General features: G+C 42.0%; 1 protein-coding gene, 1 long non-coding RNA gene and 1 other non-coding gene across 6 annotated transcripts; 1 reads left to right on the forward strand and 2 right to left on the reverse strand.

The window, feature by feature from the left end:
* Positions 1-1,165: 1,165 nt before the first annotated feature.
* LOC103547113 (uncharacterized) lies at positions 1,166-19,947 on the forward strand. 2 transcript variants are annotated; one of them, XR_543862.2, is made up of 3 exons: positions 1,166-1,691; positions 7,361-7,445; positions 8,049-8,300. It is a non-coding gene; the product is annotated as an uncharacterized lncRNA (long non-coding RNA). The 2 variants fall into 2 exon arrangements; XR_011529894.1 differs by lacking the exons at positions 7,361-7,445; positions 8,049-8,300 and adding an exon at positions 19,629-19,947 and having other exon boundaries at positions 1,230-1,691.
* On the reverse strand, positions 9,155-66,860 carry WDR11 (WD repeat domain 11). Of its 3 annotated transcripts, XM_070584836.1 has the most exons (29): positions 66,599-66,860; positions 65,521-65,632; positions 60,171-60,324; positions 59,032-59,205; positions 56,379-56,565; positions 53,963-54,128; positions 53,446-53,560; positions 52,388-52,583; positions 51,981-52,084; positions 48,760-48,936; positions 46,175-46,259; positions 40,249-40,355; positions 37,748-37,823; positions 33,157-33,265; positions 30,747-30,871; positions 29,859-30,006; positions 25,914-26,020; positions 25,378-25,492; positions 24,817-24,988; positions 18,269-18,377; positions 17,306-17,368; positions 16,044-16,109; positions 15,057-15,237; positions 14,312-14,407; positions 13,631-13,796; positions 13,020-13,117; positions 12,214-12,359; positions 11,336-11,416; positions 9,155-10,117 (listed from the first exon to the last, which is right to left on the reverse strand). In XM_070584836.1, the coding sequence occupies exons 1-29, from the start codon at positions 66,682-66,684 to the stop codon at positions 9,961-9,963; spliced, it is 3,678 nt and encodes a 1,225-aa protein (XP_070440937.1). In that variant the 5' UTR covers positions 66,685-66,860; the 3' UTR covers positions 9,155-9,960. The 3 variants fall into 3 exon arrangements, 2 of the variants coding, with proteins under 2 accessions (XP_070440937.1, XP_070441049.1); XM_070584948.1 differs by lacking the exon at positions 60,171-60,324 and having other exon boundaries at positions 66,599-66,775; XR_011529846.1 differs by lacking the exons at positions 9,155-10,117; positions 13,631-13,796.
* LOC139078319 (U6 spliceosomal RNA) lies at positions 20,793-20,894 on the reverse strand. The gene has a single exon (XR_011531262.1). It is a non-coding gene; the product is annotated as a U6 spliceosomal RNA (small nuclear RNA).
* Positions 66,861-144,179: the final 77,319 nt, after the last annotated feature.

Consider the following 144,179-nt stretch of genomic DNA (forward strand, 5'->3'; position numbering starts at 1 on the left):
CTTAGAAGAGACCATGGCAAGGCTGTCTTTCCACCCTGGGGAGCCTAAGAAACAAAAGAGAAGGCAAGCTACAGAGGCCTGTATTATTCAGAGACCCGCAGGTCTAAGAAATCTCACTGTGTGTGTTCCTTCCTCAGGGTTGCTTTTGTTTTCTGGTTTAAGTGTTTTTGTTTTTTTCTTCCCCATGAAGCTTCCAGGGCTGGAAGAAATTTGATGATCTAAATCTCAGCTTTGTGTATATACAAGACACAGTTTCTCTCTGAGAAAAGACATTAAATCTTTTTGCTTCAGCTAAGATCAGATAGGGTCAGAGAGAGCCCCGAGGCTGTGTTCTGGAAAGGTGGTGTTTCTGTGGCTCAGGTGCCAGCCTCTGCAAGGCTCAGACCCCTGGGTCACCCCTTGTCCCCTGACGCCACATGCCAGGAATTCTGTTGCGAGTGTGGAGTCATTGCTTTGACCTCTGTTTAGAATCACATCCATACCCAGCAGTCCCTGTGCATCTCAGGCGACTGTGCCCACAGCAAACACTGAACCTGGACCCATGGGATGCTCACAGACAGCATGGAGGCAAGGAGGGGAGGGAGGGACAGACGGAGGGCAAGAAGAAGGGAATGAGGAAGGAAGGAAGTTGGGAAGAGCGAAGAGGGGAGAAGGGCATTCCTTGTCAAATGTGTTTAGCTGGTGTTGGTTGAAACCCAGTTAAGCAGGATTCTTTATTGCAGGACTTCTCAGAGCCTTTAAAGTGTTGATGTGCATGGTGAATCTCCAGGAGGAGGCTGTAGAATGTCTTGTTTTCCCAACTTATTTGATCCCCCCTTTTTAATGGACTTTGTTTTTTAGAGTTCTTCTCTTCTCTGAAGAATATCTGGTGGGACCAGTGTTCCTTGGCATTTCCTTTTGGAGACAATATTCTAAACTTGAACTGTCACCTCCACATTACAACCTTTACTCTCCGCAAGTGTGTATTTTCCTTCCGCAGTATTTATGGTGTAGCTGCTGTGAGCCTGCACGGACAGCGAGGGAGGCTCTCAATGACTCATCTCTCCCACTGTTTACTGAGCTCAATCCAGAAAAGTGCTGGGCTTTTCACAGCCTGTGCTCCACGATGGGCGCCCAGGGCTCCGCAGCTCCCTCCCTCCTTCCTCGGAGGTGAAATGTGGAGCTCAGCCCAGGCCCAGGGAAGGAGGGCCCTTTAAAGTTCCCCTCCCCCTGTTCTCTCCTCCCTCCTCCCTTCTCTTTCTTCCCTCCTCCCTTCCTCTCCTCCCTTCCCTCCTCCCTTCCCTCCTCCCTTCCCTCCTCCCTTCTCTTCCTTCCCTCCTCCCTTCTCTTCCTTCCCTCCTCCCTTCTCTTCCTTCCCTCCGCCTCTCCTCTCCTCCCTCCCTCCTTTCTGGGGCTCCAAGGCTGCTCCAACATCTCCCAGGGGCTGGCCCGTAAGGAGCTGTTTCAGGGCTCGGTGCAGAGGGGCGCTCAGAGCCTGATGGAGTGATGAGCGTCTCCCAGTGCTGTGGACGGCCCCAGACGGCCCCAGACGGCCCCAGACAGCACCTGCCGTTGTCCCTTGGAGGTGGCTGTGAGGCCCGCAGGCTGCAGGGCAGGGAGAAGACCCAGAGGGTGGGGATGGCTCCTCCCATCCCTGGTGCAGGACCTGGAAGCCAGGTCTGAAGGCAGGTGGGAAGATGCACTCCTGGCAGGTAAGCAAAAGGGAGCCCTTACTCTCCCCGTCTAGGCTCACATTTCCCCGGGGTGGGGGTAGGGGTGTAACGAGCACCCCTGGTTCCTCCCCCAGCTCCTTCCTGACGGTGTGAGGCTGGTGGGAACCTGGCCACTCCTGGGCCACACCGGCAGTTACTGCTCACGAAAAAGCAGGCAGGTGACCAGGCGCTGTTCTCGCCTGGCCTCCCTGGGTTCCTTCAGTGGAGCCTGCAGGACGAGCAGGTGTCCCAAGGGCACCTGGAGGTTAACTAATGGGAACACTAATGATGCCCTGTCCTCACTTGGCTCTTTGGGCTGAGAACGCAGAGGGGAGGAGGGTGAGCTCCTCTCCAAACCCTAGCTGCGCACAGCTCCCGTCAGGGGCGGGGAGGCCTCCCGATTCCTGCTGATGACTGTCTCCCCCGAACAGCCCGCAATGAGAGCCAGTGTCCATCATGCCAAGCTCTGTTCCCAGAGCTTTACAGAGGCGCTGTCATTAAGCCCCTTGCACAGACGAGGAAACTGAGGCACGGGGTGCTAACTTGTCAGGGATCACACACCTGGCAAACAGTGGCGCCGGGATTCAGACCTGGACCCGCTCGGGGCCCAGCACGTTGCCACCTTAGGGAGGCGAAGCTGGCAGAGCTGCCGGGAGGGACACGGCGTGGGCAGAGCAGGCAGACCCCAGGGTCCACCCCCAGCAGGGACCCAAGTCCTGGCTTTTCAGGGCAGGGCTTCCTGTATGTCTGACAGATTTCAGAAAAGAAAATACAAAGCAACGACACGTGATTTTCCTTTCTCAAAAGTACCTTTTTGTGTATTCATTGGCTACAACAGAGGAGGTCGTCAGACTCTCTAAACACTCCAGTTAGTAAGTTTTCAGAGTTGTATTTAAGCAAAACACCATGTGTGTTTGCTAACAGAAATGAAATATGATGAGAAAGAGGCGTGTGAGGGGGCTAGTTCTGTGACATGTGACAGGAAACAAACGGAAACTTTTAAACTGGGATTACCCAACACCTGTCGGTAACCTTTCTAGAACATTCTGTGGAGAGTCAGGCAGGCCTGTGAGCCTGTCAGGCAGTCAGGTGGGAAGGCCTCTGGGGCCTCAGGGGTGAGGACTCTGGCTGTTGCTGGGCTGGGGCTGCCCTGAGCCCTCCTGGGGCCCTACCTCTCAGCAGCCAGGTGGCTGTACCCTCCGTGGGTCAGACCCTTCCTCAGGGACCTAAACATGTGGCTGTCCCCCATCACATGTGCTGAGGCTATCTCAGGCTTGTACCAGCCTTGACTCAAAGCCAGCCCTCTCTCTGGCTTTTCCCCAAAACCCAGTCACATCAAGCATGTGGTGGATTTCATAGTTTTATTAAAGATTTGTGGGGTCATGGGGAGAGCGCGTACTGCCCAGGCCGTGGCACTCCCAAGAAAAATCCCCATTAGGTGTGTCTTCTCTCAAGGCAGCTCCATGACAGCACTGCCAGGGGGCGCATGGAGCAGAGGTGGGCAAGGGGCCCGCAGTCCCCAGCACACGCTCCCAGAGACGGGTACTCAGCGCCTCACTGCGGCCCGGCTCCCCCCTCCAACCCTGCTCACCTGCCACCGGGCTCAGGAGGCAGCCCTCCCCAGGCAGGGCTGGTCATGAAGAAGCCCCAAATTGTTTCTTGCTGCTGCCGCCAAGGCAGAGGCTCCCAGGACCGCCCCCTAGGGAACTCTGACCTTTCTGTCCCCTCCTGTCCCTCTCTGCCTGCCTTCTCAGGCTGCTGGGGCCACTCTCAGGAAAACTGAGGCTGGGGGGCCTCTGCATCCATTCCTCTCCTGGACGACAGACGGCCCGCACATTTTCACACTGATGAAGGGCTCGTTCACCTGCAAACCGGGCCAACAGGACGAGGGCTTGGAGAAGGGGCAGAGGTCCCACGGGGTGGTGGCCAGGCTCCCTTGCCCCTGCACAGCTTCCCTGCCTGGTTTTGTCTGAAGCAGGACATGCAGGCCAGTCCTGGCCCCGAGCGCTTCATGCCTGGGAAGGAGTCAGGGCTTCTGCACAGAGACGGCCTTAGGCACACTGCAGACCTCACGTGGCCCTTCCTGGTCTGAGGCCTTGGCACCTGGCTTGAGTCCACTAAGCAGCACAGGCTCCTGGGCAGGGGACAAGGGGCAGGGACCCAGGGAGCACCTTGGTCAGGAAGGAGCCCCCCGGTAATTGGTTTCCGGGGGAGCTGCTCTGACAAGAAGATATTGCCAGCCTCACTGGGACAACTTTGGCCTCTCCTGTTCCTCTGTTGCCCACCAGGCCCCCTTCATTCTGTATCCCTCCATCCAACATTTATTATCCAGGGCTTTCTACGTGCTGGACCCTCTTCTGGGATCTGAGGATTCAGGAAAGAACATGACAGACCCAGCCCTGCCCTCCTAGAGCTGACAATCTAGTGAGCGAGCCAGGCAAAAAACACATCAGGAAGGGGCCGGCTCCGTGGCCGAGTGGTCAAGTTCGCGCGCTCTGCTGCGGCGGCCCAGGGTTTGAATCCTGGATGCGGACATGGCACCGCTTGTCAGGCCACGTTGAGACGGCATCCCACATCCCACAACTAGAAGGACATGCAGCTAGGATATACAACTGTGTACAGGGGGAGTTTGGGGAGATAAAGCAGGGGAAAAAAAAAAAAAGACTGGCAACAGTTGTTAGCCCAGGTGCCAATCCTTAAAAAAAAAAAAAAAGAAACACATCAGGTAATGTTGGGGTTCCGGAGGAAAATGAAGCAGGTCAGGGAGTAGAGAGGGATGGGGCACTATTTATAAGAGCTGGATCAGGGTTGGGCTTTCTGATGATGAGGTGACATTTGAGGCGAGGTCTAAAGGAGGGAGAGAGAACCATGTGAAAGGCTGGGGAAGAGAGCTCCAGGCAAAGAGCACAGCAAGTGCAAAGGCACTGAGGTGGGTCCATGATTGGCACGTTCAAGGTGAGACAGAGATGTGGACCTAGGTAGGTCGCCAGGGGCCAGATTGTACAGGGCCTTCCTTATAGACAGGCCATGGTAAGGACTGGATTTCACTGCATGTGCGTTGGGAGCCACCAGAGAGATGTGACCATTATGTGTCTAAAGCATCGGGCTGGCTGCTTCGTGAATGGACGAAGAGCTGACAGTGGAAGCAGGGAGATGCCAACGCTGCTAGGTTCCTGGCTCCAGGCCTGAACTTCCTTCTCCAGTGCAGTCGCTGGGACCCACCACGGTGGTCTGCGGGACACACAGCCTCACTGCCGAGCAGGGACCCTTCCCTCCAAGTCTGTCCCTCTTGCCTTGGCCAGCAAGGCTGTTTTGAGAACACAGCTCCCCTGCTACCTGGAACAGCTGATGGGAGCCACTGCCCGGTTCTCCGGTGAGCACAGCATGCAGGGCTGGTCCCTCATTGTGCCCCCCATAGGGGACCAAGCAGCTGGTCCCCTCACTCGGCCCACCCAGCCCCAGGGGACATTTTCCAACATTCCTGAAAGGTGGAGCCAGCTGCTCATGTTGGTTCAAGGGCTATTTTCATGACCACACCTTTTTCTGTGCTGTCTCATCTGCTGGGCACCCTGGGTCCGTCCTGCTGGTCCTGACTGCACCCATCTTCCAGGGCCAGGCGAAGATACCTCCTCCCCGGGGGCTTCCAGGGAGTCAACCTGCTCCCTCTCCTTTCTGAACCCCACTGCGCCCGCTGGGCCCCTCTCCTGGTCTGTCTTCCATTGTTTGCTGTGTCCCCTTTCACAGTCATTCTGAGGGTTCTGTTCAGACCTCCCCTGGTCGGGGGTGAATTTCCCCGTGCCCAGGGCTACTCTGTACCTCTCTGCTCCCTCCCAGCCCCAGGCTTCCCTGGCTTTAGGGAACTGCCTCCCACAGGAGTCCCTGGAAGGTGGTGGCTCTATACATACTTGGAGCCTGGTGGTTCCCACGGGCGGGCATGGGGCCGGGGATGGTGAGGCTGCAAAGGGCTGGGATGTAGGAAGGTGATCCTGAGTCTCAGGCAGGAGATTGCTGTTGGGGGGGGATTTTCCGGGAGGAAGTGCCGGAGGCCGACCGAGCAGGTTTCTAGACGTCCCTCAAGGAGAGAGAAGGGGATCCACCTGGCTCCACATCAAGTTCTTTCTGCTCAAAAAGTTTTCTCCAATGCCAGAGTGGGTGACATTAGAGATGTTAGGAGTCACTCTGTCCTCCTTTTCTCTCTCCCGCCCACTCACGTTCTAATCCCAGCTCCCGCTTGTCTGTGCCACGCAAGCAAGACTCCCTGTGGTGAGTGAAGGGTGACAGTCTCATCCATCTTCCAACGAGCAGTGAGGCTGACAGACGGCACACGTTCCTGAATAACTAGTAAGGATTGGAGCATCCTCTAGACTGACAAGGCCTTGCACCTGTCGTCTCTCATCGTTCTCTCAGCCACCCTGGGAGGTCGGCAATATTAGCATCATTTTATAAATGAGGCTCAGGTGACAACTTGCTCAAGGCCAGGCCGCTGGATTGCAGGGACGCACCGTCCCTACTCCTTCCCCTTTGCTCCCGGTCTCTGGCACTGGTGTTCAGAACCACAGGGCTGAGTGGGTTCCCAGGGGGAAAGAGCAAAACCCGAGGCCCGGCTGAGTTACTGTGAGCCAGAGTGTGGCTCTGGCGGGCCCTCTGAAACATGCAATGGCATCTCTAAAAGCAGAAGCTTAGATCAGCTTCTTAGCATCACTGAAATTAACTTACGTTGGGATCTTGCTAGAATACCAGCGCCTAGGACTGCTCTCTAGCTACTTAATGGGACCTGGTAGATTTTCCTTGGCTTAACTCTTGGCAAAGTCTAGCAACTTAGGACAAGCAAGGGTCTGTCGTTCAATTAAATTCCCAATTGATATGCATTCCAGAAGAACACTGGGAAGTAAGCCTAACCTGTACAACTAAATTTTATTGCTGGACACATAGTTCTTAAGAAAACGATCTGAGTCATTTCCCCCCAAATCAGCCTGAAGAAATCTTCCGTTTCTTAGGCCTTCCTCCTTACCTCACTCCCTTCCACAATGTATCTGTGCAAACTTACGGTTTGCCAATCTCTTCCTTGAGCTTTCCCATTTGACTATATCGCAGACTCGTCGGGCCTTCTCTTCTGATCACTGCTCTACAGTAGTGCCCACGATGGCTTCGGACGTAACTATTTTTCATCTTCCACCCTGCCTGAAGCATTAGGGCTTAAAAATGATGGTGGAATGTCAAAGATTGGAATAAAGTGAGGGTCTTAATAGAGCAGAGCACATTAGGAGGTGTCTAGAGTAGAAATGAGATTTGCTTAAAAATGATGATAATGGGGGTCGGCCTGGTGGCGTAGTGGTTGAGTTCGTGTGCTCTGCTTCAGTGGCCCAGGGTTTGCGGGTCTGGATCCCGGGCATGGACCTAGCACCCCTTGTCAAGCCACACTGTGGCAGCATTCCACATAAAACAGAGGAAAATTGGCACAGAAGTTAGCTCAGCAACAATCTTCCTCAAGCAAAAAGAGGACTGGCAACAAATGTTAGCTCAGGGCCAATCTTCCTCACAAAGAAAAAAAATGCTGAGAATGAAACAGTTCTTGGATTGAAACTTTTCTATCATCTATTGCTGTCTTCTATCGTGGAACTGTCAGGAATAAGAGTAAGGTCAGCCTGGGTGATTCATGTTGTACGTAGTTTCCTAGACCCACTGCCACACGGACTTGGGCCTGTGAAGGAGCTGGATGGGATGAAGCTTGCAACAGCATCTTCCTGAAAAGAGGTAGGTTCTGGTGCACCTAGTCGTAGACAACTCGCAAAGGGCCTTACACTGCCCTGTACCCAACAGGGCAGCTGGACACCTGAAATTTCACCACAAGGAAGCATTTTGGACCCGGAATAGGAGTGGATAAACTCGTTCCTATAAAGGGGTGGACAGTAAATATTTTAGGCTTTTCAGGCCCTGTGGTCTCTGGTGCAAACCACTCTACTCTGCTGAATGAAAGCGGCCACTAACGATGAGCGACGGGCATGACTGTCATCTAGGACAGCTTCTTAGCATCACTGAAATTAACCTCACAGGCATGAGTCACTTACCAACGGAGAGACGTTCTGAAAAATGCCTCATTAGGTGATTTCGTTGTTGTGCAACGTAGAGTGTACTTACACAAACTTAGATGGCAGAGCCTATTACACACCTAGGCTATATGGTACTGATCTTACAGGACCACTGTCATATATGTGGTCCATTGTTGACCGAAATGTTGTTATGTGGCGCATGACGGTATTTATACAACAGGCAGCGAGCAGGCCGAGGTCTGCAGGCTGCAGCTTGCAGACCCTTACCCTAGAGGAACAGTCACAGCAGAGGCCCGTTCTTGTGCAGCTCCCCTCGCCTGCCTCCACGTCGGTTCATCGTACTTGAGTGACGACTGCCATCTCAACCAGCTGGACTGTGACAAAAGCCCAGGCGCTCAGTCTCGTCCGCTCCGCAGGTTCCTACCGAGCTGCCGTGCCTGGTCGTCTCTGTTCCCACCTCAGGCAATGCCCCACTTCCTATTTGTGGCCTCACTCCAAAGCATATTTAATGTTCAAAATGCCGTCCTCTGGAATAAAATTTCTTTTTCCTCTCTACTTACTAAGACCAGTATTCTTTTTTCCTTTAGCTAGTTGATGGTTGAATAAATAAAATACATCTGGGGGCCGGCCCCATGGCCGAGTGGTTAAATTCGTGCGCTCTGCTTCAGTGGCCCAGGGTTTCGCCGGTTCGGATCGCGGGCGCAGACATGGCACTGCTCATCAGGCCATGCTGAAGCGGCATCCCATGAGCCACAACCAGAAGGACCCACAACTAAAAATACACAACTAAGTACCAGGGGGCTTTGGGAAGAAAAAGGAAAAATAAAATCTTTAAAAAAGTATATATATACATATCTGGACAGTGATTTAAATAATAAACAATACAAAGAGAACTGTGTTGGCCTATGGCCATCAGAGACTCTGTGTAACCTGCCTAGGCAAAGGAAAGTGAGCGAGGCACAGGACCAATGGAAGGATCCTGGGTTTGTTAGGACATTTAGCCAAAGTGTCAGCCTGGGAGCAAGCATTCCTGGAACAGGTCCTTCCTCTCCATGGGTCTCAGCTCCTTGCCTAAGGGGATAGGAGCTACGATTCTATCTAAAAATCAAACCTCCTGGTGGGTGTGAGGATACGTGCCACCCTGGACCTCTGGGAAGGAAGAGACGGGAATGCCATGCCCTTGCCTCGCCCCTGGGAGCTGGGGCTGAGCCCTGCTCCTTTGGGAGCCCAGAGGCAGAGCTGCCCAGGCGCGGGGCTTCAGTCCTGCTCTCTGTCACACCCCGGGAATTCCCACACCGGTTTCTCTGGATTCAGTGAGTGGCCTGGACCTCGGGAGGTGGGAGGTGGACTGACTCCTGAGAAGCCAGCACAGCACCTGGCCTCACACGCAGTGACAGAGAGAACACAAAGGCCTGGCTGGGATTTCCTTTTATTTATCATTTCTGTAGGTTATAGACATTTAAGTTCTCAGCAATAATTTATAATAGTAACATCTCATATCTCAATTGTTGGAAGAACATAAAGACAGAAAAAGCACAAAGAAAGACTTCAAAAAGGAGGTTACTATAACATATCACAGGAGTTAAAATTCAAAATATCAAAGACTCCACATATCGGAACAAAACATAAAGCCTCAAATTTCCCCGTGAGCCTATGAGCCTGAAATTACAAAACTCAGCAACTGCCTAAACGAGGGAGGCAACGGTTCTGTTTTCAGGGTGAGGAACAAGGAGCGCTTTGGTAAGCAGTCCTTCGCGTGCAGACACTCTCGCTCTGTTGTGTCTCGAATGACTGCATGTAAACACGGGCACTGCACGCATCTGAGAACAGGTCTCACCAACTTCTTCTACTATAGATTCGTCGACCATCTTTAGTCAATGAGAAAAGCGATTTAATCACTTGAATTTTAAGTTTAAAAAAATTAAAAGTATTTCCAGGGACTCTTAAAGCTCAATCTCCCAAGGTATAAAATGTTGTACGTTTTCGAAATCTGAAGCCCTCAAGTTTTTTTCTCTGAGATAAATACAGGACAGAGAAGCTGCTCCTAATAATGTAAATGCTCACATACTGTGCACGCATAGCCTTAGAAGTGTGTGAAACAGCTCACGAGGACCCTGGAGGGCATCCTCATCAGTCTGGACCGTGACCGTGACACAGCCAGGCCGACTCCCCGCCCGGCCCCGCTTGCGAGGTCAGCTTCCCTGGCACTTATTAACCTGTCACTCTTCAGCCAGTTCTTGCTTGGGGGATTCCAGCTCATTCAATAAATCTCTGCCAGCCGCTCCAGCTTTCGAAGCAAAAAGAATTGCTCCCTGTTTAAAACCGAGGTTCTTCAAACTTCGGGCATAATCTGCATATATGGCAGACACGAGTTTCTGTAAGCCAGAGTTAAAGGAAAGAAGGGCAGAAAGGGCGTGACCACACTCCCTCCACCCAGGATCCCGCAGGCAGGGAAGGAGGCCCAGCTCTGCCGGGACGCTCAGGAGGGCAGCACCGGGCCAGTGCAGGCACACCTGCTCTGGGGGAGGGCAGTTCCTGGCTGGGGAGGCCATGGCTCAGTCTGCAACCAGCTGAGCCCAAAGCTTCTCCTTTGCCTAGACGACCCAACTAATGTCCTCCCAGTTTCTCCACGACCTGAACACAATTAAAGACCGGAACAAGACAGAGACCAGCAGAGAGACTCACATGCCCACCCTGGTGCCATCTGAAAGGCTGAGAGGCTGGCAGTTTGGGGGCAGACAGAGCCTCAGTGAGGTTCTATTTACAAAGCCTGCCCCGAGGCAGCAGCTGCAGACAGCTGGGTGCCGGGTCTTTAGACGCCCTGCTCCACTGTGCTCTGACATTCAAACGCTCCTTCCATCTACAGTCAACTTCGCCAGTGTCTAGATACTTGATGTTCAGTAAGTTCAAGCTTAGTTTAATTTTCTGTAAAAAATATACAGAAAACCAATATCTGACACGTAAAGAGGCCACAGCGTAATAATTCAAGAAAAAGGGCAGTGAGAACAAGTAGGGCTCTGCAAACACAACAAACTGGGGGTTGTATTCTCAAGCCCATTCTTTTCAAGGAACAAATGTGACTCAAGCGATGTCTGGAAGAAATAAAACGCTCCTGGTTAGAGGAGGGTTAGAGGAGTGACACCTGCATGGCACATCTCCTTAAGTGCTGTGTCTTGGTCGACATTAGATTGTCGCTGTGGGTAACAGTGTGTCCTTCTTTCTTAGTTATTCCAATATGTATTTTTCAGATAAATATAAACAATTTTACTCCATGGAGTGCATTGCTTTGAAATGATACTATTTTAAAGTAGCAGGCTCTTATACATTTCCTAAATTATTTTCTTTTTCTTTAAGTTCAAACAAAACATTACAACATGTGGGATCCCACCCCTCTCAGTCCTTCCTGCCTCCCGGTCCAGCTGAGAGCGGACGCCAGCGGTGGAACGACCTTCTTTCCCTCCCTTTTCTCCCTCTTTCCTGGCTTTGGTGAATCAGAATATGGATCCTTCTTGATAAAATTTAGTTCCTGCCCAGGCAGCAAGACTGAGAGGAATTCTAAAACCCACTTTGGCATAAACACCCTGGCAAAGGATATCTGTGTCCCCACTGACTTCGATGGCGCCATACTTGAGACAAGCTTCCACAAACAAGGCAGCTCTGTCGAAGTATCTCATGCTGCTCAACAAACAAAACAAGTGTTAGGCTTGTGATTTACGGCATTTGGGGTAGAACCATCCAAGGGCACATTTCTACGTAAAGACTTGTACCCATTTTCCCTGGAAACCCGAGTGCTACGTAAGTTGCACTAGTACCTTCCTAAGCCCTGGCTTACAGAGGAAAGGAGGGGACAGTACTCATGTCTCCAACCCTGAGCTCTTTTTTATTAATACTTAAAAAAAAATGTGAAATAGTTGAAATACACAAAAATGTACAGAGATAGAACAAATATTCAGGAACCCCCTGTGCTGATTTAACAAGCAATCTTTTGCCCTATTTGCCTCAGCCTACCTCCTTTAGTTTTAAATAAACCAAATGTCCCATAACAAGTGAGGGGTATTACCCTCCAAGATTTTCAGAGAGGACATCTCCAACTCACCACTTTCTGGGACCTTTCCTACCGTTCTCCGGCCTTAGTTTCAGTTGCTCCACTGAAAGCTGAATTGTCCCCAATTCTCTGAAGACTTCTTTTACATTCAGACTTATTTTACATACAAATGTAAATTACATTTATATTACAGGTCCCTGTTAGGTCTGACTAGTACGTTGGTAGGAAAACAACATAGCTCCTAGACCAAATGAGGAATGAATAAACAAGGACTCTTCCATTCTCTCTAGGTTTTGTAATAAACCTAAGGTATATGCTTCTCCTTTCACACCACACATGGAGTCCCACCACCCACCCAACAGAGCCTCGAGAATATGGCGTGATCAGGCACGGCCCTCCTGACCAGCCACGGGACACGCGCGTGTACCTGTGAAGCGTCTCGGCCACGCTGGAGAAGCAGCCCAGGGAGAGGAGGACCAGGAGGGCCTTGGACTTCTGGTTGACTTGCGGAGAGCAGAGGTGGTCGACCCACCGCTTTAACACATCTGCGCACTCTTCAGAGTTCAAACGGACCTGCGAGGGAGACCAAGTTACAAAGACATCCTGCACTACACAAAGGAAAACAGAACTCAGTAGAAACGGCATCTGCTCCAACGAAGCAAATGAGAGGCTCTGCTTTATTAGCACACTGCCCTGACGCAGCTGCTGACTATGAACAGGAGTGAGAAGAGCCTGAGCCTGAGGGAGGCAGGGGCCCGGCAATGCCTCTGGGCTGTGGTCAGGGCTCACACCCCAGCAGGGAGAGCAGCCAGCTGCTTTCACTTCCATGCAATCTCCATTTTTCCATTAGAAGAAATGTAATTTATACTCATAAAGAACAGGAGGATGAGAGTTATAAGAAAATATTTGCAAAAGAGCTTTACAGTCAAAAAACACTTCATAATCATGAGTCAAAAGTTCAAAACTGAATTTTTCTTTTCTTTCTTTTTTTTTTTTTTGGTGAAGATGATCAGCCCTGAGCTAACATCTGTGCCAATGTTCCTCTATTTTATATGTGGGACATTGCCACAGCATGGCTTGATGAGCAGTGTGGAGGTCTGTGCCTGGGATCTGAACCCACGAACCCCGGGCCACTGAAGTGGAGCACTTGAATTTAACCACTATGCCACTGGGCCAGCCCCAAGACTTAAGTTTCTCTCCCAAATGCTCAAGGCATCATCTGGAATCACCTACTTTTGCAAGCCAGGCAGCCCGGTTCCACTCGCCGTACGTCTGCAGGTAACGGCAGGCATCTGCAGCCTTGTCTATCAGGCAGAGCAGCTGAACCCCCTCTGGAAGACAGAACAGCAGCCCCCTCAAATGACACTGTGGCGCTGTCTCTGACAAGCCACTAAAAAGTAACATCACCATTTGACTTCATCTAGTCTTGTGCATTTCATACCTACTGAAGACATTCTCAACTTAAATTTTAAAATAAAATATTAAAATAGAGTTCTACAATGTTGAGTTCTACCACTCAGGCAACCAGGGCAGGAAGCACAAATGTAGTCCAGAAAATGGCCAGTAAACTCTCTCTCTCACTGGTGTTCATTGTTTTAATTTGCCTGGGTTTGTCCAATTTATGCTATTATTTTGGTAATTATTAATAGTACCCCCTTTCACTCTTAAGTGTTCTGGTTTAGACGATAAAATTATATGGCCATCGTATAATTGGCTAGCAATAATCTATTTTTCTCTACCATATACAAAAAAAAGAGAGAAATATCCCTAATAATCACCACTTTGCTGGGAAGGGGCCTCATTTCCCAGAGTGCTGACGAACATGCCCACAGAGCGGGCCTTACCTGCCAGCTTGCCGTTGGCAATCATATTAGTTGCCACCAGCTTTATGGTGCTCTGGGAGGGGCCCGATGAGGTGACAGTTGTGACCAAACAGGCTTTCAGCGAATCACAATAATAATGCTGGTTGTCTGCACTTGTTTCCAGTAGCAACTGCACAGCTCTGTCTGTCTAACAAGAGAAACAGTTCTTCTAATTCTGAGACCATTTTCCTCCAACACAACGTCTTTTAATTCAAATTTGGAATGCTGAAGTCTATTGCTGAAAGGCGACTTTCACTTGCAAAAGCTGCTCATGAGTGCTTTGTTTCCGTATACAAAACTCAACAGAGGTGCTGCACCGCTTCTTGGGACAAACGGAAAACCACAGCCTGGTTTATGTCGGTGCTCAAGGGACAGCTTATTTTAGCTCTGTACCAGTCAATTCAGAGACACACAACAAAACAAAACAGGCTTCATTTGACCTCAAGGAGGCCAAAATCATACGCTGGTTAACCACACATTTCCGGTGTCTCACAAGGTCTGTTGGTCTTATTTTGAAAGTAAGCCTAAATTTACACTTATACTTCCAGGGACGCACTATCTCACACACACACACATACACACACACACACACACGTGATGCTCTGAAATACGAATCAATTAGCAATTCCATGAAACATCAAAAGACTTATAAAATTGCCGTACTTGACCCAAGAGAAGTAGCTGGTCGGTACATTTCCTTGTATGATCATAAGTTGACCGTTTTACTTCCTGTAGATTAACCCTCTCCAGCTGAAATTTCTACAGTAGGAAAAAAAAAAAAAAAGGAAGATTTTGAGCCTGGATTATAAGACTTGAATTATTTAAATTTTACTATACCTAATGAAGTCATTTTAATAAACATTACTTTGACTTCTGAGGTCTTAGATAATCAACTTTACAGAAATCCAACAATTTAGTAAGAATTTGAAAAGAAAAAAATGTTGAAATGTAGTATCATTTGTATGCAAGTCTGCCTGCTTACAGAAACTGGCACTTGAATAGAACTGGATGAAAAAACCCTGTGTATTGAAGTACTCTTCTGGAGGTTAAAGAAATTATGAAGCTATGTGTCTATATACAGAAAAGTAAATTCAAACCAAGTGAAAGAAATATTTGTTATTTGTAGAAAATTAATAAAGAGAGAAAATTAAAATGAACCCTCTAAGTTAAAATGTTAAGAGAAAGAAAAAATTAAAAGACTGTAATAAAATTTTAATGTGTATTAAAAAACTCAGTGAGCGTTTACGAACTTTTCACGTCCTGAGTCAGGCTTTTGTAAGCTAAAGTGCCAAGGGACTCACTTCTCCCATGTGGACCTTAACTTAGTTCGGAAGTTTCCCAAATTTAAGATACTTACAAAGACCTAAGTAATCAAGACGACAGCTTTAAACTCCAGGAAGTGTCCTACCTGAAAGTAGGCATTTTCACAGAGGACATCATAACATATGTCCAGTGGGTTGGTCACCCTGTGGTCCCGAGGAGCAGTCTCTGTGGTGGCTGGTGCGCTGGCTGGCGTCTCCCGGCACAAGCTGTGCAGGTAGTGGGCCGCGACCGTCCAGAAGTGCAGCTCCGATTCATCGCCGTAAAGCCTGAGGGGGGAAACCCACGTTCCCACGGAGCGCACACAGCCACTCGCGCCTGGATGGGGGCTGCCCACCGCAGCCTGAAGTGCTGGGGGCACAGTGCTGCCACATGACAGACATGAAGTGCTGGGGGCACAGTGCTGCCACATGACAGACCGTTAGGGACACTGGGTGTGCCTGGCAGGGTGAGGAAGGGAAGCAGCAAGTTCTCCAGCCCCGTTACTGTCTCCAACAATACGATGGCCTGACTGCACAGGGCCCGTGCCCACGCAAGCCTCTCTCTGTTCTGTGTTAAGAGCAACACGGTGGTTCTGAAGCCTGGGCCACTGTTTACCCACACGCCTTTCAATCTGGACCACAGCTTCGCAGCAAGGAACAGGTTCCTCTTTGTAAGTCACTAGATAAGGTGTGGAAATAATTTGCAATTCATTCTTTGGGGAAAGGAGGGAAATGTCTTTTTCCTAAGGGACAATTCTACAATAGTGAGGAAGCACAGGTTATTGCTTCTAAATCTAACATCGGTCTAGTTAAGGACAGGCCTTTTGTAGTGGATACTTTAAAACACATTTTAAAAAGCTGTCTGTAGGAGGGACTGTTTTCAATAGGGAAGCTCTAGAGCTCACATTTAAAATATAATTTTTTCCTATTCCTATTACTACTTTCAAAATTAATTCTAAGTCAGATCTAAAGGAGGAACTGATATATTTTTCCAAAATCTAAGAGTTGCTTGGTCTTAGCTAAAAAACCCTTAATAAGAGAAACAAGTTAACCTGAAATTCTGTCTCTTAGACAGAAGTCTCACACAGTGTTACCTTGAAACGAGCAGGCACCTCTGCAAGAGTGTGAATTCCGGATCAAGCAAGAGTTTCTTTATGTCACTGCAGACAGGAAGCCAGGCAAAAGCAAGACAAAACTTTTGAATCAAACAATAAAACAAGGAAATGAATCAATATACTCTTGAAATGGAAAATTCCACTCAAAGGCTATGTTTAGAACTCAGGAAAGAAGTTACTTTGCCATGACCTTGAAATTACAAAAGCTTCATAGGGCTCAGAGGGTGTCTAGGCTGGGAAGTAGAACCATCAACCACCACAGGGGAGGGAGGCTCTGATTCTGGTTTACATTCTTGCAACAGTTTCAAAAACTCATGTTTTTCAAAATATGAACAGCTATCTGATTATAGGAACAAGAACGTCATTGTTGATAAAATGATTTTGCTAATCAGGAATAGTATATGGAGAGGATGCATTCAGAATTTATTTTTGAAACTATTCCAAAAATAAAATATTTAAGGAAGAAAGGCCAGTGTTTTTATAAATTGATAGTTCTAAAACATCCAAATATAGACTATTCATAAATCAGGGCAGGGAAGGTACTTTTTAAATCTATTCTTTTCCATTTAAAAACAAATGTTAACCTTTGGATACAGAAAACAATCAAGTAATTATTTTGAATTTGACATCCATAAAACATTCTATTATGGCTAATTTATTAAATATTATAATTATGTGTGACAGATTCTAGATTGCAAAAATATATTGTTTTACCAAGAACTTCTTGTAGACTCATATTTTTCTACTACCTTTGCAATATTATTCTCAATGCATACTTTTAAAAGCTCTTGGCTCTAGAGAGCACATTAACTTCTTAGGCAGCACTGTGTGCACACAGCGCCTGACACAGAGAGCCTACTTTAGAAGAAGGAAGCCGGCACACAAGAAGCGCCCTGCGCGTGCTCTACTCTGAGGCTTCACAGGGGACCTGTGGTGGAGGCAGGCTGCTGCAAGGACACTAACACCACAGCTCCTGCTCCTGCCCGGACACGAGACCAGAGCCATCTGATACTTCGGAACTTGTGGAAGACAGATGTTCTGTCACTGTAACTATTAAATAACTACTTTTTCTACAAAACAAAGATTCTAAAGGGAAATAAACTTCTGTGAATAGAATGGTTTCTCTCTGGGCCACTAGAATTTTCTAAAACACAACTTATTTTAATTTTAAAAAGCCTAAATTATTATATTTTTCTTTCTTATATTCTCATCTTCTAATAAAACATAGTTGGAGTGCTTACTTAGACAATGAATTCAACTGCTCCTGAAGGAGATTCTTTATTTCTTCATTTTCTGGATAATCACTGTACAGAAAAGATCCTGAATGAGTTATCTCTTCACTTATAACCATTTATTTCTTCACCGGGAAAAAGTTGTGGTAATATAGAAATAACCTCTTTGAAGTCCTTAGTTAAAAACCTAGTTATAGATCAAAATACCAACAGTCTACTCAGGAACCCAAGAATTATCACTAATAGCTGCTTCTACCTTAGTGAAAACAAAGAAATGAGTAAAGACAGTGTCTCTGGCTTTCAAGAAACCAGAAAATTTATCAGAGGGTTCTAAAAACTACCATGTTTAGATTCATGTTAATAAGGAACTTGGTGATAACTGAAGGAATCTGCTCATTCCACTCTGCAAAACGGACGTTCCTTTCTCTCATTCATTTTCTCATTCATTCATTCCTGGAGAATAGACACCTCATCGCATTACTACTTTTTTGTTCCCCAACCCATGCCTGCCTGTGCACTCCACATGGCTTAAGTTCAATGACACTTGTGAGTTTAACTAACAACCACTAATAAGTTTCTGTGAATATCTTTTTGCAATAAGGCAGGAATTGAGATTTATAAAACACAAAATACCTCTGCAGTAGGCCTATTTTTGCTGCTTTTAAAAAAAATTTTCAGCTTGGCCCCAATTCCTCTTGGCCTCAACTGGCCCTCTTCATGGTCATTATGCCACAGCCATGTTTAGACTGTGAGAGGTCCACGCAGCCTGTGTGCTCACAGCTGCCAGACACCCACTTTCATGAGGCCCCAGCAGGGAAATGAGAGGCAGACCAGGATTCTTTCAGTGTGGCTGCCACCTCTGCCTCAGCTTGATTTTCAGGTTCCTTGCAGTACAGGCCACTCCTGATTTTCATGGGTGTCCTACAACCCCAAGAAAATTAAGAAAGGAAAACAAAAATGGAAAAAACTTACACATGAGAAATGTCCAAAGAAAACTGTCCATTCCAGGGCTGGTGTAACAAGAAAGCTTTCAAGGCGAGGGAGGCCCTAGGAACAAGCAGGTAGGGGCACCACACAGGCTCTAGACAAGAAAAAAAAAAAGTTGTTTTTTTTTTTTTTAAAAGATTTTATTTTTTCCTTTTTCTCCCCAAAGCCCCCCAGTACATAGTTGTATATTCTTCGTTGTGGGTCCTTCTAGTTGTGGCATATGGGACGCTGCCTCAGCGTGGTTTGATGAGCAGTGCCATGTCCGCGCCCAGGATTCGAACCAACGAAACACTGGGCCGCCTGCAGCGGAGCGCACGAACTTAACCACTCAGCCACGGGGCCAGCCCCAGTTTTGTTTTTTTAAAATAAAATAAAAATTTATTCTACTACGAAGTCAGCAGAGAACAGGGTACAACATGGGGTGGGGGGAGAAACCGTGAGACTGCATCTCCTATCCCCCAACATGCTTTCACCAGGCGACTTCACACCCACTAATGATCCTTGCTTGAAGCAAGTATTACGATAGGAGTTGCAAATTGGTGATTTTCTAATTCTGTCTACATTTATCAGCCATCACTCTTCTGTACACATGAGCTTTCTCTTCTTGCCCACATCCCCTTCTCTCTCTTTGAATATTACTATGGAATGATAGACTGTTTTTAAAAAAATCAACACTGATATCAATACTACAAGTATTCTTGTGACGCCCAGGCTGCCCCAGATTTGATAATGGAAGTCCCTCGAAGCTGGTTTCTGTATCCTTATGATAGGTTGTCATTGGTTTTTCAACCCCTCCTTAATTTCTGACTCATCTTGCACATTTTCTGCCTCTGTTCTGGAACAAACTGTCTAAGGAGCCCTGGTTCTTTTCAGTCAGGAAATGGAATTTATAAACCAACATCTGGGTGCTAAGACTGCTCATTGCCATTGAAATGTCATTGCTTCTAGGCCTTAAATTAGTGTACAGAGCCAGAAAATACATTTTCTTTTAAAAGTCATGAATTTATACTGGCCCCTCCAATTCAAACCCAGTCCAGGAATGCTCCTCCTCATCACCTCCTACTCCACTTATGTCTCCCTTTTCCCTCAGCAGGAATCCTAGTTCCCCCAAATTGCAATTTATTTACTAGTTTGTTCCAGCCTGTAATATGCACAAAACAGTTTCAGAATTATTAGAGCCACTGTTAACTACTCAAACATAAAGTTCAAAATTCCTCTGCAACTGCTCTTTTTCTCAGAATATAAAATGCTAAGGTGCACAGTGAGACTTCCGTTTGTGTGGTTATGGTACCAATCGGTTGTACTGTTAAGTTCAACTGTTTCTTTTCTTTTCTGCATGAGGAAGACTGTTGCCAAGCCAACATCTGTGCCAATCCTCCTCCATTTTGTATGTGGGATGCCACCACAGCACAGCCCAATGAGCAGCATGCAGGTCTGCACCTGGGATCCAAACTTGCGAACCCTCGGCTGATGAAGCAGGAGTGCGCAAACCCAACCACCACGCCATCGGGCTGGCCCCAAGTTCAACTGTTTCTTGTGTTCAGTTTTAGGGTTTGCTTTTTCTTTCATCCTTCTTGTTTTCATTGTATTTTTTGAATATGTAAAACATTTAAATGGTTCAAAAGTTGAAACTATAGAATAAAGGTATACTCAGAGAAGTTTCAGTCCTATTCCCACTCTCCTCATCTTCCTACCTCCTATCCATAACCATTTTCTTTAGTTTCTGGATTATTCTTTCTGGAAAGTAAGTAAATGCATACACAGACTGTCGCCACTCTAATACACTTGCATTTTTCACTTACACATATCCCAGATAGCACTCTATGTCAGTTCACAGAGCTATTCCTCATTCTACTTTACTGCTGCATAGATTGTTTCATTGTGCAGAGGTTCCCAAATTTATTCAACCAGTTTCTATGGACAAGTAGTTACTCTTTCCAAAATTCTGCTATGGTCCTATGTGTGGAGGTACATGGAAGGTAAATTCTTAGCAGAGGCCTGCTGAGGAAAGAGGCATAGGAGCTTTGTTAGATGTCGCCAAATTCCTTCCTACAGGGATTACTCTGTGAGCAGTGTATGAGAATGCTTGTTTCCTCATAGCCATGCAACAAAGTGTATTTTCAAGCTCTTGAATTTCTGTTAATCTAACAAGTGAGAAACAGTTTCTCAGTGTAGGGTTTTTTTCACTCAATCATTCAACAACCATTTATCAACACCTACTATGTTCCAGGCTCTGGAGATACAGCAATGAACAAAACAACCCCAAATCTCAGCCTTGTGGAGCGTACAGTTCTATTTGGGGAGCAAAACAAGATGGGTAAATGAAACGTATAGGATGTCAGATGGTGTGAAGTGCTGTGGAGAAAAGGAGGCAGAGAAGGGAGACAGCACACCACACAAATCTGAAGTGTACTGCTTGGTGAAATTTTAAGCAAATCTTTGCAAGCCTCCTGCTGCTCTGGCTTTCCCAGAAGGCTTTTCTGGCCTCCTTTGTCTACAGTGACTTCTCAAAGATATGGAACACTGCATGAATTTGCATGTCATCCTCACACAGGGGCCATCTAATCTTCTCTGTATCGTTCCAATTTTACTGTGTGCTGCTGAAGCAAGCACTTTACCATGGTTTTAATTTGAATTTTTCTTATTGTGGATAAAGTTGAGCATCTTTTCATATGTTTAAGGGCTATTTGTATATCTTTTTCTCTCTTTTGGACAGTCTGTTAATGACTTACAAAATATTTTCTCCCTATCATTTGTATTTTGTTTTGCTTATAGTCTCTTTTGCAATGAAAGTTTTTTTAGAAAAAATTTTTTCCATTTAGTCAAATTTATCTTTTCTTTTGTACCTAGGTTGTAAAGGAAGGCATGAAGTACCTGTCAAGAGTGAGGCTTTTCTACCTACCTGCAGAACTATTAAATCAGCCCCGGAAGGGATAAAGGTGGTTAGTCTACCTAAGTTCTTTGTTTCTATTCATCCCTAACAGATGGCCAACCATATGATCCTCATATTTTCAAGTCAGCCCCTTTCACTTTCAGACTGTAGTAGCTGCTGGCATTAGGTCACAAAATGTTTGGAAATAGTACATGTCAGAGAACAAAACGTTAGCAGTACAAATTAAACTCAGAATGGTTCAAGAAAGTTTCTATGCTACGTGGTAGTTTCTTAATCAACGGACAATGAAAAGACACAAGAGAATCTTCCTAGAAAGCAGCACTCCAGGGTTTTTATGTAATGTGAGCAAGACAACATTTACTAAGTCTGAGTAAACTGAGGGAAATGTCTGATTTTTAAAAACAAATATGTGTTATTTCTCCAAAGCAAAATATTGTTGATAGCATACCGATGAGCATTTAACAAATTGAAAGTAAACTCTATTACTTCCTACCCTTTAATGAATTTAAAAGTTTCTTCTCCAGAGCAAAGATTAGCCATGAAAGAGTAACAGGCGATCATCTCACAGCTGGAGAAACTCACCTACAAGAGCTCATTCACTTCTGGAAAATTACACAATTAGAATGAAAAGGCAGTTGGCATCATCGCTACTTCTCTTAGACACATTCTGCTTAGTCTGGGCTATGCTATCTGAGGTGTTAATCATGCCCAGGTGTTAGCTGCCTATCTGACAGCAATGCAGGAAATTAGAAACTGAAGAGCCAAGAAGAAAAGCAGAAAAGTGACTCCGCCACTTGGAGGGAGCCAATGTCAAGGGGAGCAGGCAATTGGGGAAGGAGAGGACTCAGCTCTGGTGATTTTGTTGACTGTGATACAATGAGCGGGGACAAAGAGAGACAAGGGACCCTATTGACTTTTTGGGCAGAACAAAATTTTTTTTTTTTTCCTTTTTCTCCCCAAAGCCCCCCAGTACATAGTTGTATATATTCTTAGTTGTGGGTCCTTCTAGTTGTGGCACGTGGGATGCCACCTCAGCGTGGCTCGATGAGCGGTGCCATGTCTGCACCCAGGATTCGAACTGATGAAACACTGGGCCGCCTGCAGCGGAGCGCGCAAACTTAACCACTTGGCCACGGGGCCGGCCCCCGGGCAGGACAAATTCTTCCTTGTCCAGATTGTTCCATGCTTTGCATGTTGTTTAGCATCCCTGGACCTCTGCATACTCGTAAGTTATGACAACTTTTTCAAATGTCCCAAATGAAAACTCTTGGAAATGACCATGGAAAACTGAGGCAGACATAGAGGAGAGGTTCGTGTATGTATCTGATTTTAGAAAGCTTCTTTCTATATGTGCTCACTGAGGAAAAATGTGTTCAGCAGTGGCCCAAACAGCTGGGGAGGAAGTTAGGTTGAACAGTCTCTGACACGATGCTGATGCTATTTAAAGTGTGAGGAAACTGCATCATACTAGAATGTTATTAAACAAGTCTCATACTCTTGAATTCCTTTTAGACGCTACTAAAAAAAAACATTAAGATTTTTTTAATGCCATTTTATGCCCCTGAAAATAAGGGAGCAGGCAAGAAGGGTTCTCCAACTCAAAAACAAGGGAGCCAGTCTTCTACGTTTGTCTGCCCTCCCCCTTTACTGGGGGGAGGGGGGTGAGAAATGTGAATGGGGGGCAGGGTGGAAGGGGACTATCTAAGCTGTTCTAAGAAAATAGACTTGAATCAGTATTTTATGACATTTTCCACTTGTTATCAAGGAGGACTGAAGAAAATATATTGACTATGTCAACGTATGTGACCTACAATGATTTTATTTTTATCCCACATCACTAAGTCCAAAATACATCTCTAATTCCCAAGAATAGAAATGTATTATATCAAATATACTTTTTCCAGGACTAAATCAGCATGTATTTAGAGGTAAACACAATCTCTTTTTCCTAATTCCATATTTACACTATCACCAGTTTTTATTCTTTAACATTTACTGAGTGTTGTTCTGAGTTTCAAGTTCAATTTGTGAAATGTATGCACAATTTTATTGACCTTTCCCCATTACTATTTAAAAATTTTTTCCTTACTGGCTGAGGCTGCACCACTAGAGACTGGATAGGAATGATTTTTGTTTTCTTTTTAATGTTAGCAAAGCTTTAAAAGAAAAATGCAATCTAAAATCTGGCTGCAGGTTCAGATGTTCAAGCACGGTATCAAACATGGGTTAATGATGAGCTCCAATTCTGCAGTCAGTTTAATTTAAGAACAAGCTACCTTGGCTTGGGGGTTTTTAGATTCAAATTTTAAATTAAAAGTGAAAGAAAAACTTTTCAAACATTTAGATTATATTTGCACATCTCTTTACCTAGAACTGTAACTAAATAAAAAGAAAAATCATTCTTGAAGTTCCCTCAATTTCCTCAATACCTTTAGGTTTAAAATTGAATCAATGCTGTCCTTCTCAGGGAGGAGGCCTTGCTACTGCTGCAGAGCTGGCAAATGTCTCCAGGGGAGACACAGGAATGCAATGCCCAACTCCTGCCCTCAGCAGATGGCAGTCAGAGTTACACAGTAAGAAATGGTGGGACATGAATACAGCAGCAGGGGTGGGGCAGTGACAAAAATGAAAGCACACCTAGCATAAGTTAAAGGTGGCCCGGCCAGCATCAGCAGCAACTTCATTGTGCCTCAAGCATGAACCCAACATGAAAGGGCAGGTTTTTCAAAACACTACTGTCTCTGAATGTGCCAAAGTTTGACTCCACAGAAAAGGTACAGACAATTGCCAGAACTGACAATTCCACACTGAAATTCAGTAAATGACCAAAACAAGTCTCTTATGAAATTTGTTACAGATCAGACAGGCTGGAGCATGTACCAAAGGTAGTCTTGGAGAATACTGAACGTGGGAAGTTTCCTGCTTTGCTTCAGTTAGGATCAGGGTGTCTGTCTCCATCCCAAAGCAGCCTCCAAGGATGAACACTGCATTTCATCAGACAAAAGCTGCCTTTCAAACTGAGAGATGAGTGCATTCACAATCTCCTCATTCTTTTTTTAAAGTCACTTACGGGGTTATTTTTACTAAAATATTTTTCAGTCTGGTAAAAAGGAATCTCGAGACAACCATACAAAAAAGGGTAAAAGGCACGACCATCTCATTTTATTTTGACTGGCCATTTAACAAGTCATAAGATAGACATCAAAGTTCAGGATATTCGGAACACTCTCCAAAGTGATTTTTCAATGATATATAGTTGCAAAAGATATAAGGCTCATTATTAAAAAGCCAGCAGAACCTTACCACTAGATTCATGTCCTCTGATGAGTTCTCCTGAATTCTGAATAAGTCATTTTTGTAAATGTAAACATCTTTGATCTTTTGACAAAGCACTCAGAAAAGGGTCAAAGAACGGGCACTTGCCAAACCAGAGTGCGGAATGACTGACGTCTGCAGTTACAAAGGAGTCTGGCTTCTCAGCAGTAAAAACACTCAAGCTTTAAGCTAACAGATTTTCTAAAACTCAGATTCTTAGAAAGTAAGATTGAAATGAAACAGAAGCAGCTCTATCTCCCAGAAGACAGTAGCATGCGCAAAATAAAGCCAGGTTTCAAAGCACCCTTTCATTAGAATTCCATACCAGTTAACTCTTGCTCGTCCATTCTGAAACACGTAGACTTCATGGACATCTCCAGGACTCTGATACACCCATCATCTGATGCCAAGATCACTTTATCTGACGTACACCAGTCCACGTCCAATATCCGAAAGGTCACATTTCTCCCGCTTCTTAAACTGCTCACCATCTGAACCTTCAAGAGTGAATTTGGTTGTCACTTTCAGAAAGAAAAGGAAGATGTTTATCATTCTGGATTAAATGGTCAAGGAAAGACAGTGCCTGTGGCAAAGGCCCAGTGCAAGTTTAAAACTGAACAGTCTTTGGTAATCTATCCTCCACATGCAGACTGCATTTTAAGGGACTCAAAGATAGTGAGAACATTAAAAAACAATCTGCTGGGCTGTCACCTTTATTTAGAACAGAATTATTATAAAGGAAAAATTTTTAAAAAAGAAAATTGTTTTAAGAAGCTTGACAAACCCATTATATAGTTTTCATTTCTAAATCAGAAGGAAGAAAGAAATATATAGTTCCTGTGAGCAGCAGCTTCACTGCAGTGTACCCTCGTGGAGCTGGGCCTACCTCTTTAGTATCCCACACTTCAGCTCCATCATTGTACATTGCTATTAATTTTTGGTTTCCTTTACCAGGAGCAAAACGAATCTTCCTCACCCAACTTCGGTGTGTAGGTATCCCTCTGAGAACAAATAAACAAAAACCAAAACACCAATGTGAAGTAGCGTGGTATCTTGTCACCAGAAACCATGTCCAATGTCTCTTTCTATTCCCCTTTTTGACAAGGTCTGGTGATAGGAGAACCACTTTACTTTCTGGAAAAGGGGCTACATCTGACAGACAGGATCTGCCTTTTAACAACAGCTGGAATGATGTCCCAGTGCTTCTGTGTGGGCCACCTGCAGATAAGGTGTTCTATGAATGATCCGGAGCTTGGGTCAAGGCCCTTCCTCCCAAGTTCAGTGACACGCTGAACTTGTCCAAGCTACACTGGCCATGTTTAGTGATTCTGCTTATTACCAACCCACAAGTCTCCCACAGAACCATATCAAGAGGTTAATTCTTTTTAACCAAATTAACAAGGTTGCACTTTTGACTCATACCTGGATACTCTGCCTTTCAAATCCCAAAAATTTAAATTTCCGTCCATATCTCCAAGAACCAATGTATCACCTTTCCAAGCAATGCAGGTAATACTACCCATACTTCCCTAGAAAATAACAGCAACAAATGCATCTAAATTTCACTAGTTGGTACATAACAGAGAAATATTTTTACTTAATAACTGTGATGAAGCAGTAAAGATATTTTAATAAAACTTAATTATAAATGGTTTTGCTTTAGTATGGATGCCATCACACACTAACAGATGGACACTAAAAGAGCTACCTAGCACTAACAATTTCAACTACAAAGAAACAGGAGATTTTGATTTGATAGATGTTAAGTTGCCTGAACTACATTTAGAAGGAAGGGATGTCTTTTACCTTACAGAAAAGAAAATTAAAGGAAGAAAAAAAGAGAAGGAAAGGAAACGTTTTCCAGAGAGCTCTTGTCTCCAACTTCTGTCTCACTGCAAAAGGATAACTAAATCTACTCTGGGGAAAACTCAAAGCCGTTTTATAACTAATTGTGCAGTAATTTTTCTATGGATGGAGGATCCAGAGCTTCCCTGGTACCTTCTGGAATAAAGAAGGTGAAGAGACACTGTATATTAAAGGCATCTGTGCAATCTGAATTCACAGAAAGCTCTGAAAAGAAGTTAGAATATAAAGAATGAACCACTATTGTAAGAACTACGTGGGGAAGACAGGAGCTTCTGGCTCTAACAACGGCACAGAGTGAGAAGCCAGTGCTCGGGGTCAGCTGCCTGGGCTGGAATCTGAGCTTATTACTTAGTATGTTGTGTGATTTGAGGCATGTTTACTTCATCTTTCTGCATCTTGGATTTATCATCAATAAAGTTGAGTAAGCTCATGAAACTTGAGAGTTCCTATTAGTGTTAATAAATTTACCCAGGTAAAGGCCTTAAGATGATGTCTGCCACACAGTAAATAGTCAATACATATTAGCTATTAAATAATATTACTGCTCAATTACTTCTCCACTTATTAAGAAGAAATCTTCTTTTTGCATTTATAGAACAATATAAAAATTCTCATGTTTAGTTCTCACGGTATCTGTAGTCAGGAGTGGGAAAGCTCCAAGGGTTTGCCAAATTGACTATCAATAGACTGGCATACACACCAAATACTGCATAAATCCAGGTTGGCAGTCAAGAAAAAACTGGATGAAAAATGAGTATTTTAATGAATTCAGTAAGTAAAAACTTAGACAGTTACGTTCAATAAATAGAATTCTGTACAATATGAAGCTACGCTCCAATTTTTATTTCTATTCTCCTGACTATATTAACAGAACGTTTAATTAGGAATTTGCCTTTAAATTTACTTTTTAGTCTTGAAAATTTTTACATTTTATAGTCTTACTTTCTAACTTCTAAAAATTAGAATATTGAAGTTTAAATTAGCCTAGAAATCAGTATTACTAGCTTTGAATACATGTGATGTAACACAACTGTACAATTAAACAATCTAGACCTTTCTACGTAAGACTTTGTTAATGGGATCCAAGCCATAGGGAGATCCCAGGGTGCTTTCAGAGGATGTGGCACACACTTGCTTTGTGGCTCCAAATAATACCAAGAGAAATAACGTAAGATGAAAACCTTACAGAGTATTATTAGTTGACACTGATGTGTTGCCCGGGTGTAAAACATGATGCTCGAACAATGAGAAGTCAGGCTGGCAGCAAGGCAGAGAGACTCCTTCTCTCCCACTGCTCCAGTGTTTGGATAAAGGTAGTCAACTACAGACTCGCCATGCCAACATAATTTAAAATGTGCCAAGCTTTTCTCTTCTTTTTATCACTTTATACACTTTATAGATCTGGAGCCAAATTTCAGACAGAAAGTTTCAACTTAAGACAAATGTTTAATACTTTACATTTGGAAAGAGGGTAAGATAAATATTGGATTAAAATAAGCAAACAAAACCTCTGCCTAAATTCTACATTATAGTACCTAGAACATATTTTAATTACAAAACATTAAAATAATGAACCAAAACCAGTTCCTCGTGTATTATATAGCAGATGCTCAATTCCCTTTCTCTAAGTATAATCCGCTCTAAAACATAATTTCATTGGAGGCTGGGTCCTTACTTGGCAGGTCTTTCCTTGAGGAAGCTGCTTCTAGCTGCAGTAAATAAAAGGATCGGGCAGGCAGAACAGACTTACTATATCCTGACTTCAGGCCTCCACAAAAAGGGACAGAATCTTAAAAGCTGTGTGGCGTAATTATCATCCTGAAAGAAGCACTTATAAAAAGGAAAACTCAAGTCTAATGTCCAAAAGTTTTTAACTTGGGGGAGGTGGTGGGGAACTGGCATCTCCAAAATTATTATTTCTACATTCTAATCTCAAATGTGAAGTGATTAGAAAACAAAGAGACTGAGCTGTTGGCGAGTGGCAGTGGAAGGGCTTGGATGGGACCTTCCCTGGGGTTCTAAAGGAGGAGCTACATATGTTACTAAGAAAGTCAACTGATTTTCCAAAGTCAGCTACATTATACTGCAACTCTGATGCCTGCATTCTTTAACTACAGTTTTTCTTTCCACACTTAAAGTTAGGTTACTTTTCCTAACATAACTACCAAATATCAATCTTTCACATTTGTATTATTTTTTTCATCTTTCAAACTAGTGAAAATGTTTGGCAATATTAGAGATAGTTCAAAATAGAAATTACTAAGTCTCAGATACAACACGTTCTATATAATAGTAAAAAGGAAATGACAGTGTGAGAAGCACTTTCACACGTGAGTTTCTGCTTTTAGTAGAGAAGGCTGTTTGGACGCCCTCAATTCTCCTCTATTGTTGTTAATAAGGAAGATGTGGTAGCTGCCTCTAAGAGGCCCCCACTGAGTCTGCCTTTTGGTATTCATGTCCCTTGGTGATCATCTCCCACAACAAACAGGGCTGACATGTGAACCGGTAGCACACTGCAGAAATGATGGAGTGTGACTTCCTGAACAAGGTCCTAAGACATTGCTCTTGTGCTCTTTGCGCTCTCTTGGATCACTCGTTCTGGGGCCAGCCAGCTGCCATGGCGTGAGGACACTCAGACAGCCCTATGGAGAAGTCCACATGAGGAAGAACTGAGGCCTCTCATCAACCGGCATTAATCTGCAGGAGCCCTGTGAGGGAGCCATCTCAGAAGTGGACCCTCTTGCCCCAGCCAACATCCTGACTGCAACCTCATGAGACCCCTGAGCCACCTGTAAATGTGGGGGTTGGCATTCGACTAAAACACTTCATTTTTAAACAGCAATTTTAAATAAATACATGTATTTTAAGAAATCAACTCATGCCTCCACTTAACCATTACAGTTGTATTAGTTAAAAACATTTTCTTAATCCACCCATTAAAAACAACCTGTGAGATACATGCTGACCCAAATTATTAATCACAAAACCTTAGTTAGAGGATTCCACAAGGCCATGAGAAGGATACATATACGTAAATAGTAATAATACTACTACACTTACAACCTACTATAACCTAAAAATAATACGAAGTTGTAAGGCAAATCCTTCAAGGTAATGCCTGAAATGGAACGAGGAGAAACAGCGGAGTCAGACAGACAGACCTGAGTTTAAAACTGCCATGTCGCTAAGCTGGGTCACTTTGGGAAAGTCACTTATTCTCTCTCAGTTATGTCACAGATAAAACGGAAATAATTACTCATGGATTATTATGGAGACAAAAATGAGTAGCAAATGGTAAGTACTTAATCAAAGTAGTGATAATGCTATTCTCTAGCGGTATGGAACAAGTTTAATCAATGATATCTCCTTAAAACAGTAAAGTTTATTTACATTAAACTTTTCTGAAATAGCTTTCCAACTTCACTACAGCTTCACTAGACATGGAAGCAAGAAAATCTTCGATGAGGACTCAAAGCAGATTTAATGGAGGGTTGGACTCACGTCTGGCGGAATCCGAGCGCTATCTTTCACGGAGTTCCCTTCAACAGTGAGATGATAAACTTGGCCGTCATTATCAGTAAACACAAAATGTTCCCGGGCAGAGATGTTCTGACTGAGTTCAGATTTACTTTCTGCCTCCTGCAACAAGCTGTGGGATAGAGACAAGTAAGATAAAGGTATTTCTTTTCCCTAGCGAGACACCCATAATTAATTAACTCGTCCAAAATGACATGCACTAACAGGAGGTCCAAAATCATTAAAAAAAAAAAGCCTGTAACTAATCTTTGCCCAGCTAGTGACAGGAAAACACACATTACTCCCAAATAGTCATACTACCAGAGAACATTTACCCTGTACAGAGGAACAAAGTGATTCAGACTTCAGACATGTAAAAGAAACCTCTGCTGTTTCTGCTACAGAACAGTCCTCAGGAGAAGAGAGGCCTTACTTTGACACATCATTCTCTCTGAGGTTTTATATTGGTAAAATTGGTGGGGATGGAGATGGAGACAGTACATAAATTTAGAATTCTTAGTATATTTTCTTTGGTGTACATAAATGAAAATACGATCTATCTGTATGTTCATGCCATGTGTACTTGAATCTTAAAGGCTGAAGGTTATAGAATAGAAGGGCACTGAGAAGGAACATACTCACCAGCGGACACTGATGTGTGGATATTACTGTGTAAGTGATTAACTGCACTGAGCATTCCAATAATAAAACTAACTCTTCAGTAATCTGGGTCTGTACTGAAAGACCAAATAAAATATGTTCAAAAGCAAGGTGAAACTTGCTAGTAGAGACGCCTTTGGATGACACTTGTCACATTCCTAACCATGACAAAGATATTACAAACGACAGTGGCAGGAAAACAGCACACTGCACCTGATCACAGATGACTCAATGATGCTCAGCTCCGTATCTGAGACCACCGTCTGGCGAGCCATGGCCTCTCGGGTGGCCAGTTGTTTCTTTCTCAGGCTCTTCAAGTTGTGAGATGGTGACCACTCCTGTGAAGCAAAGATGGACACTCCTAGAAATGGTGTTTCCTTCTGTCAAAGAATCTTTCCAGAACAGCTGAGCATATTCGCTATTGCCAAGCACCACTTATTATTACTACACACGAATTCACAATTTGTTCTTAGGTTTTATCTATTTATAGAAAGGCTGAATGAATGCATTTTAATTAAAGCTTAAGGGAGAGGATTTTAATAATCTACCTCTACCTCCTTCTACCTCTGATCTTTAATTAGAGCTTAAGGTAGAAGAGTTTAATGGCAAACTTCTAAAAGTTCTAACCTTTTCATGCTTTCTTTTTGTACAAAATGAAAATAATAAATTCAATTATGCTATCTCCTGTTCCCTACCTCCACCCACTCCCCCTTAGGTGCATAGGGTAAGATAATCACATTCCTCTAATCATGGCCCATTACCATCCATAGGTCCACCTCAAACCTCGTTTTATTTACGATTTTATATTCCCACCTATTCTAACGCACTCAATGTAATATCTTCTAGTATATACAAATTCTTAGCACGTAGTTATTTTACATGCATGCATCTGTAATTTACATAAATATGTTATATATTTACATAAATGTGTTCTATATCTCATCCTGTTTTTAGCTCTTTTCACTCAGCACAATGTATTTAAGTCCTATCTCTGTCGTTTCTGCATGCTGTATAATAATATTCCACAGATGCATCCACCAATTTTTAGTCTGTCTGTTCTATCAGCAAAGGACTCCAAGATTGCCTCCAAACTCTCATCATGACAAGTGACACTGCAGTCAATATCCTCACAAAAGTTCCTTCATGACCAGGAGTTGAAGAGCTGGAGCACAGAGGATGTCTGTGTTTGCCTAAGTGCTGTTAGCTTGCTCTGCAGGATGGCTTCAGTGGTCCACATTCCTCCCAGCCATGCATAAGAATTCCTACAGCCCATATTACACCCATATCTAAAGCTATCTCGCCTTCCCATTGTTGTTAGTCTAAAAGGTGTATCACAGTTATTTTACTTTGCACATCTCTAAAAACTGATGAATTTGAGTATTTCTTCATATGCTTGTTGGCCTTTCAGGTTTCTCTGACATTCATTAACAGCTCACATAGTTTGTCCATCCTTCCACTGGGGTTCTTGTTCTTTTCACTGTTTACGTGCAGGAGTTCCCATAATACTAATCCCCTAGGGGGATTAATTAGTCCCTTGTCAGTTTTAGACATTGGAAAGCTTTTTTTTTTTTCTTTCAAGATTGGCACCTGCACTAACATCTGTTGCCAATCTTTTCTTTTCCTTCTCCCCAAAGCCCCCTGGTACACAGTTGTATGTTCTAGTTGTGAATGCCTCTGGCTGTGCTATGTGGGACGCTGCCTCAACAGGACCTGATGAGCGGTGCTATGTCTGCACCCAGGATCCCAACCAGTGAAATCCTGGGCCGCTGAAGTGGGGTGCACAAACGTAACCACTCGACCACGGGGTAGGCCCCAGAAAGTTTCTTTTTCCAACTTGTCTTCTATATTTAATGTTGACATTGTTGCCCTTCATTGAAAGGAAAGCATCAATTGATGTAATTAAATGAGTTATTTTTTTGCCTTGTGGCATGAACTTCTGACGTCCTCTCCTGCCCCCAGAACACAAAAATATTCTTTTATGTTTGACTATATTAATTTTATAGCTTTACCGTTTTACACATATGTCTTTAATCCTATGGGGCCCACCTGTGAGTATGGTACTAGGGAGAGATCCAGTATTTTTCTCCATAAAGTGAGACAGTTTTCCTGATACTGTCTACTAAGCAGTCTGTCCTTCCCCTTGGGTTTGTGTGCTCCTTTACTACACAGTAAGTTCCCAAATGTTCATGGATATGTTAATGAACTCCTTATGATGCGGGTCCATTTCCTGTTCTTGGGCCAAGAAGACATTGCTTTTGTTTCTCTGGCTTTGTAAAAGATACTGTATCAAGGGGGACGGCCCCACGCCCACCCCCTACATCACTCCTTTCTTCAAGGCTGACTTAGCTATTATGACCTTTATTCTTTCATAAACATTTTAGAATATATATATCACATTCCTCAAAATATCTAAATGAAATTCTAACTGGAATTGCACTAATGTAATATTAGCTTAACCCATCCAAAAAAATAAGAGTTATCTCTATTTACTTAGATCATCTTCTGTGAACACACATTTTTAACAAGAAAATACACGGCAGTAATGATTTCAGTTCAAGCTAGAGAACAATATTCAGCACACACACATCTAAATAAACTATTCAGCTCTCCAACTGTAACTTACCAAAGCGGTCACCGCAGGGAAGTTTTTGGACATTTCTCTAAGAAGGGTACAAGTCCTGACGTCCCATAATTCCAGAGGTTTATCTTTGAATACAACTGCCAAATACTGCCTAAAATAAACAAAATTACTAAATAAGCCCCCTTTGCAAGATATTCACCATAAGTAGTACAAATGAAAAAGTTCAGTGAATCAGAAAACTCAAATGACAATTCTAAACACGGACAATTTACACTAACATTTAATCCTCATGATCAATAGTCATAAGAAGGTAAAGGCCTCAGACAACCTCTGAGCGCCACAGAGCTGTAACTAGGCAAGCGGCCTCGCTGAGAAGAATGAGAAAAGGTGCAAGTTCACATCCTAGTGACACAGCTTACTGTAACCCCACTGAGGCTCAATTTTCTCATACATGACATGAGAATACTACAATCTCAATGGATTGGTATGTAGGTTACAGTAAAAATTGAATAAAAAAGTAAGTAAAGCTTCTGTCAGGCTGACATTGAGGAAATGCAACAGAGCAGAAAGATTCCTGTACTCATTGTATCAAAGGACTCAGGTTCTCCTGCTCAGGACCAAGTCTGCCACTGGATAATTACATGGTCTCAGACAAACCATGTAACCTTTTGAATTTTATTCTACTTGCCTTTAAAATGGTGTTAATAACACCTGTCTTACCCACTTCACTAAATGCTATAAGGACAACAACAACAAAAAAGGGGCAGCACACATAATTTTATAAACCATGATGGATTATACAAACGCAATACATCATATTTTTTATTACATCTAATATAAAGGCATGTACGTAAATAACTAATATAAGACAGAATCTGGTAAATGCTACAAAGACCCATTACGAAAAAGGAGATTAATTCTGAAAATAGGGAAATGGCATTCTAAGCAGAATTACAAATGTGACAAATGGCAAAAGACAGGAAAGGACAGAGCATGTTTGGGGGAACATGCTACCTGAAATGCAGAGTATGTGAGAGAAATCATCATAAGAAAGATTAAAATGTGAATTCCAGACGGCATTATAAAGACCTGAGACACCCTAAAATGCCAGGTGAGGGTATACAGAGATTTACTCTGCAGAGAATAGTGGATCACTGAGCTCTGAAGTAGGGGGGATACTGTGGTCAGTTGTTTTAGATGTATTACTTTAGCAGGCATGTGTAGAGTCAAGACTGACTGGAAATAGAGGAGACTGGAGTCCAAATAGTTACCTGAGCAATTGTCAAACTTTTTAAGTCTTAAGAGTCTTTGACATTTTAAAAAATTATTGAGGGCCACCCTCAAAGAACTTCTGTTTACGTGGGTTACAACAACTGGTATTTTGGATATTAGAAATTAAGACTGATAAACTAAGAACTATCTTTATTAAGTCATTTAAATGAAAAAAATAGAAAATAACCAGCAAGATGGTAGATTTAAACATAAGCCATATTAAATATGAATATAAATGCTGCCATTAAAGCAAAGATTGTCAGAGCAAATAGAAAAACAAGCCCCAATTATATGCTGTCTATAAGAAATCAACTTTAAATATAAAGACACAGATAAGTTACAAATAAAAGGTTGGAAAACGATATACCATGCAAACAGTAATCAAAAGAAAGCTGGAGTGACTATACTAATCAGACAAACCAGATTTACTTCTGAATAAAGAATATTACCAAAAACTAAGAGGATATTTCACATTGATAAAGCAGCCGATTAATCAAAAGGACATAATATTACTAAATATGTATGTATCTAATAACAGAGCTTTAAAATACCCAAAGCAAGAACTTCAGTTCTTCAAGAGAAATAAACCCACAATTAAAGTTAGAGAGTTCAACACTCATCTCTCAGTAACAGATAGAAAAGCAGGCAGAAAACCGGTAAGAATATAAAAGACTTGAGTAACTATCAACCAACTTGAACTAACATTTATGGAATATTCTGATCAACAACAGCAGAGTACACAATCTTTTCAAGTACCATGGAACACTCACTAAGAGAAACCATATTCTGGGCCATATAACAATCACCTTAAATTTAAAAGAATTGAAATACATAAAATATGCTCTCTGACCCTAACAGAAACTAGAAATAAACAGAAAGATATCTGGAAAAATCCCCTAAATATTCTGAAATTAAACAGTGTACCTATAAATATCCCTTGGAAATTTTAAAATATTATAAATTGCACTAAAATGAAACATCATATCAAAAATTGTAGGGTACAGGAAAATTAGTGCTTACATAGTATTAAATGCTTATATTAAATGTTAAAGATCTGAATTTAATCATCTAAGGTTCTACCTCAAGAAACTAGAAAAATAACATAGTAAGCCCAAAGTAATCAAGAAAAAAAAAGATCCTCATGCCAGTTAATGAAACAGAAAATAGAAAACCATAGAGAAAAATCAAAGAAACCAAAGGATTTTCTTTGAAAAGATCAATGAAATTGACGTAATTTACTGATATCAAGAATCAAAGAGACATCACTCAGATCACACCAATAATGAAAGAATAAGAATATTATGAACAAGTTTACATCAATAAATTCAACAACTTCAATGAAATGGACAGGTTACCTGAAAAATACCAATTACCAAAGCTCACTGAAAAAAAAAACTACCCTAAATAGCTCTATATCTATGAGAAATTGAATTTGTATTTAAAAACTTTTCCACAAAGAAAATTCTAGGCCCAGATGGATTCCCTGGTGAATTCTTCCTATCTAAGGAAGAAATAATATCAATTCTATACAAATGCACACAGAAAAAAGAGAAGGAAATATTTCACAACTCATTTTACAAGGTCAACATTACCCTGATTCTAAAACCAGACAAAGATATTACACAAAAACTAGACCACTATCTTTCTTGAACATTGATGCAAAAATCCTTAATAAAACATTAGCAAATCAAACCCAGTAACAGCAAAATATTAGTAAATCAAATTCAGTAATACATCATGACCAAGTGGAATTTATCCCAGGAATGTAAAGTTAGTTTAATATTTGAAAAATCAATCAATGTAATTCACCATATTAGCCAACTTAAAGAACAAAACAAAAACACACCATACGATTATGTCCATAGATGCAGAAAAAGTATCTGACAAAATTCACTACCTATTCAATGATACAAAGTTTCAGCAAACTAGGAATGGAAAACTTTCTCAATCTGATAAAGGGCATCTACAAAAACTCTACAACTAACATATTTAATGTTGAAAGACTGAATGCATTCTCCCTAAGATCATTAACAGAGCAAAGATGTCAGTTCTCATCACTTCTATTAAACATTGTACTGGAGGGCAGTCAGTGCAGCAAACCAAGGGAAAAAGCAAAGGTCCACAGACCAGAAAAGAAAGATAGAGAAGTGTCTTTACTGGCAAACAACACAATTTGTCTATATAGAAAATCCTATGGAATCAACAGAAATGCTACTAGAACTGACAACTAAGTTTAGCATAGTGGCAAGGTCAATGTCAAAAAATTAACTATCTCAGGGGCCGGCCCGGTGGCACAGTGGTTAAGTGGGCACGTTCCATTTTGGTGGCCTGGAGTTCGCCGGTTCAGATCCCGGTGTGGACACTGCACCACATGGTAAGCCATGCTGTGGTAGGCGTCACACAGATGTTAGCTCAGGGCCAGTCTTCCTCAGAAAAAAGAGGAGGATTGGCAGATGTTAGCTCAGGGCTAATCTTCCTCAGGGGGGAAAAAAATTAACTATTTCAGTATACAAATAATGAATAATTAGAAATTGAAATTTTTAAAAAGTCATTTATTATAGCATCAAAGGAAAAACAAAAAATAATTAACAAATGATGTGCAGGACCTATACACTGAAAACTACAAAATATTACTGAAAGAAATTTAAAAAGACCTAAATAAGTAGAGAGATACACCATGTTCATGAATCACAAAACGTGTTAAGGTGTCAATTCTTCCCATATTGACTTATGGATTCAATGCAATCCCAATCAAAATCCCAGGAAGCTCTTTTGGTAAAACTGATAAGCTGATTCTAAAATTTATATGGAAATGCAAAGACCATAGAAAAGCTAAAGCAATTTTGAAAACTATTTTAGAGATTTTCTCCTTTTGTCTTTGTTCTTTTTATTGGTTTTCATTCAGTATCTGTTTTTAATAATCCTGTTTTACATGTATTTTTCCTTGAGACAAAAAACTCAAAAACTTACTGGAATTAAAATGGGTCTAAATTACAAGTAAAAAAAATGAGTTCTTTCAATAAACCCATGTTGAGGTAGTAATGCATAAGAACTTCATCAGAGAACATCAATATAGCTATAACGGAACAATATGGGGTTACAGGTTTTACCAATCCAATGAAATGTTAAGATTCATACAAAAGTTACTCCATCTTTTTAGAAGTAGAGAATTAAAAGGAAAAGCAACTTAATTTTGTGATTAAAATATTTTGATACCGCTGCATGTGCTATCACAAAGAAATTCTATATGCATTCTAGTATATTCTCACTTCCTTAAATATATATATATATATATATATATATATAAATCCCTGAGATTCCACTGTGATAACAACACAGATATTTTTAGGTTAACACTTACTTCAAATGAGAAACTTTAATCATTTCAATGGGTGGTTCATCATTGCCTCGTTCACCTCGAAAAGCAATGCTTCTACCTTTAATTGCAAATATTAAAGAAAAGTGAAAACAGCACATAACACACGGAAGAAACAAGAAGCTATACTAGTGTAATCTGATTAGTGCTACCTTCCATTCTCCTGTTCATTCTTCCATCTGCTTCTAAGCTTCCTAATAATCTAAATTCAAAAAGTATTCTCAAAAGTTATTACAAGTTAAAGACCAATAATTTATTACTTACATTCAAATATTTATTTTATAAAAATATTCTCATTTTTTGCAGTTTCTTGCATTCCTTCTGTGGTTTCTTTCAAATAATTTAATTTTAGAAATTCAGAAATACCAATTTCTAACGTTTTAATACATTTACAGTAAAGTAATTGAAAAAACTACTGGTATATTTAAAGTAAGATAAACATCCCATACTTACAAATATTGACTAGTGGGGAAACCAGTCTTTAAATAGGTATTTAAGATTTCTTTTCCCATGTGCAAAATACTCAACTGAAATATTTTGACATGTTCCTATCAAAAAGTCTCTACAAACTGAAATAAGGGAATGATAAGAATCAATTAACCACCAAAGAAGCCAAATGGTTTTATGTAATTTAAAAAATGCAAATTCTACCTTATGTTTGAACAAGTATATTTTAATATCTCCTCCTAGGTTTTTAATTGCACTAAACAAAAGAGAGGACATATTCAATCCAAAGACAAGTGAACGCCTGCTTGCCTCCCTGCTCCTCAACGCCATCAAATGGGCTCCCACTATTACTATTTGCCAAACACCCCGCATCCTTCCCAAACTCTGCGAGCCTGCTGCCTTCCTTAGAAGACCAGGCTATAAAAGTCTATAATCAATGAACTTAAGTGTCCCACTTAAGGAAGCCAGTAACTATCACTTAGAAAATTGTTCTTCAAAAATAAATCTGTGAAAGAGAGATTTTAAGTTATCTAACAGTCCTGCACTTAAGCTGATTAGAAAACATGAGCAGGTATTTTTTTGGTGAATGATACTAGAGAACGGCATTCCATTCCTGGGCTACCAGGAAACTAGAGAGACCAGTGCCAGTTTGTTGGCAAATTGGGAATCTGGGGATCACTGGGCAGGTCACTTCCAATGAGAATAGAGCGATACTGGATTAAAGGTGGGGCTGACTCCTTGAGATTCAGTAACGTACTCTGATAAGTAAGAACAACTACATCTTGGAAATATATACTGAGAATAAAAGGAAGTAACTATATACTTGATTTATTACACATACATGTACACACACACACATATATCTTATTGGTTAAAACATTTACATATATTCAACCGCTACATCATTTTAAAGAAACCCACAAGAATTTTGTTAAAAAGATCTATTTAAAATCACTGCGTGCGTTATAAAATAATTTGATACCCTCACCTTATTCTATTTTCAAGATCTTCATTTCGAAACTCATTGGGTTGTATGTTTTCAACAATTTTTCAAAAGTTACTTCACTGGAATGTTTCCCATTGTAAAGTCTTTAACTCCCAATTAAGTTTCCCTATTCAGTCAGCCAGAGACCATCAAAAATTTTAAATTCGTGCATTTGAAAACAATCCTTACCTATGTTTTTTAAGGCTTTCCTACAAAAGTGAAAATTTTTAAAGAGAACTTAATGAAGTCTAACTACAAAGATTTATTTTAAAACTGTACTTTTGGTTATCTATGTCATCCTACAAAAACAGAAACTAGTTTAAGAAGTAAAGTGATTTTCTGGGATCAAAGAATTGCAATTCAGGGAGCGCTGATTCAGGCAGAAACCCAAACAGCGACCCAATGACAGGAGAGGGTTTTACAGGAGGAAGTGAGGACGAGGTGAGTCCTATTAAAGGAGAGTTCCTTGGTGCCAGACAAGGTCAGGCTAGGTTGGCGCTGTACAGACTGGCCTGAGGTTCCATCAGCAGGCAAAGGGCTAGACTTGTCCTTCATTGATTGGTTAGTGATCAGGACATCAGCAAAGCCTAGTTCCAGCAGTCCTTACAGACAGGATATTCTTGTCCTTACTGACTTGGAATGTTGGCAGTTTGGTCCAGTTTGGAAGATAAAGAAAATAAGACACGCAAGGCAATTCCTCTGAAACAGCTGCTCTGGCTCTATTTTAATACGGCTGCACTCATGTCATCTTTCACATCTACAAAAATGTACTTAAAAGTAGAGCTGGCATCATATTAGTTCATATATCTGTCTGTTCAGGCTAATGGCACTCCTTTTTACCTTGCACTTGAGTTAACACAATTTCCTTACAAACAACGATGAATCTTTTCCAGGACAATTATTATAGAACTACAAAAAAATGTATATACAAACATAAAACAAAGAAAAAAGGCCAAGGTGAGAGAAAGTACTTTGGAACATGTTTTATAAATAGCAACATCTTTGATCAATATGACCAACACTGTAAATCTTTTCATAGTCTAAATACACAAACCTGTTGGGAGATCAACCAGCTGAAGTTCATTTCTCACTAATCCCATATTGTTTGGTGTTGAGGTAGCAAAAGAAAGAAAACCAGTTAAACTCGTCCATTCAATACCCCTATAATGAGAAATTAAACAGATTAATCTAATACCCTTTTTTGTTTGAAAAATTTATTTCAAAAATAAGTTTTTCCTAAGACCTAAATTTTATTATACAAGTTAACTAAGAAATAATATTAATGACCTTTTATTTGAGACTATATTACTATACATTTCCAAATTATATGAAATTATTTCTAATTAAAACTTTATCTCCAAATTTAACGGCAAGATAGTTTAGTTATTAGGATTCACAGCAACATTAAAGTAACTATTAAAGGGGCTGGCCCTGTGGTATAGTGGTTAAGTTCATGCACTCTGCTTCAGTGGCCTCGGGTTCGCAGGTTCAGATCCCAGGCATGGACCATCAGGCCATGATGGGGCAGTGACCCACATACAAAACAGAGGGAGACTGGCGCAGATGTTAGCTCAGGGACAATCTTCCTCAAGCAAAAAGAGGAAGAATGGCAACAGGTGTTAGCTCAGGGCCAATCTTCCTCACCAAAAGAAAAAAAGCTATTAAAATCTGGCAAAGGAGAAAGTCACATCGCAGTAGTCTCCAAGAATTCCACTGCTTAAAAACTAGAGGTATAAAAATATTCTGAGTAGACTACATAAAACTGAGTACACTTAGAAATTTTATCAAAATTCCTAGTTGGTTAGGAAGCAGAAATTCCTGAAGCAAACATATGAACTGAGCTGTTAGATCTGGAAGTGGCTGAAAGATCCAAATGGTATGTATATTGATTAGGGAAAAGCAGAGAAGAAAAATTGCAGAGAGAAAGACACGTACAACAAGACAGCAACCTACCAACCTAACGCCCTGGGAGTCTCCTTTATGCAAGACGGAGAGTAGGTGGGTCCACATTTTTTCCCACTAACATAACTGGGGAGTGTTCACCATCATGGCTTGCAGAGAATGGAAGAGAGGGGGGACACAGGACAAGCGGACTCATCAGTCAGGAAAGGAAGAAGTGAGAAACACTCTACTATTACCTTACGTTGCTTACAAGGTAATACAGGTTGGCTGGAAGGGAAGTCTAACCTTTGTTCTCTATTACAATTGCACATCAGCCTTTATGAGACAACCATTTTTAACAACATATTGTCTATGGCTGCTTTCATGAGACAATGGCAGAGTTGAGCAGTTTTGACAGAAATTTTATGGCCTGCAAAGCCTAAAATATTTACCATCTGGTCCTTTACAGAAAATGTTTGCTGACGCCTGATCTAGTTTATCCACTTCTACTTCAATTGGAATGCTATTGCTAGATTTAGCATTAAATACTACTCTGAATATGTCTCTCACTTGTCCAAGAAGGTACAATGGCTTCCTACATCACAACTAAACTTCTCTGTGACTTTCAAGGCCACCCAACCATTTGCCTCATCCTACCTGACCAAACTTAGCTCTCTCATCTGAACCTTGTCTGCTATTTTAACTGGAGTACTCTTCCTCATTGACCCCTGTGTATCCACCTACTTGTCTTTCTCAGAGGGGCAAAGATAATCCCAAGAGAACTGAAAATTCTATTTATGACAACACGGAACTGCTGTAGTTATCAAAGTTTATAATTCTTTAAATGTAAAGTTGTGTTGAAACACTCAGATTAGGCTGCTTAAAACTTAGTACTCTTGAGAATTTCCATGCCTGGAATGCCCTCCCTCCCCCCCTTTTCAAGTACCATTTGAGTTCAAGTTCTGGCTCCAGCACTTACTAGCTCAATGTTTTCTCTCCATCTCAGTTTCCACATCTGTTGTGCAGAAATAACAACACTGAGTGCATAAAGAAGGCCTGGCACATGGTCAGTGCTATATGTATTAACAATTACCATCACTGCCATTATTACTCTTATTTCAAGATCTAACTCCAGCCCTATTTTCCTCATGAGGCCTCTTCATTCACTAACCTCAAACCATACTTATAGGGAATACAATATAATTTGGTTAATTATTCACTGGAAAAGTCCCTTTGTCTCTTGTTTCTCTTTCTTTTCCCTGACCTGTAACAATACTCATTAAGTTTTCTGTTTAGAATGAAAAGGAGAGAAGAATCATTTTGGACTTATTCTGCTCTCTATGTAAGTCTGGTAGCTTCAGTGAAATGTTTACCCACAGAAACCTTAAGAGACACTCTCCAAGTCTTATTGCTGGCAATCTGAACTACTTATACTTATGCTCCAGTATAGTAATGCCACTATCTCTGGATGTTAAGAATTGCAGTCCTCCCATTCTTTATTCATTATTTTTTAAAATAAATCTAAGTACCCAGTATAGGCTAACGACTGTGCTACCAAGAACCCAGTATGTGGCAGTGACCCTGCTAGACACTGGAAATACAGTTGTGAATGGGATGCCTGTATCTGCTGTCCTTCAGGAGTTTATGATCTAATAGAAAAGAGACATTTACACAAGTGCATTCTGTATTACTGACTACAAAAGAGAGTGGCGCCGAGTTCAAGAGGAGCTTGTAAGAGCCACACAGAATCTGATCTCAGGGGCCAGGCAGGGCTTCCTGGAAAACCATTAAAGCTGAGACCCAAAGGGCAAACAGGGTTTTGCCTGAAAGCCTGAACAACTGAGGAAATAGTGTGACTGGCTGAGAAACACTCACTAGACTGTATCCTCGTCGAAGGGAGGTACCATGTCATTCATGTCTCTCCAGGACATGACAGGCACTCCGCAAATTCCGTTAGAGTAAACGAATGATGTCCAAGAAAAGCCTAGCACTCCTCCTTGCAGTTATTAGTGCAATACATATGCAGAGCAGTGCTTTCCCCACCGTTTACAAGATGTCCAGGGCATCACAGAACACGGGATGGCTGCTTATTTGCAATTGAGCACTACAAGCATGCTGCCTTTGAGCAGATTCCAGCAGCACCTTATATATCCAAATCCTACTGATCAACTGAATAAAATAAAAATTAAGTTGAACTTTAAAGTAGATTAGATAAGGAGAGGATTAGTTCTGAAAAGAAATGAACGAAAACTCTTGTCAAACACAGCTGAGTACCACAATGTTCCCAGAGTTAGAAAACTACCGTCTAGGTTTGAGTATACACGGAGCTCTATAAAAATGTCGTAAGAACTGCAGCTCATTTTCCAACTCGACCTAGGATTGTTCTTAGGATTCCTACCTATCGGACAACAGCAACCTCAGAATCTATCAGCAGGCATCGGAGGTTCTGACTCTTACAGTTTCCCACGTGGGCCTGTGGACCTCCACTGGGATGCTACAGAGGCTACTTCTCAACACTAGGTGGCTGAGGGAAGCACACACTTTCTCAAAGGCTTTCAAGTTCTACGATTATATGAAACTAACTTCTGCAAATTTACAGATGGACAAAACAGAGATCATTTTATTTTCCACAAATCACTCAATTTGCTCAAAGTAATACTGAGGCAATGTTCTGATGTGCATATAAACTACTGTTATAATAGTTTTTGACATTGAAAATCATAGTGGGTTATATAATTATAAATTTAGCCTATTGGACAAAGACGCAAACTAACAATCTAAGAAAACCTACATGTACCACTTGCTTACTTCTAGGTATCTTCCACTGGATTATAAGACTCAAAGATGTTGTCTGTTTGCAGGCATACAGAAGACGCTCAATACATATTTGTAAAGCATAACTGGTTAAACATCACAGTTTTAAAAAACCACACAGTCGCAACTATCCAGTTAGGCAGCCCCTGGCTATGTGTATGCATAAGGTTCAAGTGCTTAAGATAAAGTGGTTTTAAAAAACACATTTAGTACAAGGTAGAAAAACAACTTTCTAAAAGTTGGCCTTTAATTTGCATATGAATATCTAGAATGTACTGGGTTTATTGCTAAGAAGTTCAGCAATTTTTATAACACATCTGTGAAATTTTTATAATGGCTTTTAATTGTAATACTATAACTGCGTTAATTGAAACACAAAACCAGCAGGATTTCAGCATCCTCTTGGGCACCATCACTGGATATGAAACCTGAATTATCTTCAAAATGGCAATTAGGAGGGAAGATTCACATTAAAAAAAGGAGCATATCTGTGTGATCATTCACAACACCAACCTGTCTGTGTAGCAGATCCCTCAGATTATTTGGTATCTCAAGTAACACTTTATAAATTTCAGTGTTACTCAATAACAAACATTATCATAGGATGTGTAAGTCATGTATTTACTGACATCTACGATCTGACTGATCCAGGATAACAAATCTTACTTAAAACGAATACCTTGCTGATAAACTAGCCATTGTACCTTTATTGAAGATTGTAGTGTTCAGGAAAAAATGCACACGTGCTTGACTTTCCAGAAGCACGTATCAAATTCTTAGTATAAATCCTGGTTCAATCCACATTTTTGTCTTATTCCCAATATGTTTCCTACTAATCGATGTGCATTTTTTAACTGGAGATCTAACACATATACCATAAGTATAAGAGCTCAGCTCTGAAGCCTGAAAGGCCTAGATTGAATTCCATCTACCTTTTCACAGATTATAATACTCAGTTTCTTCTTCTGTAAATTGGGAATAATTATAGCGCCTACCACAAGAGTTTTAGTGAGGATCAGTGAAATGCATGCAAAGTAATAATACTTAATGTAACTTTAGAACAAGTACTCGTTAAATGAAGAGTTCTGATTGGCTGGTGTTAGCCATAAAAGGAAACACTACTCACAAAAGTGTGGAAGTGGTGAAAAGAAATGTCAAGAGAAGGGTGTAGGCAGGAAAGAAAGAGAGAGAAGATACCAGCATTGGCAGCAGGGGCTACTGGAAGAAGAGAAAGAAGATGAATAACAATCTGAAAGGGTCTGGATATCTATGTCGCTGCATCCTAAAAGCCTAACGCTTTGAAGATATTACCACCCCATGTAAACGTGTTTAGGGAGGTACTGGAGGGCACAGCATCAGGTGGCGATAAACAGTCACCCAGGCTGCACCACCAAACAATGCACTTGAGAGAATAACTCACTGTAACCTTTTCAGAAACTTTCATCACAATCCACAGTTGTGATACTTAAAGGGTTAACTCTTCTCCATTCAGAAAACGCATTTACTCAGAATAATGTGTTCACTAAGAATTTTAACATATACGCGAGACCTATTCTTATACAACGTACAGAGGACAGAAAATGGCCTTTCTTATACTTTTGTTAAAAGATCATCAAAAAAACACTGGCAATTTAGTAAGTTTATATGATACATGTGTAACTTTACAATCCGTCATTGCTAGGACAAAAAAAGGAAAACAGCTATACGATCAGCAAAATAATGCCACAGAGCAGATATGTATGCACTTTAAAATAGAAAGGAAGAGGCATTCTTCTGTCATTTTAGCCCTCCCTCAGATATTTCTGCATACACAGCACTCATAAAACAGATCACATCTCAAAATGAAAGAATAAATGCTATACAGTTTTGGTCCTTTTCTGATGGTGTTTAAACAAAGAAATAAATGAGATTAATTAACAATTAAAATGACTATTCAAATTTTTCATGAGCAATCTTACTGATGGATCTTTATAAAAACGGAAAACAAACTAAATAAATCTGGACAAGGGAAAACAGTGATTTCCAGTAGGAAAATAGCCTGGACCTTAGGAGAAACAAATAAGATGCAGCAATAAATGAAAAAATTCTCCACTGCATAACATCTTTTACAAAGCAAACTATTAGGACTCATTTTGATTAGCATAGCCATTAGTTGGACATGAATATTGATTTTTCAAAGTTTTCAGTCAAACAATCACCAGTGCATAGCATTCAGTGTGGAAAAGTCTACGAGAACTTTTTTCTGTATTCTGCATGTGATCTCAATGACACAATGACATACTCACTTGACTTCACAGGAGTGGATGCTTAACTCCTTATGCAGCAGCCCACTGGTGAGATGGTACACCAGAACAGAACCGTTACTTGTACCTATCAAGATGACGTAACAGAAGAGCATTCATCTAGTGGGAGTTCCAGATCTTTCCAACACGTCTTTTCTCAAGATTTTAATTATTTTACAAAATTTACCTTTTATAAAAGGGACCCAAGCTATGTGTTAAAAAAGACTGAATTTCTCAGTCTTCCTTCTTATCAAAACTGGGCCTATTCTCATGTGCTCTAAAATCCTACCTAAATCCAGGGATAGATTTTCACAGAAAGGCTTCAAAACCTGAGTCAATACACATGAAATATGAAGAAGCAATTCCCTCAGCTTTTTTACACATAGAATTATACTTTTTGAGATCCGAAATGTTTATCACAGCCAGTCCTCAAAAAGGCAACTCATTAGCCAGATTTTTCTATTTTTCTTCACAAAGATTTTGGTTTTTACGTTAAATAAATCATAAAAGGATGGTGAAGTGGTGGCTGACTTGGATTCTGAGTTCAAAAGGCCCTGGCTTTGCCCCATGCACTTACAAATTGCCTCCCCACACTGAATCTGTGTTTTTCCTCTTTTGACGAGGGAATAATAGCACATCTGTCAGAGATTAAACGAGAAGACATACGTAAAACAGGACACTACCTGGCACAATGTAAGCACACGATTACTATTTCTCTTATCACCGTAATTATGGTTTGTAGTTACTGTTATTCCTAAAGCTTTTTATGGTCTCAGGTAGTCTGTCTAAAATTTAACTTGGAAGGGACATGGCCATTCTTGAGAAAGTAACGTTTCAGTCTTTAAAATGTTTTTCTAAGTTAAGAAAAGTGAACAGTGTAATTGGTTGGACAAATACTTTCTCACTGCACATGACTTAAAAGGATTAATGGATTCATACAAAGCAACAGAATGCAGAAATACTAATAAAACAACAATAACAATAGATATAAAAATGCCAGGCAAGTTCCAATTTTAGCTTACTTACTGAATAAAGCCAGAAGCGTTTTGCAAAACTACTCTAGACAAATACATTACACTTGTTTACAATTATCATCTATTCCACAATATCTTCTAATACTGAGAAAATACATAAAGAACTACTAAACTTTTCAATTAACAGATCTTCATAATAATCAAGTGATTTCTAAATTCCACAAGTTTTGATGACGTTGAACCTATGATCTAATACTCTAGGGGCACCACGAGGAGAAGTAACTCCACAGTCACCTCTGCTTTTCCTCCCTAGTGACTCTGCAAAAGTTTAGACACTTATTTTATATTTTTGCTTTTACTTTATTATACTAAACTCAATAAATGACTGATATTCACTGTAAACTAGTATAATACAACTTATTCCACAATGGAAATCTCAGACCCTGACTTAGCTCTTATTATCTAGTTATCCCAAGAAGTAATTTTCTCCAAGAACATGACAAAATCCTAACCGACAAATTAGGTATATGACAATGTATATGCATGTACATACAATGTACGTTGAGATATCCTAATTAAAATCTCTATAAGAGGTTTAATACAGATCAATAGTTTCTAAAGCAAAAATTAAACATTTATCTGCATTTACATAAATCTGAACATATGTACACATGGACTACTAAACCTGTAAATTCAAATCACTTTCAGAAGACAGTAACGGATAAATGAGAAAATAAGAATAATGTCAAATAGTAATATTCAAATGAGCCTTTAGCACTCACAAGTCAGCCATTAAGCTGAGACGTATACTAGTAACAAAATAAATGTGCTTAGGTTTTCATTTTAGAAAGAAAAAAACAACCACAAATCACATGTTTGTAGACCTGGGGAGGAAGCCAGAAGCTAAGCAATAGCATCTTTAACAAATGTTGACAATTTCAAACAAATACAGTATTTTTCAAAATTTTAGAGAAATATATTTTAACCTTATATACTTAATACCAAATTAAAATTTGGTTTTCTCTATAAAGGAAATTAGGTTACTCACATTACCATGAAATTAATGTAACAGTAAGTTGAAATCCAGACCAATTTTTCTATCTACAACATAAAAATACGCAATTTCAACCCAAAAGGCAAATCTTTACAGAGATGATAGCCACTTTAAACAATGTTTAGGATACAATTCCTAGCAAATGAAGACCACTGCTGTTATTAAACTATTAACTATGACTATACTGTTAGTTAACAAAAATCCAATACAAAATGACATGCCCGGAAAGAGCCAAAAGTGGTCCAAGAAATGACAAGGAGTCGGATTTGGCCTCACACAGGGACTATCCTGGCATTTCAGAAACGCGCCCAGTGTCAGGGTCTCTATCACCCAGTGTCAGGTGGATGCTACCATTGTGATTAAAAATGAGTAACTAAAAAGATTAAAAGGACAGGAAAAAAAGTATTTCAAGATGAGTATTTACATGATTTCACTCAGCCTCTTCCTCCTCTTAAAGCATTCTCAAAGAGAATAAAGGATTTTCCAGTAACTAGGAAACTTAACTATCTTATAAAATATAAAACAAGCATAAAGAATGAAAGAACAGGTCCGATCCTCACCAACAGCAAGCAGTGGCTGATACATCCTGATGTTTTTTGTGGTCAACGGCGGGCACATTCGGATGGCAAACTGCGGCGAGGGCAGCCCTGACAGCAGCCCCGTCAGCAGGAATTTGAGGTGCACCTCCTGCAGAATGGAGCCTTTGGGTTGTTCTTCCCCAGCAATTGCGCTTTGCCCTGATTTGTAATGAAAAATACAAATATATTAATTATAAAGTGTGCTGATCTTAAAAATCTAAGAAACTTTTCAGTGGAAACACTCTTCAGGTCTAGGAAAGACTCGGCAGGCCTAGAAGAGCATATTCAAGTCCAGAAGGTGTAATGTGGCACTGTAGGGACTTTGCCACACAATGGCTCTGAACTTGGCTATGGGACTTAAACTGCATCATCTGACATCTCACAGGATAGATTACTCCAGAGGACTGCTACCTGGAATTCAGGGACCTTTGTTTTCTAAGAAACAGTTTCAGCCAAAGTTCCTGGTATTAGGGCACCAAAGGCAAATCAAGAGGACTGGGGTTAGAGAAGTGTTTCCGTGGAGTGGGCGGCTGCTGCTCATTCCTGTCTGAGCGCCTTTCTAAAGTGCTACTTCTCAATCTGATGCACTGTGTAAACTGCACAGAAGATTGGTAATCACAAACAGCAGGTTCAAAGGACTCATCTGGCTTTCTGATACGAAATCTTCATGTGTCGACGAAATTACAAAATTTAAGCTTTATAATTACTTTATATATAAACATGTAAAATAAATATAAAAACGTATATATTAATACATAATATACACACTGTCACTGTTGAGAGTTCTCTTAAATGGTATTATTTTTAGATACAGCATTTGTACTTAGTTTATCAAGTCTCAAACTAAAAAGAGGACTCGAATAAAAACCATTATAATGAAAATGTGAATATGAAGAATATAACAAAATGAAAACCATCACTAAACAGGGTATATAAATTTTCTTCGTATAAACCATTATTGAATACCGTGCTGAAGTTATCAAAAGTACATAATAAAGAATACGTGTGAGTGTATATATACGTATATGCACACATACTGTGAAAGGAAAAAATGTAAATAATTACTAGGAATGGGAGATGGGATTCTGAGTGTAACCTTTTGAGGCTGTAAAATTGATTCAATAATAATGTTATTTTAAAATCTGTAAGATACACAGAAAAAATGACCACCAATTTAATCCAAATAAAATGATCTCTTACGATCAGCCATACAATTGATATTAATCTTCGGTAACAAAAGATGGGCTCTAAAGGAATGGGAAGTTCCACAGGTAGGCACCAGGTTTACCAACCCTGGCAGCTTGGAGCTGACTCCAGGAACTGCCTCCTCCTCCTCCAAGCGTCTTCTCTAAGAGACAACTCACAAGATGGGGCAGATCAGGCCTTAACAAGCAGCAGTCTTTACCCAATGAAGATAAATCAGGCCTCTGTATTTAACTGAATTGCTTTCCATTATCACTAAGTACACAGTGAATTTCAAATTAAAAGTTTAATTAAAAGTTTTAATTAAAATGTTTTCAAGTAACAAAGCTTTACTTATTTAATACTTTTAAATCAACTACATTGTCAAGAACTGCTATACAATCTGTATCCTTTTGGCTCTTAGAAAATGTAATTTATTATCATTTAGTTACCTAAACAGCATAAAATTTCAACCTCCTATGGGCCTCATATGACTGATTAGTTCTGTTCATGGGTGTTTATAATTCTTTTCACTTTAATATTCTATATTAAGCGCAGACAAGGTCAAATAACTCAGAAAATTGTGTTACTGATAAAATGAATTTTGCAAAACAATTATGTGTCTAAACTTCCTCATATGGATTTATGTCTGGAAGGTGAAGAGAAACAATTTTAAATATAAAAGTTAGTGTCATTGAGTGAAAGGATTTTACAATTGGCAGGAATTATGAGAAAACCAAGGCCTGGAGACGTCAGGTCTTGCCTCAGATGACAGGGGAGCAGCCAGGACTGGAGGCCATGGCAAGGAGCAGGCTCCAGACTCAGATGACGGGGCTCATATTTTGGCTCTCCCACTTACCGGCTGTGTGGTTTTGGGCAAGTTTTTTCAATCTCTCTGGGTCTCAGTTCCCACACACATAAAATGGAAATGATGATAATATCACCTACCTTCCAGGGTTGTTGAGGTAATACACAGAGCATTTAGCACAGCACCTAACACAGCATTAAGCACCCAATGTCATCTCTGATTAAGAAGAGTACTAAGGAAATGTTCTAGTATATTACCTATCTAGCATTTAAACAAAAAGACCTAGTAAATAATCTCTATTTTCAACTACATCATGGAAGAACAAATGATACAGAAAATCCTTTCTAAACCACAGCCACCTTTTTAAAGAATCAGACATCAAAATTGCTCGGCATGTTCACAATTTCTAGCTGTATACTATTTGAAATAAAAAATGCTCATTCTACCTTTAATATATACTGACTCTATAATAATTAAATAACTTTGAAACATTATTTTATCTGCAAATAAACATGTGTTGAAAGAATCCCCAACATGAAAATAAAAAAATATATGTCAAAAAGTTAAAATAGTCTTTTCTAATATTGCTCTGTTACTTATTCCTTCAGTAAACATTTATTGCACATCTAGAATGTGCAAGGCCCCGTGCTGGAGATACAAAGTTGAATCAAACACTGTCCCACCCTTGGGGAGCTTCTAACTTAAAGGAGGAAATAGACAAGTAAAATCACAATTACTATCAGCTGATAACTATTAGGGACCACAAAAGAACATTTAAATCAGGCTTGAGAGATGAAAAGAGCAACACCTGAGCTGAATTTTGACTTGGGAGTAGAAGGGGGAGAGAGGAAGCAGGTATCCACCTCTGAGCTGGGGGACCAGGGAGCACGAAGGCCGAGAGGAGGGATGCCTGGCTCAGCAAGGGCTGTATCCACCACCCAGACGCCTACTGTCACCTCCTGCATGTAGATCAGTCTCTCAGGAAGGAACATTTTCTAATTCCCACACTATAATGCCAATCTATACTACTTCGGGCGCTTTTATGCTTAAACATTTTATACCTCTCTGATTTATTTAGGAAAGAATGATTCCACGTTTTAGTTTTCTCAAGTATTAACTTTTGACTTTATAATAACTGCAATCTGTGAGTCGATTAATTTTGCCCTTCAAAAAGAATACCTAACATGAAAGTTACAGGAAAAAAGCAGCTTACCAATCATGTTATCTAAGGAGAGGTCTGGGAGTTTATTCTGTAGCACTCCTACAGGAATTCCACAGAAAGACACTGGTGAATACAAGGGGGACACACCAGAACTACTGCAAAGACATAACAATTAGGTGGTTTTTACACACTTAAAACCTGCATTGCATGTCAGTAACTCCAATTACTAATTTCAGATCATGGCATTCTATCTCTTTTTACAGTATTTATTCATCTTACCAATACGTGAAATATCTCTAACAGGTGTATATAATTCCCTAATAACTGAAAGTCTTAATTAGCACTTTAAAAATATTTTTTATAGAAAAATGTCCCTGCTATTTTTACGATTCTGGTAATGTAAAAAAAAAGAGGAAACAGAAAACAAAACAAAACAGAGATCCTACTGATCCATTTACCTGTTCCGTGAATTTCGATTACAAACAGCAGACTTCAGTTCCCATATCATGACCCTGCCGTCACTCACTATGAGGGCAGCTGCGTTCTCATTGACAGGACAACACACCATACTGAAGGGACGCACCGTTTTTGTCACCCTGATTGCATCACACTGGCTTCGTAAATCATAGGTAAGCTCCTGGACAGGATCTGGATCTGAGCATAGTATGGTCTTTCTTTTAAATATCAGACAGCAACCATACCAATATCACTACTATTTGTTTTAGTTTAACCTCAACGACAAAGCATATCATTCTTTCACTAATGCAAAGTTTGTCAAGAATGGCCTTCCTTTTTATACTTACTAATTTCTTCAGAATATAAAGATAATTCACTTAATGACTGTCCAAACCAAGTTTAATTTCCAAAATAATGACTATAATCAAAATAGCTTATTTTTTAATGTCTTTAAAATAAAGGAAATACTTTGAAAAAGGATCAGCAGTGATATATGATTAAATAATGAACAGTGCACTAGAGACCATCATAATTCACAGTGATCTACACTAAGCCTGAAAATAACTGTACTTTACAAAAGACATGGAAGTCACTTTTACCTTTATGTAGTACATCATTTCACCAAAACATTTTTATTCTCCAGGATAAGACTAAAACTGACAACTGAATGTCCTGGAGACTTACTAACCTGTCACTTTACCATGGACATTCCTAGAGCAGGGGAGAAGGCAAGGGGGTGGAACAATAAAGGATATACAAGGTTGGACTGGGTATTAAAGAAAAATTCACGAAAGATAACATCTACTTGGCTCACGGATACAATCAAGAAGGAATTACAAAATATTACTTTCCTTGTTGTATATAGAGGTGCGATATGACAACATCAAGAGATGAATTTTGGGCTTGTGCTTTTTTATGCCCCATATTACAACCATATTCTATTTTCTCAAGGCAAGGACTGTCATTAACTCTATGCTTTGGCTGGTACTTGCCACAGGAAGCTTTATAAAATAATTCTGAAGAAGAACGTATTTAACATTATTGTGAGATATACACTCACCTGGTTCCTCATTTGAAGTGGTAAAAACACTATTATAAGATCTTCGAACACGCAAGGTTATACACCCATTTTCATGTAGGCAAAATAAACCATCACGCTGAAAGCAGGGTATTACCTTTAAACAAATGATGTATTTATTTTTAAAAACACAATAGATTAAAAAGTATGTAGAGTGACACTCATATGGGCAAAAAACAAAACAAAAGAAAAACAAAATACATAACCCCCAAGCTTTAAAACTAAATAAAAATTTTAAAAATCCGTTTATAATCCTACAAAATTTGCTTTTATCCACGTAATTAAATAGTTCAGTAAATATCTCCAGATCAGTCAGAAGAATTTCTAGTAAATCAAACCAATCAAAAGTGCAGAAAAATAAGGGATGTAAAATAACATTATTAATCTTTAAATAAATAGAAAAGAGAAATTAGAACTACAGATTTTTGCAAGATTATGGTTTCCTCTATATAACATTCATAATCAACTTCCGGTGATATAATTCATAAATTGTAGATACCTGCAGAAATGGAACTCCTGTTCGTTCTATTGCAATCACACCCACTGTTTGATTCACCTCAAGGTCAAGGATTAAAATCTCTCGAGGATAGAGTAACAACATGTGATTCCTTTTGGAAGGCAGATATGCCAACTGAAGGCAATCATTAAGAGTCATGAATTCAGCACTGAAAAAAGTAAACATTTACTTTAGGCGTTGAGAAATGAGTCGAAGACTTTATTCATGTCAGAAAAAGCTAATAAAGGATTGAATTTTGAACTCTCCACATTAATAACTGTCAATGAGAATGTTTCCTGAAATGACCAACATGGGCTAGCATCTAAAACTTAAGACCTCTCCTATGTGTCAAACTCCAAATTGTAATATATAGATTGGAAACAGATGTGTTTCTAAACTTTTGAAAAATTTAAAGTAGTAAGTCTATGATAAGAGATGGTGAGTGACAATAATATACTGGTATTCTTAAGACAGAGTTTTATTTTTATTTTGCAATTAGAAGTACTAGACAGACTGCTGAAATCAAGACTCAAGATTAAAAGAAAAGCATTTAGGGCAATTGGGGCTGGGCTGCTGGATAAGAGTCAACGGACTATCTGTATGGCCTTGGGCAAGTCACTTCCTCTACTCTGCCTTCATTCACTTTTAAGCTGTCTCAAACCTTTTTTGAAACAAAGTAGAGTATCTGTCCACTTATCACAGCATTTTCTTCTGTGTAAATAACATAAATGAAATGATATGAAAGACCCTTAAAGTCTCAAAAATCATTTTAGTAATTTGTGATTGTTGTATATATTTAATCACATTTTTGTATTAAATATATTTCAATAGGAATAGACATATAATTATGTACTATTTTCTTTTTACATAATAATTTTATTAAACAGTTTTGAAGTTTAAAATAAATTTAGATCAGAGGATTAGAGAGAGGGATGTAGAGTGCATTAAAATCCTGGCTCTACCATTTCCTAGTTGGGTGAGCATGAGAACCGTATTTAAAACAACACAGGACTCAATTTCCTCATTTATAAAATGGGCACAGTACTACTCCCCAGGATTGTAGTAAGATTACACGTAATAATCTATGTGAAAGCACCCACAGCAGTTCTATTTGAAGGGATGAAGAATGCATTTCCCCGTAATAATCTATGTGAAAGCACCCACAGCAGTTCTATTTGAAGGGATGAAGACTGCATTTCCCCGTAATAATCTATGTGAAAGCACCCACAGCAGTTCTATTTGAAGGGATGAAGAATGCATTTCCCCAATACTCAAGATGAACACACGATTCATGTGAGAGAAAATATAACATATATAAATCATAACATAAAACTATTTAGACTACAAAATATTTATTTATGGAAGAATCAATGAAAAATAGAAAGCCCTCTTAAGATATTTAAGGAGAAATCAAATTATTTTGGCATAGGGTGGGGGATAAATTAGTGACCTTAACCAGCTTATGGTTTAAAATATAAAAATGCTATTTACATTTAAATTCGGAATGTATTTGTAGAGCAATTTGTATTTTACCATATATTTTTCAGGTAATGACCCACAAAGTCTAGATAGGATAATCTTAGCACATTAAAAATAAAGGCTTTTTCAAAAAGAATGCCAAAAAAAAACAACTGCCAAAGCAATAAAAATTTAAGAACAATCATAGCTGTAGGAAAAAAGGCAGAAACCTATTTCTAATGCATAAAATTAGTTACTTCAAACAAAACTTATTCAGTTGCAATTTCTGAAATAAATAATAGCTAGCATTTACCAAATGAATGCTTACTAAGTTATCACACACTGTTAAATTCTTAAGTTATGATATCTATTAATCCATACAAGAACCCTGTGAAATCCTTAAAACATTATTCTAGAGATTGGGAGAGTGAAATGTGAGCAAGATTAAAGAATTTTTTGAGTCATATAGCTACAGCTTCCCTAGAATCCTGGCCCTTAACCAGTAAGGGAAACTTCTTTATAAGCATAAGAGAAATACCCATATTTACTGGCTAATGAGATTGCACAGCGTTTAAGTCAGGAAAATGTATTTAAAAGGAAAATCCAGCTTTTGTCCCCAAATTTTTAATATATTCAATAGCCACAATTTTAGAATCTTCACCTCAGATTTTCAGAAGTAAAAATCAGTAGCAAACATTTTAATCTGTAAAAATCAATGGGGGGAGTTTAGCATAATTTGCAGAAACAAAGGAATCATGTTAAATGCTGAATCTCTTCTTAGGGAGGAGACAAAAACATTTTTCCTCTTATAAATTCAAAATGAGAAACAAGAAAGGGTGAGATGAAGAAGAAAATCAATCTTAGTACTTCTCCAACAACGATGTTTTCATGAATAGATGATAAATAGATAAATGCTGAATAAATGAATGAACGCTGGTGTTAGTTTACACTTGTAACTTACCTAGGTTTCTCCTGAGTGATTAAGATTTTCACTTTATTAAGAGCCTTCTTTGCCCCTGTGGCTGCAGCCAGCTTGTTGTGGGCTGGGCTGGAGAGTGGGCTGGAAATATAGACTTTTTTCCCAGGGCCTGAGGGAGGCCGGGCTGGAGAGAAGTCTGAGATGAATACAATACCCTCACTGGTGAGCACTATATTGAGAGAAGGAAAACTCTGATTAAAGTTTAATCAAGTTTAGCACAGAGTTTTATTCCAGTACAATTTTGAGAGCAAAGTAACGATAATTTTAATACAGAACTGGCAGTGTTATGCAGTCGTAACATATCGGGAATGTTCTCCAAGCTGAAGTGAAACAGGTGGTCCGTTAAAATTCATCAGAGGCCTCTGAGCTCAGCATTCTAAATTAATGTTTTATATTAAAAAGATACCAGAAGGTTACCGGCAGAAAGAGCAAATGTTTGCTCTTTCAAATAAATTCAGTGCACGGACTTTCATTAAAAATCTTTCCTCATTCTACCTCATAACTTCAAAATCCAAATACTTCAGAATATAAAATTCACAGAGGAAACAAAAAAATCCCGTATTAGACTCTGCATATCACACTTCACTAAGTTCAAATATTTGATTTGATGACACTAACTTTTTTGATTAGCATGAGCTACCCAGTCTAAATCTATTTCCTCCTTCTTCTCAAGCATCATGCTGAACCCCAGGATGTGTAAGGAGCGCTCTTTTTCTCTCTAATCTAGAGTAAAAGAAGAGTGCTAACAGTGCCTTACTAAGTGTAGAGGAAACAGAAATAGCCAAGGAGGCGGCACCACATTTAGTAACACAAATTATGCCTTTTCATGACTGAAAAATATGATCTCCCTCAGAACTGGGGCTAACTAATGCTCACACATATCTGAGCAGAAGAATCTTCTCTTCTCTGGCTCCCCACAGTTAGTGAGACTGCTTTCCGCACAGGAACAAAGAAGTATTCAAGAGTTATGATGACCCTAGCACATTCAACACCAGTAAATCAAAGACGTTAGGTCAACTGACGCTGTGAAAAATATGGCGCTTTCATCAACCAAATTACAGAGGTGCAGTAAGTTAGCCTGAAGCCTTGTCTCCTTTCCAGCTTACAGAACTCATCCTTCAAGTTCCCTTCTTTTGTGGGATGTCCCCCTCCCTGACCCTGCCAGCTAAGCCACCCTCCCATGTTCCCACAACACTGCATTTCATAGCAAACCAGCGAGAGAGTGAGAGTATGAATGCATCCAGTCACAGACACACATCTACATATGCCAACCCTAGACACACTGTATTGCACTTATTTACACAGCCACGTTCCCCATTTTAATTTCTACCTGTCTACCCTTCTCTTCCTCCTTCAACACACACATATACACACCCCTCAATAAGTGCTGGTGGATACAAGTTAGCATTTTGAGTCACTCAAATCCACGGAAAACATTCTTTACCATAGCTAATTCCTTTACCTCCTTCAAGTTTTTGATCAAATACCAAAATGAAGCCTACTTTGAACACTTCTAATACAACCACCTCCCCACTCCCATTCCCTCCCATTCCCTTTATCCTGCTTTACCTTTCATATCACTTATAGTCCCTTAACATAATAGAATTTATTAATTCATGATGCTCATAGTTTAGGATCTGACTCCCTCTCGCTAGAGTGCAAACTCTATGAAGGCAAGAATCCTTGTCTTGGTTCACCGGTAACATGCCAGGTTCTCAGAGCATGCCTCACATATAGTAACAGCTCAAGAAACACCTCTTGGATAACTGAATAAAGAATATTTTCTAGGGGGCTGGCCCTGTGGCCAAGTGGTTAAGCTTGTATGCTCCGCTTTGGCGGCCCAAGGTTTCACCGGTTTGGATCTTGGGTGCAGACATGGCATTGCTCATCAAGCCACACGGAGGTGGTGTCCCACATAGCAAAGCCAGAAGGAGCTACAACTAGAATATACAATTATGCACTGGGGGGCTTTGGGGAGAAAAAGAAGAAAAAAAAAAGATTGGAGACAGATGTTAGCTCAGGGCCAATGTTTAAAAAAAAAAAGAATATTTTCTAAATAATTTAGTCACAAAAATATCTGTCTAAAAACAAACCTAATTTTTAGATCATGACCTCAGTCAACATCTAAGGCACACTGGCAAAAACAACCTCTGCAACAAAAAATTCCCTTGGGCTTATTCTGTTCCTTACGTGTGTCTGTTTAAGGCATTCAAAACGCATGGCATGAATTAGAAAGATTTTTTAAAAAGGAAGAACCGAATTTGGCCAGACTAAATGAAATCCTTGACTCAGGTTCTTTAAATGTTCCTAGAAAAACAAATTTAATTAAGTCTGAATTAGAACAGCACAGCAACTCTCTCTCCCTGGCTAATCTAATTCTATTCACAAATTCAACACAGTGACGGTCTAGCTTGCAGACTTAAATTTCCAACTATCAACATATCTGCAAATGCTACGGGGTTATGATTTAGTATCTGTATTTAGAGCTGCAGACATATGGACTAGATGTGCTTCTCCATTTTGCTCAGTCGTTTTAACATTAGATATATGATATGTGTTGTGCATACCCCATGCATACAGCAATAACTATACTATAAATACCTCAACTCATTTTCCACAAGAAACTAGTACTCACAAGTTAAATGTGAGGGATCAAAAGGGTCAAAAGAAAAAGACAGGATGTTATCTGCATAGCTCTTCTTCCACAGTTTGGTGCCAGTATCTGCATTCCAGAGCACAATATAATTTGGCGGGTGGATAGCAAGCAGTAAATCTCGGGAAGCATCTTGATTCCACAGCCACTGAACATCTGTAAAGACCAGATAAATAAAGGCAGAATTCAGAAATTACCCACTTCAAAACACTTGGCTAATGTGTTCTTAATATTTAGGTTTGTTTTTCTTTTTTACATAATCCTTAAAATCTTAATTCCTCTTCTCCCCCCAAAGGTGGATATGTGTGGATATGTGTGAAGATTACAAAGAAAAAGCTAATTTTATATAAAAATGAACTGTTTGGACATTAGAATCTCAAGGTCAACATTTTCTAGTATTCTGAAATATTATGTGAAAGAAAATACAAGGTAATTTGCACTAATCTTTACTTAAAATTTTATGTCAAAGACTGTCCTAGCCATGATCTCTAATGTCATTCTCCTAATGTTTCTGTGTAATTACTTAATGGCACTTGGCCGTGTTTCATATTTTCTCACAAGGATAAACAGGATAAAGATCTAGTTCAGTATGCAGTACACAGTACTCAATAAACATTTTTTAAATAGTCATTTAAAAAATTTACTCAATCAAGAGAGCCACTCAGTCAAAGCCTTGAGTCTAAAGAATACCGTATTGGTTTTAGGTCAGTAACACAAACAAACAAGAAAACAAATCATCTATGTGAAAATGAAAATAAAATTGTGATAATCTCAGTTATGGAAAGTAAGCACAGAGGGCTAATTCAAGACAGCAGGTCAGCCAAGTTTACTTATATTAAGCTTAGATTACAAGACTGTTTACAGCAGCTTAATTTTTCTCATTATGCATGAGGTTGATGTTGAAATTAGCAAATTTCACCAAAGCACAGATCAGCTGAGATGTGAGGAAATACTGATTGGAAAGTGCTGATTAGGAAAAGAAAACTAGATTCAGATCAGTAGAACAGGCTAAACAATCAAGAGTTAACTGGGAAGTGATGAAATTAAATGAATGGGGAAAAAAACCACTCTAAGAGTAAGTGTATCACTATAAACACTTAGCAGAGCCAGACTTTCCTCACCCTGAATAGGTTTGGCATGCTCTTGGATCTCACACTGAGCTACGCCTGCTGCTACATCCCAAACGATGATCTTTCCATTGACGTCAGCCGAAGCTAAGCGCAAGGAATACGGTGAGCCAATGTTATGGTGATAATTCTCCCTGGCCCATTTCACCTAGTATCAAGAAGAAATCAAAGCAAGTATATACCTGCACTGGATGAAACCAAACATCATTTTCATAAAACATCAACCAGAACCCATACTACATTCCACACCATATTACAAAAATATTGAGAAAGAATAAACAGGAAACTGGTTTCCATCTTGAAAGTCACACATTTTTATTATTTATGGTATTTTTAAAAGTTGCAGCTAAAAGTATTTTTGAAAACATCACTCTGTCCCTGCCTTTAAAGTATGAAAAATGACACATAGCCTTACTATTTTGGGAAATCCGGGTAAAAACTCCAGAATACCATATCATAAAATGGTAACGACCACTGGTATGACCAAATGGTACAATCATAAAATCTAATTATGGCAGAACATCTCAAGTCCTAAATTGTTAAATAGAATGCTTTTCTGTATTCTATTCTCCTAATTAAAAGCAGATAACCTTAGAGCTACAAAAACCTTGCAGAGGGAAAAATAGGAAAAAACAAAAGCAAACAAAAAACTCTGCTGTCCCTTTTTCATAAAATTGCAAAAAATGTTAACAGATTTTTCTCTTAAAAAAAAAGGTATACTTCATACTTTTAGCAACATCATAAGAATAGGATTTCTAGGGGCTGGCCCCGTGGCCGAGTGGTTAAGTTCGCGCGCTCCGCTGCAGGCGGCCCAGTGTTTCGTTGGTTCGAATCCTGGGCGCGGACATGGCACTGCTCATCGAACCACGCTGAGGCGGCATCCCACATACCACAACTAGAGGAACCCACAACAAGAAATATACAACTATGTACTGGGGGGCTTTGGGGAGAAAAAGGAAAAAATAAAATCTTTAAAAAAAAAAAAAAAAAAGACACAAAATACTTTTAAAAAAAAAAAAAAGAATAGGATTTCTAAAATAAAAACCACAGGAATTGCAGTGCAAACTGGGTTAATCCTGAGCATCAAATACTGACAGCTAGCGTCAGGAATAAAACACAGTCCTCACCCGGAGCCAAGGCCTTCCCTGGCCTCCTCCTTGGCCACAACCTCCTCTCTCTTCTAGCTCAGCATCCTGCTTGTTTCCTTCAAAGCGTTCACCACACAACAATTTGTAATTATTTTATTTACTTTGTTTTGACCTATCACCAACTCATGAACTGTAAGGCAGGATCATGTGGGCCCTGTTCACATTTCAATTCCCAGACCTTAATATAGTGCCCAAAGCTGGTGTTCAATAAGTATGTGTTTAATAAACGAACTTAAATACCACAGAATCTTCAAATATATACACATGTAAACATATGCATCAAGACTCACGTGTGTGTATATACATGTAAACACTCACATAATGCTAAAGTAGAGAAGTATGCTAACCAATTCCAATAGTATTCATGAAAAAGTTGGAAACAACAAGTTTTTTGAACTCCATTGTTAACAAGCCTTAAGGCTCTACTGTAATACATCTTTTCCTCAGGCAAGAGGTTTTTTTTAATGAAACGTGTAGAGGGGTATGTGTATGCATATATGTGTGTGTATATATTTGAGTGTGTGTATATTTATTTTATATATACGTGTATGTATATAGTCAATCCTCATCTTCAGATTCTGTATTTGTGAATTTGCCTACTCACTGAAATTTGTGATTTTATTTGCAAATCTTTTCTTGTGGTCTATTTAGGACCATGTTTTTTGCATCTTTGTGCTTTTTGTTGATGATTTCAGTTTCAAATGCACAATGCTAAAGTGCTGTCTAGTGTTCCTAAGTGCCTTATGGGAAAAACATGATAAGCTTTGCTCAGGCATGACTTACAGTGCTGCTGGCCATGAGGTCAATATTAATGAATCAACAATATATATTAAAGAAGATGTCTTTTACCAGAAACACATATAAAACAAGGTTATGTATTGATCAGTTGATGGAAATATTGTGACTAGAGGCTCCAGGAACCTAACCCTGTTTTACCCAATCAACGTTTCAGTATTCACTAATTCGGTGTTTGTAACAACTTTACAGAATAAAACTACCATGGATAAGAACTGATTGTGTGTGTATGTATATTTATATGTACATAGTGCTTGAATTTCACTTATGTATACCCCAAGAAGTGTATATATATATTTTTTAAATCACCTAAACACATCATAATAAAAGTGCTGAAAACCAAAGATGAGAAAATCCTGAAGGCAGCCAGACGAGAACAATACACTGCACACAGAGAAGCAAACACAAGAATTTCTCATCAGAAATTACACAAGCTGGAAGACAGTGAAGAGATATCTTTAAAGTACTACAAGAAAAACAAACTGGTGAAATACTCTTTCAGACAAAAGCTGAGAGAACCAACCACTATTAGATATGTACTTAAAGGAAATTCTTCAGGCAAAGGGAATGTAATACCAGACTGAAACTTGGATTTAGCTACTCAAAGAAATGAAAACCTCAAAAAAATCCTATACCTAACATCAGACAATGGGGAACGGCTGAATGCTTTCCTTCTAAGTGCAGGAGCAAGACAAGAATATCCTCTCACCATTCCTATTCATTATAGTTGAGGTCCTAAAAAATGCAACATGGAAAGAAAAATAAATAGAAGACATGCAGATTATCAATGAAACAACTGTCATCTGCAGATAACGATTGTCTATATAACACCCCCCCTCGCAAATTACTAGATCTAATGAGTTTAGCAAGATCACAGGATATAGGTCGACATACAAAAATCAATTCTATTTTTCCCTACTTCACATTACATTCAAAAATTAACTCAAAATGGGTCAAGAATCTAAATGTAAGAGCTAAGGCTATAAAATTCTTAGAAGAAAACAAAGGTGTAAATCTTCCTGACACTGGAAAAAGCAATGTTTTCTTAGATACAGCAACAACAACAAAAAATAGATAAAATGGACTACATCAAAAATTAAAACCTTTGTGCTTCATAGGACACAGCCAAAAAAGTGAAAGACAACTCAGAATGAGAAAATATTTGCCAACCAAATATCTGATAAGGGACTTGTATCTAGAATACATAAATAACTCTTACAACTCAATAATACAAAGACAATGCAATTTTAAAATGGGCAAAGGACTGAACAGACATTTCTCAAAGAAGATATACAAATGGCCAATGAGCACATGAAAGATGCTCAACATCATTAGCCATGAGGGAAATGCAGACCAAACCAGAATGAGAACCACTTCATACCCACGAGGACGGCTAAGACGGAAAGGACAGACAATAACACGTGTTAGTGAGGATGTGGAGAAACTGGAATCTTCATACACTGCTAGTAGGAATGAAAATGGTGCAGCCTTTTTGGAAAACAGTCTGGTAGTTCCTCAAAAAGTTAAATATAGAGTTATCATATGAGACAGTGGTCCCACTCCTAGGCATATACTTAAGAGAAATGAAAACACAGGTTCACACCAAAAATTGTACACAAATGTTCACAGCAGCATTATTTACAATAGCTGAATAGAGGGAAATACCCAAAGGTCCATCAGTAAATAAATGTGGTGTATTCATATATTGGAATACTATTCAACAATAAAAAGGAACAGAGTACTGATACATACTACAACATGTATGACCCTTGAAAACATTAGACAAGATGAAAAGAAGCCAGACACAAAGGCCACATCTTGCCTGATTTCGTTTACGTGAAATGTCCAGAATAGGCAAAGCTACAGGACAGAGAGCAGATTAGTGGTGGCCCAGGGATGCAAGGGATAGGTGAAAGGGGGTGACTGCTCACAGGTACAAGGTTTCATCTGAGGTTACGGAACTGATTGTGGTGACAGCTGCACAACTCTGTGAATATACTAAAAACCAGGTGAATTTGATGGTATGAATCTCTCCATAAAGCTGCCACCAAAAAAAAAAGCCCCCAATCCTAACCTCTCTCCTCAAATTTCAGATCACTCTAATTCAATTGCCCCAGATCCCTCAGACTTCACATGTTAAAACTTAAATTTATTGACTTCATACACACTTATCATAGCAACACTGTCAGTTACTCAAACAGAAACTTTGGAGTCATTCAACTCTCTGCCTCTCCCTTAAAACTGATTACTATAAAGGCTATCAAGTTTACCTCTTAAGCAGCTCCTAAATAGGACTCCTTCATGCCTCAGCTTTATTTTATGCCCTTAGAATTTCCCCCCGAAATTACTGCAAGTCTCCTAAATGACCTCACTGCCTCATCTTGCCTTTCTCCAAAAGATCCTCCACCACTGCCCGAGTGAGCTTTTCTAAAATGCAAATATGACCATATCAATCTGCTACTTAAAAATCCTAATTCCTTCGCGATCTTACAAAACTTTCAGGGCAAGTGAACTTCTCTGGCTGCCCCCTCCTTCATCACTCCTACACGTGTATCCCTCCTTTTAGCCATCTTTATGCACTCTACTTACCTTCGTGTGTATTCTTCCTTCTTCCTGTAGTGCTCCTCCCCTAATTTTTCACTTGACTAACCACTGTTTACCAGTCCCTAAAAGGGAAAGACTTCTGTGACCCTCCCCTGATCCCTACAACTAGGTGACATGTAGCTCCTTGGTCTTCCCACAGCCTATGATGCAAGTCTCACTCATCACACTGTATTTGTGTGTTCTCTTTTCCTCTTTCCTCATCAGACAATGAACTGCTTGAGGGCTTTCATCTTTACATCCTTAGCAAATGCGAAGTTGCAAAATGAATGAAGGAATGAGTGGTCCAGTGAATGGTAGAATTGCGTTTTCCTTTCAGCTTTAAAATGACCTAAAGGGGCCAGCCCCGGGGCCAAGTGGTTTAGTTCGCATGCGGTGGCCCAGCGTTTTGCCGGTTCAGATTCTGGGCACGGCCATGGCACCGCTCATTAGGCCATGCTGAGGCGGCATCCCACATGCCACAACTAGAAGGACCCACAACTAAAATATACAACTATGTACTGGGGGGATTTGGGGAGAAAAAGCAGGGAAAAAAAAGAAAGACCGGCAACAGTTGTTAGCTCAGGTGTCAATCTTTAAAAAAAAAACAAAAAAACAAAAAAAAAGACCTAAGAACTAGCATTTAATAGCTCATCCTGGATTGACATTAAGTCATATACATGGAAATACTAGGCTACCCCAAACAGATTATTATATTTAAAATCTATTCAACATTTGTACATACGACAATGAGATTCTAGCGATATTTACAACTTTAGAATAGATTACATGTTCTAGGGTCAAAGTAGAATTTGACTTACCTTGACAACATCAGCTTTATGTTTCTCTAAAACTTGAAGAGTCTGGGCAGTATTGGAATCAATCACTACCACAAGGGAATGACATCCATAAGCAATTAAACCTTGCCAGCCCCTAACAAAACAGCAACGTTCAAATTTAAGTACCAAACAAAGCAAGACTCAACTTCCCTCTTGCCAAGAGGTATCCTAAATAAATCTAACGAATATGTACTACCATTAGTAAAATCATTATTTAAGCCCAAAGGCCAGTATTTTACATTGTCCCATTTAAATAAAAAGTTGAGGTAAACTTAAAAATGCTTGTTGAAATTCATTTTCCATTCGGATAAAAAAGGTTCTAAGAGATAAGCATACAGAGGCGTGAGGATGTGCAAACACTCCTGCCGCCTACTTGTCTTTCAGGGCATCCACCTTGTCTTATTCAACCTGGAACCCTGAGCATCCACAAAGCGCCTGGCATCGCGTTCCCTAGTATCTGCGATTAGCCCTGTCCTTCCAACAAGATACAGAGACAAACCCTGGACAGGAGGTTCCGGTCCTCTTGCCAACATGCCCAGCAGCCCCAGCTACAGAATTTTGCTTTATATTTGTCTTAATTATTAATTTTCAGAGCTTGCAGTGTTACTTTATAGTGAAAAGATAAAGCTGAAATGAGGTGAAGCAAACAGGCGCCTCGCCCGGGCTTGGCACCCTGTTGAATGAATAAAGGGATGAGAGCGAGAGACAGCTGGGAAGAGAGAGGCCAGGGGCAGGGACGGTGCAGGGAGCGGCCCGAGACCCGAGAAGAGGCGGAGAGGGGAAGGGGATGGTAGAGAAGGACGTGCGGGGAAAGGGGCCAGGAGAAGCAAAGATGGGAGAGAGAGGGCACGTATATTTGCACGGGGCAAGTTGCGACACGTGGTATTGCTACCACTACAGCAACAACAACAATCCAGCATTTAAAAGAACCCCTCCACGGTGTGAGGGCGGCGCCCAGCCCTGGCGAGGCCAAATCCGCCAGGGGGTGAAACCTCCCGTTCGGTGCCCTTCCCCCTCGCGAACTGCCGACGGCGGCTGCCTCGACGCGTGGCGCCCTCACCAGTCCACCGCCGCCTTGTTGTGGGCGTTGAGCGCCCCGGTGAGGGTGCGCGCGGACACCTTGAAATTCACCGTGTAGGGCAACATCGCGGCGGCGACACCCGCCCGCGGCGCGCACCCACAACCAGGAAGCGGCGCTAACTCGCTTCCGTGCCAAACAGAGTCCGGGTGGTTCCGTGGGCGCCGCCGTTTGGTTCCGGCGGATTCACAGTTTCACCGCCCTCGGATTCCGCCGCCTTCAGGTTCCGCCGCTCCCCCGTTCCGCCTCCTTCAGGGTTCCGCTGCTCTGCGTAGGCCCGGGCTGTGCCTTGAAGCAGGCGGTGCTGCCTCCAGTCGTGGGTGTTTTCTTCATACTGGGCCTGCGGAGGCCTCTGAGCCCTGCTGGAAATCGTGAAAAAAAGCAACAGCTTAAACGTCCCAGTTAGCCTTTCTACCTTTGGTCAGTTAATTTAGGGCGACTACGGATGCCAGCGCTGTTGTAAGCGCCCGGGGCGTAGTGATGAAGACGGCGTCTGCGCCTTCGTGGAGTTTATAGAATAAATGAATGCATGGCATCAGTTGATGAAATGGAGAGTGAATGAGATGGATGGCCTAAATTTGACAATTTCCAAATATAGAGAACACTCCCTCTCTGGTCTTGGAAATACTTGAAAAAATAGCATTACTCCGGAGGCAAGTGCCAGTTTGCCTGTTCATCGGTGAGCTTTATGTTGCAGTTTCTGCTCTGCCCTCTCCTTCAAGTCAGACTCAACCCTCCCTCCTCTGTGCTCCACACTTCTTTTATGCCCCTTACTGTAGCACTTGCTGCAATGTTTTCATTCCAACGATGATTTTTACAGATGTGTTTCCCTTCCAATACATTGTTAGTTCCTTGATCAACAAAAGGGAGAAAATATTGGTAATTTTGTCATCTCAGGTCTTTGTGTCCACTTTATTGCTCTTATAAAACAGCTTTCTCAAAGATCACCTCCAATATTCTCTTAGGTGTTAAAGCCAGTGAACACGTTTTGGTTCTTAGTCATTCTCCAAAACCACAGACGTCGCTGCTTCCTTCCCTTCCCTTGCTGTCTTTCCTTCCCTGCCCCACGTCCTTCTCTACTGATGCTTTTGGGGCCACCAGAGATGCCCATAACCACAGATCTAAATTTGATGCTTTCCGTAACAGAGATTGCTAATTGGCTCCCTAAATTCATTCTTCCCTTCTTTCCTAAGAACATAACCACAATTTGTATCTAGGCACATTGTCATTCCATTAAGTGAATATATATCCCAGCATCCCTTACAACTAGATCAGGCCGTGAGACTAAATTCTGGTCAATGAGACGTAAATAGAAGTGTTGTATAGTGACCTCTGAGAAATTAGTCTTCTGTGTTGTTCTTCTGTGCCATTTTGATATTTATGCCCTTCATTATTGTTATCTGCAGATACATCTTTCTATCAGGGAAGGCTAATACATTTTTAGGCAACGGTAGTATAGGGGAATAAATACACCCTAGTAACTTAGAATTCCTCTCAGAAAGGAATCAAATTCCAATCTTCCTTTTTTCCCAATGTCTAGCACCCATACTGGTCGTCAATAAATGATTGATGGTGCAGGAGTTTTAAATGGCCGTAAGCATAAAGTCAACCAACCAAACACGAGGTGACCATGAGGAGTCAGTGCAGGAGTTCACAGATGGAGAAGGGCAGCAGGTAACCCTCTTGGAGGAAGAGGGATTAGTTAGTTTAAACCTGTAAGCTACCTTGAGGACATGAATGTGGAATACTCGGGGCGAGGATGGATAACCAGCTGGGGTTGGGACAGCAAAATGTCTCCCATGGTACAAGAGTGTGAATTAAGTATGTTAATGGATTTTTATGGCCGCCTCTGAAGCATCTGTCTTGGCCAGTGTGGAAGACAGAATATTGAACACACTGGACAGTTGTTCTCTTTAATAGGACAGAAACTATGCTCCTCTTCAATGCCTGAAAAACTACCATTTCACCCCATGCCCAATGACATCAACTCCAACACCTGGTAATGTGCACTCAGTGCATCCTTCCACCTCTATGTCATTTACATCCCTAAACTAGGACAACTTTTTTCCTCTTTTTTAAAGTTGGTGGAGATAAAAGTGTAATGATGATATTTCTGATACCTACTCTGCTTGGGTCGGGGAAAGCAGAGGAAAGGGATGAAGACAGAAATAAGATATTTCTGAATAAATCACTTACTTCATAAGTAAGCTTTCCAAGGTCACTTCAGAGAGAACACTGGTAAATAGTTTGAACGTGGATGGAGATATAGAGGATGAAGATGATGAAGTCAATAACTTACTACTGAGCACCCATAAAGTGACAGGTACTATGATAAACCCTTTATCTGCATTATCTCATTTACTCTACTCCAAGTCACAAGGCTGTATTATAACAAGTATCTTATAGATGACAAAATCAGGGCCCACAGAGTTGCCTGAAGCTATACGGCCAATAGAAGGCAGAGCAAGTGTTGGAACCCCCAATGAGTCTGATTCCAAAACTCACACTTTTACCTATGAACAACACCACATTTCCCTCCATGTCACAATCCACTCCACAGTCCAGTTGCAATGAACTCCAGCTGCCTGGGAGCATGGAATTAAAAAAAAAAATACACACACACAGCTTTATTGAGATATAACATATACCATACAATTCATCCATTTAATATGCACAATCTGGTTGGTTTTAGTATATTCACAGAGCTTTGTAATTGCCAACGCAATCAATCATAGAATATTTTATCACTTCACAAAGAAATTCTGTACCCGTCAACAGTCACTCACCATTTCTCCCTGACTTTCTGCCTCCTCCCCGATCCCTAAGCAACCCTTAATCTACTATCTGTCTCCATAGATTTACCTATTCTGGATATTTCATATAAATGGAATCACACTACATGTGGCCCTTTGTACCTGTCTTCTCCCACTTAGCATAATGCTTTCAAGATTTGTCCATATTGTAATATATGTTGACACTTTATTCCTTTTTCTTCCTATAATATTTCACTGTATGAATATACCACCTTTTATTTATCCATTCATCAGTTGATTTGTGTTATTTCCACCTTCCAGCTATTACAAATAATGCTGCTATGAACATTCCTGTGCATATTTTTATGTGAACATGAGTTTTCATTTTTCTTGGGTAAATACCTAGGAGTGGAATTGCTGAATAATCTGGTAACTCTATCTTTAATTTTTTGAGGAACTACAAGACCATTTTCCAAAGAGGCTTCACCATTTATTTATTTATTTATTTTTTTTTTGAGGAAGATTAGCCCTGAGCTAACATCTACTGCCAATCCTCCTCTTTTTGCTGAAGAAGACTGGCCCTGAGCTAACATCCATGCCCATCTTCCTCTACTTTATATGTGGGACACCTGCCACAGCATGGCTTGCCAAGCAGTGCCATGTCCGCACCTGGGATCCGAACTGGTGAACCCCAGGCCGCCAAAGCAGAACGTGTGAACTTAACTACTGTGCCACTGGGGTGGCCCCCTAAAGAGGCTTCACCATTTAACATTCCCATCAGCAGTGTTCCAATTCTTGCACATCCTCACCAACACTTGTTGTTATGTGTCCTCTTTGATTATGGTCACCCTAGTGAGTGTGAAGTGGTTCTCATTGTGGTTTTGCTTTGCATTTCCCTGTTGGCTAATGATGTTGAGCATCTTTTCATATACTTATTGGCGGTTTATATGAAGAAATATCTATTTAGATCCTTAGCCCATTTTTAGGCTGGGTTATTTGTCTTTTCACAATTGAGGTATAAAAGTTCTTTGTATACTTTAGACACAAATCCCTTATCAGATTTGCAAAAAATTCCTCCCGTTCTGTGGATGACAGCATGGACTTTTAGCCACTTGATTGAGAAAATATTCATAATAAGGTCAAGGTCTTATTTCCAAAACTAAGAAAGAGAGCAGTGGCCTGATTGTGGAAAGGGAAGGAACATAATTCTGATGCTCAAACATTGTGTATAAGGACAGAGTACACTCTCAGAAATAATGAAATTAGTCAAAGGGAAAATTTATAGATTGTCTTTGTTTTCTTTTGTTTTATTTTTATATTTTACTATTTGTGTAGCTTTTACTTATGTTTTTGTTTTAATTTATTTCACTTGAAGTGGCAGGATAATGAGCCACTTCAGGCACACTCCTGGTAGTCCTGCTTAATTCCTGACCTTTACACTTGTCCAAATATCTTATAGCACCAAGTGCTTCTATCTGCACAGGTCCATGGGATCCATGCACTGCATGTGATCCTTTAAAGGTTTTTGAATGCCTTTCTGTTACTAATGCCAAGTATCATTTATTGAGGACCTAACCACCTGTACACAGAGAGCCCAGGACTTTCCATGTGAGCTAAACCTTTTTCATTCTTTAATCCTCACGGGATTTTCTTCTTCTGGCCCTAGGGAGTCACGGAAGGTTAGCATTGGTAATAGAAGAGCATTTGTTGTGACTTTGGGCAGATCATATGATCTCATGAAGCCTCGTTTTCTTCTTCTATTATTGGGGGTGGGGTGGGGTGGGCAGTAACTATCCTTGGATGGCTAAAAGCTTTACATTAGATGATACATTGAAAGAGCCTAACACCGCCCTTGGATTCTTATGTTATTTGCTCACAGACTTGGGACGTAAAACTAGGCCTCCTGTTTTCTTGACGACACTGGCCCCTCTGAGCTATACCACCTTGAATTTGAAGAAAGAGCTTTCCTCTTTAAGGTGCGGCCTGCAAGAGAAATAGTAACAAGGATTTGGGTAAAAGTGGAGTTGACTTGGCCGTGTCAGTCACCGGGATACCAAAACTGCAGCAGAGAGCTTTCAAACCTAAGGCTTAGGGGGTCACAGGAGTGACCATGTCAGGCAGGGTTTGGGAATCCCAGTTCTGGCCAGACTATGCTGCCGTCAGCCTGGAGGGCCTAGCTCAGCTCTTTCTAGAAGGTCAGGCTGTCCTCACACACAGCCAAAGACACGGGCTGTTTGAACTGCCAGGAAAGCCCAGCCTGTGTTCCTCTGGGAGTCGTGGGCAGGGCCGGCCATCCTGCAAGTCGCATCCTGCAGACTTCAGCAGATGCTGCTCAGACTTCAGCAGATGCTGCTCGGGGCTTTCCTCCGGCGGCTGCAGGGCTTAGCTTTTAAAGGTGAGGGACTGCAACTTGTGTACCTTTTCATGACGTCGCCTTATGTCTCTTCCAGGCTTGGGTCCCCTGAGCTCCCTTCTCAGGCTGTGTCTTCTCTCAAAACCTCCTCCCTATGCTGCGTCACTCGACCTCCCACCAGCTCTAGCATCAATATGTGCCAAGACATTTACTGTATTTGTTCAATTATTTTGCTTGTAACACTGGTATTTTAAATTAGTGAATCCTTTATTATTTAAATGAAAGCCTTTGTATTCCAAACCAACCCTGTTTTGTCAGCAGTGGGTATCACCACCTAATCGACCTGCCAGCATATCTCATTCCTGGGGTCACTTAGGTTCTGTCAGTGCATGTTCATCCCGTTATTGGCTGTTTTTAAAGGAAGAATAAATTGGAGGACTTTCTTATTTGATTTCTTCATCAGAATTTTATTAGTCCAAACAAACAGTGTCTTAACATTGTGCTCACGGAATAACATTTCATAAATTAGGTTAGGCTAATCAACTTGTATCTGGTGCATGATCATGATTTCTTGGGGAAAAAAAATGGTTCTATTGATTTCTCATTCTTAACGAGCTTGGACTTGGGTGGACATAGATTGTGAGATGCTCTAACGGGTTTAAAATTTCATAAAGTTGTCTAATGTTTCACGAGATCCTCCAATTGTTGAGAGTAAAAATAAATGGCAATATGCCACTGTTACTTTGAATCTCTGAGTGTCAGAATTGTGTTTCTACTCAGGGTAGATAACTGGCTTGTAATTCAGTCTGCCCTATAATAAGGTGAATGTGGACAGACTGAATCAAGAGGCCTAGATGCCAGCATGAGACAAAGCAGGGGGCTCAGAGCCCCCTCATCTACACTGAAAGTGTTCATTCAGAACCGCCTCGTTTTACTCTTTTGAAATATGAAGAACAATATAACAAATGTTTTTAAAAGAGTAAAATGTATCCATAATCTTCATTTGCTAATGTAGTTATTTTTATATTTATACATTTACTCCCAGTTCTTGTCCAAGTTAAGATATATTTTACACAGTTGCATAAAACACTTACATCTTATTAATCTTTTTCTTTGAACTTTCTATCATAATCATATTTATAAGACTTGTATGGTCATCATAATTACCATTTGAATGATTTCACAATATTTGGTAGAGTACAATAACTTGTTTAGCTATTCCACTATTGCCTGATATTTAAATTATTTCCAATTTTTTAAATAACAAAGATAAAGCTACAGCAAATATCTTCATGCTTATAGTTGGTTTTAATTCTATTATGCTATTTCCCTAAAATAATTCACAGGAGTGAGTATAACTATCTTTTTTTACTATTAAAAAATTTCCTAAATTATAAAATAAATGCATGCCTGTCATAGAAAATATGAAAGTTTCAGAAAAGCATAAATACAAAAAATGTAATTATATCATCACTGGTAAGATGGGCTTCTTTTAGGTGATGAATATGTCTTCCTTTTAAAACTGCATATGTTTTTTTTTTTATAAAGTTGAGCTCACACTATAAGAACTATTTTTCTTTCCTCTTTTCCACTAAATAATTAGATGTAATCAGTTGCAAATATTTTCCTAATTTAATCTGCCCTTTATTTTGTGAATGTTTTTGAAATACAGAAATTTAACAGTTTTTGGTGGAGCAAGATGCACTGCCTCTTGTATGCCCCTTTCATCCGATGAAAGCATGTCTTTCATTGCTTGACTGCCGGACTGCCATTTGACAACCCATTGTTCTGTATTGTTCGTAGCACGTCCGACTCTAGGCCAGGTGTCAGTCACAGAAGCTAAAGAAAAGGAGCGCCTTCTGACCTCCCCAGATTCCAAAGCTGGAGCTGAGCCAGATGCCAGGCCTGGGAGGCATCTTCCCTCCCTCCTACTCATCCTGCTCCTCTCCCTGGCCTGCTCCCGTTCCCATGGGGACATCGGGTGCAGCAGGAGCTGTCTCCCAGAATCGGTACTCCCTATCTACATGGAACCTGCAGGGAGCCTGGGCTTCCCGTTTCACCTGGCCTTTCTTGGTCCATCCTGAGTCACTGAGCTCAACACCTGAGAAGCAAGTCCAGGTGGCCAGAGACAGCCACTAGACCCTCGCACCTGCCTCAAGACAGACTTAGCCCGATGGCTGCCAACAAGTCTACTACTACTGAGAATGTGGCTCCTATCTCTGAAGGATGCTCTTTTAAGGGTGAAGTTAATGCCCAGGGGTTTCCAGCCGAATTAATTAGGAAAGTCACACCTATGTGCCAAGTTCCTGACCTCTGTCTCATTTGCATGAAGGGACTCCACAGAAAGTGGAGAAGGAAAGCAGTCATTAATCTTCCTTGAGACAGAATGTAGCAATTATAACAGGCAATGCTCTGTAGGAATCAGGCTTACATTTCACTTAAAATATTTTAAAAGGAAAACCATTAGGATTCTTGCATAATTGTAGAAACGGACATTCTATAAACTTGATGAGATGAAAAACAGTGCTACTTATTGAGAAGTAGTACACAAAACGGAAATTTTCTATTTCTGATCAAATATATGTGTGACATAGATATATATGTCAAGTACACTATATATATATATAAAGTGTTTTAGTTCCTGCCATAACTTGCCATCCAGTAAAATGGCAGTGACATGAAAATGTTCTCATTCTGAGTCTTGCCTTTCCTAGCTGAGGGCTCTCTGGGGCCTCTGGGAGTGGAGGCTGTGAGCTACTGCTGAAAGCCACAGCAGGAAGGGCCAGTAGAGCAGCCATTAGGGAAGACATTTATAGTGTCTATGATTGAGGAATCCCCTGCTTCTCTGCTTTATTTAGCCCATAAGAACAGTCTTTACGTGGTAATATGTTCACGTCAGAGTCATATAGGTACTGCAGAATTTGCATTAGGGCTCATTAATCTACAACAGGAGACAGTCGGTGCCTTAATGTGAACTTTAGTGATTCAAGGGAGTGATAAGAACACAACATCAGTTTTTAAACTGTGGGGGAAATTGTCCATCCCCGAACAGTACTTATTCTTCTAAATCAGAGTGTGCCACGTACAGTAAAAATTTCCTTTATGCTCTGAAAACCACAGGGGCTTTCAATGGCCTCTCGGATCAAATTTGTCCTCCTGGGCAATGGTGCTCTCACCTGACTACTGCCCTTGCCCTCCCACCCCTACCTCATCCATCCTCATTCAATGTCACGCATGTTCACGGAGCACCTGTTAGAGCTAGTGCCGTGGGCCCAGCTGGAGTCCATCTGCCCATCCTCGATCCCTGGGGATACAGCAGTGAAGCAGCAGGCGCAGAGGCGGGCTTCATGGAGCTCACGGTCACCCAGGATAATGCCTCTTTTCTCCCACTGCTGGGCTTTTGTTTATGCTGCTTCCTCTGCCTAGAATACCCTTTTGTCTTTCTTTGACTGGCTCTTCCTCCTCCCTTCAAACTCAAATCTGGCGTCTTCTTCTCTGGGAGGTCTTTCTAGACTCTCCAGATTCAAGGCTAAATACCACTACTTTTATGCTGTCATATTTTTTCTTTTTTAAAAAAGTATATTTTCTGTGTTCTTCTGATTATATAAATAGCATGTGTTCATGAATGAAACATTGGTCAATTTAAAAACTCTATCATTGAAACATTGGTAAATACAAAAACATAAAAGAAAAAATCAGTATTAATCCCATCTAAAGATAACTATTATATTTCTATTATTCTAAAAGTATCTTTTAATATGCCTGTTCCCTTCTCCAGTCCTCTTGGGGACTTATATTCCTATCTTATTCATCTTGTGGTCTCCTCTTCCTAGCTCTATGCCAGTCACATAGTAGGCCCTCAATACATGTCTGTTGAACTGAACCAAATTAATTCACTTAAATGCTTTTACTGATACAAAAAAAGAAAGAGAAAAATGACCAAGTTAAGAATTTTATTTAGGACGTTAGAAAAGAAACATAAGTTCCTCCTGCCAAATAGAGGGATATAATGAAGGCAAAAGAAAAATAGAGTAGAAAAAGAGAGTATAATTAATAAATCAAAGCACTCTTCTTTTGAAAACAATAATAAATGGATTATACTCTTGAAAATCTTTAAAAGAAACAGCGAGAAAAAACACAGGTAAGATTAAAAACATGAAGGAGTTTTAGGAATGGAAACATTAAAACAATTTTTAAGTACCATATATACTTGTGTGTTATAAATTTGAAAGGCTAAGTGAAATGGATGATTTTTCTGAAAAATATAAATCGATACCACAATAATTTTTTTTTTAATTCCTGACAAGACAAATAACTGAAGAGGAATAAATCAAAGAAATATACTTGCCTTCCTCCACCTTACTGCCCACTGCTGATCTGGACTATTTTTCAGGTGAAATCTTTTACTGTCAAGAAACTGATAAACACCATTGTCTAGGAACCACTGAAAAACCTATGGCCAAAGACAGCGTACTTATTAACGCTTTGAGTTGCAAACAACAACCTACCCTGGTTAACTTAACCAGAAAACGGATTTGTTCTAAGAGTGCTTGGAAACTAGTACACTTAATGGGAAGACTGGAAAACGAAATGCGAACAAGAACAAAAGAGGGGCAAATCTTAAGCAAAATTGTGCCAGGAATCTGCTCGGGACTGCACTGCTCCTGAGCTGGACACTTGCTGCTGTTAGCCCCACCCACTCTGGACCTCTCCTTCCCTGCCACCAGACTCACCCCGCACCAGCGGACTCTTCAGTCCACAATAACCCCCATGAAAAACATTCTCTGATTGTCTCACTCCTTCAGGCTTCAAAGTCCCAGACAGAAGCACATGCTTGTTGGCATTCCCACAACAAGGAAAGTATGTTTGGATGCTGCACGGCAAAAGGTGACAAATATCCACCATGGTCTGTTCCTCTGGGTGCCATGCGTGCTTCTTCCTCTACTTACACTTACACGTAATCACTCTGCCTAACAGTTCTATTCCCCCTCATAACTCAAAATGCAGTAGTGCACTCTCGTAGGAAAGGCTCACCAAAATCCCACCAGTTATTGGGCTGAAGCACATGAAATTACTATTTTTGAGAGTCGAAAAATGCTCGAATATCACCATTTTCATATGGTTCAACCTGACACTATCCCCAGCTCCAATTTCTCTAAACCAGCAGAACCATGGGTTGTAGATGGATGACGGGCTCCTAAGACCAGTGCCTCCCAGGGACACATCTCACCAAGAAGGAAGCTCCTTGAACAGAAGTAATGCTGTGTGGGCTACCATGATGCATCTGGTAAGTCATGGAGGATGGTGCTGGCAGAAGAAGGTTGGGCAGGGAGAGCAAATCTAAATCCAGAAAGAGGCCTATTCCAGTGAGGGAAAATCTCTGCCCTTCCATGTTGGAAAGTGTCTGGTGCAGTCAACCTACTGCCAGCTTATTATACCCTGTTGGGGTTTTAGGTTTGATTACTGCTGCTATCAAGTTGCGCAGTCATCAGTGGCAGTGTCGGGATCATCTCTGGAGAGAAGTCCATGTTGTTGAGCCCAAACATAGCTTCTGCTTCATAAGCAAGCTCTGGGCTGGCGGGGAAGGAGATCAGCTGACATTCTCAGAGAGGGCCCTTTCCCCTTCTTCCTCCCATCGCTGCAAGAAGTGGGTAAATTTGCTGACAATTCTCACGAGGCACAAACATTCTCATATTCTGGGTATGGTCATAGAGGTCTACCCACATATCTCTCCCAATCTTCCTTGTGACACCATCTCAATATTTATTGACAGAGTAAATGAACTACGTTTTTTCCCATAAGCCAGCAAGAAAGCCTTCAACACAGAAGAGGAAGAGGCCCAGATGAAATCAGAATTGAACCTTTCCTAACTACATGCTATGTCTCCTTCCCTCATTTGTCTGCCTAATTCTCCTATCAATCCTTCGGCACTTGCCTGAAGAAACATTTCCCCCTGGAATCCTTTCTTCATGCCTGTCACGGGTTGGGTTTTCCTAAAGCAGATGCTCAAATGGGGTTTGGCCTGCCAGGCATTTATCACAGATCAACACCTGTGTAAAAGGGTGAGCAGAAGCAGGATTAGGCAAAGGGAGAAGTTGAGCTGAGCTGCAGACCCAACAGTGACCTCAGTTTTATGCCTGTGGGTTGTCCAACATCCCAGATACCTGCCAGTGCTGGACACAGATGCTTAAGAAGTAGCCTAAGCCCGAGAGGGAACAGTTTCCTCCCAGAGGGATGAGAACTTGGCTGTCCCCGGGTTTCAGAGATTCCTCAAAACAAGACATGAAAGGCAACTGCAGAGCCGGGGGCTCAGGGAGAAGGGGAAGCACACAAGACTTTTTCTCGCACCACAGTCCCATGTGGGCCCTGTGCTAGAGTTTTATGTACGTGGTGCCTAGTTCTTGAAAAGAGCCTTCCTTCCCAAAGGGATGTCTATATCTCTACTCTGAAACCTCGACCAAAACCTGCAATGGCACACACACAACATTGTTCAAATATTCATCATTCAATTATTTCTTGACTAATCTTTGCGCAACACGGAACAACTGTGGAATAGGAGACATCTGCCAGAAGCAAGGCAGAGGGCACACGACTGAGCTTTCTTCTGGTCCAAGTCTCCCAGCTGTCACCTAGCACATTCTGAGTCTAAAATATAAATGTTTCCTACCATTCTGGCTTAAGGAAACCGCTGACCTCGTGATGCTCACTTGTGGCACACTGAAGGCACACCACAAAATTCAAGTCAGCTTTCAGAAAACTCTACATGATTGAAACCCCTCTCCACCTGCGTTTACATCAACTCCCTAGTCACTCAGGAGTAACTTTCAAGTATCTTTTAGGCAAAGGCTGTGCCTACTAAATCACTATGTCCCCTCATAACAGCTCCTAACAAGGCCTAGGCGTATGGCATATCTCATTATTTCCATTGTTAAGAGGAAGAGGGAAAGGACAAGGGAGAGAGAGAGAATATAAAATGTATAGGGCTTAATGCAATCTGCTTTACGCTTTGCTATCAGCGGGATTATGGTGGAGTTGTTAAAATGTGGGTTTTGGGGCCAGGCAGACCTAGGTTTGATGCCTGGCTCTACTACTAGCTATGTGACCTTGAGAAAATCACATCATCTTTTTGAACCTCAATTTATTAATCTGTAATGGTGAGAAAAATACCTACTTAACAGTGTCGTTGTGGGGATTGGATGTTTTTCTGATAGCGCCTGGCACGTAATGAACGTCAAAAAAGTAAGAATTAGCCCTTCTGGACATCAGATTGTCATGCTCCTAACAGAAGATAAACACTGCTTCCAATGGGACAGGGACAAGACCCTGCAGAACATGCTCCTGAATGAGGACATATCTGGGCAGCAGAAATGACTAAAAATCCCTTCTGAGTGATGGCTGCTTTTTTATCGGTGCCATCCTCCCACTTTCATTCCTCTCACCTGCTGAATAAACTTTGCTGAGATGCTGGATCAGTGCACTGACCTGGCTTCTTGACAACATCCAATCCAGAACTAGCCCCTTCTTTCTTGAACTCTCTTCAGAACAATCCAGCACAAGTTCCAATTCTACAAGAAACCGTTTGCAACTCCCTCCTACTGAGATGCCCCACAGTTCCCCTGGAGAATGTCCGTCCTCCTTGTTGCAGCAAGTTCAATAAACCTAACTTGAGGGGCCGGCTCCGTGGCCGAGTGGTTGGGTTCACGCGCTCCTCTGCAGCGGCCCAGGGTTCGGATCCTGGGCGCAGGCATGGCACCGCTCATCAGGCCACGTTGAGGCGGCGTCCCACATCCCACAACTAGAAGGACGTGCAACTAAGATATACAACTGTGTACGGGGGGGTTTGGGGAGATAAAGCAGAAAAAAAAAAAACCACAAACCTAACTTGAGTTCCTAGTGTGCTCTCATCCACAGGCTTTAACAACACTGAAGACACACCTACTATGAGGTTCTCCTCTTGAGAGGGGCCTCCCATTGCCCAGAAGACAGGCCCTTTGCCCCACTCCCTTACTTGCCATTTTCCCTCCAAAGCTCTAATCACGACTGACTCCATAGCATATGTTTATCTCTTGATTGAGTATCTTCCCCACTCGATTGTAAGAGAATGTGTCTTGTTTTCTCCAAGGACTATTTCAGTGATAGGCATGATATAGGTACTCAATAAGTTTTGTTAAATGAGTAAGTGAATGAATAAAATTGTAAGCTCCTTGAGAACAGAAACCTGCCTTGTGCATCTTTGTATCTTCAATCTCCAGTGGGCACTTAAGATTTGTTGAATTCCTTGTGTGAACACCTTTATAAATATAAATTTCTTAATTGCTCTCTGTTTCAGTTTTCTCATCTGTAAAATGGGATTAGCTACCTCATAGGGTTGTGAGGATTAAATGAGTTAATATATGCTTAGAACATCTGGCACATGGTAAGCTCCATAAAAGTGTTAGCTGTTATAATTATTACAGTCATATATATTAATTATAATAGTATAATATTGTTTCAATATAATTAAAATGATATGTAAATTTCAGTTACTCTCATGGGGTCTACCTAAAACTGATTTATTTTCTGCTTCATGCTTTTTGACAGCTGGATGCAATGCGCACAGTCACAGCCTGCCTGGTGTAGAGCCAGGAGTCACGAGGACCTTGCCACTGTCCCCAGCACCCCTGACCCCCAAAGCCTAGTATGGTACCCTCACTGTGTGGTTCTTGTTGATGATGTAGAGTCCACAAAAGATGCTATCAAGTAACCAGCATCCCCTTTAGATTTTCTTTTCTGATTCGTTCCCCTTCTGGGGAAAGAAGAGTCAACCTAGGGTGCTAAGACTTCAGAGGCCTAGAGGGTGAGCAGGGATGACAGCACACGCTGCATTCACCTCCAGCCTGAGGTTAGCATGACAGGCTACTGGTGGAAGGGCTCAGGGTGAGGCAGTGCTCGGGTCTGCATGTCTGTGTCCTCCCCAAATTCATATGTTGAAAACCTAATGCCCAATGTGACGATATTAGGAGATGAGACCTGAGGAAGGTGATTGGGACGTGAAGGCAGAGGCCTCATCAATGGGTTTAGTGCCCTTATAAAGGAGACCCCAGAGAGCTGGCTCATCCCTTCTGCCATGTGAGGATGCAACAAGAAGTCTTCAACTCAGAAGAGGGCACCTTCACCCGACCAAGCTGGCACCCTGATCTAGGACTTCCAGCCTCCAGAACTGGAGGAGTAAATTCTGTTGCTTATAAGCCACCTGGTGTTATAGTCTCTGACATTTTGTTATAGCAGCTCGAATGGACTGAGACAGGTAGGAAGGACAAAGACAGGTGAGGGGGTGCACAGGAGTGAGAATGAGCACAGGCCTCTTCCAGCATTGACTGGATATGTGACTGTGGACCCGTCTGAGCCTTAGTTTCCTCATCTGTAAAATGGAAATAATAGTATTCTCAAAATAACAGGGTCATCATGAGGAGCAAAGGAGGTAATGTATGGAAAGGCTAAGGATGGCCTTGGGTACGTCATAAGCTTTCAATAAATGTTGTTTTCCCACTGCTCAAAGATCTAATAACCTAGTTGAGGAAACAAGACATAAATGTTAAGTGAGCTTGAAAAGGTGATTTTTTTTTAAAACTATGTGTATAAAACAATGGACTGGAATTATGCTCACTGAATTCAGAATAGTACTTGCTCTGGGAAGAAAGAAACGGAATAGGAACGGGAAAGGGAACTTCAACGTCATCCATAATACTTTATTGCTTTGATTAAAGAAAGATCTGAATTAATATTTGGAAAGTTCTAGATGCTGGTATATGTGTCTTGTTATTTATTCTCCATAATTTCCTATACCTGTGTATACATATGTGATTATTTTTTCCCCCAGAACTGAGGGTGGGATATCCAAATGAGCTAGCCAAAATCTATGAACTCAAGAGGCAGAGGTCAGCATTGATCACCACACCCACCTACTGAGTCTGGCCTGTATTCAGTGTGACCACCTGCATCCTTTGTATATTGCATGGTTTCATGGTCTTCTATGGAGCTCAGGGTATAGAGTTAGAATTCTTCAATATATCTGAATATCAATATATTATTAGAATACATTGTTAGAATATATTCTTCAATATTCAATATATTCTTCAAAATATCTGATCAATAAATCAGAATCTATGGTTTGAATATACTTTTAATAATTTTAGTAACAACTTGATTGAGATATAATTCACACTCCAAAAAACGCACCATTTTAAAGTGTACCTGAATATACTTATAATATGTGGATGCTAGACATGCGCAGCAGACGATGTAGTGCCCTGCCCACACCTCCTCTGATCCCTTCACCTTTTTTGTGGACAATAGCTCCAGATATAGATTTTCCACTCCCAGCTGCCAGCACCCTGGGGTCAGCCCTTAACCAATGACTAAAGGTTACTAAGTGAGGACTGAGTATAAATTTTCCAGCTCCCTTCTTCACTGACCAAGACAACTCTGTCCTCCACTGTCTCCAGAGCCTCTGAGATCGAGCCACAGGTTAGCCTCCTTGGGATTTGGCTGACGTTGAACACTAAATTGGCTTCCTTCCTTTCCTGGTCCCACTTCTTATTCCCCAACCATTTTATCCCGGGAACACTTTCTAGTTAGTCATTGTCACAAAATCCTCATCTCTGGGTCTGTTTCTGGGGAGCCCAGCTGAAGACGATGTGTGGCCATTGTTTCTCAGTGTGATCCAGAGGAGACCTGCATCTGAATCTCATGATGTATTTGCTCAGTACAGATTCATGAGTCTCATGCAGACATACTGAGTCAGAATCTCTAGGATCCGGGCTCAGAGAGCTGCATTTTGGACAAGGTCATTCCCCACCCCAAGATTCTTCTGCATACTGGAGTATGAGAAGCATTGCTCTAGTCAGGATACTGGGTACAGAGATGTTGACAATGCCCTTGTCCAGATGGGAAGTCACCATGCCACCCCAGAGTCCACAAAAGCATGCCCGGCAAGAGCTCTCAGGACAAAGTGAGCAATTTGCCCATGCTGCCTCTCCTGATGAGGGCTCCTACTGCTTGTTATGGAGTGATATTGTCTTAATGAGTTTGTGCTGATATGACAAAAATACCATAAACTTGGCGGGTTAAACAACAAATACTTATTTCTCATAGTCTGAGGTTGGGAACTCCAAAGTCAAGGAACTGACAGATCCAGTGTCTGATGAGGCTCCACCTTCTGGCTTGTACCATCTCACTGTATGCTCACATGGCCCAGAGCACAGAGAGAGGGCACGCTCTCTCACGTCTCTTCTTATAAGGGCACTAATCCCATCATGAGGGCTCCACTCTCATGACCTATTACCTCCCAAAGGCCCCACCTCCTAATGCCATCATGATGGGGGCTAAGATTCAACATATGAATTTTGGAGGACACAAACATTCCATCCATGACAGATGCAGAGGTGGACATTGAAGAATTAAACTAGAAACAGTATTTGTGTTGAAACTGCAACCTAGAAAGGAAAGCGTTAATTCAAACTTTTCTATTCAAACTTTGTTGGTGTTTGAATAGTGGCTATTCAAACTTTTGGAAGTTAGCATTAGCTAAATACAAGCCTGTCTAGCCATATATTTCCCTGTGTCTTGTGTAATAGAGCTCAGACTTGATTCAACTACCTACCCCTTCCCAAATAATCCATATGCCCCAGGAGAAGCTGACTTTATCAGCCTTGGCTCTATGCGTGCGCCTGATTGGTCCAAGTGTAGATACTTCCTCTTTATCAGGATTGACTCAGGAATTGACATGAGATAGTCTCCTAGCAAATGAAACATGAGAAGTGTTTTGCCAAAAATTTCTGGGAACATTCTTCCTTGCTCCTCTGAAAGCCTTCTAGAAGCAACTCTCCCTTTCTCCTGTTGGATGTGGACAAGGATGAATATAGTCCTGGTTGCTGCTAGAAGCCACCCTACAACCAGGAGGAAAACCAGCTTTAGAATGTGGTTGACCTTGGACAACAGAGTAGAGTCATGCAAAAAGCCTGGGTCTCAATTGTATCATGAGTCTGATTACATCAACCACCCCAGAGCCTACCCTATCTTTGGACTTCCTTTTATGTAAGTAATGGATTTCCAGTTTAATTCAGTTTGAGTTGGTTTTCTGATACTGCAGCCTAAAGGACCCAAATTGACATGTTTTGACACTGAAAATAATAAACACTTCAACAGTTAAACCATAGCATAAAATATTGGTACAAGCAGTGTCTGAAGGCATTCTTTGATAAGAGCCAGTGAGCAGTCCGTATTCCCTGTCAGGGATGGCATCGAATGCAGAAGGCAAACACTGCATCTTATCCAGAACCATCAGCCTCCTTGAAGACAATGTGTGCTCCTATAGCATTTGAGTTTGGCAGACCCTGTTTTGACCAGCATTACAGCCACTCAGCTATAGTCTGGACACTTACCATTGACTGGTGCCATTGATGTTCATAAGACCTCATTCTATTCTGGATTTCTCCCTTACTATCTCAATAGGCAGAGCAGGGCAGTGGTCACTTAGCTTGAGAAGCACTTTCATTCACATTCATGATTAATTTGGGGGGAGCTAGTTGAAAGACAGCAACAGAAAAGCTGTTGCCTGGGAAACAAGATTCTTCTTGGAATTTTTTGAGAAATCTTGAGTCTTTGATGCTTCACAAAACACTCAACTTCATTGAACGGCTGAGCCCCAGGGTAATCCTGCCCAGCCATGCTAGAATGCAGATCTCCAGAGCCTGGAGTAATTGTTGACTTTTTACTCTGCCTAATTGTTCTCAAACTTCCTAGAGGAAAATTCATGTGATAAATCCACACTTACAGACAATAACTGAAAACAAATTCTGAAGGATTGCAGACAGTCCTGTCTCTCCACCCTCCCTTCTGGGCTGGTGGTGACCTGCTCTCTGATTTGGTCTTCTTTTTCAGATCCTTGTGGAAAGGATGTCTGCTAGGCCTGGAAATTTCAGATTATATACCACTGAGGAACCTCCAGTTTTCCCCCGAAGTAACAGTATGTTGCAACATAAGCTGAATTTCAAAGGTAGCATAAGAGTAGGTTTAATAAATATTGAAAACCATGCCATACCACCAACAGCACACAAGGGGTCTAATTTCTCCACATCCTTGGCAACATTTTCTCTCTTTTGTTTTTTTGATAATGGCCATCCTAACATGTGTGAGACGATATCTCATTGTGGTTTTGATTTGCAATTCCCTGATGATTAGTGATGCTGAACATATTTTCATATACTTGCTGGACATTTGTATGCCTGCTTTGGAGAAATGTTTATTCAAGTCTTTAGCTCATTTAAAAAATCAGGTTATTAGTTTTTTTGTTATTGAATTGTAGGGGTTCCTTATATATTTTGGTAATTAACCCTCAATCAGATACATGGTTTGCAAATATTTTCTCTCATTTCATAGGTGGTCTTGTCAGTCTGTTGGTTGTTTCTTTTGCTGTGCAGAAGCTTTTTAGTTTAATGTAGTCCCACTTAGCTATTTTTGCTTTTGTTGTCTGCACTTTTGATGTCATGTCCATGAAATCATTGCCAAGACCAACGTCACGAAGATTTTCCCCTATGTTTTCTTTTAGGATTTTTACTGTTTCAGGCCTTACATTTAAGTCTTTCATCTATTTTGATTTATTTTTATGTATGGTGTAAGATAAGGGTCCAATTTCATTCTTCTGCATGTGGATATCCAGTTTTCTCAACACCATTTACTGTAGAGACTATCCTTTTCCCAGTGTGTATTCTTGGCACTCCTGTCAGAGATCAGTTGACTGTATATGCATGGATTTATTTCTGGGCTCTCTGTTCTGTTCCACTGGTCTTTATAGTTGTGTACCATATAATGACATTTTGGTCAATGATGAATTGTGTACATGACAGTGGTCCCAAAAGATTAGTACCATATAGCCTAAGTGTGTAGTAGGCTATACAAGGTAAGTTTGTGTAAGTGCACTCTCTATGATGTTTGCAAATAACAAAATTGCCTAGTGATGCATTTCTCAGAATGTCTCCCTGTCATTGTGACACATGACCATATGTCTGTCTTTATGCCAGTGCTATACTGTTTTAATTACTGTAGCTTTGCAATATATTTTGAAATGAGAAAGTGTGAAACCTCCAGCTCTATTCTTCTTTCCCAAGATTTATTTGTCTATTCAAGGTCCTTTGTGGTTCCATATGAATTTTAGAATTTGTTTCTATTTCTGTAAAAATGACATTGGGATGTTGATAGGAATTGCATTGAATCTGTAGATTGCTTTAGGTAGTATTTTCATTTTAATTCTTCCAATCCATGAACACAAGATTTCTTTCCATTTGTTTGTATCTCTTTGATCTCTTTCAGTAACGTTCTGTAGTTTGCAGTGTACCAAATCTTTCACATCCTTAGTTAAATTTATTCTTGAATATTTCATTCTTTTTGGTGCTCTTGTAAGTGGGATTATTTTCCTAATTTCCATTTCTGATAGTTCGTTGTTAGTGTGCAGAAACACAACTAATTTTTGTAAGTTGATCTTGTATCTTGCAACTTTACTGAATTCACAGAAGGACAAATACTGCATGATTCCACTCATATGAGACATCTAAAATAGTCAAACTCACAGAATCAGAGTGAAATGGTGGTTTCCAGGGACCAGGAGTAAAGGAAATGGGGAGGTGCCAATCGCTGGGCATAAAGTTTCAGTTATACAAGATGACCAAGTTCCAGAGATGTGCTGTACAGCATCATGCCTACAGTTAACAACATTGTATTGTACACTCAAAAATTTGTTAAGAGGGTACAAATCATGTTAAATGTTCTTACCACAACAAAATAAAACTTAGAAAAAGAGACAACTATGCCATCCCAAATAAAGATGAGAGAAGTTTGACTCAGGTAAAAATAGCCGTCCAAGTCAGGATTTTGGTGGCAAGTGACAGAAATCCAGTTCAAACCAGCTTTGCCAAAAAGAGAATTCTTTGGCTCATAGAATCCAAGGAAGGAAACATCCAAACTGCAGGGAGGAGATGGGTGCAGGTGGCATCTGGTACAATTGGAGTTAGACAGTCAAGTACTGACTAGACTCTGGACTCCCCCTGAATCTTTGCTCTCTGCATCTCTCTCTGCGTTGGCTTTTTCCTCTCTCTCATTGCAGCCTGTTTCCCACCAATTGGCAGGCAAGGTAGTCATCAGCATCTTTTGAGCTAGATTTCTTTGCTTCCCATAGCTCTTTCCCACTCCAGAATAATTCGTGGAGAAGAACTCTGATTCCCCCTTCGGGTCAGGGGCCTGGAAGAGCCACTTCTGATCAGGGGAAGCCAGGCTGCGTGATAAATAAGGGACCCCCTATAGCCTTGTGGATGGGGATGATATTTCTGGAAAAAGAAGGGGTTCAGGTAAACAATCCCTGGAAATTTCACTCTAAAGAGCCTCGACCATGTTAGAGAATCTGTCAGCAAATGACAGAGCTGGAAGTCACTGTGAGGACCAACTTGTTCAGGTACCCAAGAGTCAGACCTACCCGGAGGCTTATCACAGGTCACACCGAAAATTAGAGGTAACAAAAGTGAATGAAGTTCTCTTCAAAAGAATTGTACTTCTCGGCTCCCTATAAACTCCACAGCAAACAGGAATTTGTAGCCTAGAGTTTGTTACTGTGGTTTAAAGAGGAATTGAGAATCCCCTCCTTCTTCTGTGTTAGAAAGGAGGAGAGGAATGGGGGACAACTCTCAGGAGCCAGGCGCTGTGCTCAGTGTGTCACCTCATTTAATCCTCAGAGCACATTATGAGTAGACATCCCAACTTTATGGACAAGGAAACTGAGGCTCAATAAACTAAAGGTGGGGATGGAAATAGCTGGCTGAGAATCTGCTCAGCCTTGATGGGATGAAAATATCTTTCTGCCATCCCTGCAATAGATGAATCTCTAGGGGATATTTACAGATTGGGAGTTACTTGGCCCCTCTCCTCCCTGCCCTACCAGGAAAGACAGCAGGTCTGGGTAGAGGATAGATACTTGGGCTTCCTCCTTCGTTGCCCAGGTAACTAGAAGCCACTTGCAGCCCCAGGTCCCAGAGTCTGCATGAGAAGGCTCTAGCCAAGCCCACCCCTTTGCCTGGGCTTTGAGGTCAGCAGCACCCATACAAATTATAGTTTGGGATATAGTTATACATATTATCTCTCTTAATAATAAGTATAACTTTTCTTTTTTTGGATTATTAGATATTTGACTTTCAACCATAAGCACATCCTAATGAAAGTAGTGGATTATCCATGCGGGTCCTCATTGCAATGTCTTCCAAACTACATTAAACATTTATTTATTCCCTTAATAGTCTACTGGGTTGCTAATTCCTTTTGTAATGTCAGCTTGTGTCAAAACTGACAAAGATAATGAAATAATCCTCCTTATTGCCCCCTTTCCCAAAGCAATCATATCCTACAATCGTGTCTCAGAAGCTATTCACACGAAATCATTTGAAGTACTTTTGGGGACTGTGTTATAAGGACGGATCGGTGCTATGAGTGTGAAATTCAATTTCTATGTTTTCAGCTGGTTGTCCACATATGAGAAGGCTTTCCTGGTGTTTAATGGAGTCATTTGTTTCTGGAAATAAGCTCTAATGCAACGTGACACGTATAGACCTGGAGTTCTGCTTTTTTTTCTCTGGCATGAGCGCTTTGAAAGGAAAAAAAGGCTCTGGGATCAATGAGAATCACAAATGGCCACTTTTCTCTTGGAGAGTGTGTGAATCTCCAGGGAATTGCAGGAATGGCCACAATGCAGTCTCCTTGTCAAGGCACTTAGATTTCTGATCTAGAACATTCCGTCCTGTGTGGTTCTGGATTCCAGTTGTAGGAACCCTTTCAACTGAAGAATGTCTGGAATTTGGACTTAGGAGAAAGGCTGGACAGGATTGTAGTTGTAGCCTGGTAACCTTACAGCAGTTACTGGGGCTGTTATTATTATTACTTCAATCTTATGTAGAAATTTGCAAACTGCTTTATAGTCATTTTACGCAGAAAAACAAGAACTGACTTACTGTTGCCAAAGAGTGTTCAAAAATTGCTGACAGCTAAAGAAAGACTCATTCTGGTGAGGAAGTAAGTAACAAGCTAATTATAGACATCTAAGAACAGATACTGCTTCAGATAATAATGAGGGTAGTTAACACTATATTGTGCTTGCTGTGTTCTCTCGAAGTGGTTTATATCATTTAACTCATTTAATCTTTAGAACCACTTGGGAAGGCAGGTATTACTATTATTCTCATTCTACAAATGCAGGAATTAAAGCACAGAGACTTACTCAAGGTCATCCAGCTAGTTACTCAACCTCTGGTGTATTTTCCTGGTTAATATCCATTTCTGCTTTTGGTAACAACGCTCCATTTATCCTTGGGGAGCCACCCACCCATTCCCCACTCTCACTGCCTGTGGTTTGCTTGAGATTGACAACTCCCTCTGCCCCTGTCCCCCAGTGCGACTAGAGTGGGTGAGTAGTTGACTCAGGCCTAGGCCAATCAGCATCTTCCACCCCGCTGGCCACAATATTTGGTTCAGGGATGGCCTTGACCACAGTTAAGCTGAAAAGTTCTGTGCAATGTTTAGAAAAGAGAACTTCTCTTTTCTTGGGCTTGATTCAGAGCGGGGAGGATGTAAGCCCAGAGCTGCAGGAGCCACCAAGTGGAGAAGGTCATCTGAGCGTGGAGCCACCCAAAGCAAAAAAGAACTGCAGATGGAGAGAGACGGGGCCTGATGACACTGTCAAGGTTCTGCAACTTGCCATTCCCAAAGTCTGCACTGGACCCGTCCTATTTATTTTTTTTTTAATTGAGGGCTTTTTAAAAAAAATATTTGCAAAGTTATGTAACCACCACCACTATCTAATTCCAGAAAACTTTCATCACCCCCAATAGAAATTCACTAGCAGTCACTCCCCATTTCCCCCTCTCCCACATGCCCTTTGCAACCATGAACCAGTGCTCCAGTTCCCACAGATTTAACATGGATCTATTGCTCACTCGTGCTTCAGGTCTGATCTCCCCAGTTTCCATCCCTGCTCGGGGAGTGTTGGTCTTTTTGAAGATCATTGAAGATCTCCACTGAGGATAATTCACATTCGGGGTGCCTTCTCGGTATTGTAAAAACAAAAGAGGGATTAGAGAGTCAACTGTGAAAGTGACAGTAAGAGATGTAGGGTGACAGGGTGGCTGTGACACATGACTCTGATGGTGGGTGGGACCTTGTCACTCTTTGTGGTCTAGATAAGATTGTCATCAAACCCCCAAATTCAGAGTCTTTCCCGTGACTACTGTGAATCATTGACAGGCTCCGGGTCCCCAGGCCCCCACTCTGCTACTCGGCTCCTGCTTTAGGAAGTGCTGATTCTGTACTGCCTGTGTCAATTTGGAACTTGGCTCCTGTTCGATTTTTTTTTCCACTTAAACTCCACTTGCATAAAATTTACTGGTAGAATCAACTTTACGGATAAATTGTGGGGGAGATAAGGAAGGTAATATTATAATCCTAGAGACAGCTCCAAAATTAACATCACGCTTCCCTGTTCTTAACATGGCCAACCACCACCAGAGACTACTCATCCTCTTCCTTCACTCCCGTCGTCCCCAGCCCCACACCCCCTCACTGACTTCTATCCCTACCTACACCTCCACTCCTCTCTCTGTCCCTCTCTTCTCTTTCTATTTCTCAACTTCTCCTGCCCCTCCCCACAGAGCCCCAAATAGACTAATTCCATGCACAGGACAGCCCCATAACAAAGAATTATCCAGGCCCAAATGTCAATAGTGCTGAGGGTGAGAACCCCTGTACCACAAAAACTACCGCTTAGCTTCTAAGTCAAAATAGAGCAGTCATACTATTTTGCCCTCTCCTGATGCAGAGTGTCATTTGCCAAGGATGCAAAGTGCAGTCTTGGCACCAGCCATCAGATGCTGACTCTGAAACAAATGGCTTCTCAAGGGTCCCACTGGTAGGGTGACCAGATGTTTTATCCTACAGATCAGGACACTGACTATGAAAGGAGACGTTATTTACAATTACTCCATGACAACACGCATAAACCTGGATGAATGGCCCCCCTACTGTTGAGTTCACCGGCAAAAACATGCTCATTGGCAGAGGCCAGCAGAGCATGAGATGAAAAGCTGCCTCGTAAGTCTTGGCAATGACTTCAAACCCTCCCAACTTAAGGTGCGTTTTCCTCCAAGGCCTCCCAGATAGTTTAGATTCTCAAACTAAAGTTCCTGGGTCCCTCTGTCCTCCACGCAAGGGACACCTAGCGCCTTCTGTTGGTGTCAGGCAGAGCTGAAGAGCTTTTCCTCTGCTCCAGTTTTCCCGCTATTTTTGAAAGTTCGTCATCTGAACTTCAGCAAGTCGAGGATGTTCTATAGTTCATTTTATCTCAGCAAGGACCCTATGAGGGAGGTCATGTGTCACGGTCATTTTTTAAGAAGTGTAAACTGAGACACAGAGAGGTGGTGCCTCTGGGGAGCAAAGGCAGGATGGATCTGGAATCTGAGTTTTTAGGTAGTTCAAGCCCAGTGACTCTTTCTGTTGTAAGACAGGAGACAGATGGTGTCACATTCTAAATACATCCCGTGGGTATAACTAGATTTCAAGAAAAACCTGAAAAGCAGTTTTACTACAACTGTCTCTAACTACCATAATTACTAACAGGGCGTCAGTCCAGGTGTGTCCCGAGCCGAGGAAGAGCCGAGGTGTTCGAAGTTTCTAGGTGTGCTATTTACACTTCAACACCTTTTTCTTCCACTCGAGAGAGCATATCAGAATGTGAGTGAAAGTAATTTCATTGTAAAGATAACTTAGATACACTCTGTTTTATTAGAAAAGAGATTTATTCACAGACTTTAATTAGCAGTAGTAATTGCCTGTGACCCATCTTACAGTCTATCGCAACTCACCAGGGCACTGGGCTTCATGCTTGAGAGCGGGGCTCCCCTCCACAGTGCTCCATCTCTGGGGAAATAAACACAAACAGCAAGCAATAAAATAAGACACTGTCATTAGTTTATTCTTTTCTTAGGACTGTTTTTCTTGATTTCTCTTTTGAAGTCAAAATCAAATCCCCCGGTTAAACTCATGGGTCTTAGGAAGATAACGCTAGATAATTTGGGCAGTGGAGAGGTCTAAAGCGTCCAGCCGTGTTTAGACTAATCATGGAAAGATGGACTGTGGATAGAACATACTTAGGAGAGGTAAAAAGGCTACAGCTAGAGGTGAGGTCTTGTCAAAGAAGTGGGCACCCCTCCCCCCAACCTGGAGGATGTGATACTGATAAAGTAAAAATTAGGTTGTGAGGCTCATGGAGGGCTTTATCATCCATCCCTTTAATTCTGCAATTAAAAGAGGGGAATAATGTGCTGTGTTTCTTTTTCCTTTAGAGAGATGGTGGGAGCTGTAGGCAGAGTTGCTCACTGACAGCCAGAAGAGGAAGATGGATGATCCTGGCTCCTCAGAGAGCTTGTAATGGAGTTTTCTCCTCCGTTGCATCCCATTTTTCCTTGCCACAGATCCTGAGTTCTCCCTGTCCCCGGCTGAAATACACTTCCTTCTGTTTGCAGATGGCAAATGTGACAGTGCAGTGAGCTGTAGGCTATAATCCAGTCTGATAGGCACCCTGGTTTGTGAGTGGAGGCCAGAAATAGCTGGGGCAGAAATGCAAACCACGGAGAGGAGGCAAGAGGAGGCGGCCTCTTGGAATGCTAGAGAGGCCCTGGAGGACTCTAGAGGGCCACTTTGCAAATCAGAGTTCTTACTCTTGTCTCCCATTTTTCTGGGCTCTTCTGTCTCCTTTTCATCTCTCCCAATTCCCCAGCCCAGGCCACCTTCTCCCTCTAAGGGAGCACAGCACAGCACCTCAGGAATCCCCTGAATTGACCACTTTTTGGGGTTTATGGGAAGAAGTGTCTCTCTCCATAGTACCTGCTGGTCAGTTGAGGCGAGGTAGCTGGGAGAAGGAACGGGCCCTGGGGCATCCGTCTGTTGCACCTCAGCTTGCAGGAGTTGAAAGTACATCTTGTTTGAATCAACGAATGTGTAGTGGATATGGATGGGACCCTACATCTGTGCACATAAGAAACGTTACAGTGTTTTTATTTTCCTAAATTGACTTTAATAGGCTCTGACTCCCATCAACCAGACTGGTAGGAAATTCAGTCCTCCTCATGGGGTAGAGGTCCTCCTTCCTCACTTCTGGGTTTACCCAGGCCTTGAAGGTATGGGGGAATCTAGAACATTCATCAAAGGCTCCTCCGGCCTTTGGGTCACATCCCTTATTCAAGGAGTGTGTTGTGATGCCCTTGAAGGCAGGTAGCTTCAGAGCTTCCTTGGCAGGCTTAGCCTGGAGATCTTTGCTGGGGCCGAGAGACTCACTCTTGACTCATTCCCACGTGAAGTCCTGCCAAGGTCCCAGCCACAGCCCAGTCTCAACGTGCTGCATGGGAACAGGATGTGAGTTCCTACTACCCATGCCCAATCCCGTCCTACTACCCATACTCATACCCATCCTCAAAAGCCCCCAGCGCCTCTGGGACCCTGAGGAAGCTCTAGGTGACCTCGCTCCCTCTCCGTGGCTTCACTGTCCCCTGACTCCTCAAATTCCACCCCATGCTTTCCCTGTGACCATCCAGCATGGTTGCTCTGTGAGTCCAGACTTCTGTCAAAGACCAAGGTGTCAGCAGAGTTGGTTCGTTCTGGGGGCTGTGAGGGAGAATCCGTTTCAGGCCTCTCTCCTGGCTTCCGGGGATTGCTGGCTACGTTTGGCTTTCTTGGCTTCTGCTGCATCACCCCAGTCTCAGCCTCCGTCTTCACATGGTAGTCTCCCTGTGTGCCTTCCTGTCTTCAAATGTACCCCCCCTTTTTGTTTTTTCCTTTTTCTCCCCAAAGCCCCTTGGTACATAATTGTATATTTTTAGTTGTGGGTCCTTCTCGTTGTGGCATGTGGAATGCCACCTCAGCATGGCTTGATGAGCAATGCCATGTCCGTGTCCAGGATCCGAACCGACAAAGCCTTGGGTCACCAAAGTGGAGCGTGCAAACTTAACCACTCAGCCGCGGGGCCGGCCCCCTTTTGTCTTTTTTTTCAAATTTCCTGTTTTAAAAGGACACCAGTCATATTGGATTAGGGGTCCAACCTCCTCCAGGATGACCCCATCTAATTGCTAATTAACTAATTATAACTGCAATGACCCTATTTCCAAATAAGATCACATTCTGAGTACTGGGAGTTAGGACTTCAACATATGAATTGGGGGGGGGCACAACTGAATCCATAACAATGACCAGTTTGCCTCAATTTGCCTGAAATTGTTCTAGTTGCATGTTCTGGAAACTTCCTCAGTCCCAGGCAAACCAGAACAGTGATCACCCTAGTTGGGGACAATGCCAAAATACTTACAAAAAGTCTTGAGTACTTGGTCATTTTCTGCTGTATATATTTCTCAGGAACCTCAAAGGAAAGGCCAGCTAGTGCCAGATAAATTTGGGTATTCCTAGGTTCCTTGGATGAATGTTACTTCTTTAACTCTTGACACATGGCAGATGTTCACTAAGTGTTGATGGAAATGGAATGGAGAGATGCAGAGAGGTTTGGACTAAGGGATCAAAATGTGGGTGGAAGGAGGAGAGGATGGAAGCTGGGGTATGGTGGATGGGTTACTCTTGGAAAGGATGAGCCTACGGGAGGGGTGAGGCGAGGTGTCTGAGATATTGGGGTGCAGAGAGGAGGGCCTGCTGGGCACTCACCCCTCACCCCTTCTCCAGGGGTGGGAAAGCCTCACCTGTCGAGAGTGAGGCACCATGCCCGGGAAGCCCAGCACCCAGCAGTTTTAATCTCAGCCATGTTTGCTAGTTGCTGCCACTTCAGAAGAGTGAGAACAGTTCTTCAGTTCTCCCATAAACTGAAGATCATGAACATAGTGTGTTTAGAAGGTTGTGATTAAATCATGCTTAGAACACATCTGTTTTGCAAGGTGGCTGGATGCAAGTCTCCCTCCAGGACTGATCACAGTGAAGATGGGAGAACGAAATATGAGGAGGGGGAAGCCCATTTTAGAAGAGCAGAAGTGGGGCAGTAAGAGAAGGGTCCGCTGGCCCCACTGTGATCAGCTGTTGCTGCTGTTTACAAGGCAGGTTTTAGGAAGCTGATGCAAATGCCTCCTGAAGGATCCGGTGTTATTTGACATGATCTTGAAATAATCCCTTCAAAGCAAATTTCTGATTACTGATCCAGCTAATAGAGAAATCAAATAAACTCTCTTTCACAAAAGCCACTCCCGGGGGTATATAATGATGTCATGAACAGAGAAATAATTTCAGCAAAAGGTATTATTTTGATGAATTCCAGCAACTGCTCTTGTTAAATAAATATCCCCTTTTCATAAGGCCAGAAATGAATCACAGCTTGGGTGAGACACAGTTGATAAGGAAGCATATTTTCTTGTTTATAATGTGATGATAACACTATTCTCAAGCAACTATTGGGTATAGAGCAAGATCTTTAGGAATTCCAAGTACTTTGTCGAAAATAGATTTTTTTCCTTCATTACCAGAAATTTGTGCTACTCTCCACATTGCTAATAGCCCAGTCATAAATGACAATCTCCCCGGTTTTAATTAAAATATCATCAGGATTGATCTGTGGCAACCAAGAAACCTATTTTACAAATGGAAAAACTGAGGGGTTTAGCGCCCTGTAGAAGCGTGATTAGAGAACCAGACAGAAGTGATCTCTGAACTCAGCCCCAGAGTTCTAGAGACTTCAGCCTCATTTTCCCGTTGATGTTCAAGGGGGTATCCAATTGGACATTTTCTGTGGGTCCTGGATGTTTATCTCATGGTGAGGGTCATCAGAGGTGTTCACCCTGTACCAGCTGTTCCTACTTGATGACTAATTGTTAGCGAATATTTGGCTTCTCATTCTGTAGTTTTGAAATCACTATGGCATGCTTTTCTTTCTAATTAGCAACCACCACCTGCTGTTGGAAGTCAACCCAAAGGCTCTGGCTGGTGTTTGGTAGAAATCTGTCATCATGCCTAGCAGAAAACCCCTCCATCAAGCGATGAGTTCCCCAGGTTGTACACCCATCATTTTCTATTCTATGCTATCACTTATCTTAGCAAGGATTGGATTTATTGCTGTTTTAAAATAAATCAATAAATATTTAAAATTTTTCTCAATTTTAATTTCTAATATGATAAGTATTGATAAATACATAACTTACAAAACCAAAAGCTCTTTGCGATCTTCAATCTTTTTTAAGGGTATTGACACCAACAAGTCTGAGAGCCACGTGCCCTTGAAAAGAATGTGGTACCCAATGTTCATCATGTTCCAGGTACTGAGTGCGGAATCCGTTTTCTAAGCATGCTATTGCACTGCTTCTCAAATGTAAAAAAGAAAAAAATTTTCCAAATTCAGCACACATTTATTAAAAAAGATAGAAATCTAGGAGTAGGAAGGAACGTCATTACCTGATAAAGAGTTTGCCTCAAATATACAAAAATATCATACCTAGAGAGTGGAACATTACACATCTTCCCTCTGAAGCCAGGAATTAAACCTGAATTGCTTCAAATACTGCTTGGACTCACCATTGCATAAAAGGCTTTAAGTCAGTGCAGTAAAATAAGAAAAACAAACAAAACGTATAAGAGTTACAAAGGCAGAAACAAAATTGCCATTCTTTGCAGACAAAATTTCTGTTGACACAAAAATTCCAAGTGGATCTACAGAAAAGCTACAAGAATAAATAACAGTTCTATATGGTTGATGGACAGAAGATCGATATAAAAATCAATACCATTCTTATATCCTGGAAACTATTAATTAGAAAGTGTAATTTTAAAAAATGCCCAACTTCTTATTTGTAACATACCTTTGCAGATAAAACAAAGTTAAACAAGGAAACTTTGTTGAAAGATGTGGAAGGAGATCTAAATACCAGTTTGTAGGTGGGGAGATTTGCTACTATAAAGAAGACATACCACCTTTATTGTTTCAACACTAGTCTAATGATAAAGTCCTAACAAAGTTTTTCACAGGATTTGACAAAAGTGAAGAAATGCTAAGACAAATTTGAAGAACCTGGCCATATATGTGGTAAGGGAGAAAGTTGGGATGGGGAACAAAATTTGTCTTACTAGACAGCAAAGCTTCTCATATAGCCATGGTAAAAAGAACAGTGCAGCATTGGCCTGGGGTGTATACAGAGGGCAGTGGAACACGTCAGGCAGCCTGGAAACAGAGCCACATATGTGCATGTGCTTTTGGTGACAGAGTTGGCTTTTGAATCAGTAAGGGAAGAATAGACCAAACCTCTAACGATTCTGGGCTAATGAGATGTCTTCATTTTGGAAGAAGATAACATTAGGTCATCATTTCCCACTGTATTAAAAATTAATTTTCATGGTGTAAAAGGCACACATGTCAGAAACAAAACTATTTACAACTTTTTAAAGAAAGTATAGGCAAATATTGTTATGACAGTGGAGTAGGGACAGAATTTTGTTAATGATAGGAAAGGTATAAATCATCAAGAAAAAGTTTGATCAAGTTGTCTAATTAAAATTATAAACTCTCATGCCAAGAGGCAGGGAAAAACATGAAAAGATAAGAACAGAGTTTGCAATCCATATAACTGACAAAATATCAGTAACTAGAATATATAAAGAATTCAGTAAAGACAAATCTAATAGAAAGATGGGGAAATATTCTGAATCGGCACTTCCCAGAGGAGGAAACCTTCATGGTCAATAAATTATGAAAATAGTCTCAGGCTCTCACATAAATAAGCAAATTTAAAAGTGAAACAGCAGTGAGATTTCACGACACACATCAGTTTAGGATAATTAATAAGCCTGTTCATACCAAGTGTAGTAGGCAAAGATGTATAGAAATGGGCACTGTACCACTGCCAGTGAGAGTGCTAACTGGTAGAAATAACCACCCCAGAGAGCAATTTGGCATCTCTCAGTACATTCCCCCCAAGAGAAACTCACATTTGCACACAACTGGTATGTCCATGGTGTTCGCTGCAGCTCTGTTATTTCCTCGAATATCAGTGGAAACCATTCAACAGTAGAGGGATGGATAAATAATTGGAGGTCTATTTATTAAACGGAAGTCTGACCTAGATCTACACAATACCAAAGCGGGTGTATTTCTAAGAGATGATGTTGAATGGAAAAAGCAAACAGCGAAAGAAATGAACAGTATTGTACTATTTATTCAAATTTTTAACATACACAAAATAATAGTGTATAGACTATTGTAGGAAGGGTAAAATACATTCATGGCAATAATTCACATCAACCTCACAATAGTGGATAACTTTACGAAAGGATGGGGAAGAAAGAAATGAAAGGCGCAGCTGGGAGCTAGCCATATTTGTGGTTTTATTTCAGAGAGAATTTGGAGACCTCACATATATGGCAAAATGTGATCTATTTGGTTTTGGTGGAAGACATTGTATGGCAACGCGTGGGTGGCCCAGGAGCTGGGCTCAGTGTGAGAAAGTCCATTTCTGAGAGGGGACCCAGGTGGGTTGGGGGTTAGAGTAGTGGCTGTTGTCCAGCTTGGGGTTCATCCGGTGGCCTCAGGTGGTGTTCCAGGGGTGCTTCAAGTGACTGGGCTCCTTGGCCATGCAGAGGAAAGAAACTACAAGAGCAGCCATCAAGAGAGAGGAGAGCAGAGGACCAGAGCGAGCACAGTCTAGTCCAGTGGAGGAGTTTTGCATAAAAACAGTTACAGCTGCTGATCATCAGAAAACAGGTGGGGTGCAGGGTTAAGCCAGCATCGAGCAGGAGTGGGGTCGATTTTTGCTTTGTGCGGAGCCTGTGCTTGCTTTTGAGTTTGTTACGATGCAGGAAGTGAGTAAATCAGCTGTGCTTTGAGAAAATTAATTTGGTGTGATTTCCCCCCGAACTTCATTTTGTTCAATGTGGAAAATCAGTGTTGGCCCAGCATCGTGTTCAATTCTTAGAGTGCATCTCCTTACAAATTCAAAGAGGTCCTTTGCTCCTGAAACCTATATATATAAAATTTTTTTTCAACTTAGTTTCACAGAGAGGTGCACTTCTAGGTGATCTTGCTTCCATGTAACACAGAAAAAGAAATCAAATTATTTAATCAAAGATATTCTCTGGGACATTGTGCTTGCCCTTTTATTTTTTTAAGTTGTTTGTCCTTCCATGTCTTCTCCAATTATTCAATATAGGCTTCTTTTTAGTAAAGTCACGTTGCTGTCCTTTTGAAACAGGAAAAAGTTGTCTAACGTCAGAAAACCATAGGGAAGAGTACTGTGTACCCCAGATTTTGACCTATATGTCTCTTTTCTTCTATTTGGTTTTATTTAATTGAAAGATTGTTTCATACACTTTTCTTTTTCCCCATATCTATTTTCAACCTTTCTAGTCTCATTTCAGAACTCACTCAACTGTTTCTGCTTCTCAAAGAGATGCTGCTCTGTGGGTAATAGAGAAAGCTCCAGGTGCAATGCCGTAATCTAATTTCGGGACATTATTAAGAGCATTTAATTCACATAATTGTGTTTGATTAGAAAAGAATGACTAAATCTGGGATGGAATTGACTGGGGCATAGCTATTTTAAGGCTTGTCATTAAGAATTTAAATATTATTGGGCAATTTCTTATGGCTGCTTGAGGTGTCTATTTTCACTTATAGTAATGGATCTCTTTGTAAAACCTTACTAGGATAGAATTTTATACTTAACAGGGGGCTGAGAAGTTTCGTTTGATACAATCATCTTAATGTTTCATGTCTGATGTTCTTCCTTTATTTTCATTTCAAGGTTGGGGAAATTGAAGTGTGAGGCTTAAGTGACCTGCCCAAAGCTGGTTCATAGTGGGTGACTCCTTCACTTGTCTTCAGGTTTAAAAGTCAAGACTCCTTCCATCATCGTCATGTGAATGCCAAGACGACACGTTCCATATTATCCCCAAATTTGTTTTTCCATTTATCTTCAAGAAATCTGAGAATTAAGCTGCCTGCCTCCCAGAAACGTGGTATGATTTGCTGTTGTTTAACAATTTCTACAGAAAAAGGAGGGTTAGGAATATTTCCCTTGGATAACAATAACTGTTGCAGTTGCGCTCTTCAACTAAATTATGAGCCATTATAATTCATTTCAATTGATTCTTGATATTATGGTGGGCACCAATGTTAAGTTACTATTATAAATTATTTTTTGTATCGTGAAGTCAATAATCCTTACTATTTGTATTCTTTTGGTATTGTTGTAGATTGGGGTTTCTCAGCCTCATCTCTATTGACATATTGAGGCAGATCTTTCTCTGCGGAGGGCTGTTCTGAGCGCTGCAGGATGTTTAGCAACATCCCTGGCCTGTACCCATTAGATGCCAATTGCACCCCCGTGCCCAGCTGTGACAACCCAAAATGCCTCCAGGCATCCCCAAATATCCCCCGATATAGGCAACAAAAATATTTTATTCTCTTAAATTATGAATCGTCTAAAGAAGCATTATTAATTACTTGGAAGCACATTTATCTATTGATTCTCAAATCATCAGTAGAAATCAGTTGAGAGTGTGTCCCAGAAGAGAGAGAAATCAAAATTTAGTTAATTCAAACATAACTCCTGGGATCAGGTAATTAAAGATGTTCTTAACTGCTTGTCTTACCAAAATCAATACAAACTAAAGTTTCATCCATCTTAACTATAGACCATGTTTTCTTCGAGTAGTGTTCCTTTTAGAGGCCTTAGAACCGAGAATTGAGAAAACAAACCAGGGTGGACATCTTTGGGTGTCCATAATAAATGTTGGTTGATGTACATCAACCTGATTACTCTGAGAATTTTGATCATTCTACCAATTTTCCTTTATATAATTTGAAATGAAATAATCATTTATGATAGGACAAATGAGGTAAGACTGGATAGAGAGGCGTAAACAGAGAAGGGAGGACCACACAGTTCGCTTCCGCACAAAGTGCTTCCTATTGACAGTGTTGTCCAGCACTCAGTGTTGCCGGGGGCGCCGTGAGCTCCTGTCACTGGAGGTGTGCAGACAGAGTCGGAGTGTGGGAAACAGGCGGAGAACAGGTCGGGCAGATCTGGATTTGGAAGCTCAGTGGCTTGGACACTAACTTCACTAAGTCTCAGTTTCCCAACTTAAAATGAGAAGACTTAACATAAAAGGTTGTTTGAGAATTAGCGATGCCGTTTACAGAAGCTCTGACTTATGCTAAACATCCAATAAATGGCAGCTTTGTTTCTAATTTCTATAAAGGCCTGTGCTTCTGTTGGAGGATTGGGCTTCTTCGCCTCTAGATTCTATGCATCGCTCCATCCTCACAGATACCCAGGAATCATGGTTATGTGGGATCTGCTCCAAAATGGCTTTACTCATCACCATAACGCAAACATTGTGCAATATCCATTAGATGCATATTCTTATTAACTTTTCCCTGAAACCATCCTTTACTGTTTCATGGACTGAGAAAAAGAACGAGCAAGAAGAATAATGGTTAAGGCTCCATCAGCTGAATCCTGGTTTATGGCAGCAATAAAAGCAGTGTCTTATCCAACCATAGGACTGCCTATTTTAAAGTAAGCTAAGCTTAGCTTACATTATGCAGACCTGCATGGAAATGTGGCTTGAGTGTCAGAAAGTATCTCGGGGCTATGTTATGCTGGCTCGGCTTCCCCAGCACGTGAGGCAGGGTAAGAGAGGGTGAGGACCACGGGCAAGGAGAGAATGCCCTTCTCCTGTTGCTGGAGTGCTTTCCCTCTGCACAACCCTCCAGGGCTAAGAAAGGGCTCCAGACACCAGAAGAAAAGATACCAACATAACAGTGTCGACCACAACCCAGGTCTTACTTCCTCATTCACAAAAATGTTTGCTATTTCAAACTATTTTGGTTCCAAAGAGAATACTTCATCAACAAGGCTCTTTGGCATGCTGGTGCGGGGCATGGGCTAATGGTTTTCAATTACTTCCAAAGTTATGGAGCCCTTTCCACATACAGAATTTCCCAGGGGACACCGATCTGTAAAACAAATGAAAAGGAAGCCCCTATGGTTGAAGTCCAGCAGAGAACTGGAGCTTTGCGGTCTGTCCCTCTCTGGGACCACGCTGCACAGCTCCTCCTAGTGGCCTGGAGGCATCCCCTTGGACCTCTAGGACTCCTGGAATCCAGACTGACACCAGTGGACACAGCTGTTTCAGATCCCCTTCTTGTTTTAAGAGGCTTCTGTGACTGCACTAGTTTGCAAGTGGGCTTGCAAGCCCTTATAGCACCAGTAGATGGCGAGAAATTGGAGGCACTTCCTGCCACCTTGGTCTTCAGAGGCCCCTCCAACACAGTCCTTCTTTTCAAGCCAAAGAGTCTTTTAATGACATTTAATAAGAGGACAGTTTTGCTTTATTTTGTTTCTGATGCTTTTCCCTGACCCGTCATTATTTTCAAAGTAGAACATTGTGGAGGCGGTGGGAAGGCAGTAGCTATCAGTATTTACTGAAGGAACATCAGGAAATAGTAGTTCACTTCATCTTGTCATGATTTTAACTGTCTGGGAAAAAATCACCAGAAGTATAGAGTTTCAAGTGTGAATAATGGTTCTGTCATCTTTGGGAAGCTGGAGGCTGCTCTCACGGACACTTGGCTGATCCTGCTTGGGCTTCAAAGTGTCTAGAACAGGGTCTGGCACACGGTGGGTGCTCAAAATGCATTGGCTGAATAAGAAAGAACTCAGGGCACCGGAAGCGTCCTAGCTCAGAAATGCTCTCCAGCACACTGCTTAAAGCTTAATTCCAGTGTGGGTGTTGCTGGATTTTGCTGACTAATTATTTCTCCCTCTCTTCTGGCACTCATTGCCTCAGAAAGGGAAGAGACAATATGAGATAAGATACATTTACATTTTTAATTTTCTTTTGGTAGAATAGCCTTTTTTTTTTTTTAACAGTATAGTGGTAGCAATTGACACAAGCAGACACTAAAAGCAATTAGTGGGATGACATGAAATATGATAAAAAAATGTAGATTTAATTGAAGAAAGTTGCAATATAAAACCAAGCTGCCAGGCTTTAAAATTATAATTAATTCTAAGAGGAAGAGAAGGCTCCTCAAACCCCTCTCGCTGCGTTCTCAGTGGAGTGTTTGCACAACCGCCATCTCATTTAACTCTCTCCTCCTCCAAGGTATTCTCTCATACGTCTTCGGATCCGCGATAAATGCTCTTCTCTGGATGATGACTTTGTGACTCAGTGACCCCAGAGGAGCTCTTGGCCCTGGGAACGTTTTTAGCACTCTCTATTTGAACAACGCCACCTCATAAATCCTGCCAGAAGACATGAGATGTGGCAGCAGACACAATCAGGCTGTTAACTAGCATCCCAGGTCTATCTGAGGTCAGGAACAATGGCTTTGTTGGAAATGATGAAAAAACAGACTGTCAGCCAGGGAGCTAGTGATATCAAGTTTCCAGTCAGTGCAGGCATGAGCCCACCTGCCTATGAGATAGTTGACACTCCGTAGATTCACTGAAAAGTGAAGGAAGTCTGGAGGGAGAAAGTAAGGATTCAAACAGAGTCTGAAAATTCTCCCCACAGTACCCCAATCTCTCCCAGCCCAGCCTCCCTGGGGCCTGAAAACTCGCCATTACAAATCCTCACTGTGTTTGATTTCTCCAGGGATCTTTTTAAAAAAGTAAAGGCTCTGAGAAGGCACCTCCTATCCCAGGGTGAATTAATTGATCAGATACATTTCCTCACTGGCAGTGGAGATAGAGGCAAGTGGGAGTTTTAGGTGGTAGGATCTTGATTAAGCCTTTGCTTGCCCTTCTCATTATGGCCTACCAGCATGTGCTAAGCTGTGTGACCAATAATGTTGCGAGGGGCTCTACTAGGCTTCTGGGAAAGTCACTCACTGCAGGCTTTGTTCTCTCTGGGCAGAGAAAGCAGAAACCTAATTCACAGGCCCCCTGCTCATAATCACTATTCGCAAAAAGCTCTGCATAGTGAAGAATGTCATGTCAAATATTCCGGACAGTGAAAGACAAAGAACTTATATGATAAGGAAACGAAGGAGCTGGAGCATGTACAAAGATGCCCACTTTGGGCAATAAAGGGCTCTTAAGGTTGTATGCCATTCTGCTTGAAAGTATTATGGGCACACCAATTTTCATTTCAGAAAATTATCCTCGTTTCTCACTGATCTTTAATGTGCAGTGGCTAATGGTTTTTAACTTTTGCTGCTCTTGCCCTTGAGCTTGTCAATGGAATAATGATCCACCATGAATCACATCCATGTTCTGCTGCCTGAAGAATTCTTTTGCAAAGTAAATTCTGATGATCTAATTGATCTATTCTATAGGTTTTGCTTTAATACATTGAAATATTTTACTCAGCAAGGAAAAGAGAAGAATGGATACATTGGTGTCTTTTTCTTTTTGGATATAAACTTTCTTTCTCCTGGGAGCACACACAGCTAGGATGTTTTTAGGGTAAGCAACAAATAAGCCTGAGCTTGTTTCTTTAAATGTCTGTAAAATCGGTAGTGATGTCCTCTCTTTCAAACCTGATTCTGGAAATGTGTGTTCTCTCAATGAGTGATGGTATGTACTGTGTCAATCTGCCCAAGCAAAACTACATTTCCCAGAATTTCCTTCCTTGTTCATTTCTGGGTCAGGATTGGGCCTAAGAGAAATGAACATTGGGTTTGGAAAGCAGAAGTGGAGCGGTAACCAGCTTAGGGGCAGGCGGGTGCTGTTCAGCTCCTGCACGCTGTTACTTCTCTGCGGGCTCACCTTACGGGTATGGGGCAGCAGCCAGCCCTGAGGGGCCTCCAGCTCCTGCTGGATCTTCTTCTTCAGCTTCTCGGAATCCTGGTCCAGGTGCCTATACAGCTCTATGGCAAGTGCACCAGAAGTTCACTTGAGAAGCTGAAGTTGGATGCTTAGCGGTGGTGACAGACCAATGCAGGTTCCATCTGGTGCCCCTGCATTCCAGCTGGTCCTCGTTTGTCCTGGTTTCTCCCAGCTCATGTTTGCTTTTCATTCCTGACAGAAGGTCCTGTAGGCTTCAGTCACTGATGCAATTGCTTCACGTGGACTGTTTAATCAGCTCCCTCAATTGCATAAGGTCGAATTCCTATATCCCATGCTCTATATCACTCATATTGGCTCAGATTCTCTGATCAACCCTCAACTGGTAAAATCAGTCTTGCTAAGGGGTTATCAATGTTACCAATTTCTTCAAAGAATTGACTATTGTCCTTGTTAATTTTCTCTATTAACTATTTTCTATTCCTTTCATTTCTGCTCTTACCTTTATTTCTTTTCTCCTTCCTATGTATTTTGAGTTTAATTCACCCACATTTTTCTAGTTTTATGATATGGAAGCTTATGTTCAAAAAGAAGAAAGATTTCAAATCAATGATCTGAGATTTAAAGCTACAAATTTCTCTTAAGTCAATGCTTTCATGGTATCTGAATTTTTATATGCTATGTTTTTATGATCATTTTTCACTACAAATGCGTTCTCATTGCTTATGATTTCTTCTTTGACTTACACATCATTTAGATGTGGGTTGTTTAATTTCCAAACATCTGGAGACTTTCTAGTTTTCTTATTGTTATTAATTTCAAATTTAATTTTGTTGTCATTCAAAAATATACTTTTAAAGATTTCAATATCTTGAAATTTATTGAGACATACTTTATGGCCTGGCGTATGGTCTGTCTTAGTGAATATTCCGTGTGCTCTTGGGAAGTGAATGTGCATTCTACCATCGTTCAGTACATGCCGATTGGGTCAAGTTTGTTGACAGCGTTAGATCTTCCATATGCTCATTGATTTTTTTCGGCCTACCTTTTCTATCAATTACCGAAAGAGCAGTGTTAAAATATCCAACAATATCTATCTCTCCCTTTAATACTGTTATTTTTTTCTTTGTGGGTTTTGAATTTCCATATATATTTTGTATTGGTTTTGAAGATCGTACGCATTTTGTGTTGTTATGTATCCTGAGGAATTGACCCTTCTGTCACTATAAAATGCTCCTCTTTACCTCTGCTTCTAGTTTTTGACTTGAAATTTATTTCGACTGGTATTAATATCGCCACAGCAGCTTTCTTACGTTCACACTTGGCATGATATCTCTTTTCCCATCCTTTTTCTTTCAGCTTATCTGGGTCTTTATACTTAAAGTACATCTTTTTTTTTCCCCCTAACATAAGAAGGAAAAAACATGTAAATTACTAGATGCCTTGTGATGAAAGCAGTTTCTAAATGGCATTATGTCTGGGTAACTATAAACCAAATATTAGCTTTCACAACTTTAGGCAAGTGATTGATTAAAAATATAATTTCCCCATAATTTGTCAGTTTCTCAGCTCACCCAGATCCTTTTGACAGCTGTTCTTAAATAAGAGAAATATGAGACTGTCAGAGACAGTTCAGATTGCTGGTGTCACATCTTGCAATAATAACATCATTTGAATGAAATGAGATTATGACTGTTTGCTGCTAGGTCTGAACAAACACCATCATCTTGCAGCAGCTCCAAGGATCTGCCAACAGCACTTGGATGATGCTCACTGAAGCACGTATCACGAGAACTGAGATGGGAAGACAAAGAATGAAGAACAAAGCAATTATTCCACTCTAAACAATAGATGCCTTGGAATTAAACAATCTTTAGCAGTTAAATGACCTATGTACCCACTCTCTTTTCTTATCCATCACCAACATGTACATTCTAACCTTTCAAATTGCCAGACTAAATTAAACTTCTTCTCTACACAGAGAGAAAAATATGAAAATCAAAGTAATGCCATTACTATGATGATGATTATACTTTGTGTTTATCATTATTTGCATTTCTTCTACTTTTTTACCTAAGATTTACATTTATTTTTCACAGTGAGTACTGGGGTCAATTTGAAGTCTAGAAATGCTTTTTCAAAGACTTATTTCTGATATATACCATCTTTGAATATTTTTGCTGAAGTCCTATAGATGGTATTTACAAGCAGCCAGCAGGTATGCCCTAGAGAGACAAAAGGCACTTCTGCAGTATTCCTGCTGGAAACGCAGAACCCGACTCTAATCGTGAGGGGACACCAGGCAGACCGTACTGAGGAGCATTCTACAAAATAATGGACCTGTGTTCCTCAAAAATGTTCTCATCAAGCAGGACATAAAGCTGAGGGATGGTTGTAGATTAAAGGTAATTAGGAGACATGAAAAGTGGATGTAATGTGTAAGCTTGGACTGGATTCTGAGCCAAAGGGAAGAGTAGCTCAAAGGACATTATGAGACAATTGATGAAATCTGAATATGGACTATGGTTAGATTATAATATTGTATCACTGTTAAATATCCTGACTTTGATCATTGGATTGTGGCTAAATAAGAGAACATTTTTGTTCTTCGGAAATGCACATGAAAATATTGAGAGGCAAATGGACATGACGTTTCCAATTTACTCCCAAGTGGTTCAGAAAAACGTTCTTTCCTCTCTTTAGCCCTCTCCCTCCCTCCGACTCCCATAGATAGTTGGTGAATCTGGGCGAAGTACAGGCGAGTTCCTTGAACTAGTCTGATAACTTTTCTCTAAATTTGAAATTATATCAAAATAAAAAGTTCTCAAGACAAACAAACAGCTCACAGGTTAACTTCTTCATTAACCCACATATCTATTTGAGGTTAGGAAATTATCAATTTTCTACAGCAGAAAGGATAATAGCACAGACATTTGAGCCAAAAGATTGATTTGATTCAGACGACCTTCGTGACCTTGGATAGGTTACTTAACTTCTCTGACCTCCAGTTTTCCCGTTTATCAAAGAGGAGGAACAACTCCCACAAGAGTTATTATAAGGATTAAGTGAAATTGTGTATTCCTTTGGTGCTGGACACATAGTAAACCCTAATAAATGGTAGCTCCTGTTGTTGAAACTGTCTAAGGGGTGTCCAATAGCATCGCATAGACCAGCGCTGTCCAACAGAAATAGAACGCGACCGAAAATGTAAAGTTTCAAATAAATTGTAAAAAGTAAAAAGAAGCAAGTGAAATTAATTTCAATAATATATTTTTATTTAATCCAATATATCAAAAATGTCATCATTTCAAGATGCAATCATTATAAAAATTATTGAGACATTTTACATTCTTTTTCTTCCTGAATACTCGAAACCCAGTGTGTCTTGTACACATCCAGCACCTCTCAGTTCGTTCTAGTTACATTTCAAATGTTTAAGAGCCACATGGAGTGAAAAGCTACCATACTGGACGGCATGGGTGTAGACATTAAAAATCGGACACGTGGGCGGGTGAAATGGGTACAGATTTCCTGTTATGATGTGAATAAGTCATGGGGCTGTGATGTAAGCATGGTGACTATTGTTAATAAGACAGTATTGCATATTTGAAAGTAGCTAGGACACTGGGTCTTGAAAGTTTTCATCACAGGAAAAACATTTGTAGTTAATGTATGGTGACAGATGTTGACTGGGCTTCCTGGGGTGATCATTTTGCAATATATACAAATATCGAATCATTATGTTATACACTTGAAACTAATACAATGTGATGTCAATTATACCTCATTAAAAAATGACACTTTTTCAAATTTCATACTTGTCATTTTATTCCCCTCTGAAGTATTATCATAGGATTATGAACTATCATATAAATACTCTTTATTCAGCATTGGTTTATCACTCTCCTTAATACTTAATGACTACTATGTTCTCAAAAGCAATTCAGGTGGAGTCCTATTTCGGCTACATCCAACACTTCATTTAATCCACATTCCTCTTTGGGAAGGTGGTCAGAGACTTGCGGTGAATAGAAAGGCTTTTTACGTGACCCCGTATGATAAGGAAGCTTAAAAGTTACCATGAGTTAGTTGCCCAGGATACTCTGGCTTTGCTGCCTAATCCAAAAGGTGACTAGTATTTTGGAATGGGGTCAGAGAAGGAAAATGCACATTGGGCACGGGGCTAGGTGCCTTATTACTAGAAACTGACCCTCTCGGAGCCCCTAGCTGTTTCCTAGAGGTCCCCAGGGAGCTGCTGTCTCATGCCTGTTCAGGAATCTGGGTTCAGCCAGTGGTGTCCTGGAGCTGGCTTGTACTGACTCCCAGAGCTCATTGTGCACAGCTCTCTTTCCAACTCTGTGTTCAGTGTCATCTTGTTGGTTGCTTGAAATTGGCCATGATGGGAGTATTTACACCACTGAAATTAGCAAACACTACAAAGCAGGTTTTTTTTTTTAAGCCCTGGTTTATCAGCATACCAGTTGTTCCAGCCTCTTTTTTGCTGCACACAAGCCACTTTCTGCCGCCCATGAGTCATCTGGGGGCTTGGTTCTGTAGGTCTCAGCTGCCTCCACTGAGGGCAGCCACTGCTGGCACCACACAGGCTTAGTGGAGGAGAGGGGACTTGCTCTTCCCTAATCTACTCTACTCTTCCATTTGCCTGCTGCAAAAGAACCTCAGTTGTAACTTTAGCCAATAATCTGGTGGTATGAACACCAGAGCTGTTTTTCCTTGCTTCCCAAATAAAGGTCCCCAAATGGCCCACAATCTAAGTTCAAAAAACAGCCAAACAACTCAAATGTCCATCTACTGATGAATGGGTGGGTAAAATGTAGTTTATCCATACAGTGGACTACTATTCAGCCGTGAAAAGCAATGAAGTACCAATACCTGCTACAACATGGATGAACCTTGAAAACATTGTGCTAAGTGACAGAAGCCAGACACAAAAGACTACATGTTGTATAATTCCATTTATGTGAAATCTCCAGAATAGGCAGATCCACAGAAACAAAAAGCAGATTTGTGTTTGCCAAGGGCTAGAGAGAGAGGGGCTGGGAAGTGATTGCTAATGGGCACCAGGCTTTTTTCTGGGGTGATGGAAATGTTCTGGAACTACATATTGGTGATAGTTGCACAACCTTGTAAATGTACTAAACCACATCAAATTGTATACTTAAAAGTCTGAATTTTATGGAATGTGAATTTTACCTTAGTAAAAAACAATGAACAAAAAACAAAACCAACAGCAAAATTAGCCAGCTATGAGCAGTTTGTCTCCCTGCAGGGCTGGCTCAGAGGTGGCATCTCAGCAGAGGGTCTCCCTGCTCCTCACTTCTTTGTGAGAGGAGAAGGGGCCTCTCTCTTGGCCTCTCTCTGCTCCCCCAAGTCGAAGCACCCTAAGAGAATCACTGGGTGAGCCTGTGACTGCCTATGAGAAGGGGAAACTAATGCCCATTTCCCAGCCAACCTCAGGGCTGCTGACCTCCTCCTGCACCACTGGAGGAGTGAGTGGGTAAGGGAGCACCCTAGGGAGAGAGATGTGATGGACGCCTGGGGGAGGGCCAAGGGCTGCCCCCTTCAAGTCCTGGTTCCTGAGGGATGGACGTGATTCGCACTACTGATTTCCATGAGCCCAAACCCCCAACACCGGAAGAAAGGGAGTGTGAGGCCACCAGCTACAGCTCAAGTCACATAAGGGACCACCAGAGCCTGAGAGAGCTGCCAGGAAACAGTCCTTCTGGGGGGCCTAGAAAATAAGTGAAATCAGCAGAGATGACTAACAGAAGGAGAGAGCAACCCCTCCAGGGCAGTCACTTAGGGAGATGTCTTTTCCCCAGCCCCCTAACCCCTCATCACGCGCCCTCACCCCAGCGCTAGGGCAGTTGTGTACAAGTTAGAAACCCACGGTTCCTCCCTCCTCCCGGAGCTGCCTGGAATTGTGGCTCCTGTAGCTTAAGGAGTTTTCACTGAAGTGGGAGAACGACCTTCAGAAACAGGTGGGGCAAAGTTTCTTCCCCAGATGAGGCTGTTTTAACGAAGGTGGCTGACAATTAGGAGGTCATCATAAAGCAGGGAAGGAGGGCCAAAGAGGCACAGGGGGTTAGTTACCGGGAAAAGCTGTTTCCTGCTCTCCCTCACAACTAGGCTCCTCTGTAAAACCAGGCAAGAGACGTCACTGGAGGCTGGGGACTGGAGGGGAACTACAGCACAGAGAATAACTGATCGCCAGCCCGCCTCTCCTGGGCCCTGCCCAGCCCCTGACTACCTGGAAGCTCCCAGATGTCCCCTGCATGGATGGAGATGAAGAGTTGCTTTTTACTCCACTCTTTCAGCTGCGTCTAAGGCTTCTTTCTTGTCTCCATTTCCTGGACTGACCTCTTGTTAAAATGACTAACAGTGGGAACCGCCACCCTACCTGCGGGATGTGGACCGATCCTCCGGCCTGCACAAGAGACCCATGCAATATTCCATACCACGCACACTCTAAGTTACACAGCCTCAAATGACACCACAGCTGGGACACTTCTTAATCCAGATGAGGTGAGACTGGGACAAGTTCACTCCAATTTCTTGTCAGGCTCTTCTCACTAAAGTTTGGAAAATCTTGGTGTTCATTCTCTCCCAAGGTCTCCTTGTTTCAGTAGGTATTGTCGTGCCCATTTTACAGATAAGAAGACCGGAGGCTCTGAGAAGTTAAGGGACTTGGTCAAGGCCCCACCTTAGTAACTGCCAGAAATTTCTGCCATTCCTACCAATTCAGAATGTCTAAAATAAAAACCATTCAACCTACCCCTCCAACCAGACAGGAGCAGCTGGCCTGTGCCCTCGGCCTGTCTCAGCGAGCCACTCGTCCTGCAGTCTCGTCAAAATGAGCGTTTACTCCCCTCTCCATATCACAGAGGGAAGCTTCAAATAAATTTCCAACCATTGCCTTCATTCCCAGTGGTGTACAGAAATTATATTTGATAGCATTAACCTACTTTATAATGACTTTTCCGAAGCAGGGAACATATCCATGAGGACTAATTCCATTCTAATAGATTTTTAGAAAACACCACTAAATAAAAGAACGTACTTCAAAAATGGTTAGTCAATACAGGGAAGACAAAGAATAAATGGTCCCTCAGATGAAGGGGGGTAAGGATGGGGAAATGGAGAAGAAATAAAGATGGGGAATGTTGTGCATAATACTAATTTTATATTTTGACAGGATCATCGATGCAACAGTGTCATAAAACATCCCCCAAAACAAAGCAGCCATGTCGACACTGCTGTGTTGCAATGTTCTGCTTTGGGTCAGAGACTGATCAGAAAGTGGAGGGGGAGATGGGTCAAGAGGACTGGCTCAAGACACAAAGGGTGAATGAGGTGAGCACTGGGGGGCTGGCTCTGATGGAATATTAGTTTATCCCTCAGCCTGGGGCTGCTGGCCGGGCACTTGGCTAGTGGGATGGGAGCACATACCCATCTGATCTGTGTCCTTCGTAGCACTGAGAATGGGCACGTAGCAGGTACACAGTGAATGCTTATCACTTGATTGCATTTCAAGCAAAAGGGCACTCATTTCCCTTACCAACTGTAACTAATGTTTCTGCCCTCTTCTTCATGGTATAAGCTATAATCAATAAGAGTATTAATCACAAGTGATAAACACAGAGAGTAAATAAACAAGAACATGATGAGTTGAGGATACATTCAATTTAACTTTCTTTCTTTAATTACATGTGCCTATGGGATGTTATTCATTTTCTAGAGGGAGAAAGGAGGAAAACAGAGAGAATATGAATGAGAAATAAAGGGAATTGCTAGGAGTGGGCTGTCTTGCAATTCCCCAGCACATTTTTCAGCAAGGAGGAGCTGGGTGGGAGCACTAAGGAGCATGAGGAGCCGGGGTGTAAGTGCGGAGGCAGTCTCTTCTCTTGGGAAGGGCTCAAACCGTCTCATCAGCTCCAAGGGGGATCAAGCCAGCAGCCCTGTGGGTGGGATGATGTTAGGCCCCAATTCCATCCACCCGGGGCTGATGTCCACTGCTTCTGTTAAATGAGGGATAGTTCAATGATAATACCTACTTCAGTAGGTTGTGCTGAAGAAGAAAATTAACTGCATCTAGTGATGCTTGGTCTCTAGTACCTGTTTGATAAATGAGTTGTTTTTATTAGGCTAAAGACCAGAAATGGGAAAAACATGAATCCCAACTTACATTAGTTTAGTTTCCTTTGTATATAAATAGAGGTTGGACTAACTAAAAATGGAAACCTGCTTATAATGATTTTCCTTTAAAATCATTTTTATAAGGAAAATGTTACAGGGCTATTGCCTATGACATTGTTCCCGGGGCAGCTTTGGGTTTCCATAACTATTCATTCAGTGTGTCGGTGTCCCTCTCCCACGGGCATGGAAGGGCGGTACTGAACTTGGCAGTCAGATCTCTCCTGGGAGCTCTTTGTTTGGGTTTTTGTACCTTAAAAAGCATCAGATTTCCTTCCTCCTTCCCCACAAGAGGCTATTCCATTTATTGCTTATCTAATGTGTCCCAGGCAAGCTCCCTATCCAGAGCACTGGGTGTGCTCCCCATCACAGCTTTGCGAGGAAGGCATTATTAACCCCACTTTGCAGACGGGATGCCCCAGTCTCCATGTGGTTCTGTGACCAGCTCAAGATCACACAGCTAGTGGGTGATGACCCTAGGGTCCCAACTCCCCACCAACACCCAAGCCTGTGCTCCCTCAAATGTCCTCTGTGCATAGGCCAGGCTTTATATATCTTTGGGCTTCGAAAAACTGTAAAAACTTTAATGGTTAAATCGATTTTGGGATAAAAGACTTGGAAAATTAAAAATCTCATACTTTCCTATTCCCTAATAGGAAATACGCCGAACATGAACTATCCCTTCATGATCTGAGGTTATCATTACGAAATGTCACCATCATCTTTCACCATAGAGTGGTGACGGGGTCCTCTTCTTCTACACAATGCCCCAATTGCTATGGCTTTTGATATTTTTGCCTTTATTTTTACTTTATCATTTCTTTTTGCTATATTATCATAAAGTAAATTACAGACAAATGCTATATTACCCCTAAAAATTTCAGTACATACCTCTAAAAATAAGGACATTTTCCTATCTAACCATTCCACCACGAACACACCTAACAAAATGAGTGTCTGCATTCAAGTTTTCTCAGTTATGCCAGAAATGTCTTTTAGAGCTGGTCATATTCTCTTTTGAAATTTTTGCCCATGGGAGAAAATAGCTGATCATGTCTGCAAACTGGCATTTGGGGGCATGCCTCCATGCAGGGGGTCAGAAGAAGCTTGAGTGACACCAATGAAAATTCATCGCCAAAACACAATAAAACCAAACCTCAGGCCATATATGAGATGCACCTACAACCAGGCAGTGGCTTTTGAGGTCACACGTACAAGTTAAATCTAATATTTAAGACTCAGCGGGAGGTTTCCCTCTGGGCTTGTTGCTTATTGCAGCTGGTGCTGATGACCTGTCTAATTCCTCCCACTGCTGGAGGCACAGCTTATCTTCTCCCAGGGTAGATGTTCAAGGTCGCAGGTAGGCATCAACCAGGAAAGTGGACAGCCCCCTCGCAGCTCTGACCATCCACAGGGAGAAGTTCAAGGGCTTCCAATTTTGAGCGTCAGTACCCTAGGTAGGAGGTGCAGAGGCTGCAGAATCTGTTCCCCTCGTAGAGTGACCAACCACCCGGTTTTCCTGAGGTTGAGGGGATATGGGACTTTCAGTTTTAAAATCAGGACAAGTTGGTCACTCTGCTCCCCAAGGGTCCTCCGTTGGTCCCTCATGCCAAAGCTCTTCCGTCTTACTTGGGCTGACATGTCCATCAACCAGCAGTATTTACTGAGCCCTCTTACGCAGAGGGACTTTAGCAGAGTTCTGGGGGCTACACAAAGAAGAGGATGGGAACTGACATTATTGACAACCTGCTGTGTGATCAGTGCTTCACAGAGCCAACAGATTCACCTCTAGGTCTTACTCCCATGGGGGAGGCATAGAAGGTTCTCTCCTGTTCTCCAGTCAGTATGTGAGAATCACCTGAGCAGCCTTTAAAACATAGCAACTCCAACATCTCACTCCCCAAGAGTTTTGGACTCACTTAGTCTGGGGTGAGGCCCTAAGCACTCTTATTTTTTTTAAAAGTGCTTGCAGGTGATCCTGGATACTCTTTTCCCTTGATCCCAGACTAGACCTATAAGATTCTCATTGCAAAACTCTAGGCAGCCAATCCAGTTGCCACATACGAGAAAACTGATCTGCTTAACTGACATGCAAGGTGGCTCCCTTGGTATGGCGCGAGGGTGATGGTGGTGAGGGACAAGCTGAGCGATTGGCCCTGGGCAGTCTGGGTGTAGATGCCAGCTCTGTGCAGGCTGCACAAACTCCTTCCCTCGCTGGAGAAAAGGGGAGCTGCTGCTCCAGCTGGCTCCTTACCTAGGCAACCCCAGATGAGCTCCTGTGGTCATTTTCAGACAAACCAGCTTGTCGACCCACATGGTCTTATATGAAGAAGTGAACTCCACGGAGGGTGCCCACCACATAATACTGACCCCATGTCTTAAGTAAAGTTGGTAAAATATGACAAATGCTCATGAAAACGTAATCAATAAGGTTAGATAGTTTTTACCAAGTACCAAAGGAAGAGTTTCGTCCATAAGTAATGTAAGAGTGAAGAAGCATAACTGAGTCCTTAGGGATGGAGTGGGCCTGGAAATCTTCCTGGAGGAGGTGGCATGGAGAGGAGAGGGCAGGTCTTGCTCAGAAGAGAATGGGCTTCCCCATCATCATAATCATTCATTGTAGGAAAAAATGGAGTATCACTTCATTTTCAGTCTCTTGCATTTTAAAGTCACCGACATTACTGTGAATGTAGCTTAGAGGTTAAGAGCACAAACTCCTGAGATGAGCTATCTGGCTCCAAGTCTGGCTTCCTGGTTACGTACCCACGGGCAAGCTAGAGTCCTTATCTGTAAAACTGGAACAAGAACCAGATCTGCCTAATACGATTGTGGTGATGGTGATCAGATAATGCACATAGGGTGTCCAGTTCAGAACCTGGGACACAAACTCCCAATAACACTGGTGATGATTGCCACTACGATTATTAATCAAAAGCTTGATCAGTTGCTCTAATTACCTGGATCACATATCATCTCTCAAAATACTAAGGAAAGGAATACTACTCAGCCATAAAGAAAGACAAAATCGTGCCATTTGAGACAACATGGATGGACCTTAACGGTATTATGTTAAGTGAGATAAGCTGGACTGAGAAAGACAAAAACCATATGATTTCACTCATATGTGGAAGATAAGCAAGCACATAGACAAAGAGAACAGATTAGTGGTTACCAGAGGGGAAGGGGTTTGGGGATGGGTATAAGGGGTAAAAAGGCACATATATATGGAGACTGACAAATGATAGTGTACAACTGAAATTTCACAATGTTATAAACTATTATGAACTCACCAAAATTTAAAAAAATATTAAGGAATGTTCCTCATGAAATCATTACTCAGAGAAGATGGCTGTCCATTGCTGGGGTGGGGGCTTAGCTGACATTGACCTTCAGAGCTCACTTGGCTTGAGAATCAGCAGCTTAACTCCGGATCTATCTGTGTCCAACGGATAGGAGACATCTTAGACTGCTAGGGCTGTCGTAACAAAATATCACAGACCGGGTGACTTCAACCACAGAAATTTATTTTCTCATAGTTTTGGAGGCTAGCCGTCCAAGATCAAGGTGTTGGCAGGTTTGATTTCTCCTGAGGGCTCTCTCCTTGGCTTGTAGGTAGCCGGCTTCTTTCTGAGTCCTCACACGGTCTTTCCTCTGTGTGCGTGCACGTCCACGTCCTAAGCTCTTCTTCTTATAAAGACACCAGTCAGCTTGGACCAAGGCCACCCCAACAGGCTCATTTCAACTCAACTGTCTCTTTACGGATGCTGTCTTCAAATACAGTCACGTTCTGAGGTGCTGGGAGTTAGGGCTTCAACATATGAATTTGGGGCAGACATAATCAGCCCATGACAGCTGAGTTCTGTTCTCCGCTCTCCTTCTGTTAACACAGAGCAGAGGGAGGTGCCAGTGGCTCTCGCTGTCTGCATAGGGTGGAAACCTGGAGGCCTTCAAGCACACGTAACACAGGGCTCCATACACCAGCTCGGCCTGGTGAGTCTGCCTGAAACATTCACAGGAGGCCCAACCACCAAGCGTTTCCAGCATAAACAAAACAATCACTTCCAAAGTGCTTCTGAGAAGCGAAGATGAGTTTTTAAATATGAATCATTTATTGAACACAGCCACTAATGTGTGCAGCCAATATTTCTCACTAATGGATGGGCTGAAAAATGAATTTACAGCCAGCCTCACGTAATGAAATATGTGCACTCTCTATAATTACCAACGATTTAGAGTAGATCATTCTCTTGCTTCGTAAATGTTGTTTTCACATCCTCTATCTTAAACCAAATAAAATGAGATCCTGTTGACGATATTCAACCAAAAGGAAAGCAAAATAAGCTTTTTTTTTTTTTTAAGGTTTTAGGTGCACTTGTGTGTTTTAACATGTTCTCAACTTTTATATGCTGACGATCTAGGAAATTTTATAACAAATTATTGGCTTGCGGTGCTCAAGTGAGGAAGGGAGAGAAATTCCTGATCAAATTGTTGTTACCGAGGATTGGTCTGGCAGGCTGTTTCATGGTTTCTTAGGTAAGTATTTCATCTTCAAAATGTTTAATTTACATGGCTCTTCTCTTTGAGGCAGCACACCAAATCAAGTTAAATTCATTTAAAATGTTTTTCTGCCCTAATAGCCTTGAGTGTCCACTTTAGCTTCACCAACACACACACACACGCATACACACACAGCTCCTCTTAAGAGTAGTTAAGAACCTACAAACCCTAGAAGGTTAGGGTTGATTCCAGAGTGATTTTGGAGATTCTCCTCTGTTGTTTTGCAGGATTGAAAAGCCGACCCAAACAAAGACCAAGGCTTCAGGGATCTTGTTTTACTTATGAAAAGTATTCACCATGGATTTATTCTTGTGTCCAATTTTTCTTTCTGGGACCATCTCTGACTTGAATTTTAAGTGTCCCATTAACCAGAATCCAAGTCTGTAATTTTAGCCAGCCTTGAGGATTGGTGTCAGCAAAAAAAGCTTTGTGATATAGGTTTAATTTACATAGCTTTAATGATTATAAATTATAGATTAGACCTTAAAGCATCAATCCCTGCTTGATGGGATGGCCATAAGGAAGTGCTGCATTCATAAGAATAGTGATATTCCCTTTCTTCCATTTATATTATGTACATCATTTTATGCTGTAACATCACTGAATACACACACACACTAAAATGTGGTTGGGATATGTAATTAGGAACTCCCTATTTTATTTGGCAAACATAATTCCAGTCTACCTTGTGCCAGAGGGGCAGGGATGGTGGTGTGAGCAGCAGTGGGGGTGCTTGGCCCCTGGGCTGAGCCATGCCAGGCAGATGCTTTGGTATTGCATCATTGCTGGTGACCTTCGAGGAGCTCCAGCCTCCACGGATTTGCTGACTCTTAATGGGTCTGCAATTGCTCTCTCAAGTTGCCTGGAAAACAATGCAGTCTATTAATCAAGGTCACTTGTCGGGGGAGAGACTGCGTAGGGATGGGTAGGGGAAAGGTGGGATTTCCCAAGGGCAGTTCAGAGGTAACAGGACAGCATGGTGGTCCCAAACCCAGGCCCTGGAGTCAGACAGAGTTGTGGCTCCATCACTTACCACCTTGGAGGGATTAACTCCTCCAAAGCCACACAGATAGTAAGTCTCTACTGCACAGGGTAGTGAAGATTAAAAATGACACCAATTATTAGTGTCTGGCACATTCCACAGTGTTGGCCATTGCCATCATTAATACTGTGATGCTTGCATGGGTGTGGCTCTGTGGAAGCTTAGCCACAGTTTGATATTAGCAATATCTATAGACAAGTTAGTGAAATCTGCTGGCTTGTGATCAACTTGACCCTCTCTTGTCAAATTTCCACTTCACTTTGTGCTGTGTAGACACACTTAAGCACAAAGAATTGGAGAAGCTGCAATTTATTAAACATCTGCAAGTCATTCCAAGCCTTTCAGAAAATTTGTGATAGCCAAGGTTCACAAACTAAGTACCCTGCTGTGAGGCCCATAGTTTGAAGAGTTTCACTTCCTGGCAAAGTAGATCATGGGTGGTTAATCTGAACAGTGGTCACCTGCTGATCAGTTTGGGGTAAACATCTTTGCCCAGGCAGGGTGTGCTGGTTGCTACCTGGAGGCTGGACTGGAATCTTGGTCCTTTACAGTTGGATCAGCTCTAGATTTTGGTGCTGCACTCTCTCCTGGTCTCCCCGTGAGAGAAAGCTGTTTTTCTTCCACAGCGTGGGGTGAATAAAACAGAGAAACAAATTCCTCCTCTGCTGCACAGATGTCAGGGTGAATCACGAGAGGGGAATGTAGAGAGCTGGGGACATTTGAGCTGCAGGGTCCCCCAGCTGGCAGCTCAGCACTTCCCCTAGCTCGGTCCTCGTGGAGCTGCTCCAGTGTCTCAGTGGGGCCCTGGAGAGCATCATTCATCAAGGCGAAGGCTGCAGACTTGCTTGTCCCTGCTCGGTGCCGACTCCCTGCAGCCACTTCCACTGTCTCTCAACAGCCACTGCGAAGAGCAGCTGCTGATGGCACTTCTCTCTGTTATGGTCTCTCAGGGTTCAGACCACCAGACAACCAGACAACTCATAGAGCCACCTCTGCGGTTGGAGGGGCTGCAGCTCACAGCTCATGGTATGGTTCCTGCTGAGGGTTGAGGGGCAGCTCTGGTGCCCCACAGCTCCTTCAAGAGCACAGCTTCCTAGGCAGCTTTACAGTGTTACCAACCCATCCATGCCTGCCATTCCTTCTTGATCTGCCCTGAAGCCTCATTGACTTGGTTAGGACACCCCTCCTCTTCCCTTTTCCCTTGGGAACTCCTAAGGGGATTTTATTTCGAGCCCTCATGTACCTTGGCAGGTCATGTGAGAGCAGAGCATTTGGGGGAATCGAGGAAAGGTCAACGTTTTATCATTTTTCTTGGCAGTATACTTGTGTGTGCTGGAGATCATACCAGGACAAAGGGTGAGAAGCGGGATGGCCAGAGCAAGAGTGGAGGGGTGGGAGGCACCCTATGAGGATGCTTCAGGAGGCAGGGAATAGAGTACCTGAAAGGAGACCAAACGCATTTGAAGCAGTAAAGGCTATTTTTTCCCCATAGAATAAAACGTCCAAAAGGAGTTGATTATTGGGGTTGGTTCCGCAACTCAGTGGTGTCTGGGCACTGTATGGGTGCCTCTGCTATTTTCTGAGTCCAAAAGTCCAAAAGGAAGCATGAGGCTTCATCTTGTATCTCTCAGGGAGGAAAATCTTTCCAAGAAGACCTTCGGTGTATCTCCCCTGATGTCTTTGGACCAAACTAGGTCTCATGGCTGCCAGTGGATCAAGAGGAGCTGGAAAGTGAGCTTCTGGCATTTTCAGCCTCTATTTGTCATTGATCCAGACTCCACCAGCAGGGAAATATAGGTGCGGGATGGCTGTTGGAGAGGCAACAGACAGCACCAGTGCCGGACACTATCACACATGAGGATCTGAGGGCTAGCATCATATTTTGCCCTCCCAAAATAAACTCTAAAAAAATTTTTGCAAATCCATATATTTTCTTCTCCTTAACCCCTCACCAGGAACAATACGTGTTAAATCATGCAGCACAGCCCCGCATGTGCACGTATGAAAATTCTGTCAGATGTGAGTTATATATGCATACCAGAGTTTGTTTCATTTTTAAAGAAGCAACAAGATAAGAGTATAAATAACTGGTGCCAGAATATAAATGCTTTTCTCCCTTTATTGAATCAAAGGATTAGGACCTGAGCTCTGCTATTAATTTAAATGCTTTAGCAAATTAATAATCACAGTGGTCAGAAACCTCAACATCTCTTCCTGACACCTTTCATCATTAGGCAAGAAGCCCAGCTTTGGATGGAGATTTGTTGCTATCATATGCGCCAGAAAATGTTTGAAAGAAAATGTAGAAAAATGTAAAATATAGAAAATATTTCCAAGATTTTATAGACCTTACCACCCAGCTAAAACTACCTCAGCCTACCCACAGAAGGCGAAAGGGACCTGTAGCATGTCTGCTTTGCAGACGAGCTCACTGATCCCCAGGGCGGGTAAGCCCTCAGCCTCAGAGCTGGCAAGCTGGTCTGTCTGGCTCCAAATAGTGTATTCTTATCACATCACCCAATAAAAATCCAGCACTCTAAAGATTAATACAAATTTTCTTTAAATTCTTCCTTTCAAGTATATAGTGAGTGTTCTATTTTATGCAAATTATATTTTAAAATTAGACCCAGTAACACCTGCCATTCATGAATTTCCTTTTTTTTTTTTTTTTTTGCATGTGAGATGTAGTTTGATATTTATGAAGTATGCAAATTACAAAGGTGTTTCAGTGCATGGAGACTGCATCTCAGTCTCCAGAATGGCGTACTGGACCATTCAGCCAGGCTCAAGCAACCCCAGCCACCTTGGAACAAATAAGTACTCAGGTTGTGCGTCCAACAAATGGCCGTGAGCCTTATGCACCAGAAAGAGGATGGACTCAAAGGATGCTAACTCATCTGAAAGGTGCCAATTTTCGCTCGGCAAACCAGACCTAAATGTGCTGTGTAATAACGCCTCTCCTCTCATGGCCAAAGTCACAATTTGATAGCTCTTCTATTACTTAAAAATTTCTAACACTCAAAACATCTCTGTCACTCTTGTGTTTCTTATTTTTGAGGCAAGTTGCATATAGCTGTTAACAAAATGCGTGATTTTTCTGTGGAAATTCATCTGGCTGTGAAGGCAAAAGCCTTTTTGAATGAGTGACAACCTATTGCCTGTAAGTGAAATTTTCGCCTACAGTATTAGAATAATAGGGTTGTTCTAAGACATGCCTTATATAGCACCTGTTTGAATTCCTTTGCTATGGAGAGGAGGAAACTGAGGCAGAGAAGGTGCAAAATTGACATAAAAGCACACACAAAGCCAGTAGTTAAATTGTGGTGAGTATTGTCATAACACAATTGTTTGTTATTGCTAAGACACTGTAACTTCGTTGTAGAAAATTTTAACACACAGAAAGAAGAAAAATAAACTCACCTCAAATTGCTCCACTCCTAAGTAATGATTTTGGAATGTTTTTCTTGCAATCTTTATTTTTCTACTTTTATCGTCAGGTTTTCCAAGACTCTCAATTTCTATTGTATGTACATAGATACCAAGATCATTAAATAAAAGAATATTGAAAGCAGCTACAAAAAAGTACTAAGAATGGATTGATTTGGATTGGAATAGTGTTGGATTTCTAAGATTCTCTCTCCACCTGGTGTAGAAAGACTTTTGAAAATGCTTTCCTCAAATCAACCAAACATAGTTGGATACTAGTATGTCAGCAGGACTTAGTTTAAAAGCCAAACACTGGCAGACACTTGTCTTACATATGTTTCCACATTGGGCCTCTTTTCCCCCCACTGAGCTGACTGGGTATTTGGTCAACACGTAGACTCAGTCTGAGGGCACTAGGTCACAAGGCTATCCTAATTAGACTCTGAATCATTCTTTCTGGGGAACATCTGGTATGTCATTTAGTCGCCTCACAGACACCCTGAGAGAGGCACTGTTGTGACCTTCATCCAGATGAGGGAACTGAGACTCAGAGAGCAAGAGTTCAAATTCAGAAATGCCTGGAAGCCACACCTGTGACTCCGAGGCATGAGCTCTGCGATGACTAGGCTGGCTGTAGATTGGGCCTGAGGTTTGCATTATTGGGTCCCTCCTGGCAGAGGCGAGGCTGGGGGGCAGTAGGAGGTTTCCCGAACTAAATGGCAGGTTAGATAGATTCTCTCTAATGTGTCTTCATCCTCTGAAAGCCTGTAATTCTCTGTTCTCACCCCTGCTAATTAGTCCCAGAGCCAGGATGATAGACGCCCACAGAAAGGTCAACAGACAAGACATTCTGCTCATAAAACTGGGACTCATGTGGCCCAGTTTCAGAAGAGTAACACATTTGAGCAACCCATGTAGGGGATTTAATTTTATTTAGGCCTCTTGCAACCATTCATGGGCTTTCAAGGGCAGAGTCCACAACACTCCTTATAACTTCCCTGGTTTTCTTCTCTTCTCTGCCATCCCCAAATACGCAGAGTTTCTCACTCTCCGACGCCATAGTGCCCTCTCCCTCATCCATACAGTGCTGTCCCTGCCACTCTACTCGCTTGTCCCCCATCGTGATCCACTCGGCCAGTGACATCTTCCTCTTCCGCATGAGGCTCCCTGGGGAGTACGTTCTGTCTGATCTCTTTTCTCAGGAGGCTTTGCATAGATTTTGCCCTTTCTGCTCTCAGAAATCAGGAAGAGGAGGGGAGGATGGAAAAAGCCAAGCTGGCAATTCTGAGACTGTTCTATGTAGGGGAAGGATGAAGTCAGAAAATCCCCACACATTAAAAACGTGTCCTCTCTCACAGGAGGGAAGTATTGCCCCCGTGTTCTGTCATGCATGAACTGTCTAGAATCCTTGAGCGCCCAAGAGCTGTCAATCTGCCATCGTCAGCACAGTGGGTCCCTTCCGAACGGGCTGTCTCTGCACTGGTATTACAAATGGAAAGGAATGGGGGAGAGGAGCCCACGTGGATGAAATGGAAGATGCTTTGCCCCCTTAGGCTGGCAGTTGCAGCCCGATTGATGGCTAGCACCGAATAGAAATTGATGTGAGGAAGACAACTACATCTGCAGTGAAGCTAAGTCTGCATCCACTGGGTGGAGGAAAGGATGTAACTGCTCAGCTCCTGGAGCTGCACGAGTGGGCTCTGAAAATCTTCATTAACTGGGGCGTTAAGATAATAGAAAAATAATGACACACGCAGGACAATTGCTTTCATTATAACATTGGAATTAAATCAGAACATCTTTTTTTCCACCCCTCTCTGTGAGTTTAGAGAAGTCTCTTATGGGTTTTCAGCTCTCTCTCAGATGGAGGAATGTTTAAATAAATTCTATAACCCTAGTTCATTAAGTACCCATGCTTCTAACTTTACACGTGTGGGGAGACGGGTTTGCTTCCCTCTCTGCGCCTTTTCCACCTACCTCCATCACTCCTGGCAGAGCGCCTTAGAGTCTTTGGCAAGATTAATAAAAAGATGGAAAACTTTTTTTGGTGGGAGTGGGCGGGCAGCATAAAAGCACATTAGAGTTAAGCAGGCAAATTTACTTGTCCTCTAAAAGCTCCGTCTGAAAATCAAAAGGAGTCAAGGCTTCCTTCGGCTATGAACCTGCTGCTTCCTCTGCAGAATGGAGCCTAGAGAGATGCTCAGAAACTAGTACCCTACACATGCAGCCGGGAGCCCCAGGACAAGAAAAGACCACAGGTCATGATGGTGCTGAGACAGGAGAAGGAGCCTGGAAAGAAAAGGAATGCCCAGGTGTGTACCAGGGTTGGAGTCACATGGAAGGCTGGGGAAGTAAGGTGCTCGCACTCTCCTTTGGAATCTAGTGGGCAGGCAGCAGGGGGAATTGGAGGAATATTTTCAAAGTCACTTTGCTGGGGGTGGTCCATTTTTGCTTTTATGATCAAGTCGTGAGTCTTTGATGACAGCCCAGGGTCTCCATTAGTTGACTATATGCCCTGTTGTAGGTTGAATTCCTTCAAAAGATAGGTTTATATCATAACCCCTGGTATCTGTGAATATGACCTTATTTGGAAATAAGGCTTTTACAGATGTAATCAAGTTAAGAGGAGGTCATACTGGATTAGAGTGGGCTCTAAATCCAATGACTGGTGTCCTTATGAGGAGAAGGAGATTTGGAGAGAGGGACACACCAGGAAAGAAGGCCATGTGATGATGGAGTCAGAGACTGGAGTGATGCAAGCTAAGGATTGCCGGCAACAAGAAGCTACGGAAAGGCAAGGGAGGATTATCCTCTAGAATCTTCAGAGGGAGCCCGGCCCTGCTGACACTTTGATTTCAGACTCTGCCCTCCTCAACTGAGAGGGAATAAATTTTTGTTGTTTTAAGCCACCAGTGTGTGGTAATTTGTCACAACAGCCCTAGGAAACTAATACATGACCTTAAGCAAATCGCTTAACTTTTCTGGCTCTCACTTCCTACATTAGGACGGTTCCCTCCGCTCTGCATCCTCATAGTGCCCTGTATGAACTTCCTCCGAAGCCACATCCAGCAGCTTTTCTGTTCTTATGCGTCCAGTTTTCTTTCCAAAATCAGTCAATAGTCCTGCAAAAGCTGGGCTAATGTATTGATCTCAGTCACTCCTCTGACCCTGTGGCTATCCCAGTACCAGGAACACTGTAGGAGACTGGTGAATTTTTGGGGGGTGCATAAATATTAATAGCACTGAATAAGAGCATCTTGTAATCATAGTAGCAGAACATGCCTGACTAATAACTGTTTGATAAGTGGGGCTAAACTAGAACATCCACCCAAGATGACGGCTGAAACAAAGAGAGGAAAGGAGAGCAACAAGGAGTGACTTGATGGGGTGTGCAGAGGTTGAAGATTCAGGCTGAAGACTCTACAGGCTGATACAGAGCCTCCACTGGGATTGCAAAGGAGCCACCGAGCAGTAGCTGACTAACCAGTCTTACCTCCACAAAGCCACACCTTCCTTGATGAAACTATCCACCTCCCATGCCATTAGCTCATCAACCCTCTTGTGGATCTTAGCAAGGTGCCCTGTGAACATTGTTGATTAGAGGACCTTCACCCCAAGGGTAAATCTTTCCCAACTCTGCCACGTATCAGTTTTACTGAACATAGATTGATGAAAACTTATGCTTGAAAGAAAACAAAAAGCTATGGGATGAACAGAGGGATGTAGTCAAGTCTCCTGGATAGCGTAGAAAAACCTAAGCCACTGGAAAGTGGTCCAACTTGAATAGGTAAAGCTATTTTGTAACTGTCTGTGGAGGAGGATGAGAGACAGGTTTAGGATGAGGTTTCAAGAAGAACATGTCTACCAAAAATCAGTTGCACACCCACTAGTACTCTGTCCTAAGCCTTCCCCCCTCAACTCTTGCATTGATAGAAACATTTCCTCATTTCATTTTACAGCAGTAGGGAGAGAATTCATGCACAGCTGCTGTGTGAGTTCAACCTCGTTTCCGACAACAAAGTGTGCTTTGGTTTCCGGATAACAGGAATCTTTTGGGTCTTCATCCCCAGTTCCTGGCGCAGAGCTGCTAAAACCCTAGAAAATCCCCAAGCATTAGGAATGAGAGGAGTACTTTGTTATTCTTCATAAGCCCCTTTAAAACACACCTGAGTTTACGTTAATGAAGTGACTCTTGGTGGACACCTAGATAGTTTCAAGACGGGGCTTCTTGCCAGAGGAACCAACCCTGCGATTAGAGGGTTGGAGCTCGCAGCCCCGCCTCCCAAATTCTGGGAAAGAGAGAGGGGGCTAGAGGTTGAGATCAATCACTAATGGTCAATGATTCAATCAATAATGCCTACGTAATGGAAACTCCATAAAAATCCCTAAATGATGGCGTTTAGAGAGCTTCTGGGTTGCTGAAGACATTGAGGTTCTGGGAGAATGGGGCACCCAGAGGGGGCCCCTAAATACCTTGGCCTACGCATCTCTTCTGCCTGGCACTTCCTGAGTTACGTCCTTTATACCAAACCAGTAATAGTAAATAAACTGTTTTCCTGAGTTCTACCAGCCATTCTAGCAAAATATTGAACCTGAGGAGGAGAGTGTTGAAATCCCTGATTTATAGCCAGTCGGTCAGAAGCTCAGAGGGCCTGGAACTTGCGATTGCCATCTGAAGTGAGGCCAGACTTGCAGGACTGAACCCTTAACCTGTGGGGTCTGTGCTAACTCTGGGTAGTTAGTGTCAGAATTGAATTGAATTGTAGGACACCCAGCCAGCGTCTGGAGAGTTGGGGAATAGGTTGTTGTGAGAATAAACTCCACACATTTGATGTCAGAAGGATTGTGAGTAAAAATGGTTCAGAGTCTCTGACAAGTGTTCTTATCATCACTATTATGTATTATTATTAATAAATAGCATTTGTAGAGGTCAACTCAGTAGCGTAATTAAGTTCATGTGCTCCACTTTGGTGGCCCGGGGTTCACGGGTTCAGATCCCCGGCATGGACATACACACCACTCATCAAGCCATGCTGTGGCAGCATCCCATATACAAAGTAGAGGAAGATTAGCACGGATGTTAGCTCTGGAACCACCTTCCTCAAGCAAAAAGAGGGAGATTGGCAACAGATGTTAGCTCAGGGCCAATCTTCCTCACAAATAAGTAAATAAATAGTATTTGCAAAGTATTTTTATGCAAAGTAAATCTAAACAAACAATTTCATTTGACGCTTACAACACTGTGAGGTTGTATTATTACCGCTTGTTAGTGTTATTGTTTTCATCTCCATTTCAAAGGTTCAGGGTTGTAAAACTATTTAGTCCAGGGTTTGTGACTCTAAATCTATTACTCTCCTCCTAGCACCTCTTGAAATATTACTTCAACATCTAATGGCTAATCTGCTATTTCCACTAAATTGTAGGTGTCAGCTTAGTTCCTTAGATGTCAAGATGGGACTGGCTGTGCAGGATACACCTTTGGAAGGGCAGTGGCTGAGTGAGCCACAAGGTCACGATGCAGGTCTGACACCTGTGAACGAGAGGGAGAAGGAAGAAAGGTGAGGTGGCGGAGTCTTAGACTATGCTGCGGTTCAAGAACGTTTCAGAAGACCAGTGGGGAGTTCCCAAGCTAACATCACGTGTAAGAGGAGCCCTGTATCTTGAAGGAATGGGGCTGCCTTAGTGGCTGGGGACAGCCCAGGAGAAGTGAAGTATGGCTTCAAAAAACTCAGGGTCAGCAGCGGGGGCTGTCGGTCAATTTTGCTCCCCAGAGAGGGAGATCTGAGAGGTCCTCTCTGGGCTGCTAGGTTCTGCTCTATGATAGTGAATATAAAGCGTCCTTATGACCCTTATCCAGAAGAGGAATAACAGGAAGGAGAGAGGATCTTTCTTTGTAGTTCTCAGCAAAGAATGCAGCGGTAAGGGAGGACTCATAGCTTTGCCATCCCTAGGCAAATCTGTGAAGAACTTCACACTGAAGGCAGAAAAAGTCTCATTTCACCCGCACCCACCAGAGATTCAGGTGGGGCTCGCTTTTGTGGTTGGACCCCACCGCTCAGCACTTGGAGTAAACTCAGCAGTCTGCTGATTTTCTGTCCTTGATGAAAATTTTAAAGGAAGACCCCAACTGAGCCACTTCCTTTTTTCTTCCTAGAAATAGCCTTGAACAGTGGGAAGGAAGAGGCTGTGGGCGTCTAAGTGTGGGACTAATTGAAAGTATCCGCGGAAACTAATGACATTAATGGGGGTGGAGTACAAGTCTCAGAATTCTAAGAAATTTGGCCAGACTGATGAGAATGATAGTTTACACGCTCTGCATCTGCTTTCTCACTTCCCACTCACTTCTCATCTCCTTTTCTTCTGTCTTTGATTTCTGATCCTCTACTGAATTACTCTCTGCAAGGTCATAGATGATATCCTGTGCACCAAAAGTAACAGCCTTTCCTCGGCATCCACCTTTCCGCAGAGGTGCCCATGGCGACCACCACCTCCCTCCACTCCACTGGTATCTTCATCGAGGGGTTTTCCTGTTTGCCTTCTGCTTCTTGATAACTCCCTTCTGTCTCCTTTGCTCACTTCTTATCTTCCTCTTGCCTCCAAATTTAGGGATTCTCAGGGATCTGTCCTCAGCCTTAAGTGCTTAACAAATGTTAGCTGTTACGATTATGGTTAAAATCCAAGAGATTTTAGCTTTTCTTGAGACATCAGTCCTGGTATGTGGGATAATGGCCACACCTGGCTGCACCTGGCCAGGGCTGTGAGTAAGGACAACTCCTTTAGAATATGACTCTTATCTTGCCACAGACCCCATCAGCTGCCCAACTCCTGTGTGTGGCTGCCTAGTGCCTCAAGACCTTTCATTTCTAGCAGCGGCTTTGGGGATAATTTTTGGTTTCTCCTTCTCCACATGTCTTGCCCTCCTTTGACAGGATTTAGTCCCAATTTAGCATCTTGTCTATACCTACTCTCCCGTGTTAACATTGTTACTAACTTTTAAATCAAGGACTTATTTCCTGATTAGAATATTACAAGGAGATATCACCTTTTACCCATCAGAATGGCTGTAATTAACAAGATAAAAAATAGCAAGTGTTGGAGAAGATGCGAAGAGAAGGGAACCCTCATACTCTGCTGGTGGGAATGCAAACTATTGCAGCCAATATGGAGATTGCTCAAAAAATTAAAATTAGAAATACCATATGATCCAGCTGTCCCACTACTAGGTATTTATCCAAAGAACATGAAGTCTAAGAGATTTGTGCGTCCCTATGTTCATCACAGCATTATTCGCAATAGCCAAGATGTGGAAGCAACCCAAGCGCCTGTCAATGGATGATTGGATAAAGAAGATGTGGTGGGGCTGGCCTGGTAGCACAGTGGTTAAGTTCACACATTCCTCTTTGGTGGGGTTTGCCGGTTCAGATCCTGGGTGCAGACCTACACACAGCTTAGCAAGCCATGCTGTGGCAGGTGTCCCACATACAAAGTAGAAGACGATGGGCATGGATGTTAGCTCAGGGCCAATCTTCCTCAGCAAGAAAAGGAGGATTGGCAGCAGATGTTAGCTCAGGGCTAATCTTCCCCCCCCCCCAAAAAAAGATGTGGTAAATATATACAATGGAATACTACTCAGCCATAAAAAAGACAAAATCATGCCATTTGCAACAACATGGATGGACCTTGAAGGTATTATGTTAAGCAAAACAAGCTAGACAGAGAAAGACAAACACTGTATGATTTCCCTCTTATGTGGAAGATAAACAAACATGTGGACAAAGAGAACAGATTAGTGGTTACCAGAAGGGAAGGGTGTGAGGGGTGGGTGAAAGGGGCCAAAGGGGTACATATGTATGGTGATGGATAAAAACTAGTCTATCAGTGGTGATCTCGGTGTATTCTATATAGAAATTGAAATATAATAATGTATACCTGAGATTACACAATGTTATAAACCAATATGACCTTGATAAAATAATTAAATTAAAAAAATTATATCACAACAGGCTTCTCAACCTCCCATTCCTTCGCCGCTGTAATCCCAGGTAAAGTCTTCTCCCAGAAACAGCCTCCCTAGGTCCAACTCTGCTCCTATCTCACCTTGTTAAAAACCTTCAGTGGCCCCATTGTCTGGCAAATGTGTCACAACCTCCCCTCACTGGCCTTCAAAGCCGCCCCATTAACACCTCAACTCCTCTTCCCAGTTTTATCTCTTCCTTTTTACAGCCTGCCCCCCACCCCAAACCCTAAGACAAATGTAGGGGATGAGGAATGGAGAATCGTGAAAAATGATATGGTTTTGAACTTGAAGAAGCGTGGCTGAGGAGGAGCCACGTGGAGGAGGATGGGATGACAGCTCCACTGCAGAGCAGAGGGTCTCCTGACCAGGTTGGTGTCCTTAATTGGGAAGAGACAATTTTTGCTCCGTTCCTTAAATCTCTTGAGATTTCCCTGGATACCCCCTTGCCTTTATTTGCAATAGCTTCCCTGACGGAATGACCTGGATGCCCCCTTCCCATTGTGCCCGGGCCATAGATGCTGCATCGTGCATGATCACCCACCAGGGAGCAGTGAGGAAGGGGGCCCCATGTTTCCAGCGGGGGTGGAGCCAGCCCTTCTCTTAGCCAAGAGCAGTCACCAGCTCCTCTCCTGAGGTTCAGCCTCCTCCTTAAGGTGATGCTCAAAGGCCCTTTCCTTTCCCCCTGCGTCATGGGTGTAAATGCCTTTTAGACACTTAGGGACTCAGCACAGGGCTTTCCTGATGTGGTTTGGGGAAGAGATGTTAAACATTCATTTGCCTTTTTTGTTTGTTTCTGGATAAATAACTCCTGCTCTCCTCTATAGCTCAAGCATCTTGGGCTCCCAGGGTCCCTGGACTCCAACCCAGTGCTCCCTACCCCTGACTGCTCTGTCTCCTATTTCATGCCAGGCCTCCAGCCCTAAGCTATAATTCTTCTCCTGGTAGGTTAGGCAAGAATGTTCCTCAGCAGGGAGAAAGAAACTCCAGGGCAGAGAATGGGGAAGGCAGGAACGAACAAGACCTTCAAGTCGAGATCCCAGAAACACCACCTGAGAAAGTCTGGAGCCCCGGGGACTGAAGGCACCATGTGAGTGCCCTGCTGGAGAGGGTGGTGGGCATGGAACCACACACACGGATCAGAGTAGACAGAGGACCACAGCTTGAGGTGGGGCCCCTCCAAGGGGACAAGAGGAGTCCTTGAAGGAGATGGTGAAGAGGCCTCAGAAGAGACAACGAGCCACTCCCAAGCCCTCTGTCTTGGAGAGTCTCTCTAGGTATGGGTCCCCCGCCCCAGATTCCTAAGGCTCGATGGCCACAGGAGGGTGCTTCCCCGCCCAGTGCTGGTCTGTGCTCCACAAATGGCACCCACGAGCATCCTTCTCTGTGCTGCAAGAGGGAAGGATGGGGCTGGTGGCTCCTCTGTGGGCTCCTTCCAGTCTGCATCTGTGACCTGGAGATGTTCTTGGAAGTCTCTTGCTCTTTGATCAGAGATTGGCTTTCCTTTTCTCTTTTGAAGCTTGGCTAGCTCAATTTTAGGATTTCAGCCCCGGCTGTGAAGGACACGGAGCACTGAGTGTCACAGGGACTCCCAGGCCTCTCACGCAGAAATGAAAGAGCCAGCCAGGAAGAAGAGGGAAAGGCAAGATTCTGGAGCGGACCCAGGAAACAAAATTCAAACCGGAGCTTACGACTCAGGGCACAAACTCCGGATCGAAGAACCCGGGCTCCTGCTAAAGCCACAATTCTTCCTCAAACTTCAGGAGAGCCAGGCTCTGGTAGCCAACTGAGACACAAATTGCATTATTCAAGGAATAATGGAAAGGCAGGACTTTTGTGTACTGCATGTGTTTTGTGATTTTGCCAGGGGATGGTCAGTTTGTATTTAAGTGTATTCAACTCCAAACTCTCTGGGATGATTGAAAGAGCTCAGCAGGGAGCTGAGCTGAGTCAGACTCAGACTTGAATTCCAACTGCAGTCCTACCACTTCCTTCCATCTGGTTGTGCCATCTTGGAAGATTCTTCAAGTTTTCTGAGTCGATATTTCTTTAGTTGCAAAATGAGGATAGTTCCCACTGCACAGCGGTGTTGGGGGGGTCCATGTAATAATATTATGTGATGATATGATATCTAGCACAGTTCTGCAAATGTAGGAGGCACCCAATAGCCATGACCATTGTGTACAGCTGCACAGGTTGTGCACTGTGCAATGCCAGGGGTGCCATTCACATAGTCTCTGCATCATTATTTGTAGCAGCCCCACCCCCATGTCAATTTTCTTCATCTCCTTTCCCCTAAATGAGAGTAGATTAAAAAATAAAGTTAAAAGATTATAGAGAACAGCCAGGGCAACTTTATAACTATACTATCAGTACAGATGTATTATTAAAACAGAAGTGATTTTCTTCTGCTTCCTTTACTTGACAAAACAGTGTCCATTCATTCATCCTCTCAACATTCAATGAATATTTACTATGTGCCTGGCAGGCTAGCCCTACAATAGCTGTCTCATTTCTGTAGAGTACAATTCTTTGCATCCTTTTCCCTGTGTCCTCATCCCAAATAAAAGCAAAAAAGCTGTCTCCATCTAAGACCACGTTCCTGGCCTCCAGGGGCCTCTTCTCAAACTGTTAGTCCACGCCCCTTCCCCAGAGCTCACACCACGCCCCGCACTGTGTGCCTGGTCCACAAGTCCTCAGGGGACAATCCTTTGGTGTTTGGTGATGGGAGAGATTTTGCAGTCACTGAAGTATTCAGCGATGTGGAAGCCCAGCATCAGGACCGTCTGCAGAATTCCGCACTGCTCTAATCTCCATCTGTCTCCCACCATCCTGGCCATCCTCACTTACTCAGGTTTCCTCCTAAAGCTGTCAGGAGGCACTCACAGTCAGGCCCTTCCTCCTGGACATTGGTCAAATGTATGAAAGCTGAAAGTAAATAATATGTTTTGGAAGAGGGCTTCGGTTCTCTGAGAGACAAAGAACGAAATTTCTATCTAGACCTGACCCTTAGGAATTGAAAAATATTCACATTTTTCCTCCATTTTGTACACGCCCTTCAAAATCAAATATACATTGCTTTCTGTCTTTGTCTCAAGTGTAATGCACTTATAAACAAATAATTCTTACTATCAATATCAGACCTTTAGCTTTTCATTTTCACTAATTTTTATAGAACAATTTAAAAATGCAATGAGTGGCTGGCCCGGTGGCACAGTGGTTAAGTGCGCACGTTCTGCTTCTCGGCAGCCCGGGGTTTGCTGGTTGGGATCCCGGATGCGGACATGGCACCGCTTGGCAAAAGCCATGCTGTGCAAGGCGTCCCATATATAAAGTAGAGGAAGATGGGCATGGATGTTATCTCAGGGCTAGTCTTCCTCAGCAAAAAGAGGAGGATTGGCAGTAGTTAGCTCAGGGCTAATCTTCCTCAAAAAAAAAAAAAAGCAATGAACCGCATAAGTACACACTTACGTAGAAAGACAGTACACAGGCCCAACTGGTGGTTGGCAGGCAGTGCCATTATGCTAGGCTCCAACCTGGTAATTTATCAAACATTCATACAATGGAATATTATACAGTCATTAAAATCAATGAAGAGATGTGCATGTATTTATACAGAAAAATCTGTACGATATGCTATCTTAAAAAAGCTGGTTATAAATCATTGTATACAATAAAATCCCATTTTAATTGTATGCTGTCTATATAGGATATGTAAATATGTAATATTTATTGAGTGCTTACTCGGTATCAGGCACTGATTAAAGGCTTTGCACACATTATCTTGTTTGATCCTCCTAAAACACTGTAAGAAAGGTGCTATTTTTACCCCAATTGTACAGATGAGAAAATTGAACCAAACGAAGTTTAAGTGAAGTCTCCAGATCCCAGAGTCAGTGAGGAAGGAGCTGGGCTGGAATCCGGTCATTCTGACTCTGGCCCCTCACACTCTTAGTCGCTAGGCTGTCCTGTATAAACCTCTGGAAAGTTTAAAGCAAGATTAACAGTGGCTATTTCTTGAGATGGGTGATTTTCTTCTTTTAACTTATCTGTAACATATATAGTGTAAAAATTATTTATGTACGTAGTATATTTATACAATGAATGTCTAACTTTGGAAAAATAACCAATTAATGGTAATTGGAAAAAGAATACAGTCTGAGAAAAGACTTTCACGAATCTTTATGCTTGCCTATTCAGTTCCAGATCTATTTCAGGGCCACTTTGTAGCACTATTCATCTGCCTGTAATCTTTTTAAATACTCAAAGGTCTAATTGTTTAATTGCTCATTCAAACCAATTCGCTGTGAGATTCTCTAACAAGCTTAATAATGCCTTTCAAAAAGAGCTGAGTAACCAGTTAAATGGAATTGCACAGGCATGACTATTTGCTGTTATAAGTCCATTTTGATATTCTCAGACTTCATAATTGGTTGTGCTTTTTCTGACTCTGGGGCAAATGAACATCTCATCCTTCTTAGTTTGTCAGCGCGAAAGAAAATCATTGTAAAGCTTTGCTTCCTGGGATGTATTTCACTGGGAGATGTTGGAAACATACACTCTCAAATGCTGAACAGACATTTTTACAAAAGGCCATGCTGACCACTGGAAAATTAGCTGGTTTCTGTAACTCCCTTCGTCTTAGCAGTTCCATTCATCTTACAGTTTAGGGTGTCTGAGTCGGGGTGGAGGGGAGCAAAATCAATATGAAGCCTAGAGCACGGTCTCTCAATTTGAAGCAGCGCAAGCTTTCTTAAGATCCGAGGGAAAAAACAGTGAACGTACAAGCCCCGAGACTTTGTGGAATGCTGTTATTGGGTAGGGGGTGGGGTGGTCTCTCCAGAGTCATTAACTAAGAGCTAATCATCTCTATTCAAGCTTAGGGCTCAGATCTCGGAGTCTGGCCATCATCCTCGGGCAGGTTACAGTGGAAGACAGAGAGTTCTCATTGCTTGGTCCCCAGCTTTAGCTCATTTATCTTTAAAGTTTAGTGCCAGAGATAAAGAATTCTTGCAGATCCTTAAACATGACGTTGGGCATGAAAACATGAGGTTCTCAGTATTACTGCTCTCCATCACAGCAATGGCCTTGTCAGTGCTGGAGGAGGCGTGGGTACAAGCTGGGTTCCCCAAGGGAGAAGCCTGCCCAATAATAATGGTTGCAATCCTACCTCTGCTGTAGCAGCCATCACAGCCTGCCTGACATTAGCTGCATGTCCGCGTGGATCACAGCTTTAGTAACAGTGATAAGAGTGACTGTAATGATTTCCACTGTGCGCCACACTAATAAGCTCTTTATAAACCTTGTTTCATGAAATCCATCCCATCGCCCTCTGAAGCATAAAGGGGATCCCCTTATGATTCCCATTTGTTCAGGAGGACATGGAAGGTCTGGGAAGTGAAGTCACTTGCCCAAGATTACCAAAGCTGCTGGGGAGGAGCAGAGCCGAGGGTAATAACCACTTCTGCCCAACTTCAAAGCATTAAATCTCTATGCCACGTTGTCGCTGCATGGTGACACTTTTGATGTGGAAGACACCCACATGGGGTATCCTGCAGCGTGGCCGGTAGGAGAAAGAAGGAGAAGGTCAGCATAGCGGCAAACTTGAAAGTTTATTTCTAGTTTATCGTCCTCTCCCCGACTCCTATCGACCCAATTCAGTGCTGGGGAGAAGCCAGGGGCCGACCGTCCCCCTGGACAGTTGAAGAAAGGCCCGCTGCCGTCTGTAGGAGAGGAGCTCCAAGTAAAATGACAGCCATCGCTTCAAATTCTACCACAGATCTCATTTCTTTCTTCCAAAAGACTGAGTTTGTTTTCAGAGATAGCCTTCAGACCTCAAATAGACAATGGCCCTCACTCAGTCAACACACGGTCTGCCTCCTGGTCTCCTCACAGTGAAATCAGAAAGCAGTGGACAGACCAGGGTCTGGTTAAAGAAGAATGGAGCTGGCGGGAGGTCCCAGCCAGGCTGAGAGGATGACATGAGTAGGACTAATAGAGCTAAACTAAAGATACGCCTGGATGTGGGGGCTCCTCCAGAGAAGCGGCTGGGGGCGTCAGCATGAACCCCTAAACCTGCTGATGCTCCTTCTATGCTCAAATCCTCCCTCCTCAGACATGGGCTTCGAGTTCACACAGTCAGTCCCCAGCTTCACCAGCGCTGGGTTCTGCCATTCAAGACCCAAACTGGCTGAGTGATCGCTGACTCTGGATTGTGCCTCTTTTCCTGGTTTCCTTCAACCATCAGTTGCTCTGGCATCCACCATTACGTCTGACTGTCCAGGATCATGGATTCAGTCCCTCAGGATGCCTCCTTGCTGCAACTGAGTTGGTGTGAATTTCCAAACATTTTGTGATGACTTCCTATGTGCTGGGCTTTGGACTACATTCTAGAAGAATCAAAGGGGTGCATCTTGGCTCTGCTACTAATAACCCTGAAAGAGATCCCAGCAACTCCCCTCCTTTTCTGTAAAATGCATATAATATTACCACCCCCACCCCATGCTAGATGCTTTGGATGTTGTGATTATTAAATACAATAAGGCACCACACTTGACTTGTCAGGTTGTTGGGAATTTCATGGTAGATATAAGATGGAGGAGCAGCATGGTTCCAGTTAAAGGCTCACCTTCAACTGAGGCACAGCCACAGGGACGTGAAGGTGTGTGTGGAGCATGTGCAACGCCAGGTATTGGCGTGTGAGCAAAGCGGGGAGGAGATGAGGATAGAGAAGAGGATAGACAGGTAAGGGCCCTGGGGACCTTGCGTGCACCCATATAGGCAAAGGCTAGCACTGCAGCTCATCCAGCTCTTGGAAGGACACCTGTGATGCACCCAGAACACGAGAGGATGGGGGCGCTTGTGGGAGCTGCTGTGAGGCCATCTCCCACTTGCCTCCTGGGAGGCTGTCCTGAGGTGGTTTCTCATGCCCTGCAGGATTCTGAGGTATGAAGCTTTCTGCCCCATCTTCCCTCCCCCAATTAGAGCTGCAGAATATAAAACTATGTAGCTGCAAGCTCCAACAGGCATCCACGGCTCATGGCGCAGCCTTCTGACCTCTGTCACGTCAGTGTCGTCCATTCGGGTGTTTGGGACAAGGATCATGGGCAGCTGGCACCTTTGGCTTATTTCTCTTTTCATCGTCTATGAAAATAATGAACTGTTTCAATCTAAGAGTGGCTCATTGTATATTTACCAGCCAAATCAGCCAGGCCTCGGCCTTGGCCTTGCCTTATCTTGTGTGCATGAGCTTGACAGTAAGTGGGAATCAAATGCTAGGGGTGGCAACTTATTTGTTAGGTTTTTGAGCCACACCATCCTTCTGGATTTCTGACCTTTGCCTGCTCGTATCTTCACAGCAAACCCCAGAGTGACCAGACGCTGGCGCTAGGGCCCAGCTCATCCTCTGTCTGTTGGTTGGCCTGTCCTCCCCTTGTGAGTCTGACCTCTAGGACCAGTGTGAAATAAATAAAAGTTATTATTAAAAGTTATTATTAAAATAAAAGTTAACTAAAAGTTTATTCAAATAAAAATTTACTATTAAAATAAAGGTTAATTAAAATAAAGTCAACAAAAGTTAATTATTAAACGCTCAGGAAACCTCAAGTGTTATTGTATCTGCATTTCATCAAAAGTAAAAGTTTACTGAATTTTCATCAAGATATAGTTATTTGTAAGGATGAATGTATAAATTGTTGTATACAAGTATTTTATTCAAGGGCAAAACAGTGGAAACAGCTTAAGAATCTAACAATAGAGAAATGAATGAAAAAGTCATGCATACCCATTAAAACACGACTAACACAAAAGATGATCTTGGGGCTGGCCCAGTGGTGTAGTGTTTAAGTTCGTATGCTCTGCTTTGGCGGCCTGGGGTTCACAGGTTCGGATCCTGGGTGCAGACCTAGCACTGCTCATCAAGCCATGCTGTGACAGAATCCCACATAAAACAGAGGAAGATTGACACAGATGTTAGCTCAGCAACAATCTTCCTCACATACACACACACACACACAAATGATGATCTTGAGTAATGGTTTAGCAACATGACTGTCAGAAACCATGAAGAGTCTGAGATTGTACCACCCTTGTAAATAAACAAGTCGGCCATAGTTTAATGGTTGTTGGCAGAAGACACAAGACTCCCGGGTCAGAGACAAAGGACTTTAGTACTCACAGCGATAACAGTAGCCAGAATCAGAATATCAGGATTTTTTTCCTGCTATTGGAAGATACTGAGGCAGTAGCTCCTGAAGTCAGAGAAAAGGCCAAGCGACCCAAGGGTCAGGAAGGGGAGGAATGAAGCAGGAACCTCTACAGCCCGAGGCCATGGGCTTTCCTTCTGCAACCTTGTCACGTCACTCAGGTCTCAGTTCTCTGAGTGATGTGTCTGTCCCTCTATTTCAATTCCAGAGAAACGGGAGTTGAGTGTCCAGTTTGGGTGAGGTGTCCACACCTGCTCCCATCCCCATGGCTAGGAGAGCAGGGTCTCGTTATAGAACCATGGCTGCTGGGTGCCCAGGCCAGTGTATGTGTGTTTTGTATAGATATGTTTATGCATGTGTGACAAGGGATGCAGTGGCGGAAGGGGCTGATTCTCAGGAACCTGTGACTAGGCTGACATCCCCAAATGTCTTCTCTACACACACTTTTGCTCTAGAGAGATAGAAACTTCCATTCTTCTTCCATCTTCATAATATTGTTCCTAGGTCACTTCGTCTCTCTGGATTTTGCCACCCTAACGAGAAGCCGCACAGGTGATACCTAAGTGTCCTTTGAGTTTTGCCAAGGCATACTGATAATACATCATCCAGCACTGGGGAGTTGTCTCAGCGGAAAATTCATCTGGACAGGGTGGGCGACAGGTTCCACTTAGAAATACCTACTGCCCTTTGTAATGGGACTGCCAAGAATGAATCATGTTCCAAATATGTCTTTTTTTTTTTTTTTTTTTAAAGATTTTATTTTTTTCCTTTTTCTCCCCAACGCCCCCCGGTACATAGTTGTGTATTCTTTGTTGTGGGTTCTTCTAGTTGTGGCATATGGGACGCTGCCTCAGCGTGGTCTGATGAGCAGTGCCATGTCCGCGCCCAGGATTCGAACCAACGAAACACTGGGCCGCCTGCAGCAGAGCGCGTGAACTTAACCACTCGGCCACGGGGCCAGCCCCCAAATATGTCTTTTTAAAAGAGTAATGCTGCCCGCTGACACCAACTTAATAGGTTTTTAGCTCTTTGGGAAGTAAATTTTCTTCTTCCATGTGATTTCATTAACATCTATGAGCTGAATGCCTATGGCTGCATGCATGTCTGTGCCACAGCCTCTTGCCGCAGTCTACTCCCCGCAATGAACTAATCACCTGCATGCAATGAGCCAGAGGAAGATGGATGAGACTTATCCTTTGGCTGGGGTCAGGGACCTAGGCATTGACCCTAGGTCTGCCTTTAAGGCTAATGGAGACTTGGTCAAATAGTATCAACTGTCAGCACTTATGTTCCCTGATCTGTAAACTAGGATCAGAATTCCCATCTCGTGCAAGCATTTGGCAGAAGGCAGGTGGCATAATGTGCATGAACATACCTGGACGTTGTAAAGCTCTACGTAAATGTTATGCATATTCTCCACTTTAAAATCTGCCAACCCATATCTCTTGGGTGTGTTAAACCACATGCGTCCATGCTTTCAATCAACCAGCGACCCTACTTTCTCTGGGCCATGTGGCAGAGGAACAAAATTTGCAATTATTTTGTTTGAACTACTTTTTCATTTTAGAAACTGTGAAATCTTCAGAGAAAATAAATATCCTGTGATATTCACAGCTGTACCCCTAAGACAGTAATTAGGAGCAGCTCACAGGCAAAGTGATGTATAAAATAGCCCCGGGAGATTCATTTTCTACTGAACCATTCCGTAAAGAGGAGAACCTCTCCTCCCACTCCTACCCACCCCCACCTCATTCTCTGAAGACACAAAATCCTTGTAGCATTATCAGGATTACTTAATTTTGTCTCAAATATAAATGTTACTTGGTTATCTAGGCTCTTAAGATTTAATATTTACGCATATAAGTTCACCTCAAATGATTAGATATCATTCAGAAAAGGTAAATAATTTGTTTTCCTGTAAAAATAGCCTTAAACCTATAAAAGATCCTTCCCACTCTGAAGATAAGTAATACCTCTTGACCCTCTAGGGTAATTAAAATTTCTGGCCGTGGGCTTGGGGTGCGTCCGTTAGCGGTGGTCCCATCCATCAAGGACCGCCCCCTCTCATAGCAAATCTGAATGACCACATAAATCTGCTTCATAAGCCACGCTGGCTGGCAGCTGAAATTTCAAAGATAGGATCATTGACAGCATCAACAGCTACAGAGGGGTCAAGGAGAAGGATTAGAAAGGCCATTTGTTTAGAAAGAAGATGGCCATGAGTGCCTTCGGAGACATCACTCTAATGTCGGCAGAATGACAGACTACAGAAGCCAGAATGTGAGGACTTAAGGCAGGTTTGGACACTGAAGAAATGGAAGCATGGGTGCCAATTTGCTTGACAGATACATTAGCAATGAAAGAAAGGCGAGGAATAGAACAGTGTCTCGAAGGAGGCGACACATTTATTTTCTTGGTTATTTATAGCCAAAACATGCCCATGTTTCAAGGCCACGGGGAAGGAGCTAATGAGATCTACGAGCTGTAAGCTGTGCAATCTTGGACAAGTTACCTGACTTTTCCGGGCCTAAAAGAAGTAATAATACTCTATATCGATACTATACATTTCATTGGTAATGAAGTAATTCAAGAAACATTTAGCTTCACGTAGTGAGTGTCTCCCATTAAGTGATCAATAAATAAGATGCCGCTTAACAAAGAGAAGGAGGAGGAGGAAGAGAGGCAGCCAACGTGGCAACAGAAGAGGGAGGAGGAGGAGATGATACTGGAGGAGATGATACTGGATACTCACCCTAGCAGGCTGGGGGTGGGCGATGGGAGGCTTGGACTCTCCTTCATGTTTTTGCTTAACTGAATGTAATGACTGATGTTTAGAAGGATCATAATTCGGCCTTGAATTAATGTTTCTTTACAAAAGTGTCTTCATCAAATTTCTTGAGACTCACAACATTTTTTGTGGGGTCAATAATTGGAAAGGACTCCATCTTAAAGGACAGGATTTTGGACAAATTGTGTTTCTTCATTTTGGTAAATCTCTCCTCAGCTCAAGGTTATAAGAACTTCTTTATCTATTCATTCAACTTGTATTGAGCACTTATTATATGCAAGGCCGAGGCTCGGTATTGTGGATACGTGATGCAGTAGACAATTTGTAGGTAAGCACTGCTTGATGTGTTTACCTGAAAAAAGGACAGTAATGGAATTCTCTAAGCTCTTCTAACATGTTAGATCTTTGATTCTGACCATGCTCTGTAAAAAGAATCAAAACAAAGCTATACCTTCTCTGGGAAAAATTCCCTGAATGGAGATAGTGCGGAATTTCTCAGGACATGCCTTTTCCTTATCTTCCCCTATTACAAGTAAAGAGTACCAATAGGTGTTTAATTCAGATCCTGAATGGAATACACTATTTGAACTCTCTTTTTCTCAGCAGAGGAGGAGCAAATCAGCCAAGCCCAAGAAAGAAACGATAGCACTATTTTGAGCATTCAGTTTATTTATTTTCTTGTTGCAAACATACTTCTGTATTTACAACTTTAGAGGAAAAAGTATCTATATAATAGCTATTAAATTTCTCTTCCTCCTTTCCAAATTAGATGAGTGGTAGTTTGACTAACAAATAATGTTTGATGTTCTTCCATCCTCTGGGGATAGGAGGTGGGGGAATTAAATTCTAATAGCAAGAGACCAAAGGCCACATTTCCAGGAAGGAGACAACCTCCAATGACTAGCCAGAAGCTCTCTGTTTGCAGGCAATGTGAGTTATCTCTGGGTCCTACAGGTGGAATTTCTGGTGCCTTCAAATGTTCTAAATCTACCAATGGTGGCACAGTGAATAGGTACATCCACTCTGGAAAAGAGTTTGGCATTCTTATTAAATTTGCAGATACACATACTTAATGATTCAGAAACTTTGTCACCAGACAAATATCCTAGAGGAACTTCTGCACAGGTGTACCAGGGTATGGGAGCAAGAAGGAGTCCAGCAGCAAAATGTTAACAACCTGAATCTCCGTCAACCATGGATGGTAGAATGGATCAGTCACGTCACAGTCACATAGAATAGCACTCAGCACTCAGAATAGTGCTCCGAATAGGTCACAACTACGCACATCTGCATGACTGAATTTCACAAACACGATGTTGAGTGAAAGACACATGTCACCTATGAACCCCATTCATATGAAGTTCTAAGACAAGAAAGCTAAGCCATGTTGTTTAGAGATGCACAGAAAGGTGTTACAAGTGAAGAAGGCCAAGGAAATGATTACCATGGAAATCGACACGAGTTGTAATGAAGAGGGCACACGGGCTTTGGGGGTGGGCATGTAACATTCTTTTTCTCGGCCTGGGCGGGAGTTGCAAGGATATCTCATTTATGACTATTAGGTTGTGCGTATGTTTTTATGCACTTTTCTGTATGTCTGCTATGTTTCAAATAAAGAAAAGATAATCTCCCTTCCTTGGAAATATCTTCCAGTGCTTTTGACTCCCGCCTGGCAGGGCCTCTCTAGACATGCTTCTCTCCACCCAGATGTTGGATATCATCGCACTGTCACTCAGAGTCTGCTGCTGCATCTCTTCATGCCCCAGAAGGTAGAAACAATTAGCTGATGCGCCCTCCCTGCCGTCAGCGGAGCACGCGTTCTCGTCCAGTGTCAGGCCTGTCAGCTGTCCCTAAATGATCCGTGTCTCTCAGGAGGATCACTCTGCCAGCACCGCCTGCAGCCCACCGCCAGTTCCAGGGCTGCTGACAAGGCTCGGGACCGCACTTTTGGGACAGCATGAGTTGGGGACAGCGGCCATATTTAACTATGGAGTCTGATTTCAAAACTTTGGGGCATGGAAATGCTGTGTGGGAGGGGAATAGTGGGGTTTGATTGAAGGAGAAGAGAGACTAGAGGAGGAAGCTGCTGATGCCAGAGGAGGTACATTCCCCAGAGTAAGCATTTTCCCCATCCATAGGACCCTTACATTGACAAATACTCCAGGATGAAGAAACACATCAGAACTAACATGCTGGTGTGGTTAAGTTAACTGAATTAATTCGTTCGCGCAACAAGTATGACTGATTAACTACTGCTGCTCAGAACAGACCTAGCCCTACAGATGGAGAGATTTAGAAACACGGACCATACTCTTGGGGACTCAAAGACAAAAATACAGATGGGTAAGCAGGTGCATCTTCTGACGCGTGTGCTGAGAGATCCAAGCAGGAGGTACTGTGGGGGTGCACAGAGGTGCGGTGCATCTAACATGAGGAAGGGGACTTGAAGGAGCATAGCTATCTGGTTGGTCCTCGGACACTTTGAACTCACTGTAGCCAAACCTTAAATCATCTTCTCCCCGGAACCCCTTCCTCCCCGTGAATTCCCAATCCAGGGTAATGCCCCCCATCATTCCTCATGGGAACCCAGGAGTGGGAAAAACCCAAGCAGAGATCGGGAGTCTCTCACTCACCATGCGCTTCAATCATTGCCGATGTTGGCAATACTCAAGGACTGCCATTTAGATAGAACCAGGACTGCCATCTGGACCAGGGGTTTGAACAAATTGAGAAATAAAATGAAGAGTAGCAGATGGCGTCAAAATGTTACCTTTCCTCCATCGGGAGGCTCAGGAGGAGACATGGCTTTAGGTTTGTGGAGCAAGTAGACTTGCGAATACTGAACCTCACAATTTGTTAGGGTCACCCACTCCATCATAGCATCAGGTGGGACATCCCACATGGTTTGTCTGTTCAGGTAAGATTGAGGGTGTGGAGAAGCAGCGAAGAACGCATGTTCTCCAGGGACAGGCTCTCTCCTAAGAGAGAAGGGCTGAGCTGAGCTGAATTGAGTCTGCCCAGTTGTTCTTCCCAAATTCACCAGATAAATGTCTCTCTGAAGAAGGAAAAGAATGCAAAAGGTTTAAGAGTCCAGGAGTGTTTTAGAAAAAACTCCTTCCTCATGGGAACCCAGAGTGTAGAAAAGCCTCGTCCTTCTATTTTGTAAATATCTCATGACTTTGCTCTTCTCCAAACCCATTGCTATATAACTGCCTTAGTCCCGACTTTCTCCAATTACTTGTCTGAATTACTGCTTCCTGCCCAAGCTGATTCCTGAATCCATGTTCCAGACTGAATAATCTTTATAAAAACCAATCCAGTCTCATCTTTTCCACCTTGAAATACTTCTGTGGCTTACCTCTGGTTTCGTGATCAAGATCAAAG

The sequence above is a fragment of the Equus przewalskii genome, chromosome 1 (assembly GCF_037783145.1).
Source record: "Equus przewalskii isolate Varuska chromosome 1, EquPr2, whole genome shotgun sequence".
NCBI lineage: Eukaryota > Metazoa > Chordata > Mammalia > Perissodactyla > Equidae > Equus > Equus przewalskii.

Excerpts from the sequence above, each read along its gene's own strand:
- WDR11 (XM_070584836.1), bottom strand. The coding sequence starts at position 66,684 with ATGTTGCCCTACACGGTGAATTTCAAGGTGTCCGCGCGCACCCTCACC. Across the intron at positions 30,872-33,156 it reads TCCCTGCGGTGACCGCTTTG|GAGTGGTCACCATCTCACAA; the intron begins GTAAGTTACAGT and ends TTTGCTTCACAG. Across the intron at positions 13,797-14,311 it reads AGCTACTTCTCTTGGGTCAA|ACAGACAGAGCTGTGCAGTT; the intron begins GTACGGCAATTT and ends TTCTCTTGTTAG.